The sequence below is a fragment of the Pipra filicauda genome, unplaced genomic scaffold, assembly GCF_003945595.2.
Source record: "Pipra filicauda isolate LSUMZ 115617 unplaced genomic scaffold, ASM394559v2 scaffold325_size820570_pilon, whole genome shotgun sequence".
In the NCBI taxonomy this organism is placed as follows: Eukaryota; Metazoa; Chordata; class Aves; order Passeriformes; family Pipridae; genus Pipra; species Pipra filicauda.
The window spans coordinates 358,192-494,538 of NW_024104449.1; the positions used below are offsets into that span (position 1 = coordinate 358,192).

The 136,347-nt window shown below is 40.6% G+C and overlaps 1 protein-coding gene and 1 long non-coding RNA gene across 4 annotated transcripts; one reads left to right on the forward strand and one right to left on the reverse strand.

The window, feature by feature from the left end:
• Window positions 1-10,791: 10,791 nt before the first annotated feature.
• Window positions 10,792-65,765, reverse strand: LIFR (LIF receptor subunit alpha). 3 transcript variants are annotated; one of them, XM_039383777.1, is made up of 22 exons: window positions 65,600-65,765; window positions 59,563-59,678; window positions 55,843-55,949; window positions 43,061-43,215; window positions 42,235-42,355; window positions 39,737-39,888; window positions 37,843-38,006; window positions 36,888-37,062; window positions 36,346-36,615; window positions 34,157-34,286; window positions 32,163-32,326; window positions 30,772-30,917; window positions 28,037-28,202; window positions 27,813-27,883; window positions 27,156-27,369; window positions 18,859-19,038; window positions 17,139-17,240; window positions 15,393-15,560; window positions 14,573-14,734; window positions 13,441-13,534; window positions 12,828-12,906; window positions 10,792-12,170 (listed from the first exon to the last, which is right to left on the reverse strand). In XM_039383777.1, the coding sequence occupies exons 4-22, from the start codon at window positions 43,140-43,142 to the stop codon at window positions 11,532-11,534; spliced, it is 3,279 nt and encodes a 1,092-aa protein (XP_039239711.1). In that variant the 5' UTR covers window positions 43,143-43,215; window positions 55,843-55,949; window positions 59,563-59,678; window positions 65,600-65,765; the 3' UTR covers window positions 10,792-11,531. The 3 variants fall into 3 exon arrangements, with proteins under 3 accessions (XP_039239711.1, XP_027570389.1, XP_027570386.1); XM_027714588.2 differs by lacking the exon at window positions 59,563-59,678; XM_027714585.2 differs by lacking the exons at window positions 59,563-59,678; window positions 65,600-65,765 and adding an exon at window positions 65,188-65,302.
• Window positions 65,766-65,784: 19 nt separating this feature from the next.
• LOC120323711 lies at window positions 65,785-68,741 on the forward strand. Its single transcript, XR_005564470.1, has 2 exons — window positions 65,785-66,071; window positions 66,512-68,741. It is a non-coding gene; the product is annotated as an uncharacterized LOC120323711 (long non-coding RNA).
• The last annotated feature ends 67,606 nt before the right edge of the window (window positions 68,742-136,347 follow it).

The window sequence follows — 136,347 nt, forward strand, 5'->3', positions numbered from 1 at the left end:
GCTCCTTGTAGAAATGGTAGGAGTGGTAAAAACAAGTGCAGGCACTTCTTTAGAAACAGAAAGTAAGACAAAAATACATGGTGGTGCCAGCACATAATGTGTACCTGTGCTCTGCCCCCTGGTCAAATGGCACTTTGTTAAAAAAAGGTTTATAGAAGACATGGGCAGCTTGCAGAGGAGCTGGAAACACTCATGGTTTTCCTGCCAGGAGAAGCAAAGACATTCACGGTTCTCCTGCCAGGAGAAGTAAAGTTTTGTTTGGCTTGGGGAGGGAGAAACCTGTGCATGGTCAGGAAAAAGCAGGATAAAGTATACAAGATCAAGGTGTGTCTTTAAAATGAAAGCAAATGGAATTTGATGCCTTGGGATGTAAAGGAGAATTGTTCAGAGTTTGAAAAAGGGTGAAAGCTGAAACCTCTGGAGGCTGAAGGTCTTTCTGGTTGCTCACTGCAACCCTGTGGCGGTGGACAGACACAGCCTGTGCTTGGGTTGTGTCTCAGCTGCCGGCTCTCTGAGAGGGAAAACTCACATTTAAAGAGCTCAAGGGGTTTCCCGGATGCTAATGACCTGTCCTGAGCTGGCACAGAGTAGTGAGATTTGACTGGCTCTACCCCTAATCCTGGGGACCTCTTGTGCTGCCAGTGATGGGGGACTACAACAGTCCACAAACAGCATCACCCTCTGCTCTGTCTTATGTGCCTCGCCTTTCCCACCCTTTCATTTTTGTCGCAGGGTTTGGAGATCAGTTCCAAGACAAACATCTGGTGGAAGAGGTCTCTATTTTAAGATAATTTACTGCAGAATACAGGGGTGTTTTAGTACAAGGCGGTACTTCTCCAAAACAAAAGCTGTTCTTTGAGATGGAGGGTAGGGAGGGGAGCGGGTAGGAAATACCTCTGTTGTTGTTGTTGTGGAAAAAGAAGAGCAGCAAACGGCAGCTCCCCAAATGCCTGTTTCCAACTATGCATATCACCGCGCGAGAATTCAGAGCTGGCGACACATCACCCTACAGTGGTGCAGGCTGAGCACGAGCAGCACAGCTGTGTGGTGCTGGCCAGGCGTGGGGGGGAGAGTAGGATAGCAAAGATGCTAAGTGGTTTGAATAATTTAAGAAAAAAAAAAAAGTCCTTTCTGCATCCTTTTAAAGATAATCAGAGAAACATCCCTCATCCACGTCTCCACTCTCCCTGGTGAAGCTTGGGGCTGGGAGAGAGGCTGCGGTTTCCACTCCAGGGGACGAGCAGGAGGTAGGTGCCAGAAATTCAGGAACATCTGACCACAAGTAGGGGCTCGCCCCTCCGCCCTCAACCACCCTCCCTCTGATGCTGGCTGGGGCAGGGAAGGGGAAAGAAAGGTGGACACTGCATGGCAGAGTGATTAGTCATTTTCTCAGGAACTGGCCTGAATGTGCTGCTTGCTGTCTCCAAGAATGTTTATTAGTCACATTACTTATTGCTTGGTCTGACTCAGATGCTAGGCATGATTCTGGTGCTGAACAGGATGAGCTCCTGCCCATTGACAGAGCATGTCTCTTTTGCCACAGGTACCTGTGCAAACCAGCAGTGAAGGCAGCAGTCACAGGTGCTTGTGTCTCTCTTTACAATTTAATCCCCTTCCTTAAACTCCAGTTCTTGGATTTCTTCCTAGTTTTCCACACTAATCCCAAAATATGCAACCTTCCATTTACTAGGGCTCAACACCTGCCACCATGCCAGCCTTGGTGGACCGAGTCAGGCTTTGTGCTGGGCACTGGCTGCTGGGCATAGCTGCCTCCTGGCTGCCCCTTGCCCTGCCCAGGGCAAAGAGTGTCTTGCTGCTCTCCATCACTCCTCCATCTCCATGGGAACCACTTGGGAATCAGCAGTTGGGTTTAATCTGGTCATCCTAGAGGAAAATAAGGAATAAAGAAAAAAAAATAAACAAAAAGAGAAGTCAAGGGAAACTAAAGCCAGATGAGATTTAGCAATGATCTTTATGGTAGGCAAATCCTTGCTGCACTGGTGTGTTCTGGGTGATCAAAGATGAGGGGCCAGGAGCTTGTTTCCATCCCAGTCCTCCCAGCCTGGCCCCCGGGAGCAAAGAAGCAAAGAGGAGAAGGAGGAGGAGGAGGAGAAGGAGGAGGAGGAGAAGGAGGGGGCTGCCAGTGTTGGGAAGCTGCCCATTCCCCGGTGGAGCATTGGCCTGCGGTAGGTGCCTGTTAAAATTTTGTGCCTGTTACTATTTTGTCAGCCAGACTTTGCTTTTTAGAGAATGTTTTCATTCTGTTCATACAGCAAATAAGCCCAGTGGGAAATGCACTGTTACAGCTCTGCACGTTCAGCTCCCTCCATGGCAGCATAACCTCTCAAGGGGAAGATCTCCTCACTTTAGAGGACTGGATAAAGTACAGTTGTGATTTACTCATGGAGAGCAGCAGCCACATCCCGTCAGACAGATGTATCTTTTTACCAGCATTTTATTTCTTGAGTGGTGTGTGTGGGGTTTTCCCTTCTCCAAAGCAACACCTTACTCTGATGTCTGAGTCAGTTGGGGCACTGCCTGCTCCAGCAAGTGCATCCCTCTCTCCCAGTCCATTTTTTCATTTGTTTGAGTCACTGTGGGCACTGTGTGTCAGGTGTTGAAGTGTCCCTGACACTGCACTTGGGCATTTCACACACGGATAACAGCCTGGCGCTGGCACCAGATTAATGTGGTCACTGCAGCTCTGCAAGGTCCTGGCTTTCTGTCCCTATGGACAGGACTCGGCTTATCTGAAAGTGCCCTCTTGCCAAACCCCCTGCAATGGGGACTGCCTGGCAGTGCTTTGACCGACTGCCCTGATTTCTCTTGAATATCCATTCACTGTCAGAGCATTTTTCTTTGTTCATTGTGCACAGGACAAAGACGATATTGTTCCTCTCCTCCTGCTATTTCTTTTTAAAGCTTCCCTCAGTCTTCCTTTCTAGGAAAACAACAGTGCTGGTCCTTTCAACACTGTCCCCACAGGGCATGTTTTCCAGCACCTTATGTTACTGACATAGGTGGAGAAGTGAGGAAGAAATGGTGCTGCACAGCACAGACACCCCATGTTCAGGGTCACAAAACAACAGCTTTCTAACTTATTTTTTGTTTTACAGACCTTTAAATAGTTTCTAGTGGCAGTAGTGACAGCATATGCTATCACTTTTTGTGGACAGTGGAATTTTCCTAAATTTTTCTGTCTTTTGGAGACATTGAAGGAGCAATATTTAACATTTTCTTTACCATTTCTCTTGCTTCCATTTTTTTTCCCTCTCTACAGCTTTTAAAGTTGGCATTGGCAAAGCAGAATTCAAAAATGAAATCACCAATTTATCATCACATTTAGGCAGTTTTCATTTTAACTGATTGTTCTTACCAAAACAGATTTTTTTATAACTAACAAATTATCCACGCACAGGGACTCTGTAAGCTTTATTTATGTGTTGAGAGAAACTTTTTGTGGTTGCAAATCCAGGGGAATGCTGTACTCTGATGCTACAGCAAGTGCCACATTAGGAGCAACCAGCATGGACAGCACAGTGAGAGTCAAGCAGAAGATAAGGATGTGTGCTGGAACAGGGTGACACAGGGACAGGGAACACAGATGGTTTGACTCCATCTCCCCATCCTCATCACAATGGTGAAAAATGGGACAGTTCATGGTCCCTTGGAAGAAGCCGCCTGCTTTCATGGTTCTCTGGTGCAGCTGTCGCATGAGTATATCCATGCCGATTGATGGGATTCCCAGCTGTGAGCTGTGTTAAATATCAAACCCAACAGGGTTCTTTTAGCTCTGAGAACCAGAAGATGGAGTGAGATCAGTCTGGAACTCCAGCCTGCTGTGCCTGCACTGACCAAAGCAGTATCAGGGCTTGAGAGGCCAGCTGTGGGTTTCATCTTTGGAACAACTGAAGCCTTTCCTTGTTTCCACAGCTCTATGACTTTCAGTTTTTTCAGAGCAGTAGTTTTCAGTTCTGCTAAAAGACATAGCGCCCTTAACCCACCTCCCAGAGCTCAGTGGAGCTGCCACATCCTCCCTAGCTTCTGTCACACCCACAGGCTGCACCACTCAGCTATTGCAAGGCAAGGAATTGACTCAGACTTGAGACTGCCTCCAAGCAGATGGAGCAGCACAGTGGCACCATGGTGGGTTCATATGATGTGCAGTAATACAGCACCTCTCTGTGCACACGCTGCTAAGCCCAGGTGTCACTCCCTAGTTAGTGGCTAGATGAGCCACAAAATTCCTTGGCTGTCACTAGGACACCACGTGCCAAGACATAAATGGCCTCAAACGTAAAGCCCATGTTGTAACCACAACAGAAGCTGACCATCTCCATTCCACTAAAACACACTTAGAAAGTGTCCTGTGCCACCCAAACCAACCCTACAGTGCACAGCCTAGGCCCATTCATCCTGCTGCTACGCTTGGAGTAGGGATGTCCCTGTGCAGACCTGTCCACCACGGAGAGCCTCCGGTGGCTCCTCTCTGCAAACGGACAGCCCGAGTGTACAGGGAAATCACATCTCAGATGTCAGCTGGGTTAGAGCCATAAGCTCAGGAGGACACAGGTAAGTGAACTGGCCTTCTTATCACTGCATCATAGAGCAGGAAGGCTTCAGTGAACCTTGTATGCACATGCTACAGCATGTTATGCCCAAGAGAAGCTGCCTGGGGAGTATCTGTGTTACTACCCACTCTGCCTATCAGGAAGCCAAGGCTGTGCTTGCCAGATCCTGTGGTTATTTACTCTGGCACAAAATTAGAATAACTCTGTTTGTACTGGAGCATGAGCAGAATTTAACTCTTACCTAAAAAACAAACATGAGAGCAAGGAATATGAATACATTTAAGAGTGTAAGAAAATATATTTATTAAATTTCATGGCAATTGTATGGCAAAGATTGTTAAATACATGCGTACTTTTAGACACCCAAGCAATACAACAGGAATTACAACAAGCAAGCAAACTAGGTTTAAAACATATGCAAAGTTGTATCTTAATGTTAGGTTAGTCTTAAATGTCAACTGCCACACTGAAATATTATATCCCCAACATGATCCCATGCTTCCTTTTTCAAGCATGCATTTGTTTAACTGCTTAGCTGATAAATTTTCATATTGATATACTTTGTTGAATCAGTATTTTACTTGGCATGCTACACCTTCATTAAAGTGCCTTGTGATGATTTTCCTAAAATTGTAAAAGTACTTTTTCAATAGCGGATTTGGAAGCTGGAAAACTTCAGTATCATTCAGCAACAAGAAGACGTTGAATGACTGATTACATTTAGTGTGTTATGAAGACTAAATCAGTACATCAAGCTGACAAAATATTCTCAGAATTAATTTCTACAGATGACTATTTCAAATTGGCAAGTAATATCTTCACTAGTATTAAACAAAAGTCCATTAAAATCTTTGTAAAAACAGAACATAAAAACATCTCTAAACAAATTATTTATGCTGTAAAAAATATGGTATAAAAAGAGCTAAAAAAAATTGAACCTGTTCACAGTATGTATTTTTAATGTTACAGCATTATAATACAATGTTGTGTGTTTTTTTCGGGTGACCTGTATGATTCCACCAGTTCTGCTGTTTTATGCACTACAACAGTCTCAAAGTTCAAATTACTGTTACCTTCAAGTAGGATTTCAGATAAGAGTTGATTCAGTTGTCTTCTCTTTTTGCTATCCCCTGCTTCACAAACTTTTATGACATCCTATGAAACATAAAATTGTTGTTCATCCTAAGCCACTCTTGAATCACATTAAGGAAACACTGACAAAGTGATGTTCAAGAATTCTTTTTTTTTTTTTATTACTATTAAAGAGTGTGACCTTGCCAGTTTCTATTTTACCTTGCCCTGCTTGAGCTATTTATTTTTTAAGTTTTTCTTAATCCAAATAATGAAAATGAGAGCATTTAATTTTTTGCTTCGTCCCTGGGTAAGTTTTACTCGCTACATTTTGCACAACATGAGACCAAATGAGTTGCAAAGGTATTGAAGCTTCTTGTGGAAGTTGTGCATACACCTCCACTCCTGTAGCAACAGTCAAAGTGCAGATTTGGGACTGTCCAAAAACCTACCTAGAGATTTTGTTAGATGTCACATTAAAAAATAAGGATTTCATCTGTTCTGCTGCAAAAAGTCACCTGGGCAGTGCTGTCTCAAGAAGAGAGAGGGATTATTCCTGTCCTCTCATGAAACACTCTGCCAGAACAGCTCACCTGCACAGGGACGCTGAATCCCTGCCCTCCAAAATGCAGAAGTTCTCTGAGATATTTTTATTATTGTAAAAGCAGAAGGAATTAATAGAATTTTTGTAGGGGAAAAGTATTGTCATGCACCCTGGGACAACTTGTAAAGTTACAGAAACCCTGCCAATACCATCTGAGGTCTGTTTGCATAACATGCAGAGAGGAAACAAACACTGGCTATCTTAGAAACACTGGGGAAAATCCAAAGTTATATAAATGGGGGAGGGGAAAGAAAATCTTTATGGAATAAACTTTTCCAGCTTCTAAGGAGATATTTAATAATTTAAGACAGTTCTAAACATAATGAAATTAGTTTTTAAACACTCCAGCATTTCTGAATCCTTGTCTAGCATTTGGGCTCTTGGACTGTGTTTCCAGGCTTGCTAAGGAAAACGGAATGAAAAAGCCAAAAACAAATGTTGTGAAGGGCCAACAGTATCTCTGAGCATCAGCCACAGAGGGCACCACTTAATGCACAGCATCACGAGCACTGTGCAGTGTGTTGGGAGGAGTGCAGATGGCAGCTGCTTCCTCTAGGTGAAACTGCATCTCAGAAGGCATATATTCATGCAGAGGGCTCCAAAAAAAAACCACTCTGGCAATTGCAAGCCAAATTCCTCTGCCATATGCACCTAGGTACATAACGATGCAGGCACACGTGTCCATAAGGGGTTAGGACATAGTGTTAAAAATATTAATGTCTTTTGCACTGAAATCTTCATCAAAGTCTGTGGTGGAACTGAAGATGCTACTTACATGGGAAGCTCTCCATAGATTCATGGTACACAGAGCCTCGGCAGCAACCTGATTCTCTGAATGTTACATTTTCCTTATGTATTCAAAATTCTTTTACTATATTTCTATCTACTTGTAGGGATACAAGTATTCTATTTGCAAAGCAGTATTTATTTAAAAACAGAGCAAACAATTTCTCATTGCCTTTTCAGAGTGATGTCTAAATTCTCTCTCCAATGCATCCAACTGCCTTCATTTTTGCTACTATTCATGTTCAACTAAGTGTCCTGGAGGACACAATCACAGGAAACACCACAGCCCTAAGCTTTACCCTGCTGAACCTGTCAACAACAACAACAACAACAACAACAACAACAAAAAGGCAGCCTGAATATGCCTTTTCAGAGCAGCCTAAAACTTGAGGTCAGCAGGAGTGTGCTGCTGCCGTGTTCTTAGCCAAGGAAAGTTCTGGTCCCCCACATCAATCCAAGACGAAGAAACACGGCGCATTTGCCAATTGTGCCATGACAGACAACACGGCCACTGGTTCCCTTTGGAAATGGTTTACCCATGAAAGCAGCAGCTAGGGATAATAAAGACAGCTTACCACAGCAAACATCAGTTTTCAGGTTCGAAGTCTGCCTATACAGCCACTGCATAGCAGGGGAGGTAATTCACTGCCTGCCTGTAATATTAGCTTACTATTTTGTTGATATATTAACTAGTAATTCTGTGAGGTATATCACATGCAGATCTACCATCCCAAAATTTAACACACAAACCTGCGATCCCAGATCTCATTGCATGTCAGAACAACAAAAATAATGAATGTGTCAAATAGGAGAGTGCACAACATTACATCAAATGTGACTGATGTTCCATGCATACAGTGAACAGTACAAAAAACCCATTACAAACCCCAAATTGTCACATATGACAGGCATGGCTCAAAAATAAAAAGCAGCAGAACTGATGATTTTCTTCAGAAAGCAACTACTTGGCATTAATACCCTACATCTCTGAATACTGATCCAACTTGAGGATTGATGCACGGAGTTAGGCATAATAGTGTTTTGGACATAATCCCTTCTGGTCATATCCCTTCTGGAAGTCTGCTGTTGGCTTTTTGTGGTGTTTTTTTTTTTTTTTTTGTTGGTTGGTTTGTTTGTGATTTTTGTTTTTTTTTTCCTTTTTAAAATTTTTTAAAAGCTGCACTTTCTATTCTTCTAGAAAGAGAAACAAAAAACCAAAAGAACTAAAACAAAATAGATCATCTATAAAGGAACAAGATCTTTCAGAAAGTGATGGTAAGGAAATGCAGTACTTCAAGCTTCCTAAGGTATTTTTCAGAAAAAAATTGTCTGAAGAGGCTCACCAGGAAGCCCAAAGGCACTAGTACAAGAAGTCTGATCCCCTCTGAAGCTTACAATTGTTATCAAAGCATTTAGAGGCTAAAGAGCACCATGCTTTGAAAGTGAATTTGGTACAAAGACATTCCTAAAGATGTTTTACTAGTTTAACATGGCACTTGGGCTCAGAAAGCAAGTCCATTCCCTGACAGTCCTTGTCATTCTTCCTTACTGCTCCATGCACCTAGAGGTACACAACATTAGCACTCAACCTCTCACTACCCATCTAGCATTTGGATTCACTGCTGAAAATCTAAGATAGACATTGGCAGCACTGAATAGGCTCAAAGGAAACCACAGACGTGAAGCAGTTGAGCTTCCAAGTGCTAGAATGACAACTGCTTGCTGGTTCATAACTATTAAGCAATAATGATGCTACAGACACTGCACAAGCCTGTGTCTCTCCTGCATTTGCCCTACTCTTCTCTTACTGAAGCTGTTGCTGTCAACAGGACTCTTCTGCCTCGCATCCTGGAAGTAAGAACATCAGTCAAATAAAAGGTATGGTCAGAGTTTAAAAAAAAAAAAGAGATTAATAATTAGATGAGAGAGCATCAAGGCAAACCATGTATTTGTGGAGTTTTCCCCTACCTAGTCACTTAGAAATGGACCAATTTAAAATGTTGTTGCCTTTACTGAATAGGAAGAGCAGCACATGGAGAAACCTGAGTATGTGATGCTTGTGTGTAAGTGATTCACCATGGGAGCACTGCAAATGGTCTTAGGCTGCTGCCTGTGAGCTCAGTGTGTCCTCTGCAGTCGCCCTGACTTCCAGTCTGCTCAATTAAAAATTGCTAGTACTCTCAAACTTCAGTTTGATTTTGTTTCTTGCAATACACAGGCATATGAAAAGCACAGTTATTCTTCATGATCAGCTGTTCTGCTACAGAGGGTTTTTTTCATTTGGATCACCATACAATACTGATTGCTCCTCTGCATTGAGAAACTGCTCTATGAAAAAATGCAAACCACTACTCATACACTGTCCATGACATCTTCTGCTTTCAATTAAAAGCATATGGCAGCACAAGCTAAAATTCCTCTTAGGAGATAAACACATTAGGCCAAATCTACACTAGCGAAAAGAAATGCTCTAATAAAGAGGTATTGTGAAAAAGGTTTGTTACTATCAGGATTTAGCTACTTGTCAACTATTAAGCACAATGGGTAGAACTGCTTCCTTTCATGTATTAGTTTAGTGTTCTGAATAAGAGGCCATGAAACTTTCTCTTGTGCTGATGTCTGATGACAAATGGACATCACTCTTTTCACTGCCTGTCTTTTCATTCGCAGCCTTAATACTCCAAGACTCAACCTCAAAAGCCGAATCCTATCTGTGCTTTACGTCTTTTCAGAGACACTTTGCCACCCCTGCCAGATCTGCAGATTGAACTATTTTTCACTGCTTCACAGTTCAGTCTTCCAGAAGGCACACACGAGCAGTTGTTACTGATGATGATTTGGATACTATTTAGTGTTGTGCGTTTTTGTCAGTTTTGAAATACCTTTGTATTTTCATTCTACAGAGAAGGCAGAGACATGCCAACAGCTGAAACTGCACCATCCATTGCTGCAATTACCCACAAAGTAACTAACGAAATGGAGGTCTAAAAAAAAAATGGTTAGGGCTTTATGGAGACCCTTTTTGATCAAGCTGTTTAACATCTGACACCTCACCACTGTGTTTTACAGTAACAAACAGGTAAGTTAGAAAGTTTCTCCTGTACGCTAGTGAAATCCATGTATGCCACAGTCCGAAGTTTACACAGTGAAATAGTTTACAGTTACAGTTTACAGTTACAACTGTCTAGAGATGCATAAGTGAAAACAAGCATGTTAAAAGATGATTGTTCTGAACACTCCTTTAAGCGCAAAAATGTACATAATTTAAGCTTTCTTTGCATCGCATATCTGGTAAAGGAGAGGTAGAAATAGCCACATTAAAACCTCCTTGGGTTTCTCCCTGCCACTAGAGAAATCCTACTTTGTAGTCCCAGGTAGGATTTGTATAGAAGGTCCTGTGGGGTAGACACTTGAGATCAGCCAGGCAGCAGGTAATTACAAAGCTAATACAGTAAAGACCATCCAAAGAGCAATTTCTTCTCAAAGAGCTAGTACTACTACCTCTAATTTCGCATGCCAAACTGCTTGGACAGCTAATGTGAGCAGACAGAGATTTCCTCATGGCTTAAATTACCGCATAGTGCAAAGACTGCTGGACACTAATGGTGAATGGAGTACTGTACCACTTTGAAGCAGGAGGTCTGGAGCAGAAGCTATTAAATACAAAATGCATTAGTGCAATACCTTAGGAAAGATTAACTCCTTAACCAAAGGATAGAAAAAATATAGAGCATTCTAAGTTAAAAAAAAAAAAGGAAATTTTAAACTTTATGCAGTTCTTATTGAGGTTTCAATCAGTGTTACACTTTTTCCCCCCCAAGTTTGTACCCCTGAGTCAAACATTGAATAAACATTGTACAGTAGGTACAGAAACTAGTGTCTAGTTAAAAAGCAACAGGTTTGAATGGCCATTGCTTCAGAAGTGTTAAACAGTGACAATAACTCTCCATATAAGAGAAGGAAAAAATAGGACTCTCATTTGCTCTTAGTTTATAACTAGGTAAAAGATCTCAACGGTTTCCAACTACATTGTTTCCGTGTATTAGGCTGACATTTGTGATAAATGAAACCTTCAGTAAGGAAACCTGTTGGGGCTGCATCATTTGAGTCTGCATGGTTGAGAACAACTACAACAAAGCAAAGCAATCTTTCCAAGTTATAAGTTGCATGAGACTATGTTAATCTTGGAGCACTATGTGAAGGCAGGCAGAGTTCTTTGACTATGATTATAGGGGCTCTAAACTCAGTACCCCGTATATCCAATATATTTTACTAGAGTAATAATTAAATTGCTATAATTTTTGCCTTTCGGCCTCTATTACAATGGAATATTAACACTTTCACTAACTCAAACATGGTAACGTTCAGCTCACTAGAACTTCTGCTGACTGTCTCCAAGAATAATTCATGCTTTTTGCACTTTTCTTCTTGCTTTCTTTACAACATTGGGAATAAAAGCTTATTTAGAAGGCTGGTTCAGGAGCAACAAGGACTCACTGTTAATCATTTGGTTTGTTCTGAAAAAAATGTGTGAAGGACCACCCTATGTTAATGGGTTTAGGAGAGTCTTCATCATCCTTTGGGGGAAGAAGAAACTGTCGGGAATTAATGGAGCATGGGCTCCCAAAGGATGCATTTTCATTGTTGCTTTCAACTGATCCAGGAGAGTCCGGAGTGTCCATGTTCCAGGCATTTGTGTTTGCTTGAGGTCTGTAACCTGCAGTTTTATCCAATTCTTCCTCCACAGGTGAGCGACTCTCTGTATTCATAGCATTGACGGACAGCTGCATTTGTGGCTTATAGCCTGCTGTAGTCACTACGTCTATTTCTGGCTCCTCCTCTGATTTAATTTGAGGCTGATACATGGATTGGATGTCAATGTAAACCACCTGAGATGACCCCCCAGGTTCATCAGTAGGGGGATTTGAGATCTCCTCCTCAATGATAGGGGGGCAGTAGGACACAACAACATGGTTCTCCATTTCTGAGTCAGAGCCATCTTCAGGCACGGTGGTGTCTGCTGCTGGGGACATCATCTCCGTGTCTTCAATCTTGGGAGCTGCAGACTGTGTTTCCACCACTTCAACACTATTGGGGGTGCATGGGTTCATTTCCAGTGTTTTAAGTGTCTTATTCCCCTGAAGTGAGAAAAAGGAGAAGGGGGAAAGACTTAGCTAAAAAATCTGGAAAACATGAAAGCAACAACTCGCCCAAATTACACCAGTATGTCACTTGTGGATTGTACTCATCCCACAGCCATTAATACACTATAACCACAAAAACTGGTTATGATTTTTTGGCTCTTCACATATTCCTGTTAATGTTAAAAGTATTTTACACAAACTAAAGAGACTTGAGATCTTGCAGTAAGTGTTTGAGATCTCTTTCCCCAAATCTCAGCTTTGTATAACCCATTCCAGAAGGCTGTTTAAATGCCCACTTCCATCTACTGTAATTACCAGGAGGTTAGGATATGGCATATACACATCCCCATACTTTCTACTTCTGCTAACACTGTCACAAAGACCAGTGTGTTACTCCCACATCGTTATCACGTACTGACACTTCTCATTAGTTCAGGAAAAGAGAAATGCAGCAGTCCTTTCCTATTGCAAACATTACAAATAACTACACTAACAACAGCCTGACCGAAGTTACTCAGTAAACTGGCTTGTTTCCCCCTGCCACAGGGTTTTTTCTGCAATTGGAACAGATGAGTCAAGGTTTGCAAAAGAATTCTTTAACTTGCAATATCTTTCAAAAGTTTAAAATACTAGATTTAAAATCAGAGTTACCTCGCAGATGTTCCTCTGAAACTGCAGTGCCTTACTGTTCTCAGGATTCGGGATCTCTGGATAAAATGTTTCTTTAATCCTTTAAAGATGAAAGAATAAACTTCTATAAGTTAGCAAGGCTTGAAACAGATTGCAATTACACAAAAGGAGTCAGGACGTTTCTCTTTAATTCAGAATACTGAAGACATCTGGTGCAAAGATTTAGTGCATTGAACTTTCCCTGAGCATAATGGAAAAAACAGCAACTTTCTTTTTTTTTTTAAGTACGGAACTTGATATGTCACATTTACTAGAAGTCAAAGATGGGATGTTTACCTGAGCGTTTGTGGATGGCACAAATTACAGTATGTTGCCAGTTTATTTCCATCTGGGAACCATTTATAAACAGTGCTCACTGGGAGACAGGCTCCTGAAAAACCTTTTTGCATTCCTCACTCTGACCTCTCTCTAATGTGTCTCCTTCTACAAGGTGTTTTTGCCATCCAACTTTGAACAAAGCCCACTGACATCTTTGGGTACTTAGAGACAACAAAGAATGACTACAATGGTGGAATACCCTAGCACTGAAACCAACACTTCCAGGAAAAGATGAGAACTGAATGCAGGCACTCACCATTCCCTCTTTCGGTAGCAGAATATGCTGGCCACCACTCCAAGCAGCACCACCACTGCCACGGGGATGAGAATTGCAATGATTAATCCTACAGCTGGGGGATAAAAAAAGGAAGGACAGTAAATATATATCCAAAGTTATCAGCAAGTTTTAGGCCTTTTGCAACAACCACGGTGATTAAAGACCATTTCATCAAACTCATGTAACAGCGGCCTGCAAAGTGTGACCTATACCATTACCCTTCCTCTGGGTTGGAAGGGCAAAAGTCCACCCAATAAACAGCTGATTCAGTGACAACTACAGGAATCAGCAGATCCTTCTACCTGATTGCTTAATCGCAAAAGGCTTCATGTGCTGCACAAGACCAATCCCACTGTGATTCTGTTCTCAGTAAGCACTGGAATTGCACTTTCATGCTACCTGAGCTGGCCAAGCCTTTGGTAATGGCTCTTATAGGCCAACAACTCATTGCACTAACTGCACTGTCTCTTATATGGTTTACAAGGCTTCTAATCCCCAGGTTTTAGCTCCAACACATTCCCACTGCCTTCCTCCATTGATATTAAGTGTCCCAAATTTGATTTTTCATGTATTTCAGTTGCACCACAGTGTCTTTTATTAGAAATACTTTTTTTTTCTCTCATTCCCCAAAGTCAATCTCTTTTTTTTCTAATTGCCTTTTTGTGTTTGTTTCTGTCAGGGGATCAATAAAACTGAATTCAAAGCAGAGAGGCATCTGTTTACAATTCTGAAAATGATAAATATTTCCACAGTGTCTTTCTTCCCACCATCTATTAGCAGATATTCATCATGGGAAACCTGACAAAACAACTAGCTGCTTGAGAAGACTAAGCTCAGACTCCACTATATTTAGTAGTATCTTAGAAGTTATTTTTCTTGCATACGTTACCATGAACTAAAAAGTAGCTGCAATAAGAAAGGATCTTTCCCTCACCCTGAACTGTATCAATTTTTGTATTTATAAATAACCAACTAAATAAAGGAAAAATCAGACTATAGGCCCAAACTACCTAGGGAGACCAGAAAAAATCCAACAAAATAAGCTCAGCTTTATATACATTGTACAGCTCCTGTACTTAAGACTATTAATGAACAGGGATAATCAACTTACAGTCCTCCTTTGTCACCACATAGAGGCTGTTTGGAGGGCTCAACCCACCAGCAGTGTAGGCTTGTAGCTCCAGCTGGTAACTTGTTTTCCCTTGAAGATCAAGTATTTTCATAGACTTCTGTGTTAAGTTAGTGATGTTGTTAACTTTAAGTTCTGGATTCCCTGTTTTTTTGGAAGCAGTCAGAAAAGCATAACTGTGTAAGAAAGGATTCACAAAGACAGCCTGAGCTTTAGCAAAACTTTCTTGAAGCCAGCATATGAAACCTGAAGAACAGTCTCTGTAAAGGAAAACTGAAATAAGGAATCCTATCAATGCTGGTTGCTTATACAGCACCAAACAGCACAGGAGTGTGGTGTTGCCACTGCAGAGTGACCTCATTTCCTTACACTCCTGCTTGCCCTCTTACGTCAGTGTGAGTCAGGCTTCAGTTCTGTACAAAATGGGCACTGAAAGAATATACCCTATTAAATACAGCCATGTAACCTCCCCCTGTCTCATCTACTCAGGGTATCTGTGCACAGGACAGTGTGACACATTGCTGCTTAGTCACTGCACAACTTTATGGCCTGACTGAGCCAGGGTTTTCTCCAACTTTTGCTTTATATTAAAAAACAACTGTGCTAACCACACAAGGAGCTGGTTATTTTAAATGCCTTTGTCACATATCAGGGGCCAGTTATGCCAATGAGTAATGCAAGTGAATTATTATTAAAGCATCTTTTTTATTAAAGTGAACTTATTTTTTTTAAAAAAAGGAAAAAAAAGAAAAAAAGGAAGACAGAATAAGCAAGGAAGTTGTAATCTATACAATCCATTTACCTGATTCTGAAAGTCTAGGCTTTAAAGCATCTTTTTCACCTTTTGCAAAGGAAAGAAGATATCCTTTTAAAAACCCTCGGCATTCTTCAATAGGAATATCTTCCCATCTTACCAATATAGAATCTGAAGAAGTTTCTTCGACAGTAAAATTTGGTGCACTTTTTGGAGCTGTAGGGAGAATTATGAAAAAAGAAACTAGTAAGAAATCACCTTAACATTAAACGCTGAAACCATGTAAGTGTTTAATCAGTTTTATTTCAGGATTAGCATTTCCAACCTTTTCCTCGACACTTTTTCCCTCACTGTTAAGAACATGTGAAAAGACTTAGTAGGTAATGCTACAGAAGTACACCTACCTTGGTCTCACTGTTATTTTTACTCCAGTATTATCTACTAACAGATGCCGAAATAAAAATTTCTCTTCAGTCAGCCTTCTTACAGACTCATACATGTAAATACCCTTCTTCCTGCAACAAGCCCTGAAAGATTCTATAAACATTCAGAGGATACAAATTGCTTAGCTTTTAAAGGCTTTAACTCTAACTTCATAGCTTTTCCTAAAATTAAACAAACTCCACATTCCTATCATGGAAATCTATCTTAGCTTAAAAGAGCTACTCTCAGCAGTCTTTGCAAGTCCTTATTCCAATAACTGAAGCCTACTGAAAGGTCACATGCACCAGGACTTAGCCTGACATTTGGCTTTGACCTACCAATGCTAAAATCATGCTTAAGAATGCATCCATTTTTCTCTTGGTTATCTGTCCAAAAGCAAATCTGAAGTTTAACAACGAATCTGTGCTCTTGTGCAACGTGAATACATTCTCAGTTCCTAATAAGTTTCTTCCGCATGTTCAATGCATTTTTAGTCCCCCAAACTCTTTATACCTTGAAAACTCCTGATCTGGTCAGAACACATATGGAAAACTCTTCTGGGAAACTGTTCAGAATTTTTACAGATACACAAATGATTGAAAGTTGAGTTTCTGGTAATATTGCCTTAACCTCACCTTCAACCTTAGCAATGAAATAAACAACTGCCTTTCCAAGGGCTCAGATTATGTCAGCAATTCAGTTTTCCAGGCAAACTATTCTAGCAGATCACACATTGAACTTCAAAGCAAAATGGGTGTTGTAGTTACAATACAATACAATACAGCTGTGGTCTTAAAGGGTAAAGTCATGTTCAAGACACCTGGGAACAGAAAGCATTCAGACACTAATGTATCTCCAGGCCAGCAAAGTTCAGCCCTGGGTCAAACCCCAGTTACCCAGACAGGATTGGTATGAGACAGAATACAAGCACAATACCCAAAGTGGCTTGTGCTCTGAGTTCTAGTTTTGGTCTAAGAAGCGTTTTCAAACAGAAATGTTATGGACACTTTTTATATTTGCTGAGCTGTACCAAATGTGCTCAAAAGTTTACTTTGACTTGATGAATCAAAGAAGTTGCCTCCTCTCCTGCAGAAGTGATGTCAGCCATGTGTTTCAAATTATGCCTGTGCCTCCAATTGTGAAGACCACTGTCTTCAGAGTGAACCTCTGTGCCACCACACAAGCTGGAGAACATGGGGTTATTGCATGCTTGGAACTGGCTGGAGAAATATATTACAGTTATACACAGAGAACAAACACAAGTCAGTAGTACTGCATGGTGATTCTGGTCTTAATCTTCTTCTGCCAACACTGAGCTAAAAATAGTCTAAATTCACTCTGTAGAGATCCTGAATGATAAAGTGCACTTACGCAGCTCTTTCATATAGCCAGTTATGTTTTTCAACAACTGATATCCAGTGGATTTGCAGCCATACACTGAAAAGTTGTATCTCACGCCAGGTTTAAACAGAGCTGCAAGAGAAAATTGCTGTAAGAATATTTCACTTCTGAAGAATGATGCTTTTAAGTTTCACATGACTATTAAATAAATATGTATTAAAAAATTACAAAGTGTAATGGCATAAATACCATCTTTACTTGTAATTCCTACAAAAGCCATGCCATCAGATGTGGTTTAGAAGCAGTAACCTAATCTGGCTCCCAGAGAAAATTTAGTACTAAACAAAGAGGATTCAAAACAAGCTACTCAAATTGCATAAATTGCTCTTTCCATAGGTAAACACAAACTGAAGTTACCAGAAATAATCCCCTTCCTTTCCTCCCACAGCAACCATGTAGATCCTGCCTCCTCCTCAGAAATACAAATATAATTTGAAATAACCAGTCTTATTGGAGCAACAGTATGAAACATATGGAAATAATGCTCAAAAGTGATACTGAAGCACCCTAGCAATGAACTTCAGTCCTGAACTGACTTTAAAAAACAAACAGTCTTAAAAATTACGCTTCACATGTGTTTGATGAAGATATAGGTGTTTGATGCTACAACACATTATGTAAATAATGTGATGTAAATAATTCACCACTTTCTGGGCTTTTTTCAAGTCAGGGCTGTACACTACTTTTAAGATTTTTTCTAAACAAGATGCCAGTGTGAAACTACACAGAAGTAAAGTGGGTAAAGCATCCAGGTCCAGTCTGAGAGATTCTCCTGACTGGATTAAGCACAGAGGTGGATTTGCCCACTTGAGCCCAGCCCTAGCAGCTTGATAACTCCCACAATGTGCTGCAAGAACCATTCCAGGGAAAAGCTCAGGAGTAGGGCAGTGCATCGTTGCACAGACATGGTATTGTCTGCTTGAAAAAAGCAAGCTCTAGATAGCATGAAACAAAACAACATGGACACAGTGTTGTAATTACAGACAGAAAAGCATATTGCCCCCACCCTCCTGGGTCTCACTCCCCCTCAACTTTCCTATGTACACAGCTCCAAGTTGTTTTCCTGAATGGAGACTTTTATACTAAACTCTTCTAAAAAGCAAATATACACCGTTTGAGACAGCAGAGAAAAAAATCCTATATCTTTCATGGGTCCTCTCTTTCCTCTTCTGCTCCTCCTAGTCCCACCACAGCTGAGTTTCATTTCCCTGATCTGCCCACCAGCATCTAGAGACCTGGAATGTGCCCTGTTCCAGGAAATTTCAATTGTTGACAGCAAGCCAACACATGGAGGTCACACTTAAAAAAATCTGCCTCATGTAAAAACAACGGATTAGTCTTCCCCCATCCTGAGCAGCACTGTTTATGTTTGGAATCCAAATAAAACCCCAAACCCTAGATTAAACATTATGCATTAGGCTGAGTTAGGAAATTGTTGGGTATAGCTAGAAGAGGTAATTTCAAAACAGTTAATAAACACAGGATGATAAAAGTTAACTCAAGACTGGTATTTGGATTTGGCAAGACTGTGTAAAAAATTAAAATAAACACAGTACCAAGAAGGATTTCATTTATTTACACAAGTATGCAGCAATGAAACAATCTTTAACCTATAGCATTGGTGCTGCTCTCACTCCACTCGCTCCTCAGGCTTTCCAGAAAGACCAGTAAGAAATTATTTTTGACTTACCAGATTTTATCACTGCATTTGTTGTGTTTGAAGGAAATTTCTGCCAGTCCACATTACAGAGTTCAGACCCAGATGAACGACACCATTTTACTACGTAGCCACAGGTCATGTTGGGGTAAGAATCCCAAGAAACATTAATTCCATTCCCCATTGCCATTGCCTGTCCTGTTATGATATTGTCTGCAACAAAGGTGATGCAAAAATCAATCAGAGGGCAGACACTTGTCTATAGGCCAAGATGAAGAAAGCCTTCCAGACACAGCACAATGGCTTTATAAACGGCAGTCATTTCTAAGAACGAGAGGTGTGCATGAACTGTGAAATCCAACAACTGTGCAACTGTGTTGCACTCAGCTGTGCTTTCTGGAGTGCTCAAAATCAGATGTAGCCTGCAGCAAATCCCTCAGCCAGCCTTAAGTATGGTGACGAGAAATGCAGCAACTCAGGACTGGCTTAAAAACCACTTTTTCAAGGTAAGGATTTACAGCAGATGTCGGATTCAAATATGAATTGACACCAATTTGGCAGGAGCCTCCAGCTATAAATTCCTGCTGTCATTTCATCAAATGGTTTGCTTTGTGTTTCTTTCAGAGTGTCTTCCTGTCACTCGCTCAACCACAGACAACCATTTTTCACCAAGAATCAACAACAATAATCACATCCCTGGCAATCTTTATGGAGGCTTCAGTCTACCAAGGGTAAATTAAACAACCAAACAGACAAAACAAAACAAAAGCAAACAAGCTTTGCCTTTTGTCTATTTTTCTTGTTTCTGATTACCAAAGGTTTAGCTTCCCTTGAAGTGATCAGATCTGGGAACAGCTTCTGATTCCTGCAGCTTCCTTCCATGGCTGTCCCTCAGCCGGGACCCTGCAGAGCTAAGGGATGGTTTCCAAAGGCCACCACAAAAGCAGTGGCCCCATGACAGATCTGCAAAAACAATCTCAGGGTTTTAGTTTTCCTTTTTCAGTGTTCTCATTTACGCTCTCTATTGAGTCTATTATTTCATTTTATTAAAGCTATAAACTATGGAAGGCTGAGGGGCAAGGACAGCTTTTAGGAATCAGTGCTATGAAAACTTTGCTCTCACAGACATGCTGTGAATGTTGAAGAATGTCTATTTTTAAATAATCTTAACATACAGCTAAGCTTGTCCATGGCAAGAAAAAGACATATGATTAAAAAACCAAGTCAACTCCACAAGTGGTTCCATATTTTTTCCAAAAAAACTACTATGTATCCAGGGAAACTACACTTCTATGATGCTGGAAAAGACAATATTTCTAATTAGCTGGCTTTAATTTTCCTATTTACAGAAAAGAGGTTTTACTGACTGTGACCACAAGCTCTGAAAAATGCTCAAATACACGACACTCAATTTCATTTCCTGAGCTGGATGACTAGAAATTCACCATGGGCAGTACTGTTCATTTTGATGCATTTATAGCTGCAAAGTAGACTAGGAGAAATCAACTACTAGACTAGAGTACTACTGTGGTAGGAGAGCCTGGAACAACCAGATTATATGCCCCGACTCTCTTCAGAGCACTTTGCAGAGACAGTGACAAATTAATTAAGGCAGAATATCCTTTGTTTGTGTTTTCAGTTTTCAGACAACCTCAGCAGATCTCCAGCTTCAGAGCCACTGCTCTCTTATGGACATTAAAAGCACTTACAGAGTGTACACAGGAAGCAGACAGAAAAGATGTTTGGGCAAAAATGTCATCCAGTTCAGTGAATGAGTCATCTTTCATGACTCCAGTCAGTGACTCAGATAATTCCTATACCAACTTGGGAGCAAATCTTTAATGAGTACAAGTTGGGTAACACCAAAGGAGACCTCAGATATTTGAGTGAAAGCTATAAATGAATGCAAACCTCTAGCTGCCATCAACTATCCCACAGCACAAACCTATTACAAGACCTCTCCGATTCCCAGGGTTTTGTTCTTTTCCTGCTCAAGGAGAGCTCTACAAGCACTTTCAATCAACTGTCCCATACAATTACTTTTCCCTCCAACAAGTAGACTAAGAACATACTCTAAGGTACTGGTGTTGGTGCCATGTCCAGTTCTGGGCTCCTCAGGAGAAAAAGATGTGGAGGTTCTGGAGCGGGTACAGCGGGGGGCAACGAAGATGATTAAGGAAATGTAGCATCTCTCTTATGAAGGAAAAACTGAGGGAGTTGGGCCTGTTCAGACTCAAGAATAGAAGACTGAGAGGGGACCTCATCAATGTCTATCAATATCTGAAGAGAAGGTGCCAATAGGATGGAGCCAGGCTTTGCCTAGTGGTGCCAAGCAATAGGACAAGAGGCAATGGGTAGAAACTGGAGCACAGGAAGTTCCACCTCAATATGATGAAGACCTTCTTTATTGTGCAGGTGATCGTGCACTTGAACAGGCTGCCCAGAGAGGCTGTGGAGTCTCCCTCCCTCACCAGTGATATTCAAGAACCATCAGGACAGAATCCTGTGCCATGTTCTCTGGGATGACCCTGACTGAGAAGGGAGGTTGGACCCGCTGACCCATTGTGGTCCCTTCCAACCTGACCCATTCTGTGATTCTGTGATTTGTTTCTCGGAGAAGCTCAAGAAACATTACGTACAACAGTTTTCCTTCACATAGAAAAAAAAATTGTTTCTTCATCTCACTCTGAATCTCACCCAAACCCCTTTTCTTCCTGTGAGAGATGGGCCTGTTTTATCAGAAACTCAGTTGCAAGACAGCAGCTGTTATACCTGTTCTCTAGGTGGGCAATGGGCTGCCGGGACCTTCCCGTGCCACGCAGGCGGGACCCCAGGCTGCCAGGACCTTCCCGTGCCACGCGGGCGAGACCCTGGGCTGCCGGGACCTTCCCGCACCGTGCGCACGGTTCAGCCCCTGGGCACGGCCGCGGCAGGAGAAAGAAGAGAGAAGGGGAGCCTTGCCGGTGGGTACTGCACCCCCATGAAAGAGGAGAGGGGAGCTTCGGAGCACACAGAGGTTTGCCATTTCAGGTTTGGGGTGGAAGGGGGGACGGGGGTGGGGGGAAGGATTAGGGTAGGGTGTCAAGCAGGCCGAGGGGGTCCTCTAACTGGCAGGAGGGAGAGTGGGACAATCCCGTATGAAATGTCACAGGTGAGCAGTGCGCCTGAAGATATATGGTAACACAGTGGGTGAAGGATAAGGTCAAGGTGGATAGTGGGTTCTTTTGGAATAATGGGGGTCCTGGCTAGGCTGGGGCCTTGAAAGGCACCCCTGCCTTGGATGGGTACTGGGGCCAGAACAGTTGCTTTGTTTGTTTGTCTGTTTGTTTTTGGTTCACCTGTGGCTATTGCCCAGGTTCGGTATGTTCTGGATATATTTGCTTTGCTCTGTTACATCCTGGAATGGTGGACAGAACAAAGGGTTGTTCCTGGGTATCTCCTTCAGATTGTTTATAGATAGGTGATAGGAAAGTAGGAAATGAAAGACTTGCCCAAATCGTTCTAACAGGAATGTAGCCTGTGTGCCCCTATGTGGTTGCGAGCTATGCTGGCGATGGTACATGCCTTCGGCAGGGTCGCCCATGACAGACAGGTCAAAACCGCAGGGTCAGATACAGTACATCCGTGGGCAGGATGAGCTCATTAGCCTTCTGGCAGTCATCCTAGGGGAAGGACAACTCTAATCCCAAACCCGGGCAGATGGAGTTTGCTTAGCCCTGTAAGGCCATCCATCTAAGAGAAGGTCACTCTAATCAAACCTACATCCTGAGGACCTCGCTGCCACCGTCCAAGCTTGCTTGGCCCTGGCAGATGAACCTTAGGATTAAAGGGTGGGTTCAGTTCTGCACATACTGCATCTCACCTAAAAAATCCATTGCGCAGGCTTGAAGGCTTTACCCACATGCAAAAAGTCCTGTAGCGACGGGCGAGGGTCGAAACGACAGGTGAAAGGTGCACTGGAAGCCGCAGACCCAACCCTGCATGCAGGTGGTTCAGGATATCGGTCATTTGAGACTGACTGGAGATGACAATCTCTTGGGGCAGCACCCTGAACGACCAAGCAGCCTTTTCAAAGACAGCACTGCTTGCTCCACTCGAAGAGGGGCCTAGAAAAGGTGGCCTAAACAAAGCTCATCTCCACCTTCACCCGGTTGGTCAACCGCAGGCCAACGGGCATCTTCTTCCAACACAGTCACACAAAGATCAAAAGACGAAGGCATTCACCTGCCTCCAAAGGTGTACCTAAATTAACTCCAGCATGTTGGAACATCAGAACCATGCTCGATTCTGTGGATAGCAGACATCCTGAGCATCGGTCTGCCCTAATTGCCCATGAACTGGCTCGTCTCAACATCGACATTGCCGCTCTCAGTGAAGTTCGCCTTCATGAAGAAGGCAGCCTCAGAGAACATGGTGCCGGTTACACACTCTTTTGGTCAGGTAAGCCCAGAACAGAAAAACATCTCTCAGGAGTTGGCTTCATGATCAAAAACTCTATTATTCCTAAACTTGAAAATCTGCCGACAGGTCATTCTGACTGCATTATCTCCCTACGCCTTCCACTAAACAACAAGCAACATGTTGTCATCTTTAGTATATATGCCCCAACTCTCCAAGCTGACCCTGCTGAAAAAGATAAATTCTACACTGACCTGCACCGCCTTACCCAAAAGGTGCCTGCAGATTATAAGATCATTATCCTTGGTGATTTCAATGCCAGAGTAGGTAAGAATTTTGAAGCCTGGAAAGGAGTGTTAGGCAAGCATGGTGTTGGAAACTGCAACGATAATGGTCGACTTCTGCTAGAATTCTGTGTGGAGCAACAGCTCACCATCACTAATACTATCTTTCAGCAGAAAGATAGTCTGAAGACAACCTGGATGCACCCCCGATCTAAGCATTGTCACCTCATTGACTATGTCTTGGTGCGACGGAGAGATGTCCGCAATATCCACCACACCCGCGTGATGCCCAGTGCAGAATGCCAAACAGACCATCGGCTCGTGCGCTGTAAACTCAATTTCAATCTCAAATTCAAACCTAAAAGGGGCAGCATCCCAAGGAGAAGACTCTAAGTTAACAATCTCCAATCAGCCACAGTTAGAGACAGGCAAACCTTCAAACTAGGCTCGAAAACCATTCCACAGATTCTGCAGATTCCTCTCCTGAAACAATTTGGCACCATATTAAAAACAGCATCCTGCAATCCTCTGAAGAATCCTTAGGGTTCTCCCTCAAGAAGAACAAGGACTGGTTTGATGAAAACAAGAAATCCAAGATTTGTTGAAAGAGAACTGCCCACCAAGCACACCTTGCACTGCCATCCTGTCACACAAGAAAAATAGCCTTTCGTCTTGCATGCAGCAAGCTCCAACAGAAACTCCGTGACATCCAGAACAAGTGGTGGATCGATCTAGCTGAAAAAACTCAATTATGCGCAGATTCGGGAGATCGCAAAGGATTCCATGAGGCCCTGAAAACAGCATACGGGCCTACATACCAAGTCCAAAGCCCTCTACTCAGCGCTGATGGTCAAATGCTTCTAACAGATAAAACCTCCATTCTGAATCGATGGTCTGAACACTTTCAGACTCTCTTCAGTACCAACCGTGTAGTCCAAGACTCAGCAATTCAGTCCATCACACAACAACTGGTGAAATACGAATTGGATATTGCCCCCACTTTAGGAGAAACCTTCAAGGCCATGCAGCAGGTGAAAATTGGCAAGGCAGCTGGGGTTGCTGGAATTCCACCCGAAGTCTGGAAACATGGGGGCCTTGCACTCCATGCTAAATTTCATGAGTTTGTGGTGGGTTGCTGGAAAATAGGCGAGCTACCATCAGACCTTCAAGATGCAGACATTATCACTTTGTATAAAAAGAAAGGAAATAAATCTGATTGCTCAAATTACCGTGGTATTACTCTGCTCTCCATTGCTGACAAAATCCTGGCAAGAATACTCTTGAACAGACTAACACCCGCTATTGCAGACGGAATTCTTCCTGAAAGTTAGTGCGGTTTCAGAGCCAACAGGAGTACCACAGACATGGTATTTGTCCTCAGACAACTGCAAGAGAAGTGTAGGGAACAGAACAAAGGTCTCTATGTAACCTTTGTTGACCTCACCAAGGCTTTCGATACTGTGAGCAGAAAAGGTCTGTGGCAGATTTTGGAACGTTTAGGTTGTCCCCCCAAGTTCCTTAAAATGATCATCTCACTCCATGAGGATCAACATGGCCAAGTCAGATATGGTAGTGCACTTTCTGAGCCCTTTCTAATAAAGAATGGTGTGAAACAAGGCTGCGTTCTTGCTCCAACCCTTTTCACAACCTTTTTCAGCATGATGCTCCAAAGGGTCATGGCAGACCTCGATGATCAGAATGGTATCTACATTCGATACCGTACTGATGGAAGCCTTTTCAATCTAAGGCGACTGAAGGCCCACACCAAGACCTTAAACCATCTTGTCTGGGAGCTGCTTTATGCTGATGACGTTGCCCTTGTTGCCCACACAGAAGCAGCTCTGCAGTGTTTAACATCCTGCTTTGCAGATGCTGCTGAGCTCTTCGGGCTGGAAGTCAGCTTAAAGAAGATGGAAGTTCTCTATCAACCTGCACCTCAGGAAGCCTTCCATCATCCCCACATCACCATTGGTCAATCAGAGCTCAAATCAGTCCAGCAGTTTAATTACCTAGGTAGCCTCATCTCCTCGGATGGTAAGATTGATGGGGAGATTGACAACAGGTTAGCAAAGGCATATAGTGCTTTTGGAAAACTCCATAAAAGAATATGGCGTAATAAACACTTGAAGAAAAGTACCAAGATCAGTGTTTACAAAGCCATAGTGTTGTCTACTCTCTTATACGGTTCCGAAGCATGGGTCGTCTACCGCCACCACCTGCGTCTCTTAGAACGCTTCCATCCACGCTGTCTCTGCACAATCCTAAACATCCACTGGTCAGATTATGTGACCAACACGTCTGTTCTAGAACAAGTAGCAGTCACAAGCATTGAGGCCATGTTACTGAGAACACAGCTGCGATGGGCAGGGCACGTCTCAAGGATGAAGGACCACCGCCTCCCTAAGATCCTGCTTTATGGTGAACTTGCCACTGGCTGCCGCAAGAGAGGAGCCCTGAAGAAAAGATACAAGGACTCCCTGAAACAACATCTCAGCCTTGGCCACATTGATCATCATAACTGGTCTACTCTGGCCTTCAATTGGGAGGCCTGGAGACACACCATCTACAACGCTGCCGTTTCCTTTGAGAACGCACGCAGGATCACTCTTGAGGAGAAAAGACAATGCAGAAAGAATCGCGTCTTGCTGAATACACTACCTAAGGAGTCTTTCTGCTGTAACTTTTGCAATCAGATATGTCTGTCTCGTATTGGCCTCATAAGCCACCAGCATGCCTGTAACAAACGTGGATAGAGCCTTCCTAAATCTTCGTTCGCGAAGCCTAGCCATGATGATGAGGTGGGCAAGGAGAAGCAGATCCATGCATGTTCCTGGCAAACAAGCAGAGAGAGGCCTTGCTGTGTAAATCTGTCCCCCCTGCAGAGTATCAGCCAGATCTGGAACTAGAGGTTTGGGCTTTGGGAGATTATACTCTTCCTGGCAGCCAGGGAAACACCGACTCTCAACAACCTTGTGCAATATTATCTTCTCCCCAGGTTCAGTGTTATGAGCAGAAAATCATTATCTGGCTCAGCTATTTCCCTTTACAAAAGCCCTCAGCAAGAGCAGCAGTGCTTTAATTGGGAAGCTAAAGCCCTACCTCCTTTTCAAACACTGTCTGCCTAGCACGAGGATGCCAACACTTTACCAACCAGCCCAATTAATATTCTCCTGCAGAGCTCACAAGCATTGAACTGACAATTCTCGCCTCAAAAAGGCACACAACACCCCCAAAACTTTATTCTGATTCTCTTTAGCGTGTAACACTTCTCAGTGTCTCAAAAAGAACACACAGAAATAAACTCAGCTCCCTAAATATCCACACCAATGCTCTGAAGCCTCATTCATTTTGTTCCTGGGAGGTCTCCAGAAAGTGCAAATAGCTGCAAAGAGTGCACACTATCACCCTTCCTTTATGTAGAGAGTACGATTCATTGGTGGATAGAGCCTTCCTAAATCTTCGTTCGCGAAGCCTAGCCATGATGACGATTCATTGGCAAGACACTACACTGAAAGCAAAGAAGCATTTTTTTCCCCTACCCAGTAGATTTGGGTGGGGAAATAAACACAAACAAACAAATCATTATTTTTCAATCAACAAACTCGTTCTGGCTTTGAAGGTGTTTAACTCATGGCTGGGAGCACTCACCACTTGGAAGTTCCATGCTTGTTATCCTTGAAGGAGGAGACGAGCCTGCTTGGTTTTTGGCTACAACACTAATTACACAGTCATTTTTTCCAAGTTTTATCTCTGTGCTGTTTGTGGGTTCAGTGACTACTTTATGCTCCAGTGGTGTCTCTAGCAGGTAGCAGGACACTTCGTGAGACACTATTCTCCCATTGGCTTCAGAAAGGGGTAAGGGCTATGAACAGACAAAGAAAAACCATTAAAACTAAAATGCAATATACAAAAGAAGACACAGGAAAATATGCATTTAATGTTCCTGATCTAGTCTGATGTCTGTATAAGAGTATGAGCCAAAAAAGTTTTGCAAGTAAGAATTAGCACATAAGTTTCCAAGTTTTTACTTTTCAACTGGGATGCATAAAAAGTTTAATTCTTCCTGTGAAATGCTTCTCAATGCAATGTTTAAATTATAAAATTTCAATAATACTTTCATTTGGGGAAAAATATTTGTCTCAATGGATGGTTCCAAAAAAAAAAAGCTAAGAACAGCAGTCTGGTTTACTGACTATACAGTTCACTAATTTATAAATGTGTAAGAAAATATTTTTTTATACAGTTACATTACATAATATTTTAAATAATATACATAATATTTAAAAGTTCAAGTGTCCTATCTACCTTCCAGAAGATTTTTAGACTTTCTCCAGAAGAACTTCTCTCTCTCCAGATGTCTGGTCCTCTTGCAGGAGCTTAGAAAAACGTAAGAGTGGTAGTTTATTTTCCCAAGTTGCACAGTAGGCAATTTACCATCTATTGAAAAGTTAGGTTTTTAGACGACTAATTTTAAAATATATGGCCTCACAAGTCCAACATTCTCTCATCAAAGAGTCAGATAAACTTACGGGCTTCTGATGTTGTGTACTCCTCTACCCGGCTCCAGTCACTCCACCTCCAGAAATGGTCAGCAGCTGAACAGCGCACCCTGAACTGGTATTTGGTATATGGGTGCAATGCATTCAGATGAGCTGTGTAAGCTGAGGATTTCCCACCAGGCATGGAGATATTGTGCTGTTAAAAATTTACAGAAATTGACATGATATATTTTTTTCCTCCTAGATTATGCTGCAAGTCAGCACCTAAAAAGGTGATATTTTTCCCCAAGAATGCTCACAGTGTGAAAGCTGCAGTCAAGCCCTATGAAGAAAATAATGAAAAAGAAAAATATTTCCTATGCAGTCACCCTAAACAAAGGAAAAATTTTCAGAGGTCCACCCAAATAGAGTCATATATAGCACAGAAATTGAAATATGACAGTAGGTAGCACCTTTTGAGTTGTAAAGCATGAAAAGGAGAGGGAACACTGATGAGCCTTCAACAGGAGGAGCTCTGCACACAGTAGCAGGTCGTTGTTTCCCATCTATCCCATCCAGTCCCCTGCTCTCCTATGTGCAGCAAAACTGCTCACATGAGGCAGGCCAGGATTTCACCTCTGGTATTCAGAACCTGCACTTCCCCTGAGCACATGCACATCAGACTGTCAGCAAAGAGGCTTTTTTCCTAAGAGACATGCACAGAAGTACACTAAAGACAGCTTGTTAGAGCAAGATGTTTATCATAGTTTGCTTCCCCCATTTTTCCTTCAGAAGATAGTATCCAAATCTAACCTAGGTGACCTCAGTTCACAGCTCTTACGAGAGGACTAATCTCTCCTATTATTCTTAAAATGATGTGAGTCTAGGGAGCATTTCAGTTGCATGATTACTTAAGGAAATCCTAAGCCTGGGAATATTTTTTACTGAATCTAATTATAACACATGTGCACCACAGCTGCCAAAAACTGGATTCCAAGTGACTTTAAGATGCAACAAATTGTGCACTTCTAAAGCCAAATGACAACTTCAAAAATACTGGAAAAGCCAACAATCTCTCATACGGATGGAAAAGCTTCTGAAAACATCCTCAAAATGCCATGTAAAACTCCATAACAATTTCACAGCTACTTTTGTTTGTTAGGGAGAACTCCTGGAGTTTTTTTATTAAGCAACCAGCGACAACGTAACAAGCTCTAAAAGCTTCTAGGGAGCTCTTTGCTGCATTACAAAATATCTGTAGCTGTGGGCTCTGATACAGGTGCTGGGAATCAAACTTCTGTGGAAGTGTAAGACCTGACTATCTCCCACTGCCCCAGATGATTGCTTTGCTAGCAGAGTTCACAAATGAGTGCGTGCCCCAGGCTTTGAGCTTCGTATTCCAAAAATACCTATGAGTTCCTTTGCAGTACTTTATCTCTGGTATTAGTTAACACATGTCATTACAGAGAAAATATAAAAGTTTAAGGCTTACACACTCATTAAGAGCTTTGAAAGTATTTTAAAAATAGTCTTACAGAGCATGCATTAACTACTACCCTATTATTTTAGAGGCATGTACATAATGATTATCTTCAGTCTTAGCTGTATAATTTCTGTGGCTTGACCTAAGTTATTCAAGGCTGTGCCCAACCACTGTGCCCAACTAGCAACTAAATGCAGAGGGTAATAGAATACTGCTAAAAATCAAACAAGCACTGTAAAAAACAGCCTCTGAGGTTAATGTGCTAAAATTACAAATTCAGACTCGGTGCAGCAAGACCTGACAATTCAGCATGTGCCTACCCAAAATGCTCAGAGATCTGAATGCACAAAGAAATTGGGGGTAAATCTCAAGCCAACTGAACATGCAGCTGTCATTAGGCTTCCCCAGTGACACAGGTCACACCACACTAAGTTAAGCAGTTAAGAAGAGGATATATTCCCACCACCTACAGTCAGTGTCTGATGCTGGTGTCTAAATTAGTATCCTAAGCTCCTCTGACAGTCAGCAGAGTAAATATGCAGCTCCAGTCAGTGACACAGAGCACCACGCTGGGCAGCAGCTGGGAGCCTGAACGGCTGAAAATCTGAACCCAGCCCACAAATACCACCTTCTCTCCTCACTGGGAGATTACCTACTGATACACCCAGTGGGAAAATCCTTCCCTATCCTGTCTCTACACCACCGACATACAAGCAGGTTTAGCAGCTGCCTGTTATGGCCACATGCATGTCAACTGCTGACAGCAAACAAATGAACTATTCTCCGAGGGGAAAGAAAAGAAAAGAGAAATTCAACTGCAGACTACAAGATCTGAAACAACCACCACGGAAGTCTTCAAGGCAGCAGCGCATCCTGGAACAGCTGTGTATTAATAGTTAATGTTAAGTTTGCACCTAGAAGGACAAAGCACAAGGACTGTTACCTAAAGAATTAGCATAAAGCACTATGCACAGTCTCCAAGTACCAAATAACATGGTGTGTAATTTGACTTTGCTCTAAACGGTTTAAAAGAAAACAAAAAACAAACAAAAAAACCCTAAAAAAAAAAAAAAAAAAAAAAAAAAAGAAAGAAAGAAAAAGAAAGAGAAACCAGGCAACAACAGAGATGAACAGGAAGTTTTCTGATTTTAGTAAAGGAACTTCTACTCATTACTACATTAATCATTTAATAAGATTATCAGAATGAAGCTCTTAGCATGAGAAAAGAATTTGAAATGTGATTAGTTCAGTGAAAAAGACTGACATCTGTGCCAAAAAATAATTCCTTAAAAACAACACTTACTAGTTTTTGCTCAGAGTGACCACTGCTAATTTCAATTTGACACAGAAGCCTGATCTCAGCAAAGCTGCCATTTATAAACCAACGCAGATGAATGCTTGTAGAGTTGTTTTCAGAAACAGTCAACTTCTCTGGGGTTTTTGGATGAACTAAAAAAATAAAGAAAATACCTTCAGTTCTAAGTCAAAAAACCATATTCATTTCAGTTCAGAAAAATCTGATTTTAAAAGATCAAAGAGAATCAGAAGGATAAGTGATCCAATCAGCAACTGGGAAAACTGGTGCTGAAAGGCACCTGCGAGCAGTCTCATTCCTGACACTGTTCTCAGCTATCAAACATCGAAATAGATTTACTTAAGACTGAGTGTACCAGACATGAGATAAAAACTTGGAGACACAGATAAATATTTTCCCCCTTACTGACCTTATCAAAAAAGTACTCTGAGAATTCTAATCTTAAGACAGTTGATCTGGGACCTGGATTAAAAAAAAATGCACCATCTTCATGTTTAAATTCAGTTTTTTGGGGGATGGCAGAATACTGTAACCAATAGGAACGTCTGAAATCTCAGCTGTGGTTGAGGAGACAGAAGGAAAAGGGTGAGGAAGACAGTGCTAAAAAGGTGGTCATCTCCCTTTCCTTGTTTAAACTGAAAGTCTAATGAAAGAAGTTATTTCTTTCTCCAAACTATGACAGCAGATGATCATGGCTATTACCAACAGCGTGTGATAGTCCCGATATTACCTTTTATCTGTTTGTGCTACTTTTTTCATGCTCCAAACCCCGATGCTGCAAAACTGTATGGTATTTTGCTCTATAAACAGAGACTGAAATACAAGGTCATCCACATTTCATAGAGTTACACCTAAATTTAAATTACTGATGTGTAATAAAATATGAAGCAATACATAAACTTGCCCAGAGAAGCTGTGAAGGCCCCATCCCTGGAAGTGTTCAAGGCCAGGTTGGATGGGGCTCTGGGCAACCTAATCTAATAGGTGGGATATGGCAGGAAGTGGGGTGTGAGGAGTGTGTGTGGTGTGCTGGAACTAAATGATTTTTAAGGTCCCTTCCAACCCCAGCCATTCTATGATTCCCAATAAACAGCAGCTAGCTAATTATTAGGTCACCAGTAGCATTTATATCAACACTAGCAGTGTGTACAATCTGGTAGCATTTCTATTGAAAACTGTCATCTCCCTGTACACATCACTGCCTCAAAACATGTCCTGAGTTATTTTCAAGTTCAAATTATTAAATACAGCAAAAAGCTGGTGACAATAAAGCAAAATAATGAAAAGTATACCATGTCAGAGTTCTTCAAACACCAAACAAACAAATGGTTAGCATGTAGTAAACACATCTTTTTGCCTTTTTAAGTCATTACTATTACCTCTTTGAGTTATATCAACCAAAAGAGATGACTCTGCTTGCCCAATAGGATTGGAGACACCTAATATGAAATCATAGGTTTTTTGATCAGGCAGTACTGGAAAGCCACAGACATGCTGTCTGTTCATTTCATTGACTTCGCATGAAACATTTTTACCAGATGTCCTAAAAAGTAAAAAAGGAGAGGGAAAAGGTTAATTTTTGAATAAGTTAATTTCTAGCAACAGTTAGAACTCTAGACTGAAAACACGGTACAGAATGATGGGCTCAGTTCACACAGCTTACAGAATGATTTGATTGCAGAGACATATCTAACACCGCAACGCAGGTTAAAGTGGGAACAGTCATGACTTGCCCTGTTCTCACGTGAAACTCTCCTCTTCTACTAGCATAACATTTCCATTCACTCACTTCTCAAAAGCCTTGAAAACAGGTAGGTCCTGTAAAACCACCTCACAAGTTACGACTAAGATTCTGACTTGAAGTATCTTTGTTCAGATCAGCATACATTTACATTTAAAGAATTCTTTTAATTGCTTTCTGAACTAGTAAGATGCTACACATATTGTCCTTCTAAAAGCCCTGTCAAATCTGAACTAAAGTTTGTTACCTGGAATACATCCGTTATTCCCAGTTATTTTTTAATCAACAGCAGGATTGTGTCTGGTAACAGCCAACACAAGTGGTACATCTCTGGGGGTAAAATCTAGAGTGTGTATCTGTATATATGTATGTATATTTGCTTCAATTACAATCTCTGTAAGCCTCTCATTCAGTAGCACAAATTTAATTAACTTCTTCCTTCAGGCATTTTTATTGTGTTCTAGCTTAGCTCTGAGCTCTCTCCACATCATACTCTCTATTTCAATAGTTCAGTGTGGGCTGAGAACAAGAATGAGAATATTTACCCTGAAATGCATCACATCAATCTCACAGCTTTGGGCTGAACATAACAAGACTGGACAACATCCTTGTTTATAAGCTGAATATCAGCAGCGAGTGACTGGAGCTCCTTTCCTTTGAATACCTGCTCTCTTTTGTCCACCTTTTTGCACCCTACCCAATGACTTCTTTAGTATTAGCACCCTGGGTGATATCTATGGCAGTAACTCAATCCTCATGGGCTCCGACTTGCTTCAAAGCCACCACAAGACTCCATTTCTCATCAGTTTGTGTGACTCAGGCCTCTCCTGGCTCTTTTCCCTGACTGCTCCTTTGGCATTACATGGGAGCCTCCTCGCCATGTGAATTTTGTTAACTCCTCACTAACTTCTAATCACAACTACCAAGGAATCCCAACTGCAAGTGCTATTCCAACCAATGATTCCTCACTTTTAAGGCTTTACATGGCCTACTCCGTTAGACAATGTGGTGGGACATCACTCAACTACTTTCCATGGATGACATCAGTGCTTTCTTCCCTTTCAACATTATACAGTTAATACGTATACTTTGCCTGCTCGACACTATCTAATCCTTAATGCTGAGAGGAGAATGGCTGTAGGCTCATTGCTGTTTTTCCTAGTGGCATATGAAATGCACCATGACCTGTTTTATAATTCTTTCTCAGTGGGTTTCTTGCCATCTTGCCTAGCAGAAGTTCAGTAAACGTCTGACAGACAATCTGACCCAGGTTTCATATTAAAAAAAAATAAATTAAAAATTAGTGATTGACTTATTATCTACCTATATTTTCATATTGGTCTTATCTGTATGTTGGCAGCAGCCTCATACTCTATGCCCTTTGTTTACTTGTGAGTTCATAATGGCATAAACCTCTGGGAAAAGTCATCCTTAATTTCCACTGGAATTTTGCAGGGCTAGACAAGGGTTTTCCAAGTTTAGTTACAACTTCCAGAAACTCCTGGAAAGCATTTTAGGCTCTAAACAATGAAAACTATCGCATTTAAATAGGCATGGAGCAGTAAGTCACAGGCAGCAATGGAAGTATTCCAGTTGTACCCTTTTACTCCTTTTAGTGCTGATTAATTTTACCTTTCAAATAAACTGTACTTTGTTCTTCGTTTTCCATACAGTCCACTGGGTCTGCCTGGTTTCCAGGTGCATTTTATTATCTGGAAATTGGGTGTTTCACAGCTCAGGTTTTGGGGAATATCAGGAGCATCTGTAGCATGAAAGGAAACCAGAAGAGTTAGCTGATGTTCTGCCATTCTAGTGTGACATTTGGGTCGCTGGCTTCCTGAAAACATCACCATTTGGTTTTTCTGGGTCTGGATTGCGTGCTTCACAAATACATGGCAACAGTTACACTCCAACCATACAAATATGCCTTTAAAAAGTCACAATAAAACAGATGGATAATTATTATCAGCCCCATCTGACTAACACTTGACGCGAGGATTCTAAGTGGGTGGGTAACCTGGTAAATCACATGCAAACATGTTCACAAGCTCCAGGCTCTGACCTGGAAGTGTTTCACTGAAACTCTGCCAAGACCTTTCTGAAATTCTTAGCATCAGTTTAGCCGCTGAGCAATGCAGGAAAGCTGTCGGCTGTGCGTCACATTTTCTAACATGCCAGCCCCAACACTGTTTTGAATTCTCCAGACAAGTCACGTCAAGGAGATGGTCCCTTTGGCAGGAATTCCACACTGAATCTGAAAGTTAAAGCAAGGCCTGAATGGCTCATCCCCTTTCCCATGGCTTTGGAAGTGCCAATCTTTTTCTTTTAAATCTTGTTTTTTGCTGACCTATTAGGGCAGTGTTGAGTGCCTTCCTGGAAAAGATGGGCAGTGTTCCCAACAGAGAGGGCAACCATGCTAACTTGAGAGTAAGTAGAGCACTTGTTTCAGGTCTCATACACTTGAGATGTATGAGACTGGAAAGGTGTGCCAAAGGTAGCACAATAATATCCACATAGCTGCCCTAGAGAAGGGGCACTAACACAAGAGGCAACAGTGGCAGGTTTAGTTCCGATTATGAGCAGCGGGCCAAAAAGGAACACAGACCTAGGCTTAACCAAGGCATTATGTTTCCTTCCTCTACCTTTTCTTCCCCAAATGTCTCTCATCAGCAAGAGGACCATCACAAGTCCTCTCCCTGTAGACACCACTAGAAGAAATACTGACAAGAAACAAGACTTGGAATCCCATCTCTTTAAAAACCACTGCATAGGAGAAACCTATGGGATTGTCAGGGCATTCTTTCTTGAATCACTGACTTAATTACCTGGATGATTCTCCCACAAAAGTAAATACAGTGCAATTAATGTAAAAATGACATATCACTGAGAAAACATCAAAGGCTGAATTCTGTTTTGCATTTGCTACCACAAACTTAATAGACAAAGTCAATGAGAGCACAGCTTGGAGATGGGAGCACACTTTCAAAATGAGTCCAGTTTCTCCTATCCCTTTCCTCAACCCCAAGGATTCTAAGTTTCAAGGCAGGCATTTGTAATGGGGAATGGGATTATAATGAACAGCTATCGGAAGATTATAACTCTCAAAATCCATGTGGGGAAAACACACAAAGCTCTAAAATGACCAATTATGAGAAAAAAACCACGAGGTACTTTCAGTCATTTGTTTTAACAGGTATGTGTTTCTGGAACAGATTTCTGATCCTGGCAGAGAAGATGCACAGTGATTCAGTACCTTTAAAGAAAATACTGAAAGGGTGTTTTAGAAGGGTGTCCAGGAAAAAGGAATTGTCGGCTGGTTTCCTCTGCTGTAATTAGCTCCCAAGGAGCTTCTGCCCTGGATGAGCATGTTTTGTTGCAAGTCTAACTGTTTTATTGTCTTCATTTGACTGATTGCTAAACAAATGTTTGCATTTACAATTCTTTCTCTTACTCTCACCTTGCCATGGACTAAACCAGAACAGATGTAAACCTAGAGTGATATAGACCGGGGATGAATATTCATATGGCAATAAACTACTGAGTATTCCAGATCATGAAAAAGAGATCAACGAAAGAAGAACTGGGCCAGGTTCTAAAAGAAGAGGGCTTATATGGGTACCTTCTCATCCTCCCAAACTTGGTGTCTTCTCCATGAGCTGGGGTTTCCGCAGTAAAACAACTACAATCCCAGTTCATGCTCAAAACCAAAGGTGGGAGAGGAGGGGGAGGAAAGCCACAGTAGTATTTGTTTCCTAGCAGAACTCTAAGAGTCTTAAAATGATTTTGATTTTCCCGAGGTTAGTAAACATAATGATACCTACATCCTACAAACAGGACAGTTCCCTCCATCATTCCATTGTTGAGTCTGCACACAACGTTTGTTCCACTGGAATCCGAGGCACTGGCATTTAGTACTCTGATTGCATGGCTCCGACTGCTCAGCTGTATCATTGGGTAGGGCTTTGATCCATAACTCATATTTGTTATGTTCTGACCTTCTTCATGGATACAACAAAATGTCACATCTGAACCTACTGCCACCACAGTATCCAGAGGAAACACTCCATTCTCACTGGGATCGGTATCTTTTCCTAGTAGAGAAAGAAGAAAACAAACAAACAAAAATCCCACATGAACAATTTGCTATAAATATGGTGCTGATCAGCTAAAATGTGACTGAGGAGCACTCCAATGCATACAAATAAATGTTTACTAGGTTTCATTAACTAGTGATTGCATTACTTCTCCAATCAAAACATCCTCAAAGCCAGCAGCCCATTAATGCCTAATGCTTTTTCTCTGATTTTGGCTCACTTCTTACAAAGAAATCAAAGTCCCTGCGGTGGCAAGGGAACAAACATACCAAGGATCACTTTTACTGGGCTCCAGTCGCTCCACTCCTTGAGGCCAACAAACTGTGTTACATTAATATAACAGCGAATCTTCACATAGTGCGATGTGCACTCCAAAGGCATATCTGATGTCCAGTTCCAAGAAAGAATGATGTCTTCGTGAGTCAGTTTTGAGTGGTAAGTAACCTGCAGAGTTTTCACACGCAAAAAAATAACAAAGATAGAGCTTATAAACACCTGCTCATAATGACTTATAATCTCCCAGGTGTCAACAGAATGGCAAATTAAATGAATTAAAGCATAATATCCTGAGAGATTATTGGAGTGTCCCACCTAACTTTCAGTTGCACAGTGAATTTAGCCTAACTTACTAAAGAGCCCACCAGCCAGGTAGAGTGTCTGTAAGAAATACCAGAGGGCAGACATTTGAGAGAGAGCAGGAAGCTCACCAAGCATTTAAATAGGTATATACTTCATCCCAGTATCCTGGGCCACTCCCAGACAGTGAAATGTTCCAAATTTTCTAAAATGTCCCAGGCTGCACATTTTGTCTTTTCTCCATTACTGAAATGCTTAGAACAGAGCTACAAATTGGCTTGGAAGAACTGTGGTTACAAAAAAAAGAAAAAAGCAAGCTGAGCATTCAGAGACCAAGACTTGACATACTGTTGGAGAAGTAGAGACAATGGTGTAAAATATCTGCCAAATTTACAAGCAAGTTCTAATTAAAAAATCCCTGTACTAGATTAAAAAAAATAAAATGGTGTGACTCAGTACTGACAGTATAGTAGCCAGTCTTCTCATAACTTTGAAACTTAAAAAGAAATTACATACTAGAAGCATGACTAGAAGGTTCTACAAAGCTCTACAATCTTCATCATTCTCAGCTTTCTTCAAATGACCTCAGAATATTACCAAGGGCAAAAATTGCATATGTATTTTTCATAAGGGAAGAAAAGGACTTACTTGTGTGACTTTTTCCATTGTTTCTTTTCGGAGTATCTGAATCTGCCAAACAGCATCCAGTCCATCTGGGAAGACCGATCCATTATCACTCCACTTCAGATTTAATGTGGAAGTTGAAAAATCAGGCGTTAAACTAAGAATGCGTGGAGCAACAGGAATAAACACTTGAAAAAGAGAGGGAGAAAAAAACCCATACTCAAGTCATTAGTCAGCAACACCAGCCCTACAGGTGTTCAACAGCCACATCTCTCTGCTCTGAACTGGCTAGTAGCCATATAAACATGTAACTCAATCTCTGTAATTAGAATGAGATAGGCTCTGTCATTACTTGAGCATGAAAGTTCTCAGGAAAGCACAGGTGCTGATGAATCACTAGGTAGCATTTTCTTTGGATATCTCAGCATGCAGATATGCGAGTAACTGGTCATGAATATGACTCTTCATAATGCATATTAAGGAAGAAAGGTATCCTGTCTTTTACAACCTTCATTCAATACTGCAGAGGCAAAGGAAACATGGTGACAGTCTTTGAAGCATGCATAAGAACACTTCTAGGGAAGATGATGGAAAACCATCCCCAAAAGAAGTAAGTTTTGGATACCAGTAAGGAAGTGGGGATTTGCAACAGAAATGATAGCAGGGAGAAAGGAGAGCAGAAGCAGAGGACGGAAGAAGCTCACATGAGGGCCTGAAGAAGATCATGGGGAAAGTGATGTTAAGCTAGAAGAAATACTAAAGGGATGACATCATAATGTGGACAGGACAGGGAGATTAAACAGAAGACCTCTTCTACAAATGGGCAGTGATGAAGCAAGAGACTGAGAAGCAGGGAAGAATTATGGTAACACAAGGGTTATGGCAGTTCATTTGGCCTGCTGCAAGACAAAACATATTTTTAAAATGTGTGATACATCCAATTCAGTCCTGAATACGGATCTGAGAGCTGCAAAGTGTTCAGCACAGTTCAACACTGCCTACGATAACCTGTGATGAACCTGAGAGACTCATCCTGCCTGGAGTCAGCAACATCCTGGAGAACCCAGTGTGTTGCCCAAATATTTGTGAGTTGCATTTTGTTAAAGTTCTTGAGCTGCTCTCAACTGTAAACAGAAGCATGGATAAGGAATATTACTGACATTAGAATCTGACTACACTAAAGGACTAAGGAATCAAACCAAAATTGAAGCCTAGAGCAAGCATGGAAGATGGTGGCAGTGCCATCTTCAGTTTACAACTTCCTCCTTTGTATGGAAAGAAGTGGGAAAAAGTCTGACTTATTTATGACTCCAACATGAAGCAGTCTATCTCCCAAGAATAAACGTATTTTCTCAGTTTCATATACAGCTGAACAGAACGGGTAAGTTGGGCATATATTAGGACAATATGATCCTGTCAGGAGTGACATATGATATAATTTCCCTTGAAGTATTCTGAAATTGCAGGAGTAAGCTACTTCATTCTGTAGCATCCAAAACAGAAGGGACACTAGGAAGTTTATTCTGCCTTTCCCAAGCCAAGTCTGACCAAAAGCACTTTAAAACCCATGCAGGTACCTCAGTATGTAGATTAGGAATTTGTTTACAAATCCTTCCTAACTCATAACTAAGATAAAAAAGGGCAAAGAGTTGGGGATGTAACAGTGTTGTATTTTGCTTTCCTTGTCACATTCTGCCCTTGATTTCTCTACTATGAGCTATGGGTAAGAGGAGTTTTCTTTCCTCTGAAGGATTAGAGAAAAAAACCCTATGATGCACGGTAACTTCATATGGACTCAGCATATCAACATTTTACCTACAGGAATACCGTCAAAGAAAACTGCAAGCATATACACATCTGGAGAATTGTTAAACACAGTATAAAGGCTTTGTATACACACATAAAACCTGATACTTACAGATATCTTTCTTGTGAATTTTAAATTCTTTGGTAGCCAAAGCAGTTCCAGAGATGCTGTTTGTAGTTATTGTCACTGTGCTGGAGCTGTGTGGGACTGGAATCTCAACCCTTTTCTCCTTAGTTTTAAAACACACCGGAGTGGGGAGGTCACTGAAAAGACAGAGAGGATTAAGCAGTTATTTCAGCTGATAGGCAGCTAAGGCAAGTTAAGTCCTATTCTTGGACACTAATAAAACACAAATTCCCTCTAATAAACAGAGAGCTCCATATCAAGTTTGTGAAGGAGTGAGACTTGCATGGGCTTTGGTTAGTATCAGATTAACAGGAATTTCCTCATCTTTCAAGTCACCTTCATTGTAGCCATAGGCTGTGCACTAGCTGCATAATGCAACTACCAGTTGTTAAGAGAACAGTTCAAAGTGAAAACCCGATCTTTTATTGAAAATCACAGAATTGTTAAGTTTGGAAAAGACCTTTAAGATTATTCAACACAAATGCAACTGTCAACCTAGCACCAGCACCACTAAACCATGTCCACTAAGCTATATCCACAGGTTTTTTGAACACTTCTAGGGCTCGTGACTTCCCTTACTTCCCTGGATAGTCTGTTCCAATGTTTTACAAACCTTTCTGTGAAAAAAATTTCCTAATATCTAATCTAAATCTCCTCTGGCACAACTTGAGGCCAGCAAAAGATACATTTTTGAAACCTACAGTCATCATGAATCAATATTTAAAAATAAGCAAAATAAAATAAAAATATTAAAAAATATTATAAACAAAGAACCCCCCCAAAAAACCAACAAAAGCCCAAACCTAACAGTATCTCCCCCACCATTTATGTTTCCTGACTTCCTCTCCCTTCATTTCTTCTCAAAGTAATGGCATATGGGAGCAGATTTACCACCTGTGTCTGCATCTTAGAACAAATTTTTTAGCTCCCTTCTGCTGCTCAGCTCATGAGGAAAGAGCAGAGGGCAGGGGAGAGGACTGCTAAGATCTCAGGTGAAAATACAACTTGTGCTTAATGTTTGTGCAGTGCTCAGCACGATGTGATCTGGCTTTTGTCTTGGGGATGCAGATATATAGAGGAAACAATAATATGGATGGGTCAAGTCCCTTTGCTCATTATCACTGATATGCAACTAGAAAGGCAGAAAGTTTGGAAAAATCCAGACCTTCCTCTTGGGGCAATGATGGGAGGAAGGAAAGCAGAGAGAACAATGCCAGACTTCCTGCTGAGGGACTGTTACTCACTCATGAACTGGAACGGGACCCCAGAGCTCCCACCAGCTGGAGTCAAGAGCTTGGGCTGAACTCTTTAAGATTCACGCAAGACTCTGGGCTAGCGAAGGCCAGCTGAGACTTGAGTGCTCAGAAAGACTATTCCTCTTCTGTACTGAGATATTATTAGAGGATGTTTGGGCAACCGAAAAACAAAACCTCTTTCCCTCAGGGATGTTTGCACTAAGCTCAGCTCTCATCCTCTTTGCTTCAGGGCCCCCAGCCTGTTCCGCTTTGCTAAGGAGAAACAGCAGCAGCTACATGATTGTTCCTGTTTAGAGGGCAGTACCTCCTGAACTCTCCACTCCTGAACTCTGGCCACAATGTCACATATATGGATTATTTTTTTAAAAATAGAAATGATAGCTGGCAATGCAGCAGGAATAATGAGAGGCAGAGAATCAAGCATGTAGGTGGACTAAGTGCAGCCAAGCCCCGGGACCCCAAGGAAAAGTCTGGGCTGCCTGAAGAATTTACAGGAAAAAAGACTGTATAAATATCTGGACTAGGGGCAGGATCAAGATGCAGAATGGATTTGAACTCATCCCTAGCACATAAGTATTTGGCAGACCCGCTGCATGGGGATTTGAACATGTAGTTCTCATTAGTGAAAAAAACACAGAAGATTTAAGGTGTTTTTTAACTTTTCTCAAAATTCTCCACTCTCATTCACTTCACAAAAGCCATTTTAATTATGAAATAATTTGCACATTTCCTCTAATGCAATGCTCTTCAGACAGTTTAAAATTTATAAAGATTGTAAGGCAGCCACCAAGAGATTTTTCTTGTTTTTCCGCAGGTGAATCTCAACACTTATGTCATATATTCTACCGCTTTGGCCCATAACATCAGGATTTGCTGCTTCCAACTCTCATTTCCTTTTGGACTGAACCTGTTTTGAAGATATCCCTCGTGAAAACTCTAAGCAAGGGATAGGCAGACACACAGAGAAGTCTGAGTAAATAAGAGCATCTTCCAGTCCTTTGAAAAGAGCAGCAGATTTTGGCAGGCAAATTGTTAGCGTGGAATAACTTTGCCAGAAACCCTGCCATTGCCTGAGTTAACAGGGCCTGGAGGGAGCACCACCCAAGGAAAAGTGATGGGGAGATGCTGGGAAAAAACAGCATCACAAATTCCATGGGCAGTGACTAAGGAAAAACTGTACTTTCATCACAATTTGCTATTTTTCAACCAGGTATATGTGGGACTTACTTGGCAGCATAGCAAAAGTCAGTTTGTCCATGTTTTCTTCTAGGAGACACATCCCAAGTACAGATCATTTCGTGTAAATTGTGCGTTACACATTTCAAATTCTGGGGGTGCCCCAGAGAACCTGAAATCACAGAAGAAATACAGTCTCAAAACTGCAGGTCAAAAGTGAGCAACTGTAAAACTACTGCAATTGTTCACATCTGTAGCCTTTCTTTTTACAGTTTTATTGCATGCCTGTCTGGTCAGTATTCAAAAACTGTTGAACGATTTGTGTGTCTGATTAGAAAGCCACAGACTCTCAGCTTTCTAGAATTACCTAAGATCTGGGCTTGTACTCCTGTGCATAACACAGGCAGCTGTCTCCTTCCACAATATCCATTCCTTGCCTAGTCTAATAAGCAGGCTTTGGGCCAATGGCAAAACCTCAATCTTTGATGATAAATTTAATGAGTTTTTTGCTCTTCTCCACTGTTACACATGGAAGGCAATTAATGACAGAAGGGCAGTTAATGATAACATGTGAAATTATTGAAGACAGCCGGTGTATACAGCAAGAAGGTTTCAATGCAGGCATTTACATCAACTGCATATGCAGACTATCAGTTGCGTTATGGAGAATTTAACACCCAGTTTTGCACTGGTTTACAAGATGCTGATGGGTGCTGGAAAGAAGAGACCAGGCCTGGTATTATTTCCCCATGGTGTGGGGCCACAGAGGTGACAGTTTCTGAATATACATTTAGTAGGAAAGCAATGTAATTACAAGGCATCAGTACAGAAGCTCCAAAAAAAAAGTAATTAGTGAATTACACTGCCATGAACTCACCTATCTCTTGGCTATATACTAAGCTTCTTAGGCATAAAATAGCTAGTGCTAAAAGGCAGCGGAGGCTTGAATTCTTCCACATTCTTCTACTGTTTATTTTCAGAACAGCAGCTTTAAGCAGGAATAAACATCATCTTCCAACAAGCTGGTCAGTTCTAAAATTAAACACAAAAATAATAAAAAAACTCCGTATAAATTGTAGAGCTGGTACTCCACAAATGCCACATTTTGTTCCATCTACTTTTCTTCTTCAGTACTGTTCCCAGGCGTAGCAACTCCTTTTCCTTTGTCTGTCATGCAAACCTTTTCTCTATCCCAACAACTCCTTGATGCGTACATTTTCAGTAAGACATTTCAAACACAACCTCAAGAATCATAGACATGTAAAACTCAATGGTCCACAGGCATCATTCAGGACCATCTGATATCAGAACAGAACAGACATGGCACCCCCTGGAACAAGCCTCTTCAACTTAGATGAAATGTCACATTCACAAAGGATCTTGTACACCATGAATGGAAACATCCCCTGCTTCATTTATGCATTTAAGGGGACAGGATAGACCATCTGTTTTCTTCTTTCCTCTTCTCATTTTTCATATTGCTACTATTCAAACCTATGGGATGCCCGAGACATTGCAGAACCAGATCTGATCACCCAGGATCACTGGTTCGATCCAGTGTTAAATAATAATGCCTGGAGGAAAAATAATGGAAAAAAAAATATGAGCCATTTGTTTATCAAGAGATACTTGTTACTATAACTGACACCTCAAGGTAAAAAATTATCTAGAATATTATATTTAATGTGCTCTTTGAAGAAAAAGGGGTTTCATGTTTTATAAAGAGAAGTTCAACTCTTCAGTGGGACCCGGGGAACACTTTTAGTTCCACCCACATATCAACAACCATCAGTTTATGTTCTCAAAAAGAAAAACTGCAGGAAAGCTTATCCTAAAGCTTAGCCAATTCCTGGTGCATCATTTACCTGCTACCTGAAATCTCTGAAGACTTGAGCACCCTTTCAGAGACCACAACTCCCACGTAACAAGAGGCCTTCTCTCAGCAACCAACAGCAGGAGCTGGGCCATTTTCATGTTAGAACATGGTCAAGCCTGCCTGTCCTGGAGAGCAGTTTTGTTCCCATTTTGTCCAGGCTCCAAGGGTCCTGATGTTGTCTCTGAAATCTCTTCCAAAGCTAGATGTACATCATTGTCAAAATAACAGACTTTGCCTAAAAGCCTATGAAATTTTGAAAGAAAGCTCTATTCACTGAAGTCCCCTGTGCTACCAGGAGTATGCTTCCTCATCCCTGCAGTAAAACCATATATTTTAAATTAATTTTTTAAAGGAATCCTCCTGCAGGGGACAGCTGGGGATGCCTGAAATGTTCTTCTGTCCCTCACCAATTGGCACTGTGAGAGGAGAAACATATCAGAACTATGCCAAACAACCCAGAGCTGCTCACAAGGGGCCACTTCCCTTCTTTCTCTTGGTCTGCAATAACCAGGCTGAAGGCAAGTCCCAGGTACACAAGAGATGAGACATGGTAAAGACCACTGTTATGTCTGGAGGGAAGAAAAACACTTAAAAATTATTTTAATTTCACCATGTCCTCAAACCACCTGAAAACCTGACTAAAAACACACTAATGTAAGCTATACTTCCCCTAGATGCACTCAGTTCTTCTTTTATATATTTGTAATCTGTAATATCCATGCTGTGAAACTTGTTAAAAGCCAAAACAAGAGCAGAGGTTGACAAATCTATGTCCAGGCAAAGATGAATCAAGAATCCACCAGCACATAAAATATAATAATCTCTTTGCCTGAAGTCCCCTACCATATTTTGGTGTATCTCAGGGTCTTCATGTATTTGTCCATGTTATTAATGAGAAAATGGGATGTTACCTCCAGGTTTGAACCTTGCTCATAAAGCAATAACTTCATAAAAAATTTGAAGACCTCTCAGACAGACCTGGGAGTTACATGAATAAAAGGACTAATTTCTATTTGTGATACAAATGTAAATTTTATGTTTCTGAGGACTTCTTCAAAGACCATTTCTGGTTTCCAGAAAAGTCTAAAATTAAAATTTAAAGTTCTATATCACAATCACCTGACAATCCTCTATCAGCTGGCCTTCTGGCAGTCAAGGAAAGGATAAAAAAAGGAAAGCACGTATGCTACTTGAAGGAGAAAAAATTGCTCTGTGATGCTAACTGAATCCCAAGCCTGTAGCATTAATCTCAACCCTCTAAACACATTAACCTTGTAGGTTTATGCAAAACCTGTTCATTCAGCAACTATGTGTGTGTGTGTTTTAAGAAAATCTTCTGGTTTTTCGCACCTCCTTCAATACATGGAGTGGTCCTCCTACTGCAGAAGTTTTAAGAGTACCTCACAGCAGTGCATTACAAGATATCTGAGTCACACCAAGTTCTCCTAACTCAAGCGTAGTTTTAATTTCTGTTTCAGAGTCAGGCACAGAAGGGAACCTATGCACTCTTATGCAGGGCATGATGAGTGTCTTGTAAACCACAGTCTTTCGTAAGAAGTGTAGACTCCCTGGCTCTTGTTTTCTTACAAACATTTTATAACTTGTTGAAAAGTCGGCAAATAAAAGCCTCGTGTCACATAATTAAATGCCATTAGTCAGGAAAAAAGATCCCCATTTATAGGCTTGTTTTAATTATAAAGTTACAAAATAATTGAGTTACATTAAAAATAGGAAGTTCACTTTCTTTGAATGAAAGCTGCCTCCCATCAGTTCAAGTCTAAATCAAACAAGGCATGGAGGTTTTTCCTTAGCCTAAAAGACATGAGAAGTATATTATCCTCTAGGCAGATGTACTCTTAGGATGTTATTTAGGACAAGAGAGCTCAACATTGTCAGAGGAAGGCAAAATCTTGACCGTGGCTGGCTGGAGCTCAACAGGAGCAGTTACTACTAAGCACAAATGTCTTTACACTGCAAGTCTTTATTTTTAAAAAATGGTACCAAGGGGGTTAGCCAATTGTCTCCACCAGACTAAATTGCAACTAAACCACCTTTAACAGTTGTTCATCTTAAATAATACCAGCAACAGCACATCCCATAACAATCTAATTTCCTTGGGCAACATATTCGTGTCACTTTACTGGCACTATCATCAGTGTTCCAAATGTGCTCCACAACTATCTCTTGCTCCATTTTAAGCACATTACTTTGTCTTATCTCCAGCAAAGAACAGTTTAACCTCTGCCTTGCAGAAACGTCTTATAGAATAGATGACTGATATCAGATCTCTAATATCTCCCTTAAAAACTCCAATTTTTTTTTATTTTTTTATTTATTTTTTTTTACCATTTCCCAGTCTCAGTTTCTATATTTCTGATCATTCCTAGAACAAATATTCCCCTGTGAATCAAACCTGCTGTATCCACAGCCTTGAAATATCTCTGCCCCGAGGCCTGAGCATTATCAAGCACAATGAAGGAACTTTTCTATGGCAAACCTATGTGTAGTATGTGTTTACACAGTTCATGCCATGTTTGCTTTCTCCCAACATTCAGACCTTGTTGACTTGATTTCAGTGTGTGATCCAGCCTGGGATACTGTATAAAGCTGCCACATAGTTGTTTATTTAGTACTTCAGACTAGCAGTCACAAGTATTGAGGCCATGTTGCTGAGAACACAGCTGCGTTGGGCAGGGCACGTCTCTCCAGGATGAAGGACCACCGCCTCCCTAAGATCTTGCTTTATGGTGAACTTGCCACTGGCTGCCGCAAGAGAAGAGCCCTGAAGAAAAGATACAAGGACTCCCTGAAACAACATCTCAGCCTTGGCCATATTGATCAACATAACTGGTCTACTCTGGCCTCCAATCGGGAGGCCTGGAGACACACCATCTATAACGCTGCCGATGCTTTTGAGAACGCACGCAGGATCACCCTTGAGGAGAAAAGACAATGCAGAAAGAACCGTGTCTTGCAGAAGATACCATCTAAGGAGTCTTTCTGCTGTGCCTTTTGCAATCAGATATGTCTGTCTCGTATTGGCCTCATAAGCCACCAGTGTGCCTGTAATAAATGTGGATAGAGCCTTCCCAAATCTTTGTTTGCAAAGCCTAGCCGTGAATGAATGAATAAAAGAAAAAGTACTTCAGACTCCAATCTCATCCTCAATTGGACTGCAAACGTCCTGACTTAGCGTGAGTGTATCTGCACAGCAAATTCATCTCAATGGCCTTGCCTGAAATGGTCTTTCACTTTTGAAATTTTCAAATAAGGAAAGAGCCTCCCATAAAACCTATGCTAAGGAACAACACCACGTGTGTCTGCAAAAAGTATTCACATGCAAATTCATGCCATACTGACAGAAAAGGCTTGACAGTCTTCAGTATATAACTGCTCATACTTGAGAGAATCTACTAAAAACAGGATTCCATAATAACTGTTGGAAGCTATAGTACATGGGGATGTCATGACTTCTGCACAGAGCTTTATGGAACTACCCTTGTGCCTGAGGTCAGAAAGAAGAAATTTTAAATTCCCTTTTATGCAGGTAAGGTAACAAAGGAACAATTAGATTCACACTCCTATTCATTGAAGCCAACAGTTGATGGCTGATAGTTAAAACAGCTCAATACCCACCATGGACTTTTAAATTACTTTTAAAGATGTTTTGATGCAGACAGTGCATCTACTGGTGATCAGATAGATAAGAGAGGAAACAGTACTCCAAGACAATAATGTGTGCCTAGGAAAATATCTGTGGACAGCTTTGCTTCAAAATCTTGTCAGCTGTAAAGAAGGTTAAAGATTCTGTGACCTCCTGAGAAAAGGGGAGCATTTAAGCCATTACCAGGCCCCTTTAGACTTAACCTCTTAAAGGGAAAACCAGAAAATAACTGGTATGTCTCCTACTGACCGCGCTTCTTATTATATATTTCTTGGTTTAACTGATTCTGAGTATCTTCTTTTTTAAAAGCATAGCTGACCAAATGCTCAATTCTCTTCAAAGGGGAAAAAAAGGTGGTTTTTTAGTCAGTTGCAACAGATTAGTTCTCTAAGCACAAAAGTTCTCCAAAGCTTTGTTCTACTATTGAGTTTTCTGGTCTCTGAGTGTATTTCATTGTTAAGTGCTTGGAAACCACTCTGAAAACAAACAAACAAAAGAGCTAAAAAAAAAAAAAAAAAAAAAAAAAAAAAAATAAACTTTCTGGCCTTCTTTCTGCCTGCAGTCTGATCTGACAGTCACAAGCCTCCAGATCTGTTTTTTAAAAATGTCTACGAATTGAGGATTAGTTGCCGTAGTTTTCATAGAACTGTTTGTGCTCCACAAGCAGACACTAGAAAAGAAATTATTAAAAAGTCACCTTATACAAAAGTTTTAGGGAACCTGTAAGTGGAGAATAGTATTCAAAATCAGTAAAAATATATGTATTAAAGATAATAGGAGAGATCTGCTTGTCCATAAATTTTCTCAAGTTGCAATTTTTTTTCTCCATAATTAAAGGTATCATCACAATAATTTGCCACCAAGCGGAACATTAAAAGGTCTCAAGGAAAATTACATAGCACAACACCAAAATGTTGTAGAGATTGATGAGAGGCTGCATTTTTGCCAATATTGAGCAGCCATAATCCCAAATAATCAAGCAGAAATGCAGGTGCTAAGTCTATGCCTAGATCAAACCTTATTGCTAGAAGAAAAATTACTCTGTTTAGCAGGTGGAGAAAGCTCATTTTACTTGTGCCTGCCCAAAGATACTAATTCAACATTCAAAGTGAAAGAAAACACACTTACATGCAGATAAAAATGCATATATCAAATTACACATCCTACTTTTGCCAACAGAAAGCTTCCAAAAAAAAAATTCCCCTATCTGAAAAACCATGCCAGAAATACACATTTCTGGGAAACCAAGCAAACTGCCAATACAGCTGACAGTAAAGGCAACGGACACAGAAACAGAAGATGAACTGGTTTCCTTTAGAACAGCTCTGCTGATCCCACAGCCTTCATTCTTTGACTTTAAAGCTATCTGAGTAATAAAAAAAATGAAAGTAGAATTAATAAGATTTATTTGAGGGAGCTTGGCTGTTTTTCAACAGAGTACATTCTTCCACATCCTTTAAAAAAATTCCGAAGTTGAGACAAAAATCTTCAGTAATCTAAATGCAGGCTTTCCCTCTCTGTTTTATAACATGGCACCATTCCGCTTTATAAAAGATTCACAGGACATGAATCACTAAAACTCGTTTATAAATGAAAACTGAATCCCATTTGGGAATCTGGCTTTCCCCAGTTCTGAGGAATTAATGTAAGAATCTGCTATTTCTCTATCTAAAAGCTGATAAAATAATTCAAATTGCCTATCTGCATGCTCTCCCCTAATCTGCAGCGGAAGAAAGGAAACAAAGACAGGGTGTTAATATATTATTCAGTAAATGTGCAGGAGTACACAAGGCCAAATTTTCAGTCCTACGAGACATTTGTTTTGCCGGGTTTTTTTCCCGTCAAGCACAAGGAGAAAAATTCCCTCCTCACTGCTTCCTCTAGCTGCCAAACAGCAGCATCACCTCTGAGATACTGGGAAGTCACTGCAGTTATCTTGCAGCCACCTCAGCCTGCCTCTGCTCTGCAAGGTGAAGTGAGAAGTCGTGACACAACACACAGTGTAAGGATTAACACTTCAACAATGCATTTTCCTGGTCACAAGCACCATCTACAGAGGCAAGTCTTTTGGCAAGAAATTTTACCAATAAGAGTAAAGGTGCACCCCAGATGCAGTAAGTGTTTCAACTTTCTCAGGTTCTAAGGCCAACTTGCAGCTGTCCTTGCAGCTGTCCTTGCTTTCCAGTAATTTCAGTTCTTCCATTTTTTCCCTGATCCCAGGACAGTTAGACACTGGAAATACAAATAAGCAAGCTGCAGACTGGGAGAGCTGTTGGCTGCTTCCAGGTAGCAATCAGCATGAGAAGCACCCTCACCTGGCTAGGAGATGAGACAACAAATCCATGAATAAGTGCCACAACTCAAGGATGATTCTGTGAAAGCATTTAGCACCAGCTGGACAGCACAACATCAACACACACACAGAAACTGGGACCTTAGGACCTACCTTTTCAAAGAAAGGAAAATATGTAGCAGAAGCAGATACCACATAGTTTAATCACAGCCATGGATAAAATTTCGTGAAGGATTTGGAAAGTACAGTGAAAGACTCCTTCAGGTTACTCCCATAAACCAAAAATCTCACCAAACAAAAACAAGACTGAGACCACTAGGAAGAATATCCCTGCTGGAACAGATGATCTGGAGAGAAAAAACCAGTGATACTCAAGAGGTGGAGCAGTCAGGCAGACCAGGGGACTGAAAGGGCAGAACAAGCAAAGAGACACTCTAGGAACTGAAGGTTTATTTTTACCATAACTAAAAGGTAACTTAGCAGATGACATTTTTTTGTCTTTTTCAAGCAAAAGCCACATTTTTCACACTTTGCCTTGTGGTCTCACTAAATTATGCCTGTCTCCAATTAAACCATATGTTAATTTAGAAACCCTTAGTCCTACCAGAGTAACTGTTTCACACACTGTTCAGCATATCCCACGAAGAGTGGTCTCCAAGTCAGATGTTGCATGATCTCCTAGTGTGAGATTTTCAGAAGAACAAAGGCACTTTCAAAGGAAAACTGTGTGTCTAACTCCCAAGTCTGGAAGTCCTTGCCATATCAATTAGCCATCAAGCACATAGTTAAATACATGCATATCCATCACTACTAAGAACACAAGCACTGCTCTCCAGATGGTAACAACAAAAAAAACAAACTCTTCTGAGAAACACAGTGAACCCGAATACTACCAAAAATAGACTAAATATGTTTTGGGATATCTGCAAGCCTGTTCATGATTTATTGTTATTACATATTAGGCCAATGTTATTATAGATTACCCCTAAGGCTTATTAGAGATCAGAGAAGGCACGCTAGAGAGGTCTGGATTTCAGTTCAGTAAAGGTTGACTTCACTCTGCAGCCATTTCCTCAGCACGGTTTCTCCATCCAGCCGCAGGGTTTCACCAAGCTTGTTAGGACACGGTATGCTGAGACCTCATCTCCTCATCCTGAGTGAACTGAACCTAAGCAGCGTGTCCAAAGGTTATTGCAGGGGTAAAAGGGACAGAAAACACATGATCAGATAAGTCCAACTTCCTTAGGAAGTCAGCTCAAATTAACAAGCACAGATTCTTCTCCCATCGAAGTGCAGATGGAAACCACCTAATCATCTCAACAAAGAACAAAGCAAAGGGTGAAGGTTAGGGGACACTGCTGGCCAAAAGAAAACTTTTGATCTCCTAGGCTATTGTGTTGTGCAGAATAAGGAAACGGCTCAGAGTCATTTACACACTCGTGTTTTAACCCATTCAAAAAATTTTCTTGATACTTGCTACAACTGACAAACTAATATTGCTTGGAGGTGAAGGATGTATTTGTGTAAATCTGATACAGCTACACATATTTCCTGATATGCTTGAATTTGGTGACCTCATGGTCGACACATTTCCTTGAATTCTTGTGCTCTGCAACACAGCATGGAATAAGCACAGTGAGCAAAGGCACACAAGTCTGACTTTGCATACATAAAAAATGCCTCTTATCATGACTGTGATGGCTACCCACTCTGCCTTTTTAGTACTTAATACAGGTGCAGAGCATAGAAACAAATGCATCCACATTTTTTTGCAGTATATAAACCAAGAATCCAAAGAAAACCCACAGAGAATGTTTCCCACTTCTCCAGTGCTTACTGCATTTTACCGACACAGAACTGAAGCAAAACTCAAAACCAATTATTCCAAAGCACATTTCAGTTTTGGGAGGGGGTGTACTGTTAGCCTCTAGGTAGTTCTCAAGACAGCAAGTCTTCAGAGGAAAATGTCATTTGCCCACAATGTCAACCGCGCTTTATTCCATATGAGGTTCAAGGGCCAGACCATATCACTCAGATTTTACAAAGAGGACTGCACAATAAAATTGCTGTTCCTTATCAGTCATGTTATCTGCATAACTCTGTCCCTGCCAGTTCTTTTCAGCTTATACATCCTTATGAACTAATAAAACATTACATACATTGACCTAATTAACGAAAGAATTTATTTTCCTTAATCTGGCAATGTCCAAAAACTTATTTTGGACTATATGACCTTTAATCTTCTTTCCATCACAGGAAAAGCCTAATTAGTTTTATAAGAGAACACTGATAGTTATTGAAGTAATTCCAAGTGCGATTTTTTTAAACAACTGGCAATGACCCGAGGGCTGCAATCCTTCATTGTTTACAATGAAACCTGTGGTATTCAAATTATTTTTAAGGTACAATGAACCAAATCCAAAGAAAGTCTGGCTCCACGTGTACAAACAGCATATAAATAGACTGAATGCTGAAATGCGGCTTTCACACTAAATAATATATTGAGAAAAAGGAGCAATAGTTATGTGATATCCTTTTAGAGTGAATGCAAGGAATGAGAGTCACTTACGAGAAATAAATTGATTTCTTTTACTAATCAAGGAAATGGGCAATCCCTGAAACTACAGATCTATATTTTCTGATAAATTCCCATTGTAGTAATCTTTGTTGAGACTTTAAAAGCTCTCATGCCCTGCTGTATTTCCACTCTTAGTAAGTATGCGACATATCACATGACGACATACTGCAGAAATGTTATTATGTGTAGGCTACCCTTCCACTGGGGTGGGCAAATGCTTTACTCTCTGCTCCACTCCCAGGTGGCCCTGAATGCTGCTATTCCCCTCCCAAAGACAAAGAAGGAAGGTCTACAATATAATATGACATTATCAGAACAAGCCTGTCCATGTGTAATTAGATAGAAGTTGAACTTCTTTATTTCTTTTACAGGCTGTTTTAGTTGTACCTTACTCCCCTTGAGTTTTTCTCTTATGCATACACATGCATATCCTCCTTTTAAGGCATCAAAGTGTAGAAATTAATCTTAAGTACTCAGAATGCACAGTTGCTCATGGTACCAGTACCCCCTCATCCTCTAGCTGTTCACAGCCTTCACTGGAGCTATGGACCCAAAAGTCATGCAGGCACACCTAATTCAGCTGTCTGAAGCTAATATTACTCCTCCTTGTCCACTCTGCTCCTCTCACAGAGGTCCCCAGATCCCTGCAAAGGATTTATGGTGCACTTGTGTATCTTGTAGCAGCACAGCTAGCAACCCAGTATCTCAATATAAACTGATTCATTCATTTTATCCTTTCTACCCCTCTAATACACTCAGATGCTGCTAAAAACCACCGAATTTCATCTCAGTTTTAGTGTGCTCCTTGATGTTATCCCCTCTACAAACATGCCGCACTTCCTTAACCGTATTGCCCTAATCGAAATAAATAATTTACTGTAATGCCAAAGGCACAAGATGTAGTTGTTTTACAATTAAATTAACACCTGACTTTCCATGTCAAATAAATTAAGACTGATCATTCAGTTTAGGAAGAGCATTGCATAAAAAGAAAACATAAAGTTCAAATTTTCTTTTCAATTTCTGCTAAATTATTTCAAATAGGATTCAAACATAGACTGAGATCTCTCAGTTCCACTAAAAAAGAGATGCAAAGAACTTCCTAAGTATATTCAGAATAATCTAAATGAAAAGTTTACGTTTTGTCTGCTGGTGGAGTTATCTTATATTAGGAAGTTTCTTTATTTTCCTCAAAGCTCTTCAGGTGTTTCATGGAGGGTCTCAGAATGGACTGTTATAAAAGTACTCTGCTAGATCAAACTCTGAATCATTAAAATAATGCTCAGTGAAAGAAACAAAGCAATGAAGATATGAACATTTTAAAATAATATGCAAGATGGTTAGGACCCATAATTTTTATTGCTGTAAAATAAAGCAATGTTTTGCTGTCTCTTTTAGAGCTTAGGAAGGGCAGTAAATCGAGTACCTGTGTATAATCCACCAGCAAGTGCTTAGACAGCAGCGTCTGCTGCACCCCATTTAAAACTGAAAGCAGCTCATACAAAATTGAGACTGCTACTAATAGAACATAGAGTGATTCAGTTCCACAAGTCTCTCCTGAGGTGATTCACACTTCGAATGAGAAAACAAAACAGAAATTTTCAGGGTCACATCTCACATCACTTTCACATGACCATCACTACAGCATCTGCAACTTGCATCTGCTCCTTCTCCCTCAATCCTCCCTTGAAAGCGAGATTCACCTCCTGAAGTTCTTTTTTTTTAGCTTCTGAAGGTTGACTATAAAAAAAGGCTGAGGAGAGGAAAAAACAACCTTGCATTTTACACACACAAGTCAGTCCAAGTTTTCTATCTTTGTTTAACAGGGTTCTTCCTTCCTGCTATTATTAGTAAATCTTACAGTTTACTTCTCTCAGCATTGAGCTGGCAGATAACGTACAAAAGAAGAAGGATTTCTTACTTATTAGCTTCTGACACCAATAAATTCTGTATACCTACACAGCAGAATGGAAAAATCTCCTCCTGTGGAAGGCTGTTCATCACATTTTTCATGCATTGTTGCCGATAAGTTTAACTTTTTTGTTTCACAACTCAGCAATGAAACAGCTATTGTTTCCAAAGTGCTGAGCAAGTCCAACTGTGGGAATGAGAGACGTGCAGCAATTCTCAATGGTCTCTCTGGTGGCTGCAGATTGAGGTGCCCAGACATGGGGAAGAGAACATGGGTGCAAGGGGAACCTGAAGAGAGCATCAACTGGAGAACTAACCTTTTGGTGTAAGTACATGAATGACATGTTCTGCTTCAGTTTATTTTTAGCTTCTATTCCAGTAGGAACAGAATTTCCTTAGGAAAAATTCTGCTCTTCATGCACCTAAAACAGGCCCATCCAGATACATGATACACGAGGCACAAGGCCAAGCACATTCTTACAAGTTTACCTGTCTAAATCCAGAGACCTGAAAAACCTTTAATGTAAATTTCATGGTATGAAACACCAACATCTTACTTTTTCTTTCTTTTATGAAAACCTCTTCTACAAAAGCTTGTGCCAATCTCACCATGAAGCAAGTCATTAGAACTCACATAGTATTATAAGAATAATACCACCTAAGACAACTTTGGAGAGTTCTATGCTTTCCCATTTCTGCAACTTTCCATACTAAAGTGCTACTCACTAAATCTGTACAAAGATCATATATGCAAAACATATTTAGGTAAAAATGCATATACCTCAGGGACATAAGTATTTGACTTTAAAACAATATATATGCAGGAAATATTTGCAAGCCACAGGAGAAGGGCTTAAAAAGATCAGAGATACATGTAAGTACTAGGAATGCAAGTAACAAGTATCCTTTTTTTTTTCCAAATAAGAGAATTAAAAAAACCCCCAACCAAACCAACTGACTATCATTAAAAATGGCAAAAAATTAATGCACATTATTTCAAAAGAAGAGATAGACTCAGGGCAATTATTACCAATACCTGCTAAACCGTTATTGAAGTGTCAGTTCATCAGACAGCTGGGTTTATATTGCAGCACCTTACTCATCTTAATTCTTAAGCCCCATGAAACAAGCAGCTAAATGCCATCAGAGATCACCTGTGCCCTCTGATGAGAGGGTATTTCAAAGCCATGGAGTGCTGCCCCTGACTGAGTTACTGCAGATTTATGCAAGATAAGAAGCCTCAGTAACCACATATACACACATATTGCTCTTGAATTTGCAAACACATAAGTAGATGACTAATTCTAGCTTATGAATAAAGGCATGCATAAACTTACATTTGTACTGTTGGCAGGAGCCCAACTGCAGGAGCCTGTGACAGGCTCAGTCCTTAGTCTTCAGTTTGGGAGAACTGAATGCTGAACTGGACAGTCACATGAGGTACCTGAAATTAAAAGACTCATATATAATATCTTGCTAAGAATGCTACACTAGAGGATCACTCAGAAAAGACGTGGAATTACAAAATATACCTTCAGTGTTTGAGTGTGTGGAGAGAAAAATTAACATTATTTTGCTGAAAGCCTGTTAGTGACCTAATTCTATGGGCAGCTATTGTGATGCTGAGTGTTTGCTCCCATTTTTGTCTGCAGCAATCACTGCCCAAATTCCAACCCAGAGTTACCTACTGATTAGCAAGCATGCATACAGCAGGGCAAAAGGATAACAGATAAGAATCTAACGTTTTCAAGGACATGTTCTTCACATATTAACACCAGCTGCACCACTCATTAGTTGAAATATGAGGAAGCAACCGGAAAACATTCAATTTTCAAACTATCAGTTATCATAGCTCAAGCAAAAATAAAAGTCCTCACAACTTATTCTGTATGGATCAGGTTACCTTACAAAAGCACTTGATCCAACAGCACAAGAGAAAAACTAGTCATTCATTAGCAGTGGAAGTAGTTTCATCCAGTACAAAGTTGATTTATAAAAAGGATCAAATGATTACTTTGAGCAGTTTGGGTCTAAGAGATCATTTGTTGTTGCAAAGGCTAAAACAATGCAACTATTTAGTTCAGTGAGGTTGCTTGGTCACAGCTCTCAATTATGTGCTCAGAGAAAGGATTTAAACTTAACCCACCACATAAGACACCAGAGGAAATGCCACGTAGTAGACCTCCACTGAAAAGTGAACATTGCAAAAAGTAAAACTAATTAAGCATTGGCAAAACTCTCCAAGGGAGGGGGGAACTGATTAACAAAAAATAAGACTGGATGCATTCCTAAAAAACCTTCTAAATACGGGCTCACTACAATTATAGGGCTTCCTATATAGAATCATAGAATCATAGAATCAATTGGGTTGGAAAAGACCTCCGAGATCATCGAGTCCAACCCTTGGTCCAAATCCAGTCCATTTACTAGATCATGGCACTCAGTGCCACGTCCAATCTGCGTTTAAAAATCTCCAGGGATGGTGAATCCACCACCTCTCTGGGCAGCCCATTCCAATGCCTGATTACTCTCTCTGTAAAGAATTTTCTCCTGATATCCAACTTAAATTTCCCCTGGCGGAGCTTAAGCCCGTGCCCCCTTGTCCTATTGCTGAGTGCCTGAGAGAAGAGACCAACCCCCACCTGGCTAGAACTTCCCTTCAGGTAGTTATAGACGGTGATGAGGTCACCTCTGAGCCTCCTCTTCTCCAGGCTAAACAACCCCAGCTCCCTCAGCCTCTCCCCATAGGACTTATGCTCCAGTCCCTTCACCAGCCTTGTTGCTCTTCTCTGGACCCGCTCCAGCACCTCAATATCCTTTCTGAACTGAGGGGCCCAGAACTGAACACAATACTCAAGGTGTGGCCTCACCAACGCAGAGTACAGGGGAAGGATCACTTCCCTGCTCCTGCTGGCCACGCTATTTTTGATACAGGACAAGATCCCATTGGCCTTCTTGGCCACCTGGGCACACTGTTGGCTCATGTTGAGCTTCCTGTCAATTAGTACCCCCAGGTCCCTTTCTGCCTGGCTGCTTTCCAGCCACTCTGTGCCCAGCCTGTAGCGCTGCAGGGGGTTGTTGTGGCCAAAGTGCAGGACCCGGCACTTGGCTTTACTGAACTTCATCCCATTGGAATCAGCCCATCTCTCAAGTCTATCCAGATCCCTCTGCAGAGCCCTCCTGCCTTCCAGCAGGTCGACACTCCCTCCCAATTTGGTGTCATCAGCAAATTTGCTGATGATGGACTCAATCCCCTCATCTAAATCATCAATAAAGATGTTAAACAGGACTGGACCCAACACAGACCCCTGGGGAACACCACTGGTGACCGGCCGCCAGCTGGATGCAGCTCCATTCACCAGCACTCTCTGGGCCCGACCCTCCAGCCAGCTCCTAATCCAGGAGAGGATACACTTGTCCAAGCCATGGGCTACCAGCTTTTCCAGGAGTATATTATGGGAGACAGTGTCAAAGGCCTTGCTGAAGTCTAGATAGACCACATCCACAGCCTTCCCCTCATCCACCAGGTGGGTCACCTGATCGTAAAAAGAGATCAGGTTGGTCAGACAGGACCTGCCCCTCCTAAACCCATGCTGGCTGGGTCTAATCCCTTGTCCATCCTGAAGGCGCTGTGTGATTGCACTTAAAGCCTTTAGTTCATACTATGCCAATGTCAGACTAGAATAGCAGAAATCATGAAGAGATCTCACATAAATATGCATCTTAATGGTGAAGAAATACAATATACAAGGGACAAACTACAGACTTTGAAGTAAGATTTAAAATAAGGGTCACATGACACCTTGCTGGATTTACACTCAGACTGATTCTGATTCATTTGAAATATGTGGCAACATGTGGTCAAAAATATTCTCTTCCAAAAATTTCCCATCATCTTGAAAAAAGAGACAGGTCAGTCACATTTAACTTGGAGCAGAAGGCTGTTCTATATTGGGAATTGTGACAATGCTGTTCTAGCAGATGAATTATGAGTTACGTGCCTTGAGACCTGTGCACTAAAAGATTTCCCAGAGCCATGACCTTTGGAAGCATTTGGAGCAGGGGGAAGAAGGGGAAAAGGAAGAGGAACAGGTAGACTCCAGGGAACAGATATTATTATCCTCACAACCAGAAGAAACCCTATGAGGAGTAAAAGAGTTTGTTTGACATTTACAGTCACCTCACACACACAGTACTTCAGTTCTTGTTGTACACAACTCAAGACAACACTGACGTCTACAATATAAATCTCATTTCTGTTTTGTTTTTTTCTCTCTCTCCTCCTCTCTTTTTTTCTGCCTAGAATTAAACTTTGAAAGCTTATCTCCTTGGTTTTAGCTCCAGACTAGCTGTAAAACCTCAAAGGTCAAACATATCTTTTGCCGCAAGTGCTGAACTTGATCCAAAACATGAATTATTGTAAAAATTAGCTGCAATTGGAACACTTATAACTTACATTCATCTTTGGGCTTCAGAATCTGCAGAAGCTCCACCTATAATACTGACCACTATAATTTTCTTCTGAAATTTATTTGATTTAAGAAGCCTTTTTGCCCGGCAGTAATATTAAAACCAATTATTTAAGAAAGATATTTTTAAGCTCTGTCCTCACTGATTTTACAGTTAAGAGAGGCCATTAGATCACTCAGTTCAAGAAGTGCAAAACCATGATCTGCCATCCAAACAGTTACATAACAGGATGAGCAGCACTGCTGTCTTGGCACAAGAGCTTCTGGATGACCACGTTAAGTCCTGTTTGGAAGGGAGAAGGGTTGCCAGGCTAAGGCAGATACCACCAAACATCCCCAAAAGGAAACTGCCTACCCAGACCAGCCACATGCTGAGCAGAGTCATGGCTCTTGTTCCCCTCGTCCAAATTTCCCTCTCATCTGGGTTCTCCAAGGCATGTGGGATGCAACTCTCAATTATGCAAGTAATTTGAAATGCAGCTTATAAAGTTACAGAAAACATGAATATTAAAGATGCTCAGACCACCCTGATGGACAGCAGCGTGGAGGTGTCTTCACCCACAGCCTAAATGCTGTAGATGGGCTCACCTTCACACTATTTGAGACCACCATGTTCAAATCTGGACTGGACATCTTTGCAGCAAGTGGCCCGGGTCACCATCTGGCTCCAAAAGAGCTTTTCCTGCGCTTCTGAGTTCAAAGTCCTTGAAGTGAAAAGAAAAAAGTTTTTAAAGCTTTAGGCTGAAATGTGTGTCATGCCCAAGGGCTCAATGTGGGGGGCATTCAAGGGCATAAAGCCAGCTTGAATAGAGCTGGCTTGCTCTGCTCACCACCCTAGCCAAGCTTGCCATAGGCCATATCCACGCCATCCAGAATAAATGCTTAACTATCCTTAACTATGCTATCTAGTCAACTGAGCTTGTATTTCCTCTTGGAGGGAAGTAACAGATTTATTCAGTGAGCAAAACTAGCTTAAATGGCTGGCTGTGGCCCAGAAGTAAAACAGGGACAATTTCTGAGCCAGACTGACAGTGTAAACCACCTTCAATCATCCCTGTTACTCGTACTTTTATTGTACCTTTAAGCAACTTGTGCAATAATGACAAAATTATGCAAGCATAAGAAGCATTCCAGCATACTTTTCAGACAGTGTTTATCACCTAAACACATTGCTTTATTTAAATTCCATGATTAGGCACTACGAACTACCAGGCAACCTTGAGATGAAACTATCAAGGTTCAGTCAATATTACAAAGCTGTTATCAGTGCAACTGTAGGTATAAAGCAAGCAAAAATATATACCTTTAATTTTGGAATATGTGTATGTTCCAAAAGAAAGTACTCTTGACTGATGATCAAAACGCAGTAAGCAATACCGGCAGAGAACACTGGTATAACGTTATTCATCAATATGGAATCATTTCCCTTGTCCCCTGCCCTCCCCCCAGAAAAACCCAGCCCAAACCAAACCAAATGAACAAACAAACACAAAAGAAAAAAAATAAAAAAACCCTCACAATAATATTCCAACCAACGTTACTGTATCACCACAAGCAGCCTACTGGCAAGGAAGATGCTGCAGCATAAAAATCAAACTCAAGAAAGTGCTCCTTTATCTATTTAAGGATTAACACCAGGAGACTGAGGCTGGCTGAAAGGCTGCGCTTTTGGTTTTGCAGGAAACTGCCCCTGAATTGCTGGGTTTACAGGAGAGAAAGGAGACTCTGCTCCCTGACAACATATAGCCCAAGAGAGTGGGGAGCTGGTACTAACAGCAAGCTGACAACAGAGGTAGTCCATCCTCTGCTGTGGGCTGTGCTGAGAGTCACTTCAGGGTAAGAAGTGAGGCAGAAGGAGCAGGGAATTGCCACACTGCTGTCCTTGTTTCCATGACACGTGCTTTTATAACTTGTGCTCCCTGAGGTAAAAGGCATAATTTGGACTCAACAGCTGACAACTCAGCAGTTCTCTGCCTGTGGGATAAGGGAAAGCTGGTTCTGTTGTAGCAACAGTTGACCCCACTCCAGTGCCAGCTCCAGACAGTGCACGGAAAGGAGGGCAGACATATGCCCTTCAAAACCTTACACCCTGACCAACATTCATACCAATGGCTTAGGAGTTATTTTTAGTTCAAGCACTTTCTGCTTGCAGTGAAACCTGCTACTAGGAGTGATTCCAAGAGACAGCAGCAGGGAAAGGCAGACAGCAGCAAAGTGGCAAAACCCCCTGCTGAGAATTTCTGGTGCTTGCAGGAGTGCAAGGACCTTACAGACACAGCGCAGGAGGGCTCCCGCAGTCTGTAAATATAGGCACTGCAAATTTTCCAGAGAAAGGAGGATAGCAATGATCAGCAAAAAACTGATGGTACATATGAAAAACAGTCCCCAGATATTTTTCTTAGCCAGCCATAAGAACCTCCAGACATCATTCATTCTAAAACAATAAGTCAGTAAGGAAGGAAAGCAAAGAACACAGGGAACCTCTGCATTTTCTGTATCCTAGCTGCCCCTAAAGCCCTCAAAGGGTAGGTAAAAAAAGAGATCTGTTCATCTAGGAACTTACATGACCCTCATCATTGCCATGCTAATAATTCTGGAAGAAACCTATAAGACTCTGGAAGATGAGCCCTGGTGACATTTAAGCACCTATAAACCCCACACTTTTGATGCTTCAACCAAAAGAAATGTTCAAAAATCCCACTTAACTGCAGCTAAGTATTGGAGAGGTGGAAAAGAAAATGAAAGGAGAGGTGATGATAAATTTTGTAGGCATCAGCATGCACAGATGCAGTCTCATGTTTGACAGGGCCACACCACCTGCCTGATGCTTAGACACTCAAGATTCACAAAGAAATTACTCCTTGCCTGTATCTGCTGATAAAAAGAGCACAGAACCACAGAATCAGGTTCCACAGAAAAATGAGAAGCTTTTTGTATTAAGTCATAGAAAAAGAAAGCAGCAGGAGTGTTCCCTTTCCTAAGGCAGCTGAGACACTGTAGCACTCCCTGGGGTATGGCAAACACCTCTGACCACGTCCAGAGACTACTCAAAGTGACAGATGTCAGGATGAAGACTTCTCTAGCCTTTCTGTCAATAGCATTTCTCTCTGAGGCTTAAGTAACCACTGTCTCAGAGCAGGACTCCATGTCCTTGTGAGAAGGCACTCACTGGAAGCCAGGGACTATGGACTCTAGGTCCTGCTTCCAAGGATGATTTTGGTCTTTTACATTTAATTGGTAACGGAACAAATTGCATCCAACAGCTTGGGAGTACAGAGCACAACCACCTCTTAAGTCCTACCTAGAAGCAATTTATTTTTCTTATTTTTAGACAGAAATTTGATGCCTGGCAGTCAAAAAGTAGTCATAAGTAAATCTCAGAGGGAGAGACACCAAAACATGAATAATTTCAACTAATTCTAGCTAGTTATGGTAAACAGAGTAAAATTGCCTTTCATACCCATTCTCCACATCTTCCTGCAAATGAATCAACGTCTAACTCAGAGGAACAGCATCCCCTCTCAAAGAGCCATCAGTATTCTGTTTGCATTCTCAATCCTCCCACCTATTCAAGTATCTTTAAATCTCCTTCAGCAGACCTTTTCTTCTACTGCTAACATGCCTTCACTTGAATCCTCTCTGTATTTCAACACGTCTGAATCTAAGATCCCAGTGTTTCAATTAGTACTGCATCCTAGATCAGTATGTACTATTGAAAATGAAACAAAACTAATTCCAAGAAGTTTTCTGGTTTCTTTTTTCAGATTTCCCTTCCGTTGTCCAAAACCTGTCTTTCAACAGCTCAAATAAAAACATTGCAAGGTACTACTTACTATCATTTAAAACTATATCAGATCACTTTTACTTTCATCCAACTAATGTATCAACACTGATACTGACTGCTGAATTTTCTCTGCATTTCTTTGAGCACTAGCACACAGCTTAACTGGAAAAGAACCTCATTCACCTGGTCACATCATCGACTAAGTCATTTGCAGAAAAACGTAATCCATCTTCATCAGCCTTGTGATGCACTGCACTCTGCAAGACAGAGCTGGTATTTACACACATCTAGACTGCTTAAGACTGCCAGGTGGAATTCTTACCAACGCATGAAGTTTAAATATATCTTCATAAGGCACAAAATTTGCTGTCAGTCACGCACTGGATTAAACAATCTAACATTCATACTCTCAGGGAGCTGTTTCTAATACATTGAGAAACTCTGTTCTAGCATTACCTACGGATGTTAATAAATTCAGATATTTTTTGAACATTTACTAAAGCCCTGAGCTGCAAGATGTTGAAATAGATGTGACCTTATAGCCATAGACTGTAACTCAACAAGCACTTGAAAATTAAAGCCTTATGAATACCTGCTAAAATACCAGCAACAGCTTTGCCACCTGCAAAAAAGTCTTCCTCTCTTTCAGAAGAGCATCTCCACCCAAATTGCTGTTCCCATGTATTCCTTATTTGCCTTTGGCAACTCTCTGAGAATGCCCTCACCTAAAGGTTAAGTCTCTCCCTTTCCACAGCACACCTGTAAAGGGATTTTGCACAATCTTACTCATAGATAGTGCTTGCCATGGGTTGCTCTAGGTGACTAAAGCCGCGTGTTTGGAGAGTGCACAATGGAAACTGTTATCAGTTAATAACACTGATTAAAGTTTGAATAGGTGAAACAGCAACAAGATGAAAGGATGCAAAGACTTGGTAAACAGAAAATAAACAAAATAAGGTGACTCCCTAAAAGTTATGCTCCAAATCAGCTCCAACTCAGGGATTTTTAAGCCTTCCATTTCTGCAACATTTTCCAGCTTAGATCATAGACCTGCAGTCTACTGACACTAGACTGTCATTCCTTAGACCTCTCAGGAGTAATCTACAGTCCTGTCTCCAGGTAATGACAGGCAACTCATGCCAAGAAATACCAACCAACTGCAGATATGGCGCTACTCATTTTGTGAGTCAACTTATGGCATTTGCTTCTGCCTCTTCCACATCCAAATCCTTCCCCTCATCAAATAAATGATTTTTGTTTTGATTTTGATTCACATTGTGGTCAAATCCAAATGACTTCTATGTCTATGCTTAGCTTTATGTAGAGTTCAACAAAAATCAAAGCTTATCTTTATCACCAAAAGCATACAGCATACAATGGTTGACAAGCTAAGTACAAGCACAGACTTTTTGCAGATCAAGGCATTCATGCATTCTTCCCTACAGGATGTGCTAAGCTTTATATATAAAGCACGTGGACACTGATGGATCTACATCAAGCAACGTACTGTCTCAGTTGGCATTGCCACATGCTGGTTTGAGAGGGAACACGGCATGACATATACTTTAATCTTTCCCACAGCTACTAAACCTCCTAAGTCTGATTAACACTCTGGATTCATGCTGTGGGGTTGAACTAAGGGTTTGAGAAGAATCTGAAGAATTCTTCTACATTAAGGAGAAAAGGCAGAACGGACTGCCAGGTGAGATGTCAAAGGCAAGTCACAGTGCCTTATTTGGGTCAAGCTGGGTTTCAAAGACAGCAGAAATCTACCCCATGCCCATGCTTCTCTGAAGGGAATTTGCCAGGGCATGGATTGATTACTGAATATGAATATTTGACTATTTTTTCAATGGTGATTTTAAGTGCGAAAGTCTGTGGAAAAGAATCAAAGTGACAACTCTTAACAACAGCTCATGGTCCAAGTTTCCCCAGTACTAGATGATTATAATATCTATCCAGAGCTTTACTCCCACTGATAGCAAACTTCCCAGACACTCACCACTGACTACAATTAAAAAACAAACCATGCATATAACCAATTCCTACCAAAGCAAAACACAGCATGCGAGCACAATATGCCTCATCCAAATATACTTACACACGTTGAAATTTAACAAGGGAATAACGTCTTTTCAGAACTACCTCAGAGGCTTTGAGAGATCCGTTTTCAAACACGATCTCTGCACACATCAGAAATTCAATCACTCAAAACAGACACAGCAAGCTGTGTCTCCACTGCGTCGGAGTCCTTGCAAAGCCAGTGCGCAGCGAGGCGCCCAGCATGTCTGGATGCTCCCCAAACGCAGAAGGGACTCTGGATTGTCCTCCCAAGGTCCCATTTTTCAAAAGGGTGCTGCTTATTCAAAATAAAATAAAATAGAATAAAATAAAATAAAATCACAGAAAGAGGCATAAATAGTATTTACCCGCCGCTCAGTCCTTGAACCAGCCAACCTGCCGGCCAGCAGAATGAGCTGTTGACAAAACACAGCCTCTATTTAAGTCGCAGGCTCCGGGCAGCGGCGGAGAGGAGCCGCCGGTCTCCCCCGGCGCCCTCGGGGGAGGGTCTGCCCCGCTCCGCGCCCGCACCGGCTCCGACCGCGCCGCGCCCCCGCCCCCGCCCCCACCTGTCCCCAGCCCAGACCGAGTGCCGAGCCGCAGGACACCAGCGAGGCGAGCTCAGGGTCTCCGAAAATCCCCGCCGCCAGACACCCCCCGCCGCCCCTCCCGGCCGGCACCTCCCCGGGGCGGGCAGAGGGAGGGAGGGATGGAGGGAACATCCATCACTGCGCCCCTCGGGCCGCCCCCTCCCAGGTGCAAGCGGGTCCTGGCACTCACCCGCCGCCGCCTCGCCGTGCCCTGTGGCGGCCGCATTCCGCGGGGTGCGGGGGCTGTGCGCGTTCCCGGCGGCCCAGCTCCGGCGGGCAGCAGTGCGCAGCGCCGACAGGAAGGAGGGATGCAGCCGCGGAGGGAGGGAGGGAGGGAGGGAAGGAGGGAAGGAGAAGGAGGGAGGGAGGGAGCGAGGGATAGAGGAGCGGGGCTGGCGGGCTGCCCGCGGGCGGAGCCTGCGCTGTGCACCGCCCGCCGCCGCCCCCGGCCCTGCCCCGGGCACCGCCGGCTCCCGCCGCCTGGCCCGGCCCGGCCCGGCCCTGTCGTTGCTGCAGCCCCGGTGCTGCCGGGTCGGAGCTGCCCTGGGCTGCAGGGCCCCGTTAGTCGTGTCGCCGGGGTGTGGTGGGGACTGAGCTGCTGGGGACACTCGGTGGCGTGGCTGGGTCCCCGGCGGGCTGTGGCGAGCGCCCTGCGGGGGAAGGTGAAGTCACGGATATGATCTGAGCCTTTCAGGTTCTCTCTGTGACACGGTCAGATATTATTCTTAGAAAAGTGTCTTGAATGTCTCCAGCGCTGCCAGCCCTCCAGGGTTTGACGCAGTGGGCCTAGCCCTCCAGACCCAGGCCCTTCTTGACTAATTTTATTTTTGTATTTGCCTCTAGTTTTTGAGGTCTGGGGCTTGACCTCCAGCATTTCATGGAAGCCACAACAGTTGCATGCCAGCCTCTCTTTTAAATTAAACTTGAAATCTTCACAATCCCACAGTCTCAAGAGTCTAGCAATTAAAAAAAAAATATGCCACGAGACCCATAAAATCAGTACAGTTGGCAAGCTTGTGGCTCCTCTCTTGTGCCCGAGTCAACCACAGGAGAATGGGGAGAAAAACTAACTGCTGGATTTTCCTTGTGTTTTTCTGCCTAGGTTTTCCTGCTGTGGCTTCCAAGTTGCTGCAGATTGATTGTCTCAGAACCCATATTACAGGGAGCTGCATTGTATGAAAATCCTGGGCCAGACTTGTGTTCCATCTTGGATCAGTAGATGATTTCAGGTCCCCAAATCCACGTTGTCCTGCTGTCCTGCATATAGCTTGCCTGGTCTAAGTGAATACAGTTTATTTTGTAGAGAAGAAATCTGCCCCTGTTTCCTCTTCTTTCCAGTGTTTTTGCTTGTGCAAACAGAATTGCATCTTATGAACCTTGTGGTTGGGTCATACATCAAGATATGTGACTTCAGATCTGTTCTGGCTCAAGGACACTCTTGACTTCAGACCTTGAACGCTGAGACTTGTCTATGGGTTGGCCTGCATCACCTCAAGAAGGATTGAGTCTCCTTATCCACATACCATTCTTGGATTTTTTTAAACATGATTTGAAGAAAAGCCCTAGGCTGTGAATCCTGAGCACAACGTGGTGTCTTCTCTTGATGCACATTGAAACACTCTTAACTCCACCGAAGGACAGACTTTAAGAGAAGATCCTATTAGGCATCTTCTATTTAGTAGGTTTAAGCAGTTGCCTTTCCAGCACATCAGTCAGCCTTTCACAATGCCAAATCTCTCACCCCTGAAAAGGTCTGCTGGATGGCTAATTTTGTGGTCTAGACTTCACTCCAGGCACAAAGAGGTTTGATATGCCAGTTACCTAAGAAAATCTTTCTATTTAGTTCCCATTCAAGCCTAGAAGGCCTCCTACCCTATTTCCATGCAACAGCAGCCAGATCACAATGAAACTGGGAATACTCATGGCACCATGAAGCTTGGGAAGAAAGTGGACATTGCATTGTACACCCTTGTCCAAGAGAGGACTGCCTCTGCCTTTCTCCATTTCCAGATCTCACTAACTGAAGCCTGTTGCCTTCCCTAGAGTCTGCATCCAAGGCTCAGGAGATGCAGAATGCACATGTGCCGTGGATTATAGACCCACAGATGATACAAGGACTTTTTTCAAAGGCATTGAAAACATTACATGAAATTGTATCATCTTTCTTTTCTGCAGCTCCTGTTATTTCAACTTTAGTAAAGGCTCACAGACATTGTACTTGTTAGAAAGCCCTATATATGGTACCATCATGTATATGGTGCCATCAGTAGTTGTGGAAGATTTGGAAAATTTTCTAGATCACAAACTTAAGCATTTTTACTACTTTTTTCTTCTTAAATAGTAAGGTAGCTTCCCTGTGATTTACAGACATCCCATACAGGAATTGGGGGTGTTTGCATTTTTTTTAAGCAGGAAAACGTGATTGTGAAATTAGAAGAAGCTGCCAGGAGAAATCAGAGGTAGGGGTAGTTCATGAAGTTATTTTAAGATTTTGATATTGTATTGATGATTCAATTTTTAATGACTCAGTTGAAAGTTAAGAAACTTTTTAGATCTGATACTGTTTAAAATAAGACTATATAGCACAAGTTTCAAGGTGAGAAGACTACAAGTGGTATCAGTTATCTCTTTTTTATACAGTGAAATATGCTAATTTTAATATAAATATCCCCTAGACTAGGCAAAAGACTGGCCTAGTTACACCACTACTTCTGATCTGCAGGAAGTATGCTATCCATGCATCCAATCTAATCATGACACCTTCCCCATAAAATATCATAGCTGCTCTACTTTATTATGAAATTTATCTGCACATAGGACATATATGCAGACCATTTATTTTGCTTCCTGCCTTATCTCAGTTTTCCAGAAAACTGAAGGTCTGTAATGCACAACTGTGTCTTTATATACTCAGTGTAGGATCTTGTTGTTGATGTCAACAGCAGCAGGGCTGTGCCTTTCAGCATTAATATTTTGGACAGTGAAAGAGGAAGGTTTTAATCTCTACGGAGAGTAGGCTAGCTTGAGTTTATCTTAGTCTGTCTCAGGGCTTAGTATTACTTAGAGAACAACAGATCTGCTGTCTAGGTCAGAAAAAACTTCTTGAGGCATGTAAATTCCAAATGAAAGTGAGAAGCCCAGCTAGGACGTTTTCATTAATGAGAGTTTCCTGGAGCCATTTAGTCTTGTATTTAAGGGTGTGTTGGTTATTTATGGCAGGGAAAAGGAACGGATGTGTTGATGTTCTGGAACTTTTCCTTTGTGCATTGTTTCCCATTTCACAGTTGTATTTGGCACCCACTTTCCTCCAGGCAATAAAGAATATTAAAGAACTTCCTTTGCTGAGAAGTTGTGCACGCATTTTACAAACCATACAGTTTAACCAGAAGTGTGAAAGGTAGTACTTCTACCAGCATTTACAAAAACCAGAGATTGTGAATATGTAGTAGTGCCAGCAAAGGTCTGCCAATGGTTGATTTTATGGACTATCTATTCCTGTTTTCTTAGAAAAAAAAGGATTATATAATAGAATCAACAAAGCAAATTTTGTTCTGACTGAATGTATTCAGGAAAGCCAATAACAAAACTCACATGGGCTGTGATAAACGCAGGAGTAACCTCCGTTCATGCCACAAATAACCTTGAGTACTGTGGATAGTGCAAGTATTTTGGTACTCGCAAAACAACTGTTCTTTCCTATAAAGTCTCATTGGAAGCATCCCTGTGTTGTCAAGTTGGTGCAGAGCTTTTCTTTGAAATGAGGTTGCTGACTCCAGACAAATAAACTCTTGGTAATTAATATTTTTCAAATACAGAGAATTTTCTTCATCATTAGGGACCTATGCTGGTGAACTCAGGGACAGGTTGGCAATATATTGCTAAAGGGCTTCAAAAACTTGCCTGGTCTCCCTCATCTGAAGGAAAACCATGCTGTCTATTGTGGTTTTTGCATTTGCAGGGAAAAGCGATGAAGGACTTTGATCTACTGACCTGAACTAACTTTGATAGTGCCACGAGTTTAAAAAGAAATGGAAAGAAAAACACTACTTGCCAAAACCAATTAAATTTAAGGCACTTGCAATCCTTCCACTGGAAAAAAAAACGTACCTCAGATGCCTGGGAAATGCATGATGTTGAAATACTGGATTCACTACCACTAATAAGACTCTTATGGTCAACAGTGAAGGTAAAGCTTCTCCCAGGCAGAACAGAGATGATAGGAGATGGATTGCATTGCCACACATTGCCAAGTGTTAAGATATTTGTGTCTGACCAGGGTCATTTGTCCGTAAAACAGAGGACAAGGGGTACCAACTGTTAAGTCTTCATAAAGTGCATTGGGTCTGTCTTGACTGGCAACAACAAACAATTCTTTCGAACAGGCCTTTTATATCTTCCTGAAACAAGTAGTTGTTATGTAATGATTTTGCTTCTGACCTTTCCTTGCCTTACAGAACCTTTGGAAAAATTTCTGTCTGTTGCCTTTTTTTGCTTATTTTCATGTCTTTATGGCTACTGTTTGTCTTTGTCTTGGGAAGATGTTATCTGAGGCCATATTATCAGACATGGTTTTGGAGGGGTGACAAGTTGCCTATGCTATGGTTATTTAGAGCAAGGGAACTGAACTTTTGGTCTTGTCTTATGATCTTGATGTAAACAGCACACTCCTCACCATTCCTTGATTTGACTGCAATCGTTCATGGCCATCATGTCCATTAATGCTCATTCTTTCCACCCTTGCTCTAGTGTGGCTTCTGATGCTACCACAAGCAGGCATTTTCATTTGTATTTCATTCAGATGAGTCTTAATATCTCAGTTACAAATGTCTACAGTAGCTACAGTGAACCAATGCCTGAAATGGGACTTGCTGCTAAAGATCCTCTGCTAAAACAATCTGCATGTTGTAAACTGATTAACAGCTGCAGGCCCATTTTTCAACCTAGGCACTTGTGCCATCCCACAGGTGATTAAACTGGCAGTGTAAAGGGCAGCACATGCTTAATCATCATGCGATGGATGCATCACATTGCTAAGTCTTATACAGTAGCATGAGAGGTCAGTCTTTGAGACAGTGAAATAAGATACAGAGTAGTTCTTGGAAGGAAATGAAGCTAAATACACATTTCTGAAGAAACACCAACAAATGGTAACAAGCCTGCTGATTGTGGAAGACTTAGTGGAATCAGTCCTAGAACTAAGTCTGGCTCATGGATATGAAGCTGAAGAGGCTTACTTTGCACGATAGTGGAAGAGCCAAATTGCATCACAAAAAAGAGAATTTCCAAGAGTCAGAAACTCATTTGTTTTTGTAATAGCCACAAAAGCATGGAAGTCTGAAAATAAAAGATACTGCGAACATCTTGAGCATTCATATCCTCGTAATATTGCAAGGCCCTCCATTGGCTCCCCAGCATCACTGTATCACATTCAAACATACTGCCCTGTTCTGTGCAACTTTCAACTATGCTCCTTATTTCACAGCTTTTGCCACTGCTGTGTTGGCTCTTTCCAATGCAGTGCCATTCCCATCAGTTACACTTCTCTGATCACTAATTTATCAGCTAGATATTGCCATGCTTTATCTATTTCTAAGAGATCTCACCAAGAAATGTCCCCTGTATTACAGGGCTTAGTAAGTTGTTGCTTCAGATTTTCTGTGCATCCGTCCAAGGCCTGAACATGTCTGATGAATGTCGGATGAATTTTAAGTACCCTAAGCTGTTATGAACTTCACATGCACTCCAGAGCTGATCTCCACATCAGCAGGAGCCATTCAACCAGAATTCATGTAACTCAAGCTGAGCTGTCAGTTTCAGTGAATCCTGAATAGGTGGCTAGAATTTTCAGAGTTCTCACTGCACAAAGTTTCCAGGCAGCAATACCCTCTCTCCCCACTGAACTGTATCCAAGGAATGAAATTACTTCTCCCATACTATCCCTGGGCAGAGCTGTTAGCCCACTCATTGCTTGGAAGCAAATTTCTGTGCATCAGCATAGAAGCAGTAAGACAATGACAGCTCAGATAAGAGAGGAGGTGGACATATAACAAATGCTGTTCAGAAGCATACGAAGTTCTGTATTTACATGGTTCATAGCATTCCTCCTGTCAGTCTTTCCATCTCATTTTTCATATGTGAATTTCGATACTGCTTAACACACTGCATCAGAGATTGGGATGCTATAGTATTAAACAACATGCAAATAAGATACATCAAGGTGTGGCCTTGGAGTATATGATGGGCAAATCCAGCTATTAGAAGTAACTTTGTCCTTTCTGGGCCTGACTGTAGAAATATTGGTTTTGGATGTTTTTCATTTACCTTGGTTAACCACAGTTCTCTTGTAGGCTGATAAAAGATCTCTCTTTATACACAAACAGAAATGCTAACTCCAGTAAAGCAGATAATTCTAGCATATTTGGAAGTCAGGTTGAAAGACATTTTCATAAAAGCAGGTGATTGTTTGCATGAGGTTAAATATTGCAGCAAATTCTGTATCCACTCCAGGAGTTTCCATCAAGGTGCACCTATTTTTGTCCTCTGTTTGGCTTTTATTTTTATACAAAAATGTGTCTACCAACAACATAGTATTGTCTCAATTACATATCGGCATACATCCTTACATCCTTACATCCTCCCTTCTGGTGTAACAAGCACTTTTGCTTTCAGTAGTTTGAAGACTGTTGGCAATCTTAATTTGCCTTTGCACAAGCCTGGTAAAGCCAAAGGAGCTGCCCACAGAGGGCGTGGTTTGTTTTACCATGGGGGCTGTAAATTTAAGTTTCTTCGAGCAGAAAACAATTTTCTGTAAAACACTTTTTAGAACATGTATGGACACTGGAGACACCAGAAATGTATGTACACGCTGAAAATAGTTCGACTGAGCATGCTCTGTCTTGTTCCCATTCTTTACCAAGCTGGATGTCTAGGCAGCTTCATTCCCCACTGGGGTCGCAGGAGATGCAGAGGACAATCATCCTGGTGTCACAGAACCTCATTTGTCAGCACTGAGCTGAAACGGATTCACATTCACACTTGTCTCTATTCTGTGCTCCCTGCACACCTGGGAGGCTGCACAGCACATTCTTGAGACAGATTCTGTGAGTGCATGAGGCACAGGCTGAATTAGTGCATGTGTTAGCCTAGATGAGGTTTGGCAGGTACTTTTCATGAGTGTGAACTTCAGCCTCCATCAAGTCTCTTACTCTGTGATTCTAGAGGATCCTGTATTGTGTTAATATAAATCTTTGCATACATCCACACAGTAAGACAGATGGAGGAAACAATTCCTTTTTGGTTTGGTGGTTGTTTTCTTTTTTTAAATTAACCTCCCCTCAAGGTATTTTTTGACTGAATAGTTTCCCTGCTGTGAGTTACACTGAATACAAATATTGAGCCACTGGAAGGCTGGTAGGAAGTAGGAATAAACAGGAATAAACAGCTAAGGGCAAAGTTTAAAGGGCTATAGGGCTGGACTAGACATCCCAGGGGGAGCACTCCTACTGTATGTCAAACCACACTCCTGGGATCTAGGCTGTCCTTAATCTGGTAGATGTGGTGAGTTCAACCTTCAGCTATGTGCCTTAGCCACTGTATTGGAGTATTTCAGGCATAGTGGGGGACTCAAACACACTTGCAACAGCCAGGATGAACTGACAGTAGAAACCTGAGGGAAAAGAGGGAATTCGCCTTCTGTGCGTCATCTGAAGCAACACAGTGACAGTTGTGGGAGCTGAGCTGTGTCCCTAATTCCAAAGATCATCTGGACTCTGCTCTTTGTGAGCCCACATTTTAGCATGAGAGGAACACTCAGCCTCCCCAAAACTCTATAACCATATCATTTGGATATCCACTGGAACAAGGAAACTGTCTTCCCTGGTAGGAATATCTGTCTTTCAGGAGAACATACTTGCAAGAAGCTTTTATTAGGCTCCTAATTGCAATTTTAGAGGTACTTCAGTAAAGCCCCAGTAAGGGTGTTTGGATTTGGCATGCTAGCTGTTGCAATCTCCAAGTGCTGAAGGCCTCTTCAGCCTGTGCCTTTTCCCTGTTTTATACCTGGTGCTTCTATGGAATTCAGACTGGAGCAGAACGCGCATAAATTATGAGCACTGCAGCACTCAGCATTTTGATGTTCCTCATACTTGGACAGGCTGCTAGTTCTTCACTTACAGGAAAATTGTGAACTTTAAAGTCAAGGCCCTGACACACTCTTTGCTGAACCTAAAATATATAACAAATCCATATAGGCATCTAGTGAACAGGGGAAAAGGCTCACAGGAAGCAACCTGCTGAGCCAAAAGGAAATTCCTGTTGTTTCATTTGTTTTCTCAGTTTTTGCTTTCCTACACAGCTCTGTAAGCTGAGGTTTTGTTGCCTCACATTTTTTTAATGCGCAGCAATTCCACCATGCCTTGTTCCAGATCCCTGGCCTTACATGCAAGTCTTCCCTCTCTTGCCTGTAATAAGGCAAAATGATGCCAAAGAAGACTGAAAGTCTCAATCTGTAAGATAAAGAATATAGACACTGCGTGAAGGCACTTTAAGATAGAGCCTCTCCTGACTTTGAACCTGATGGCATTAACATCAATCTTTTGTGTTCCATCTTGCACTACCTACTCAACAGTACTACTCAGGGCTCCCCAGCTGGCATCTGTGGCCCTGAAACCCTCTCTTGGATTTAAACACCAGGGAAATTTCTTTTTCTGTAGACTCATGGGAGAAACAACAAATGCCATCATATATGTACATACAGGCTTTAAGGGATTGTCTGGGAAGTGGAAGAGATGGGGTTCAATGGGCAAGGATGCTCCAAAGGCTGTTTTCCTTGCCCGCAGGGTGCTCTGGCCACCTCCTTAGGCCAGAGGGCGCTGTCCACTCTGATTTTAAGCATGACATCACTTGAAAACCAACGGGGATATTGTGGAGAAAGAAAAGGCTGGAGCAGGAGTGTGCGGAGAGTAGTGCCTGGGTAGAGAGCAGGAGGAGCAAACTTCTGGTCCCTGCTCCAGGGCATGCTTTTTTTGGTTGTATTCAGGTGCAGAAGCCATGCATTTTTCACACACAACAGTGAGGCTTTCTGAGGAAGTTGGGAAGAAATTTGTATTTACCCATGACAGTCACACTATGATTCACCCTGTCCCGTATTATAAGCAGCAACCTTGACAACTGTCTTGTGCAATCCTACCGCTTTCCCGGACTTCACGGGAACACAACTCTTTGTGTTGAGCTACTTGAGAATAGCCTGACTCCTCCCTCCCGCCGGAGAGAAAGCCTGGGCAGAAAGACTTGCTGAAGTTCCCGCTTCTACAGTTTACCATAAGCTGTGCCAGTAACAAGCTTTTCTCTGGGGTCCAAGTGGCAAAAACTTGTCCCTTGCTTTCCACATTCAGAGGAGGCAGGAGTTACAGCCATTGGTATGTGCCAAACAAAGCTTTGCAGCAGTGAGAAAAGGTGACTCTTGGGAATTAAGTGCTGGTTATACTGTTTTGAGCTGGGAGTACAGAGCAGCACTGTCCTGCAGCGATACCAGAGCAAGCATCTCACAGCTCCCATGCACACAGCTCCAGAGCGAGATTCTGGTATTAGAAGATAACCTTATGTGCTCCACAGATGACAGTGGTTGCATAAATCATTGCTTTTTTTGGCAAGAAGTGATTGCCAGAGAGACTGCAAGCTGCTGTTATTATTGTATTTGGATGTGAAGTCTGTCCTGGTAGTGAAGCTGGCTCTGACTTCAGAAAGAGGGAGTGTACCAAAGGCTTCGGGGAGAATCTGTACCAGTTCACCTGTGGGATGGGTTCCCACAGCTGGTAAGAAGTAGTACAAAAATAAGGTCTACTTCCAATGGCAGCTACTCAGCACAGTCTCAGACCAACCCAGAAACAAGCATTTCAGTTTTAGAAGAGAAAATCTGGGGAAAAGTCTCACCTCAAACATTAAAAAATGTCTTACTACAGCTCTGCAAATGCTTTTGACTCTCTATCTCCTTATTCTGGTTAGTTGTGGGGTTTCTTTCTTCTTTTTTTTTTTTTTTTTTGTTCTCCCTTCCCCTCCCTTCCCCTCTCCTTTGCTCTTTTGTTTATTATTCTGAACCTTGTTAAACATTACTCCAGCACTTTCTCATGAAGGGCTACAGTCTGTGGCTCCAAGTATCACAGAAATTTCCAGAGAACTAGCCCTCATTGCATACTGCAGCATTCACTGGTCAAATGTGATGCTACTCTAACCTTTCAAGATAAACCACAAGCTGCAGAACCAACCCACTAAACAGCCTCCTAGAGATGCCTTAAATTTTCTCTTTTAATTGCAGCACTGTACCGAGAAATAACTTTCACAGGAAATCTCTGTACTGGAAACAAATGGGAAGCATGGGACTCTAAAGATTAGAAAGGAAGGGTTATCTTTGTGTTTAGCTAGTTGTTTGCAGCTTCCAGCAGTTTGAAAAGATAAAGCTATGTAGCTGTTAAGTTTTATTAAAGGACATAAGCCAGCTCCATATTTATTAGCATGAATGTTTAATATCAAATCTGGTTTGGCAAAGTGAGCACGAATCCCTTCTCTTTGGTGTGTGCAGGAGGAGATCAAGCCTGTGCAAACCTCTACTGTCAGTTCTAGAGAGAAAAGAATTGAACTCTCTACCATAAGACCTGTGCCCTCACAAAGCTCTTTCTGAAAAAGAAATGGAGCAGAGAGGATGACTGTAGTGACATTATCATTAGAAAGATTGATACTTTACCGCTATGACTCATTCTTTCCCCATAATTTTATTCCTAAAAGCCAATTAATGATGTTTAAAGGATGGGTGTTAATACTTGCTCTTGCAAACAAATGTAATTAACACAATTTGTGATTTTGCAATTTTGCTTTTGAAATTAATGCAACACTGAATAATCTTTACAACTTTCAAAACTGATACATTTTGCTTTTTCTCGAGGAATGATTTTGTGCATGAAAACTTCTTTTTTTAGGCAAAACATTGGGCAACTCCTGAATAATCTTCATAAATTAGTATTAATTGCTGACTAATCTATGTGCAATCAATATCCAAATTGCATGTCACTTTTTTAATAAAAATTAGTTTTTCATTTGTTCCAGGCTGGTACATTTTCTATATTCTTTTGATTTATTATTATAAACTTATTCAGTTTGGTTTTACAAAACTCAGAGAGTCAACAAATACTCTATCAAGGGAGTATTATCTACAGATTTTTACTTTTCCAGTCTATGTTTTTTGTGATCTTCAAAATCTATTTAGGCCTAATCAGGTCTGAAGAGTGAATCTATAGCATTTAAATAATCCAAAATTATTTAGATAATGAAGAATCTGTGGCATCCCATGAGCAGAAAAGGACCTCCATTATACTATTTTTGTATGACTATTTATCCAGCAAAATCTGAGGTCCTGATGGCTTCTGAAAAGCAAGAGAAGTTGTGCAGATCCACACCTAGGGAAAAGAAAGCAAGTAGAGCTGCCTTAGGCATCAGCAGTCTCTACCTCCCCGATGCTCTCTGGAGTGTGATCCTCTTGACATGGTTTTGATGACAGGAGCTTGGAATCACTACAAAGCACATCTTTTGGCATTGATCTCTCAGGTTTGCAAAAGACATATAAAAGACTGTCTTCTTTGATTCCAAGTGAAGTCACAGGACTGTTTTGGGGTATTCCAGTATCCTTAAGACATTTAACCATTTTCCCACTGCTTCAGAATATCAGAACTGAAACCCAAATTTGTCCAGGGAATATGTGAATCTTATGGTATTTTGTGAAAAAACAAAAAAAAAAACAAAAAAAACAAAACAAAAAAAAAAAAAAAAAAAAAAAAACAACAAAACAACCCAAACAAAAAACCAGCAGAAAGTATTTTTAACCAAGATATGTTTTCTCTACACCAAACTCTTGTCAGGAGGATCCTTCTGATACATATTTGTGAAGGTCTATATAGCCAAAAAACAAAGGAATAAGCCGGAAGAGAAAGTAGCATGGAAATAGCAGATGTCACTGCAGAAGCACTTGTCATGAGCAATAGGAAGTGAGATGAGAGATCCTGTGCGTTCTGACTGAAAACAGGCACTTACAAGCAGTGGAAGAGAATCCAGCTCTTAGAGGCTGATGTGCTCAGGGATCCAGGCTTACTAGGTTCGTTGCAAGTAAACTAGAATACATCACAAAAGGTCTGACTCTGTCACTACCTTCTTCTCTGAATATGAATCATCTACAACAGCCTGCATTTTGTTAGTTGCTCAAATGAAATGGGGGACACAAGAGGAAGTATTACTTGTAAGGTTCATAAAAAACTACTCAGAATGATAGAATATGTGCATTGTAGGAATATCCTAGATATAAAATATAACTCATGGCTAGGCTTCGTGAAGGAAGATTTGGGGAAGGCTCTACCCGCGTTTGTTACCAGCGCGCTGGTGGCTAAAAAGGCCAATACGAGATAGAAACATTTGGTTACAAAATATAACTACTGAATACTAAAAAGGTGCTCAATGTCCAAAGTTACGTTTCACTTTTTTCCTGAATGGTTACTACCATAGCCTAAAGAGCAGGCAACCAACCTGAAAAGTTAAATACAGTGTCCAGTCTTCATCTAAGAAAAGTCTTGTATAAGTATGAAGATTTGAAGTGGTTTGGGGTTTACCCTGCTTCACTTAAATGATTTAGAAGTGTCAGCATATATGACATGAGAAATAATTTTCACAGGTGATTTCTGTATTAGAAACTAGTGGAAAGCATGGGGCTCTAGTGGTTAAGTGTAAAGGTGGAAGATTACTCTGAGGACAATGGCCAGAGATTTACAAACCCAGTGGTTACCAAATTCTGGCATGTTTTTGTCACTGAGCATAGCCAAACAGGCATAATCACTGTGAAGACAAGGAGATAAATTTTAAAGGTCGTGGGTACCCACTGCTGATATTTGTTTCTGCGGGCAAAACCCAATAGTTCTGGGTTAAGATCCTCCCTCTGAGGATCTTAATGTGGAAATGGTTACATGAGAAAACTAAGTGAGAAGAAACAGAGAGAGAACAAAAGAGGAGCAAAACCACCCAAACGCACCTGTCACCAAGTTCTGAATGCAATCCCTCTCATGTGGGAACAAGGAACGTGTATTTTTAATTACTCTAAAAACATAATTTAATGTCCCTATTCTGTTACAGAAACTGTGCAGATCTTGATGAACCTCTGGAAATTTCAGTGCAAAATGCAGGCTAAAAATCATTTATAAGAATGAGCTGATGTGCTTTGGTCACCTTTTTTATTTTTTTCAGCAGTAATCCTTTTCTTTACGTCTTCTGCTTGTGAATTTTTAAGAACATATTACCGCTGACTTATCCTGAGAAACATACCTTTATTGTGACAGACTTGAGCATTCAGCATTCAGTGAGCCCATGTGCTTTTCATTGGAGTCAAGTATAGAAACGCACTGGTGATCTTCATAGATGAAGGCTTAGAATACGATAGGAAGGTTTGAGTCATTTTAGATTTAGTAACACAAACAGATGTTAGTTTGAGTGGCTGAAAAGCCGCATGTGGAGATAAGCAAAAAGAAGCCTTTTAAAGACACTCATATCATACATGAAGAGTATCGGCAAGATTTTTTATGATCAAAGATTTATTAAATGATGTTTATGATATTTCTTTACTCTTAAAAATAGAAGTGTAGAGCACATTTTGCAAAATCTATCAACTCACAAAGAAATCACAATGCAAACATGATCTTGAACTCATGAGGGGATGAAAAACCTTTTCTGAAGTCCAAAATCTCAAGTTGCTCAAAGTTCATTTGTTTGATAATGCCTACAGCGGTACATCTAATACAAGAGGGAACCTTCTGAGGAAGCCTGAGTATATTCAAAAGCTTCCAAATGATTCCAGTAAAAGTCCTTGTACAGAAAGTTCCAGCTCACTTCTTGTTTACTTGGTTAGATGCTGTAGAGGAGTCACATAGGATTTCCCTAACAAATCTCATGTTCTCATATTGCAGCATCTTTGAGCCAAATGCATAGAAAACCTCGAGTAACCTTTTCTTCCTCAATATACACAGGGAGAAATAATCTGTTTTCAACATTTTTGGCCTCTGCATTACACAGATAATGGCCAAATAATGACTTATTTCAGCATATTTCCTCCTGCACTCTAAACAGCATCTGTATAATTTTCTGTCAGTCTTATCCTTAACAGACAGTACTTTGTAAGTAAGAGAGTCGTCATGTAGTAACATTGTATGAATGTAGGTTTACAATTTTGAATATTAGCTCGCAGGAAATTACTCTGTTCCAGATGCCGTGAGCTATTTTCCCGTGCCTACTGACAGATAAACAGAACTGAGGCTAGAACAGACTTTGAACGAGCTTTTGGAAAGTCCAGCTTCCAATATCTGCTTCTTTCTTAGGCACTTCAAAGTCACACATTGCCTCACCCTTGAGCGTTTGGCTTTCATAACTGATTCTCTGAGCACTGAGTGCAAGGAACTGCCTTAGGTCAGTGTTCTCATTGCAAAAGATGCCTAAAGATAGCCAACACAAAAGAAGAAAAACACGGATTTCTCCAGATCCCTACTAAAAAAAAGGGAGGTTATGAGAATGACATTTTAAATGTTTTAGGTTGAGTACTAATCAAGAGCAGGGGAGATCTGAATACTAACCCCTGCTCCAAGGACTGTGCATGCACTGAATCCAGTTACTGTTCCACATAAATAGCCCTCTAAGCATGACCAGAAACCAGGTTTCCATTAGTCTATGAAAGTGCTTCAATTACTGCTGTCTTTTTCCTGCTTGATAAGACCTGAAATCTTTCTACAGAATGACTTGGCTTTCACAGAAGGGGTAAAAAAAAAAAGACATCTATTGCTTGTGTCATGCACAATGTTTCAGGAATTACCTGCCTCATGTATATACAGTTCCCTACCAAATGCGTAGAACATTTTACATCACTATTTTCTTTTCAGTCTGCACAAGAGAGAGCTGTACTTACACTTTGAAGTAACTATGGCACTGGAAATATAATGTATACTCTGAATAATCCCAACTAAAAAATGCTGAAATATAACTTTCAGTTCGCACTGTCTTGTTGAGTTGTGCAGAAAAATTTATACAGGCTTCCCTGCAATATCTGGAAAAGGTTTTCATTCCCCTTGTAAAGAGAAGGGATAACACACTGATGGCTCTCCTATTAGGTGAGAATCTGATGAGAATTTCCACTGATGTTTACAGGCACCAGATTTTTTATTACACTTTTTATTCATTTTCATTGCTATCATTCTGACAAACAAGTTCATATCATCACATGTAAAGCAAAACCCACTTAAGTGTAATTTATTCTTTTTAGAAGGCTATTATAGTAGATTTTTTGTTTTCTTCTTTTTATGCAGAGTAACTCAGAAAATATTTTATGTAATGATGGCTTTCTCATCAGTCTATTTCCACAGAAGGCATTGACACCAGACTGACACAATAAAATATGTCTTTAAGAACAGCAACAATTCTCTTCAGGATTTCATGTTAATTCCAAAGACTTTGTTCAAATCTTCACCATGGAAAAGCTCCCTTTGAATCCAGTAAGCTTTAGATAAGCTGCTTGGACTGTGAGGCCAGAAATCTTTCTTCACTAATATAGATATATTAATTTGGATAAGTACCTGCATAGTAAGCATGATGTGTTCGCAGTAGGTGACAAAAGTTGCACAAAGAGAAATTTTAGTGATTCATTGATAATAACAGTCTGTGGCCATGGCTCCCACCAGGGCTCAGGGTTGTCTGGTAAAAATGAGGCACCTAATTTTTATGAAATAAATAAAATAATATCTACTCCATCATTTTGTATCTTGAAATACAACCAAAATAGAAGCTCTAAACTATAAAAGCAACTGTTCTGTGAAATATTCCTTCTCTTCAAAGGGTACTTTGCAGCCGAGGTCCATAGTTCAGACACTTATTTCCAAGGTGATCTGTGTGCAAGCTTTTCAGCAGTACACATCCTTCCCACATTTGTACAGCACTGAAGAGTTAATGCCTTCAGTGACTTCTTCATTTTTGCAAAGCATAAACTTTGCAAAAACACAGCATTTTGTTTAAAGGATGTGCTTAGTTGCCCTAACCAACAGAAATTAAAGGTTTTGGAAATCATGTCAAGCTCACTGTATAGACTGTGCGCAAACTTTGTGGTTACTTTTTTGTCCCTGGTGACTCAGCCCAAGTTGGTTTTGTATTCTTAAAATAGGGATTTAACTTCATTTCAGCTTTTATAGTCACATTATGCATTCTGTCTTGAAATCTGAAAGATATTTGTAAAATAATTTCTCTTCCCTCTGTGCCTCCAACTCTTTCCAGAAGACATTAGTGTATCTTTTGTTTCTGTTTTCAATTGTAGATAGAACTTAGCAGAAAGCTAAGTTAAAAATAATTCTTTTATAAAATCATTTAGAGGAGGGAAATACCCTTTTCTAGATTTCCAAGGTGACACTTTCTTCAGTGGTTCCATGAAATAATACAGAATAAAGGGTTTGGTAATCCATAGTGATTAGCTGTGTTGGAGTGGATAAGGACAGTTTATACATTCCTGCTTTAGATACATTGGGAAGCATCCTTAAGCATGAGCATCCAAAACTTACTCATGCTCTTCAAGGAAAAAAATTCCCATTTGTCCCAATTTCAGGAATGTGGCATGACTGTATTAGGAAAACTTCAATGTAACTTCTTTTGTAATAGTTCATATTGCTACTGAGGTATCATTTGGCTCCAGGGATAATGTTTTAAATGCAGGAACCAGGATCATTATTATTCTCTGCTGTGTATTTCAGGGCAGCAGTATGTGTATTCTCAAGTGCTTAGGCAAAAAGATAGAGTCTCCAGAAAATAAGTGGGAAAGATTTTTTCCTTCGTAATGGCGGTTAAATCTGTCTTGAAACCCAAAGGCTGCTTGATAATTCTGGGCAGATGAGCTCCTCACGCAGGTTCTGCAGCATTTTACAAATGAGCAGTGAGATACATCTCAGTTTTTGTTGTTACTTTCAATACCATGTGTGTGGCCAGCCCAGCAGTACAGTGTGCATGATAAGCACCTACAGCCCAGCTCACTATTGCCTCAGAGGCACCGGCATTAGCGGCAGCTGGACATTCCCCGCATCTCTTTGGACTCATGGAATATGTTCAAACTTCTGTTTAAGCTGAAGTAGAACCGCTTAAAAGATAAGGCTCCTCTTTTGTTTATTTTGAGACCTAGATGAGTAAACTCAGGAATGATGTAAATGGTGATATGGCTTACAGTTTGGTTTGCTCACCATTTGGCAGACCATAATCGCAATGTACTCGTCTGTTACACGCCTGTCTCTTATTGCATGTGGGTACGCATGCAAGGCACGAGGCTCTGCTGGTGGTCCACTTCATTCTCACATACTTGCTTCCTTATCCACTTCATGGCTTTAGAGAACATAATGACTCATGACTTCTTAATTTGCCCCAAACTCCTTCTGTTAGTTCATGTTTTTCGTGTAGCTGGTCATGTGCATTAAGAACATAGTTTCAACTTAGTGTTTCCACTTTACTTCCTTTTGATTGACCAGCCTCAAACAGCAGTGGAAGGACTTTACCCAGATGCTTCTTGGACTGTCTTGTGTCATTCTAACCACGCACTTTGACCACAGAAGCTATGGAGACTAATTTGCTATTCATGTTTTTTATTGACCCCCCCATCATTCATAATTAAATCTTACCCGCACATCCCTGAACAGTATTTTATTTTTTAAGTTATTTAGTTTGTTTGTCCTTTTGATAAATGACCAAGTGTCACTTCTGTGTAAAACAAAATACATTAAAAATGGTCTGGTATATCCTGAACTATGGTCTTCTGATTTTAAAGAAGAAACACATGTTCCTAATACATTTACCTCTTCAGACTGGTTTTAATATCAGTGTTCTCACTGACATTCTGATTGTCAGTGCTCTGAGGTACTTCAGCTACCATTGTTTTGGTATCTACAGTTATCAACTGCAGAGAAGCTTGTCTAAAATACTCTTTTCAGATTAAAGACAATAGTGGATTTATCTTGATTTATCTTAAGTCTCATTTTTCTTTTTACTTCCTTAAGTGTCCAATTATCATTTGTATGTTATTTTCTTTCTTCTATAAGCACTAAAATTACTAGTAACATCAGAGGGGACTGGTGAAGATCACCCAATTTTCCCTTCTGCAGAAAATTTTATAGCTGCGCTGTGACACCCAGGACATCTTAAGAAAACATAACAAAGTCAGTCTTTCTGTGTACTCCCATTCCTGTTTTCCAGAAATCATATTGCTACCCAGCTGTTCTATCTTCTGTGTAAGGGATGGGTATATACAATGTCACAAATGGGAACTTATAAAGCATAATAAGCAGGAAGTTTTGTGATACTTATTATTTATTTATTTCAAAACTTATTAAAAAATGCTGGATAAAAACTATTTGCAGTCTAAAAAAGTCAGTTTGCATAGTCTTTAAACTATCCTATCCCACTTTCCCACACAGTCTTTTCCATCATCTCTCTAGTTTCAGTAATGCAGTTCTAAAATTCCCCAAATTTTGATCTTTGTTCTTGCTGACAGTTCAAACTCCCTTTTAAATCTCTTATAAGTTTGTCTTCCTCAAACAGCTCAGCTATCTGTAACATCTCTATAGGAAGAAAGTCATTAAAGACCTCCCTTCCTCCCTCTGTCCCTAACTGCATTCTTGCTATCATACTTACAGTTGATCTTCTTGTCTCCATGTGTTGTAGCTCTCATAAAATACTCCCATATTATATGCATTTTCCTCTTGCTCCTTTTGGACCAGCCTGGGAGTTGTATTCTCATTGTTGCATGCCTGTCTCCAGTTATTTTCCTATGAGCTCTTTCAATGCTCCTTTGTCCTTACACTTAGAATTCTCCTGTTACCTTCTTTGATTCAGTCTGCCATCATATCTCCTGAAGACCATTTTTGATTCCTATCTACTCCAGTTTGTCGTACAGATACCTCCAGGATGCTGTGTTATATCTGTAACTTGTCTACTGATTTTTCTTGTCACTTTTATGCTATCACTCTCTGATCAACTCTTATGCTTCCGATCTTTGGCTTGCCTCTTGAAACCAAATGCACAATTTGATTACTAGCAACAGCTTGGTAGATAAATGGATATGCTTGAGAACATCTTTATTAAGAACATTATACCAGTCAACTGTAACAAAACCAATTAATCTTATGTTATTGTTAATTGTTACACAATTAACACTAGATCCTCTCACTGTCTTCCACATCTTCCTTTACTACTTTCATGCTGGGGCCATCCACCATAATTTGGTACCACACTTTGCAATAATCTTGAAGACTATTACCACAATCAGTGCAGAATTAATCTTAGAAGTTGTTAGATATTTCTTTGATGGGAACACATTTTTACATTCCTAATGTTCTGGATGCTCCACTGGTTTAAAATACAGACAGTTTTCTTGGTTTCTCCTTCAAAGCTATAAAAGTTGAGAATATCGTATTAGTGAATTGATAATACATCAGTTGAGATATGGAAAGGCATAATCTCATTCTCCTTGACTTTATTCCTTTTTCTGACCCTTATTGCTAGGAAAAACAGTGACACTCCTTCCTAAGAAGTCGGGGACATCTTTCCCTCCATTTGGTAGATCCCTTAAGGACCACCTCCGAATGATGTCTCTCTTTTCATGGCCATGGCACCACTCACCATGAAGTTTATTTCAATTAAACTGTCGATTGTCTTATTTGAGTAAACAAGCATGGATTTCATAAACTTCATTAACAAGAAATCCCATGCATGTCATGCCATATTTGATGCACCAGAGTTTGGAGCACTCCTACCCTGGGAACAATGTTCCTTATATGCCTGGTTAGGATTACCATGCAGCAGAGGATATTTCTTGCAGCTCAGAATGGAACAGTAAATTTAAGCTTCAAAGGTACCTAAAGAACAAAGGCCATAATTCACAGAGAATTTGAGCACCTATGTCCTTGTTCTCCTTGAAAATCACAGCCCAAACACAGTACTGAATGCATCTGTCAGAGACCTTGAGACATCTCACAGAAGATACATTTTCATGCTCTTTTCTGTCAGCACTTATTATGTCAGAATAAGAAAGAGGCACATTGTCTTTTATAGCAGATGTAACTCCAATATTCCTTTTTCTTAATAAAATCAATTGAAATTGTTTAGGCAAGAGACAGCATGCTCTCAACAATGTCGCGTCTAGAAGTCTGTGGGAATTCCTGTAAAGCAAAAAAATCCCTATGTGGCCTGTTAAGCAAAAAGAGCATGAATGACCTTTCTCTGGGTATCTTTCTGTATATCTGTCTGACTATGCATATCTGCATGGTAGTATTGCCACTGTAGGTCTAATTTAACTAATAAAAGGAAACCGTGACTTAGAATTTCTCCTAAGAATGTTTTCATCTCAAATTTCCTTGTTTGTATTACTAGAGTACAGCCATATTTTCCTGCTATTGAGATGCCAGGATCATAGCTACAATGGAGTAGGAAGTGAAGCAATGTGAAGTCAAATCAGGCTGCTTGTAAAGGATTGATTCAGCAAATTATATAAGCAAATTTTAACTACAGTGGCTATTTAGCTTCTCTGTTGAACACAGATGGATTTAAGAATAGAGTTAAATGATAGCTTTATTCTGAAATGCTCTGTTGAGTCATTATCTCAAAACTAATAATGGTTCTCTGCAATACAGAAGACTTTACAAAGTTCTGCTACAGAGCACTCAGTAGCCTGAACCAAGTTACACCCCAAAGTTGCACATGAAGAGCTTCTCCATTTGTTTGTCTCCCAGGCTTGAACTGCAGAGGATATTCAAGTGTTTCCTTGGCTCAAATCCTGAACTGCCCAACTGTGAAGAGTTTGGCAAGACTGCTACAGGTAAAAGCAAACAGAGATGGGGTATACAGGCTGGTATTAGCAAGAGGGTAGCAGAAGGAAGAGCAGCTGTCTCAAAAACACTTTACCTGACATGCCACCATCCTGAAGTACACAGAAAACATGCTTTACTCACATTCTGCTATATAAAAGCTTTCAGAGTTCAAAGGAGAGAAACAAGTGAAACTGAGGAAAATTCTGAAATGGGTAAGTACTCGGGATGCTTCCTATGCCATTTTAATAGGTGCATTTCTAATGGATTCTTATTGGAAATTATTATACTGTAATAGAACCACAGGATATAATTGATTGCAAATCTGGCCTCTGTAGTTTAAGAATCATTTCTATAGGGCAACAGACGAGTAGAGAAAAAGAGCAAGACACTAGCACGGAAATTAGGTCTTGGCTCTGTTTTACGTGCTTCCACAGCTGTAAATTTTTGAGAATATCACTGATGATGAATACTACTACAACGCTCATCATTGTAAATGTGTAATTCCTTCCTCAACTAAACAGAATAACAGGCTTTGGTTAAACAACCAACATCTTTTGCATGTGACCAACCAAGAACTGGAGGTCCAGTACTTGACAGAGGGTCAGGAGTATTGGAGCTTGGAACTGCCTGAGGGGCAGAGTAAGAGTATTGACAGCATTGGTCACAGCCTCCCTCTTCCCCACACTGGCACCATTTAGTGGGATGTGTTCCCTATTACATGATGGGGGAGTCTGTGTGTCTGTACCTTCAATTTCTGTAAATCAGCATCACATCTGGATCCATTTGTGTCCAGATCAGCTGTTCTCATGAAAAAATAAAAGTCTCCATTAGTAACCTAATAGCCTGTTAATTAAAGAACTCAGACTGTGACCAGGGATCTCTTCTGCTTCAAATATGAGAGGAGATTTTTCCTATGTCAAATGAGGCAATTGTCCTCCATTTCTCCTGTAGAAGTTACCCTCTCCATACAAAATTTTGAAATACTCCTTGGGCAAGAAAGAGAGAACTGCTTCTGTCTCTTGATGTTAAGGACAAAATTTTGAAGTTCTGTGATTCCTGTCCGTCCTCCAGACAGATATTTCAGCATTTTATGAGAAGAAAAACTTGAGCAGTCTAAAATATCTACTTCAGAGGGCTGTGACTGGAGAGCTCAGCTGGGGGATGGCAGGACTCCATTTAAATGCTTTCTTCTTTAAATGATTTGGACCAGGGATGTAAAACCAGTTCTTCCATTTACAGGGACCTCCTCTTGTTGTCTGACTTCTGAGTGAAGCCCAATGGAGAGGCCTAATGGTAGAAATTTCAGAAATTTTAAAGGCAGGAAGTCAAGTACAGCGATTTTAAGCAGCTAGGCAGTTACATAGCAACTGACTCGGAAGCTCCTATTGGTATCATGGTACTGAAATCCAGACCCCAATATATAGGGTTCATTGTTCTCATAAATTTAAGTGCTGAGACTTCAGAGGCTGTGTAGAGATTTTTTTCCTCCTCCCTGCCAGTGAGATTCTGCATTGTCACAATTCTATGATCATTCCTGTTTCGACTGAGAACTCTCCTGGTGGAGATTATCTGTTTAGTGGATCCTGATCAAAGACTCAACATGTTGCTGAGTGAAAAATAATGATGAGCAATGCTTATTGCCTTGTGTGGCAGTTCTGGGTAGGCAGTCTTGAGATACCGGATGCTGAAAGTTACTGGAACTGCAGTTTGTGTGTAATTATGCTGAAATTGTTTTCTCATGTACAATATATAACTAAGACACATGTAGTATTTAAACTGCAAATAGTCTTATTACATATTTCTTTGTCCAACATTTTTAAGGTAAGATTTTTGAGTGGAACTATTCTTGTTTCCTTCCCAGAAAACTTATCTGCTTTTTCCAAGCTGAATCAAAATGTGACATTACTTTCTCCTACAACTCTTGCCCCATTTAGCGCAGAAATTCTATGACAACTAATGATGAAGAATTACAGTATAACTGACTGTAATATAGCTTTGAAACTTTATAAATGTAATCATTATGAAATTTTGTGAGCCTTCTTTACCTTCAAAACCTATTATGCTAAATAGTGAAAGCTGAAGTACTTTTAAAAGTCATCACTTCAGAATAGGATTATCTGAATAAAACAAACTCAGGAAGTGGGTTTATTCACTGTCTAGGCTATAGACATGAGGATAAAGTCTTCATTTTCCTTAGGAATTTTCAATAGCACTAAATAGGTAAAACAAAAAATATGAAGCCCATCTGTGCAAATCTTCAAGTCAATTGTTGACTACATTTAGCACTTAAAAAGGTAAATAGGTAGATGTAGTTATGGTTCTGATCTTGCTTTACCATGGCTGTTTAGATTTATGTTTACTGTGTCCCTGCTTCTAATGCTTGTATGTCATGCTTTTAGTAACCTCATTAAGAGCTTCTAGTCACCAAAAATATAGTTGTCATTCCCTACACTTTAGAAATATCCTGAACTAAATGAATTTACCTTATTAAGCACCTTAGTATTCAAGTACTGAAATATGTGTAGGCAATTCCAGCTTTTAGTCTTCTTTACTTCACTACCCATAAAGAAACCTTGTGAGATCACTTTTTAAAGGCATAAAAGATAATGTAAACCCAAAATATCATTTGAGAATCTTTAGTTGCTTCAGAATAGTGCAATTATGTGAACTGAACACAAGAAGAGCTATAGTGAATATTTATATGATATTCAACTCAAAGAAAATATTTACCGAAAGGGATAGGGCAGAATTTACTGAATTTGATGAGTCTGGAGTTAAGACCAGTAAACTGGATAAGCATTCACTCTGAAAGTCCATGCTTTCTAGAGAGTATCTCTGAAATAACTAAAGGAAAAGAGAAATAAGAAAACAAGAGAGCTCTGCCAGTCTCCTTTGTAGTAGTAAACAGGATTAGCTATAATGAGATTATCAACTAATTCTGTGCAGCATACCCACATAAATCAGCAGACAAAGGAGAGAGAGACGAACTCTGCAGTAACTGCTAATAGCAGCAAAGCACCAACAATAAGACTAAGGTTCCCCCTCCCTTCTCACCTCTCCACCACCTCCTTCACCCCCACCCCTTCCTCCATCCCTTCCTCCTACCCCCCCCCACCCCCCCGGTGCTCCAATGTGGAATACTATTCTAGTTGTAGAACTGTACCCCAGCATGGTAGCTGATAGCAAGAGGTTTTCTGTCCAGCAGTTAGTGTGTTCAAGTAAGACAGCAGGACAAACAATTTTCCCACTTTGCTCTTTTCTACAAGTCACTGTTCATTTTCTCCTTATTTCTCTGGAAGCATACCATTAAAAATATACAAGCCATCAAAACCAAGGTAAACATGGTTTCTATCTGTTGCCACAGAAACAACTCCATAATTAAGAGAGTCTAACACATCATGGTAGAATACCTTCTTTATTAGTGATAGTCTACCTGTATCAGAGTCAAGCATGTGATAAGCTCTGGAGGAATAAATTATCCCACTACCATTCCTGTTACCAAAGTCTTATCTGATCTCTGTCTCTCCTTTTCCTGTGCTGTCCCTGGCGGACTCAGAATTCATAATATTTCCTGTGCTATTTAAAGAACTTGTTGGGCTGGTACATTATTTTAAGCCTGTCTTTGTACTCTTTAAAATATCAACAGGAAGTATTTATCCTATAAAAATCGTAGTAACTATATAGTGGTCAGTTCATACAGAGAGACCAGATTTGGCACACTTTATATATATATATATGTATAAACAGGATAAGGTATGAAAACAGAGGACTCTGGACCACATAAGTTTTTCATTTTCTGCCCACTCTTCAAACACACTTTCCATATTAGGGAACCCTACCACAACTCTTGGGAAGGTCTTTGAATACAATTTGGGAAGCCGCACGTGTATCATGCTGAAAAGATCCTATTGTAGCAAAGGATGTAGTTATGATTGAGGAGAATGAAAACTGTAACTTCTGAGAGCAACTGACTGTGAAAGCAGAAGTATGCTGTGCCAGGATCATTTGGGTCCACCACTTGCAGAGTTAGACATCTGAGATGTTCCACCACATTTACTCTGCTTCTGCTCAGTAAGAAAACTCTTACACCCTCATAACAGGAACCCCAAAGTGATTTATCCTTAGGTAATTTCCCTGTTGAGTCTAAGCAAATAGAACATCAATTTAATTGAAAGTTTCATGAAAGCTATTCTTTCCTGTCACGTAAGCAGAATTATGGCTCATTATTTGTCTGATGAATTTGCGAGGGAAAGGCTATGGAAAGGATCTAATGTTCCTTGCAAAAGCCAGCAGGACTTCTTACTGCTATGTGTCCTGGGTCACAGGCTGCCACTTCTGAGAAAGAGGAGGCACTTACCTGCACGGGATTTCTCTTTATGACTTTGTAAGGGGATATAGGCCAGATGTTTATCAAACACACATGGCATGAACACACCACATACAAAAGAAAATTTACTTAACCCTCATTCATCCTTGTAGTGAAATTAGCCTTCTCCTTTCCTTTTTTTTAATCTGCTGGGTCTATGATATTTAAAATAAAAAATAAACAGTAGGTCAGCTAGATCCAAACCAGGTTGCTGGCAACTGGGTCCCAGAGATGGAAAGAAGCCAAAGTAAGCTGATTCCCTAGTGTGCAAACAAGTATCAAGAACAATGAAACGATTTTTCTCGGCTATGCTTTTGGCGTAGGAAGCATATGGCTCAGCTTGGTCCACAGACCCAAAATCCTCCTGCAAATATTACTGCTGCCATTCTGTATTAATTCTGCAACTGCTTGCAAGGACAGGGACACCCAAAGATAAGATGGAGGTGATATCTTCCCCAGTAACATCCTCTCATATATGCAGGAGCAGCTTCCTTTCCCTGAGCTTTGACAACCACAGACCCACAGTTGCTCTCCAGGGCAACATACATGGAATCTCAGAATGGCTGAGGTTGGAAGTGACCTGGTCATCTGGTCCAACTCCTCTGCTCAAGCAGGTCACCAGTTTGACCATGTAGAATTACATGGACCATGCAGACTGTTAGTATCTCCAAGGCTAAAAACTCCACCACCTCTCTGGGGCACCTGTTCCTGTGCTCAGCCAACCTCACAGTAAAGCAGTGAAATAATTCCTGATGTTGAGCAGGAGACTCCTATGTTTCAGTTTGTGCCCATTGCCTCTCTTCCTGTCACTGGGTACCCCTGGAAAGAGCCTGGCTCCGCCTTCTTTACAGCCTCCCTTCAGGTATTTATACACACTGATGAGATCCGTCCCTGACCCTTCCTTTCTCCATGCTGAACACCCCCAGCTCTATCATCCTGTCCTAATAGGGGAGATGCTCTAATCCCTTAATCACCTTAGTGGTTCTACCAGCTCTTGCACAGGGCTTTTTATTTTCAGCAACAGCAAAGAGTACCCTATGGTGTCATTGAAATCCTACTTTCCGTCACAAATCGGGTGAGAGAGGTAGAGTTTCTAGAATTCCCTCTTAGTTAATTTCAGTAGTGGAAGGGATGGTTAAAGTGCCTTCCAGTCTCTGATTCAGTGGTCTACTCTCCAGCACTGCAGACAGTAGTGTTCTCCAAAAGCAAGACTTTCGTCTCATGAAGCTGTGCTGGCTGTGACTGATGACTGTGTTGTCCTTCAGGTGCTTTTCAATACCTCCTAGAACAATCTTCTCCATAACTTTACCAGGTCCTGAAGTGCGACTGACAGGCCTGTGGTTTCCGGAGGTCATCCTTCTTGTCCTTTCAAAAGCTGATTCTCTCGCCTTCCTCTCTGTTTAGGATTAATCCATTCCTGCCTCCTAGCAACCACTTGCTATTACAACTCCAGCCAAGACAGCCAGTAAACATCCGCTGTGTAAGTACCTAATGCAAGTGGAGTTAATGAACTGTTTGTAAGTACTGTTCTCTCTAGTACAGTCCAAGATCTGCACCACGTATGCCTCTGTCAGCACTCTCAGGCACGAGATTTTGAGATTATCAGCAAACACAGCAACTGACAACTTGTGCTTGAGTAACCAGGGAAAAATATGCTCTTCCTTTGACATACTAAATGCAGATCTTATTATGGACTTGCTGTGGACCCTATGAATGCCATTCAGTGACTGATAAGATGCTAACGGAAGTGGCACCTATGTTCATCCTTTTAACCAGAGCACCTACATGAGGTGCTTAATTATTTTCAGGTCCTTCTATCATCAAGGGAGAGAGGTATCTATGGAGAGCAATTTAAATCCAAATCTGAGTCAGTCTCTGCAAGTGCCCTTTTTCTTTCTCCACTAACTCCACAGTGAGCTAAAACAGTTACACTTTTGACTTGAACATCCCAGCATCTGAAGCTAGGTACAGTGAATCTGGGTACACCTTAGGAAATCCCTGTGTTTCACTTATATCGTTATCTCTATGTATGAATAAACAAAGCATGTATAACCAGGCTGGTGTCATTTGACATTTTCTCTGCATAATTTGAACCCGAACTGTCCTAAGCGTCTCAGAGATCACCTTATAGAATCACAGAACCACAGAATGGTTTGGATTGGAAAAGACCTTAAAGGCCATCTAGTTCCAAGCCCACGCTGCCGTGGGCAACTATTATGTCGTGCAAAACTAGGATTAATGTAGATGCTACTGAAGCGTGAACATCTACAATACACAGTTTATTTAATTCCTCCTAGTGGGTGCCCTCTAACATTCTATCCAGCTGTGTATGCAGGAGTCAGGTATCCACTCTGGCCATTTTACAGATGAGGTAAATTCATTCACCTTGTAACAACTGTCTGCCAAACCAGTCCTTCACGCTTTCTCTCTTAACACAAATTTTAGCAGAACTAATCACTTAAGAGATTCCTGCCTCTTGTCCCATGGCATGGTGCAGAGCCCTCTTTATTGTGCCAACAGTACTGTTTGTGTAATCACATTATAATCTAATTCAATAAACAAATAATTTAAAAAGAACCCTCCATAACCTGAAGTTTTCTTAGACTGAAGACTGTATTTAAGAAAGCACAAGCCACTGTAATAAATACTGGAAAAAATGTCTGGAAAAATCTGTTATAATTCTCAGCTGGATTCAGATCAGGTTTACTCATTAGCTTTGCCAAGTGAGCAGTCGGGTCACACAAAGAGCACTGTAAGCAACATATAATACGGTAAACTGTATGTGGAATACTCTGGAGAGCTCAGACAGGAAAGGTGGGATTAATCTCACTTCATGTTACACCTCTGCAACATAGAACTCTGCAGCTGAAGATGTTGCCCTATGCTTATTTACAGATAATGGAGAGAAACAGCCTTTTAAAAAGGTGATTTATTTCAGATGATAAGATGAATTGTGCTCTGCTAAGTGCTTATTTCTCACCACTGACAGTAAGGAAGTGTGGAGTGACTAGCTCAGCTGTGGAAATCTGTATTATAGATAGCTATGAATTCCTCTCAGCTTTTCCTGGTGTAGGCATGTCACACTCTTGCTTTTCTATGTGTACATAGTCACACACATGCACATCCATACACACACACACAATTTAATTCTGAGATAACATACATCTCTGTATGTGTTAGTCCCCATGTATAAGCCCTTTCCCCTCTGATTTACTGCCAAAGAAGATTTTTCTTTATAAAGGGACCATATGTGCTACAAATCGTAGCACGGGTTCTTCAAAGCTGAGAAAAAAAGACAACAAATCAGGCTTCCCTCTCTTGCCCAAGCCTTCCAACTTCATGCCTGCTAGCAAAAGCAGAAGGTTCAACTGCTAGCAGCAGCTCTCTCCTCGCAGTCAGTTAGTGGGACTGGCTAGAGACAAAGTCAAAGCAGAACCAAGTGTTTGAATTAGCATCAAAAAGCAGCCAGTCCTTGGATGTCCATGCTCCATAGGGAATTTAAGCACACCTCCTTATAAGTCCTGATAAACGATGCAAAAATGTACAAACTCCTAACTTCCAATGTTCTCCCTTTACTAAGAGGAAATTTTAGGTTAAAGAAGTTAGCTAATAACCATATAGTGAGTCAGGGGCTGTTTGCTGTGGACACTGTGTTTGCTGTGTATTCTCCTTACACAAACATTCGTATTTCCTCCGCTGTATGGTAACAGTGGTTCGTAGTGAACTAACTACCATTTCCTATGCTTTGGAAATTAATCCACTCATTTCAGCCACATATATCTATAAAGGTGAGGGTGCTAGGTCTTAGCCGCTCTTGATACCTAGAGGCATCTCTTAAATTTGCGTTATTCAGCTTCAACTTCACTGTTGTTTGCAGGCACTAAATGTGTTGGACCTACAAGAGTCAATGGCATGAGAAAAATTTACAATACAGTTTCACGAGCACCAGTGAACCCTATTCCCAGGTTCTCCAACATACGGAGATTTCTGAGCCCATCCAGCTACATTCTGCATAGATCCAGAAATACAGAGGAGCAAATGTAATATGGCCTTCTTCCTGCTTTTCTGTCTCTTTGGCCTAAACCCAAACTCTGCAGTGCACAACATATTGCTTGTCAGAGTACTTTCCTGACAGAGTAATTTTCAAACTCAAATTATGCATCACAACACCCTTGCAAGGGGGAAAGGAAATTAAAAAGCTGGCAACAAACCATCACTTGTTGGAGCAATCTCATGTAGGTCAAAGTTTACCTTCAGATCTAGGGTTTTTAAGTAATGAATCCAGGGAACACTGAGGAGAGGACAGGATCTCCATACCCCCACCAGTGTGGATGGGAATGGAGACTACTTGGGCATCCCTCAAGTTTAATGGTTTCACCCCTTTTGTGAAGACAAGTGTTTTTGAGAAACCCGAGTCTTACAGCATTCAAAATAGCAGAATAGTGACTAATTAGGTCTCAAAAGCACTCACATCCCCAACTCCCAGCTGAAATCCCACAGGTATCAACCTGACTCTTTAGATACTTCTGTGCTTTGTTAAAAATGGCCTTAAATAAAGCACATGAAACTGAAATCTCAGAGGCTGTGATTTTCCGTGTCCTGAACAAACACCCTGCCTCCAGAACTATCCCCTTGTATTGCCTTTTATTGTCTCCCTGCAAAGTCTGCAAACACTATGGCACCATTTGGGCAATCTCCAGTGTTGTCTTCTCTGCCAGTTCAGTGTTTGTAATTTCTATTTCTTTCTGGTTTTGAAGTGGCTTATCTAGCACAATGTTCTTACAATGTTGTCATTTGCTGGCCCAATGAAAATATGATTACAGCAAAGAATATAAACAGGATTTGGAAAAAGATTTAATTTAAATTCTTGCTGATTAATTTAATTTCTCTGTAGACTATTACTGAGTTTAGAATTAGAGGTGAGCCTCAGTCAATTTTAATATCTGGACCCAGAGCCACAGGACAAATTTGCAATAGTTCCTGTCTTTACAACAGAATAAACTACTCAATTCTTTAATCCTAAACTTTCTAGAAATTGGTACATTCAGATGCCAGGGAGCACTGTGAAGTTCAGTGTCAAGCAGGAGTCGAGAGTCCTGCTGCATAGCAGCTATTATTTATTTTACCTCTTGGAAGGACCCTGGTGATGATGCTTCCCAAAGTTACAGAGTACATCAGAGGAGCAGTCAGAAATTATCCACTGGTGAAGATGAAGTGTAGAACTTCTGTTCTTCTACTACCACTAACTCATCTGAAACTTGACTCCCTCTTTTAGTGAGAGTTCTCTTTTACTGAGAAGCAGAAGGAAGAACTTCAAGCTCACTGAATACAGTCTTTGGGAACTATCAGATTTATTCATCATGAATTATTCTCAGCTGCCCTTCCTGGGAGGATCAGGAAGGAAGAACCTATAAGCTTTCTGCAATTGATTTGTGATGGGTCAGGTTCACAGAGCATAAAATAAAATAAAGAGCCTTCTATTAGGCTGCAGTAACCAAGTCACTAGTGCAAGGAAAAGCAAACAAAGAGCTTCCCTTAGCTCAAACACTGTGGTATTCTCAGCCTGTGAACACTGTCTGACTTGCTATTATGCACATATAGCCAAGCTCTGGCCTTCCCCACATTTGCCCTTTCAATAGCCACATCCTGGCCAGCCCGCAATGAACAAACCCAGCATGGCCACCCAGGCTGGGAGTGTGAGAATGGCAGATGCAGGAGGGAGAACAGCAGCTGTGGGCAGCACGGAGAAGCACCCACTTCAAACGGCATAAAGGGCTGGATAAAAGATGCAGACGTGGAGGGAGCTGGAATCCTCCAGGTCGAGGGCATTCTCTCCCCACCAGCTTGGCTGGGAGCCACATTCCTACATTCCTGGCCCTGCCACAGAACAAGGCAGTGTTGTAGAGGCAAAGGCCAAATGCTTTGTTGTGGATAATGTATGTCAGGACAGCTCAAACAGAAAGCCAAAGTCTTACAGTTCTTCTGCTGGCCATATCCTGGGACCTGAGCTTAAAAACACTTCACAAGTTATTACTGGATCAGGTTATTCTGTAGCCTCTTTTGGTACAACCCACTGAATAGAATTTCCTGGGTTAAAATACAGCCAGCCTTCCTTATTGAAATGTTTATGACTTATCTAGAAATGCAAGACATTGGAGCATCAATAATTTTCTGCTGAGATTGCTAGAGATTTTTACCTTGCAAGTCAAACTCTGAGATTCACCATTGCTTCACACAAAAGATCACAAGAAACTCACACTTTCATCAGCAGTTTATATGCCTTTAAAGCCTGTTTCTTTCATCTGCTGAAACAGCAGAATAGATAAGAAGTAGGAACAGACATAGTGTTCTAGTATTTACTATATTTTAGCCATCTGTGTCTTAGGTAAATTACTCATCCACCTGTTTTCCAAAGGCTGAGAGATATGGGAGTCTGACGTTTGGGAGTGGCATTTCTGTGCGTTGATGTGATGGCTGAGACACATAGGAAAGGGAAAAATTTGTAGGCTGGATGCATTGCTTCAGTATATTCTCTGATAAATGCTTTTTCTTCTTCCTTTATAAGCCACATGTGCCCTAGGGAATAACAGAGCTTTCCACTACCCCCCTAACATCCTACAATATAGGTTCTCACCTGGCTAATCGTGTATGGGGAAGAGGACATACATTAGAGTGTAAAGATGAAACTTTCTGATTACCACAGAGAGATCCTGGAACCCAGAATATTTTATAATTTACACTTTATTGCACTTTTTCTTTTGGTGTAGTGTCCTCAGGGGTTACAGTCCAGAGGACAATTAGGTTATCTTTATACTAGTAAACTAAGCAGATCCAGGAAACTTGTGTGCACATTATCAACCGACTGCCTTCCCTATTCAAGTGTTCAAGCAGCTGCGTAGTGGAGTATGGCTTTAGCTTGAAGCCAAGTAGGGCTCTCCCAAACAATTCCCGGGTATGCTTCCAGGAATCAGTCAAACTAGTGGTCTGGATACAGCCAACCTGTTTTGCAGGGCAAAACTGCTTAACAGCATAGACACAGCTATCCTGTACCAGTTAAACTTGGTGCCAAAAATGCTTTTTGTTTCCTAATATAGAAAATCCCTGGTACACATTTAGCCTGAGAAGCCTGGCCCTGTCATGCTGAAGACAACTGATAGAAATGAAATATTTAGAAGGTTTGGCTTTCAGATGCTTTTTCTTCTTCCACTATTCCTTCTGTCCTTCTGTCTCCCACAAAATCTGTTTGTATGCAGTGGTCTGAAATACATGAAAAATCTGTGTGTTATTTGGGTCCTGATGAGAAAAAGGAGGTAGGTTTAGGTCTAGGGGAGTGGGGAGTGGAGTGGGGTGGGAGACAGAGAGAACTGTTGATCATGGCAATTCTGAAAGAACATGAGTGACAAACAGAGAGAAGCAGAACGGATGTTTCTGGGTGTGTGAGCAGTACAGCTGCAGTTTCTTTTTAGAAAGACATCCATCACAGGCTCATTTACTGTTAGCCGAGCCAGTCAATTGTAAATTTCTATAATAATTCATTTTTGTTTTCCTCATGAAGTGGACAATAGAGAACAAATTCAAATTTATTTTTTTTTTAATGAGATTCCTTTCAGTTTTTCAGTCTGAGGTGAGTTGATCACAACTTTTGAAGAAGGTTTGTTTTCTAAAGCAAGATCTAAACCAAAGGCCATTCAGAATCCTTTTCTTCATGGAAACTGTTCTATTTCTGTTAAATTTGATAACAGCTTGTTTTTACAAAATAAGACATTGATGCCAAATTGAAGCTGGCAATGTCATTTAAAGTGTCACTCTGGATATAAACAGGAAATGTTTAGAGTGCTGATCCAGTGATTAATGAATGTTTCCACATCTATATAGCAGCCAATTTTCCCTTTCCTTGGAGATTACTCCATTACATAAGCTACAGAAGGGCCAGAACTTTGGTCCCATGTATTGAAGTATATAAAAAATAGCATTTCTGTGCAAATGCTGGCATGGTTTTCTCCCTTTGAAATCAATTACAGGCATTCTCACTTACTCCAGTGGGAGCGAGAAGCAAGCCAATGTCTGAAAGCTTTTTTGCTCACACCTCTTTTTTAGGGCCAAAGCAGTTTTCTTCTGTAATAATTCTCACCTTTCTCTAAGTTCATTCATAGACACCACTCCTTAATAGTCTGACTACAGTTTAGTGAGAAACCCCCCACTTTCCTCTCTCTTGAACATCCTCAAAATTTTTTCCTACCTGGAGGGAAAAAAGTTAATTTGACTGAGTAGTTCTGAACTCTATTGTACGAATCTAACCAAACACCCACAATAGTCTTTTTAGGCTGCCCATAATCTAAATACACATTAAATGGGAGCCTAACAACAGAGCCCTCTAGTTGCCTGATCTAATTACCTGACCAAAGAGTACTAATTTAGGATAACAATAGCAAAGGGCAGAACTTGTTAGCTAGTACATGCTGTCCACAGCAAACCAGTGAAAAGAGAAAAATAAAGAAGTGTGTATTTATGTCATTTTCTCTATTCTTTTTGCAAGGACATAGAAACCTCAGGCACCCAAGGGAGCCCAAGACCTTCAGGACAGCTGCTTAACTTGGCACTTTAAGTTGCAAGCCAAGCATATCAGCGTTTGGTGGAATGTCTGAGAAGCAGAAACTGCACTGACCAGAACCTATCTAGGCAAACTGCAAAGGAAAATCAGGTGGAAAAAGAACAACATGCTAGTGTTTTTCTAGTGAACTCATAGACAAGTTGAGACTTACCCTTGAGAGCTAGCCAGGTGTTCCTAAGCTTCTGCTTAGGTGTCAAGAGATCTCTGCTTATGCTGGAAGCAGTATGAGGGAGGAAGACTCCACAGGAGGCAGGATTACCAGTCAGCATTTGGTTTCCTTTTCTCTGTTCTTTTTGGAGATGTTTTTCTTTGGTTTTATCAAGTGCAAGACTGCCTTTTTCCTACTTTTCCATATGCTGGGCATCTAAGCTCCCCAGTAGCCCTTGTTGTGTGAGGAGGAGAGATCCCTGTGTAAGCATTCACCTACAACGTTAAGACTCTCTGAGGCAATAACTTGGCAGAAAAACTCTTATGTAAGAGGACTTGCCCCAACCTAAAAAGTCTCTACCACTAGCTTTCAGGAATGAAGGTTGTTTAAAGTTAATAACTCACTGTGTAATCGTTAACTTGCAAAAACGTGATTATTCATATCTGAAACAGGTTGCCTTAGGAAAAAAATAAAAAAGAGAAATGGCATGCTCAAAAGCCTTTTGTAATGCTTAGTAGACAGGGAAAGTCTGTATGTAATATGTAGCTTTATTCTGTAGAAGTGCATGCCTTACATATGTATTGCATATTTATTGTGTACATATACATAGCAACCAAGTATTCTCGTTAAGGACACGACCCCAAGCTTGCCGAAGTCCGTGGAACTGCTATTGGCCTAAATGAATTTGGATAATTACTAGTCTCAAGTACTTAAATTTAGGAGTTTCCAGTAATGACCATAAAATAAGGACTTAAGGCTTCAGACTGAAGGGAGACTTAAGTAAGGCACAAGCTTTCTCAAAGTCTAGCTTATTTCTTGAGACACATTGACTCCAACCACTACTTCTCTTCTCGTTCTAACCAAACAACTACCTCACCTACTTGAAAAAACAGTCCAAGGCTCATGTTGTTCTTAGCTGTGACTGACTTTTATTTGCAAGCAAGTAAATGAATTCAGTGTTTATCCTTTCTATTTTCCCTGCTCTACCTGCGTGTGTGGGAATATGTGTATTTTCATGTCTTTATTTATTTTGTGATCACTTTGTGCTTGCTGAAGCCACAGCTTTCAGAGTCATACTTGAGTACTCGCAATATAGTCAGACACTACTCAGGGAACAGCTCAGCTTTTTTCTCCCTGTTCAAAGAGACTGACTAGTGTCATGTTTCTGTATCATGATTTCTTTTTCAACTACAGTCAGTCATTTGCTCAACTACTTACCAATAGACAGCTGTCAGTTTAATCTCCCTCTTTTCATTTGAGCAATTTGTGTCATCCTACCAGCATAGTTCTTGGGATCACAGGTATAGGAAAGAATAAAGCTGTAGGACTCTAACTAAAAGAACTGGGCTGCATTACAGGCACAAACAAATTTATATATTTGGGCTATTAATCAGTACAAAATTTGCAACCAAACCCCAGCTTCTCAAATTTAGGTATTTACGTACCAGTTACATCCTTAATAATGCCAAATATGGGCAAAGAATGCATATATATTGCATTTATTGAATGTATTTATTGAATTTATGTAATGCATATATATTTGCATTTATTGAATGCATTTATTTGGGTCCTTCCATAGTCTAATTCTAGCTCAATGAAACTTGAACCATGGACTGTAGAGGAATTGCATATACAGTAATTCAACCAATTTTATTTTTAAAAAACAAACCACGACAAACTGTCTGCAATCCCAGAGTTGTTTGAGATCTAATAAAACTTAAGAGGGCCTTTATTTTTTCATTCACTCCTTAAAACAATGGCAAACTGGATTTTAGTTTGTTCAGGCCTCTGCTTCAGTTATTTAGCTTTCTGTCCTTGCAGGATATTTTGGAAATGTTTTACCAAATAAATCTAACTTTTAAGTCACACAGGAAAATTATCTCTAAAGCTACATTCTTTGGGACATATGAATAAAACTTCTGTTCACTTATGATGAGGGAATGAGGAGCATTCACTCATGACAGACTTTATGAGGATCTTTGAGCTCCCACAGGAAGCTCTCCTTCATGTACAACTCTCTACATCAGACCTGTTAGCGAAGAACGTACATCTCAGCAAGCAGGTCCCTGTGACTGCCTTTGGTAAACACATGCATTAATATAGCTGCATAGAGAGGTCTTCACACTAAAATACTGAGCTGACACCTAGAGCCTTATTAATACGGAAGACTTGTGATGTCAAGTTTGCACAACACAACGTACTGCTAGAGACTAAGGTAATTCCATTAAACTGATTCATCAGGACCACGTAAAACCACTTTGGGAAACAGATTTCCCGTTTTCATATCACCTAGCGGCATACTCATCCCAAGAGTTAGGATGCACTGGTTTTAAGCCCCATATGAGCTAATAAGAATACAGAATTATTCTGTATTGGAGTATTTCAATTTATTACCAATCACTAAAATATTCTACAATAAAGTCTACACAGTACTTTATGAAGAAATGAGATTGAAATCACCTCCTTTTGGAAGGTCTTTGAAATGTAGTGTAGATAGTTTGAATTTTCCTGTAATTTGAACAGAATCATTTGAAAAAGCAACAATGGTAACAGTGCTCTGGATAGACCTCTCAAGGTACAGTGAGGACTGGCTACACCCTAAGGGAAGAGGAGCCAGGAACTGAGCACAGTACAAGAATGGCAGGGTCTCAGAGCCCAGCCCCCACACTGCCCAAGCAAGATGAACAGCAGAGACTCAGAGGTGGTAGCCAAAGTCAGTAAAGGATCCAGATTACTGGGTGAGTCCATGGTGGTACAGCAGATCTGAGGTCAAGTCAGGAAGTAAATGCACAGATGAGGATCAGGACCAGATTTGATGAGGGCAATCCAGGGCAAGAAAATAATGGAGCAAGTCCACAGTAACAAGACAAGTCTAACAATTTGCAGATCAGGATCAAGGGGATCCACTGCTAGGCTGGGCTTTGGCTGAGTTAGACATCAGTGCTCCTGCAACTTAGTGGCAGCAGGGACTAAATCTCTGACATGGCCTTAAAAGAGGCACCTAGCTGCAAGAGCAGAGTGTGTGTGGAGACCCCAGGTAAGGCTGGCCTAGGCAGTTAAGGCCTATGAGTGCACTCAAGAGACTGATAAAATCCAGTGTCGGTAGCCACAGTATTGAGGATTAACTGAGTTAATTCAGTTAATTCAGTTAACTGACTGAGGAGTCAGTTCCACCTAATTCATCATTTGCTAGTATGACCTTTTAATATAAACTAATTTTAATATTTAAACTTTTGTATTATAAGTGAATTTATAACACAAATGTATAATTCTAACATAATAAAGGTGTGACCTAATTTTTCATTAATTAATTTTGTACTGCAGCTTTACCTACTTCTGCTCTCTGCCTTCTCATCAGCCTTCATTTGCTCTCATACTGATATTATTGGAATAAAATTCATTTTCAGTAGCAAAAGAAAATATTTTTTCTCCATGCCCTTATAACTTTGTTCTTTGACCGTACAATTGTTTTCAGTGGATTGAGCTATCTGCTGTATGACTCTTCATGGTCAATCAGTCATCTGTCATGTAAGAATGCTTTTCAACCAGAGAATGTTTGGATGTAGGCTTCAGCCAAAAATTGTTTCAGAAATAGAGATGTCTGGTCACGGCTACTGCAGGCTCTGTGTTTTCTGCATGCTCTAAAGAAGGGGGTTATGATCGTATTTTCAATCATGATGACCCTTGTAATGAAACAGACTCACAAATAACACTGCAGCAGGGACAAACAGCAGAAAATGAGGACTCAGAAGAAGAAGCAAAAATGCAATAAAAGATTATTTTATCTTTCTCTAAACTTGAAAGAATTTGAGAGCAGGCTTTCTGTGTGTACAACTTCATAACACTTGGTACTGTGTTCTTTCTAGCATGTCTGGTTTGAGTCTCCAAATAATTAAAAACCTAATATTTCACAGGAGCACTTACAGTCAGCATTCTCATTCAGATTTAAACTGAGTATCAAGAATGTAGGGTCTTACTGTAGAGCTGTTACAAAGATTCCATATTTATTAACATACAGGTTCACTTCAAGATGCTTCCAGTTATACCAAGCATCACCTTTTTCATTTATGTGTTTGTATGATACATGCACAGGGTGTCCGGCATCACTCTGGAAGACTCTGTCCCATGAGAGTATACATGTAGGCTGAAGGTATAAGGGAATGGGAGAACTTGCAGATTCTTAACTACAATAAGATCTCTTTTCGCAAGATAAATTTTGGACTTGAGGAGCTACTATGTTCTTCTATATTCAGTTGCAGCTGGTAGACCGCTCAGAAGAAGCACAGTAAAAAGGATATTCACCTAAATCCCTATAAAACATTTAATTTCCATTTATATCACACACAGCTGCAGAAAGATAAGCCTAATAGTGTAAATACATGTTAGTTTGCTATAGTCAAGCATTTTCTCTGCTGAATAAGACATCATTTTCAGTGGATTGTGTCAACTCTGGAGGTTTGTGGCATTGTGTATAACATGCTGAGATTAATTCAGCAGTCTTCTCTTATTAATATTTCCCTGAAGAAAAATAATATCCTGATTCCTTGTTAGGAAATGATCCAGAAAACTTGTTTGTCCTGGCACTGGTTTGCATGCAAGTTAAAACTTAACTATCCATCTCCTCACCTTCCTGTCTCAGCAGATTGCGTATTTGTAAAGAACAATAGCCTGTCAACGGCTACAGTCTTTTCTAACTGGAGAAATCAGACTTCAACCCATGAGCAGAATGCTTTTCCTATATCCATGCCTTTCATTTATATATTTAGTCTGGTGATTACTTTTTCAGCACCCCTTTTCTTATTAAGAACCCTTAGTCTTGCTTTATCTATCACAAAGTTAGGAGAATTGTTTTACCCATGTATTCCTTGGTTTTTCCTCAGTTTAAGATTAACAGGGAATTATGTTAGTGATGCATAGACAGACAGAGACTTACTGTCAGGTAACACATATACTCTGCATAGAGGTTAAGAAAAAGTCAAGCAACAACACAAAGAGACCAAATACTCGTGATTTTTTGCGCTTCTGTGAAACAAGGGAAGGGGGAAAAAGTAAAGGTTGTACTGTATATGGTGTTGAGAAAACCACTACTGTTCCATACCCTGAGAGTGAAAGACTACAAAGGCTGTAGCAATGGATTCTAAAGTGCAGCCACAACAAGGAAGAGTAAATCTTAAGGAAAACTTTCTGCTAAGAAAAACAGTGAGGCTCTAGTATGGCTCGGTTATGGAATCCAAAGGAGAAGTGTCCACCTCTAGAAACTTTAACAGGCAATGAAAATTTCTGTTAGGAGTGACAAAGCCCTGTCTTGAGGAAGGGATGAACTTACTCTGAAAAAAAACAAGAAGGTCCAAACAATCTTTAAGGGTCTTTCTGCAGGATTATTTTCAGATTCTTTCTATTTCAGCAGAGATGATAGATGACTTGGAAAATCTGTCTTATTAAGGAGATTAAAAGAAGTTGATGTAAGATTGTGAAAGATTAGAAACTCCACAGGGTCACTATCTTTTAGGATATACCACAAGGAGGAGAGTTCTCATTTACTTAAGTGCCAATTTGATATAGTAAGGGTACAGGCAAGTGTTTGTGGTGGCAAACTATTCTTATAAAAAAATTAAAATGTGATATGTAAGCAATAATCATTAGAGAGCTGATGGCACATCTCCACACTAGCATTTGGTGTGGCATTTACTTTAATATTTTTTTTATAAAAATCTGTTCTCTCTCAACTAATTGTTTAGGTCCCCTCTATAGTCAATGGGGAGAGACAGATGGCCCTTGATGTGAGAGAGCCCAACATTCTCAGACATGTCAGCCTGCAATGCCTATTTTTCTGTTGTCTGGAGAGGCAATCAACACAAGCACTGAACACTAAAGCTGAAAAGATGTAAAACAAATTTCACCTTTGAGGTCTTTACACTAATATGTTTTCTGAGAAATAAGGTACAGTTCAACTGCAAGAAAGAAGGTTTATCCTTCTAAACAGTATGAATCAAAATAAATTCCCCATGGTCTCTAGATATAAGAACTTCCTATATCAGTCAGTCATCTTCAAAATATCAGATTTTACTACAGTAATTACTGTAGTCCTATCCAGACTTTAATTCTCTTAATAAAAAAAAAATTACAGAGGACAGTTAGATCTCATACTTTCTACAAATGGGAATTACTGCACGGAGATATTAATGATCAGATATTTCATATGTAAAGGCCTACATTTACAGTAGAATTTGTGTATGGTAACAGGCACTAGCATAATAAAACAAATTTAATGGTGTGGGGTTAATTTAGATAACACATTCTTTGAAAGACTCGTTATTCATATTGCCTTATAGTACAGTTAATAGATCTGAGAAGGGATGCAAGATGCAATTTACAAGAAGAACTTACTGTGGTTGAAAATGCTCAAAAGTTAAATGCAAAGAATATAGAGCCTCCATAGTAAAAAACCAAACCAAACCAAACCTAAATCTCGAAATAAGCTCATGAGGAGACATCTCAGCTTTTTTCGTTACACGAATGATCCCAAAGGCATACAGGGAAAAGCTGTGTAACAATTCTGACTTATAAACACATGAAAATTAACCTAACTTTTCATGTTTGTTTATTACTTCAATTTCTTCCATTTTTCTTGTTTCTTTGCTTGTGGGTATCAATATATATGCTTGGAAACAAATGCTTTTAAAATATACTTCTGCCATTTGTTTTATGGACCACAGTCATAGCACTGGAAGGAGGGTAGGAAGAAATAAAATCATACAGATTCCACACAGAAAGCTGCTGAGAAATGCTCTGTAATAGTGACCTTCAGCAGCTTTGGCTCCCTTTTTCTGTGTTAATGAACTACATAAGATTGTAAACCAGTGCCTGTAAGCTACTAACAGTAAGCTATCATTCAGTTCTCTCTCATCATTGTTCACAGTCCTGTCTCACAAATGCGTCAGCTAATGACTTATTGGATTAAATCAGCTGAGACTGAAGAGATGGTTACTCTCAGGAAGAATCAGCAAGGTATTTGGCTGAAGTTAGTATCACCAAGCTGACTGGCCAGAATGACTTTGTTTAAAAGTACAGTTGAAAAGACCTCCCACACAGCTCACCATTTTGTAGAAACTGAACCAAAAAGATGTCATACACTGTGTTTTGTTCTCTCAGAGCCAGATGTTCTGCACTAATTGTTAAAACCCATCTGCAGTGAAATGCTACCTGACACTATGCCTTTGTAAAAACCCTACTGCAACACTGCTTGTGTGTTCTAAGCAATGCCTCTAAAGTAGCAAACACTGATGTCTCTAGGATGGTACTGTCTACTGATTTTCTGTCCCTGAAGATGCAGATATCTGGATAAGGAGTGCAATGCAGTGGAGACGGAGGGCCTATGGCCGAGTGGAGGGAGCTTCCCAATGTTTCCAAGCCAGCTAGCCTCAACTGACATTTCCAGAGCCAGGCCACAACATGGACTTTCATTAACCCTGTGAATAACATTCTGTTCAGAGAACAGTTTCCTTGTTGCCTGTTTGAGGCAACCCTAGGACAGAACTGGCAGAATGAACTGCCTGTAGGGGTGCACAGGCTTCTTCATAACCTGTCCACTCAGGGACACTGAGAGCAACTAGAAACAGCAAGGCACATGTGCTAGGGCCTGGCAGGAGCTCAAGAGAGATTCACATGGTACAATGCAGAAACAGAACAGATTTCATGTGAATCATGCCTTCATGTCCTTCATGGTGAGGCAAAGCCTCACTAGAATGTACACTGTTTCCCTTCCAGGAACCAATGCTTCTTAAGACTTGCTGATGAAAGCAAGTTTCTGTTGCTTTGGAAGAAATCAGTAAAAAAGATGACAAGGTGACATATAAACTTGTCTCAGCATCATGTAGCTTCATTTTTCATGGGACACCTGTTCCCCTGTTTTACTCAAACATTCACAGATGAAAATAAAATGTCTTGCTGATACCTTTTTTTTTTTTTTTTTTTTTTTTTTTTTTTTTTTTTTTTTTTTTTTTTTTTTTTTTTTTTTTTTTTTTTTTGTAATTTTTATTGTGGTTTCTCAAGGGAGCTGTACTGAAGAAAGAAACTAGCTACCAAAGGGCAGAGACAGCAATCAGGAATGATTACACCATACGAAATTGTCAGTGGCATAACATGATTTAACTGTGATCCCACAAATTATAGATGAAGGCAGAGGCAGAAAAATCAAAAGCAGAAAACACACTGTACCCTTTATATTCAAATCCCCCAAATTTTTCCAAATTCCTCAAACCAATTCCAGCAGACATTTACAGAAACTAGCTGCTGCTTTTTTCACTTCATCCCCTGAGAAATGGGTTTAGAGTAGAAAAGCTGACTGGAGAACTCAAGATAAAACAAATACTCATCTTGAAAGTTCAGATAGGTCATATTTACTGACACTCAAAGAGCATATTCCGACACCAAATCTGCTGATAGAAACAGGTTGGAAGCTGTAAGAAAGAACATTTCAAAGGACATACAGAATGTTGAGATTCAAAAGGCTGGAACAACACGGCCTCTAAAACTCTGCTCCTACAAAAAGAGCCATTTGTGCAAAGACCTGGAGGTGGAAGAGGGAGACATGAAAGCTTGCTCTCAGTGTTTTATTACCTGCCTTTTTTTAGTGATGGATTATCAGCATATGCTTGAGCTGAGACCCACCTGGGTGCCAAGAACAGTACCAGAAATACAGGGTGTCCTGCTCCTTCATGCATTTATCAAAGTCTAGGAAGAGCCTAGGCTTTGCTTCATAGCAAGTTTATGTAACATAGGGCAGAAGTGTTTTGAATTCATGAGAAGAGACATCCAGAGACAACTTGCTTAGTCTGTTGTACATGCTGGACAGAGTTTCTGTTCTGAGAAAAAAAATCACAGAGGTTTCATCGTTTGGTTTTGGTCCATCTAAGAAGGAGAACTAGACAGTTGTATTTTTCTTATAAAAATAAACCAGCAAAAAACCCAACTGAAACACTAGTAATTCCATTTCAGCTTCTCACTTTGCTTTAACTCTCCTGGTAGATTTGCTTTATGTTAGTTTTGTGAGCAAAGCAAGAGCATGTCTGGCCACCTCACAGCCTGATGTGGGGTGCTGAGGTGGGAGCCTGCCATGCACTTCCATAGTCAGAGTCAGGAAAGACAAGTAAATGCTTTCTCAGGCTTCTCCTGTTTCAGGTTAGGATGTGTCTGGCTTCATCCCAGACTATGACAGAAATTTTGCCAGCTCAGATAAATGGCAGTCTTTGCCTTTAAACTCTGTTATTGCCCATCCAGAACAATTTACTGTTGCTTGAGAGAGACAAGGGTCAATCTGTTTTAACGTTTTCCCAGAAACCTACACTGGCATGTTGCAAAGCATTTATATTAAAGGAATGGATGATTCCTAACAATAAAAGGTAGTATTTCAATCTTTTGTGTACGGATAGGGGAGGGTGGGGTGCCTCAGGCAGTAGCAGAAGCATCACCATTAGTCTATACATTAGGTAGTAGGAAAAGCTTAGAAATCTTGTTCTGAGGGTGGTCAGGTACTACTGCTGCAAGCACCTTCTTTCTATATAGTTTGTCATGAGCGTTGACACGCACAGATACATTGCCTCCTTTAGCTTCTCCACATCTTACTGAAACCAGACTAAATACAAAGTCATGTCCTTGCCAGAACACTCTTCAAGCTCAAGGGCTTGAGGTTCTTAGGTAAAGGACAAATCTTGAACAACTCTAGTTCTTGGCAGATACCTACATGTTTGTCTCAACTGTCTTGCGCAGGAAACAATTCTGAAAATGTACTTCTGGAATTCCCCAGAAAATGGAGAAAACAGTTCCCACTCAACAGTGGGGTACACAGAATGATTAGTAAAATCCTTTGCAATCTCTCACAGTCTGAATAAAAAACACATACATGATGTGTCCCTCAACAACTGGTAAGGGACATAAGATGAAAAGGTATTCGGACGCTACAGGGCCATAATTTCATAAGCAAACTATTAAAATTCTAATGCATGTCTCTTCATTTTGTCATGCTCTTCTTTCACTCCAGTGTTTTCTAAACTGAGCCCTTTTTTCTCTTGAATAATCTTATTCAAAATAAAATGCATGAAATCTAGGTGTAGCCTTGTCTGCAGCTAAAAAAAAAACAAGCTTTGAAGTGGTCACAGAATTATATCTTATTAAGAACTGCATGGATTATCAAGACCAAAAAAACTTGGCCAGCCCAACAAACCCTGCAAACAAGGGTGATGCCACCAGCCAGGAAACATGTACTAGCCCCATCAGATTGCTGTGGTAACGGTTGGATTTTTATTTTTTTTTAAGTATTTCACTCCTATGCATTTTTTCAGAACCACCACTAAAACTGCATGACACTGTGAATCTCTCCAGTGATATATAAACTTGTCTTAGTCACCAGATCCTGCAGTTTTTCCTGAGAGGATCAGAGCTGATTGTAACCAGGCCCTTTCATCAGCAGTGGGGTGTATGATAGATAGATGGCCTAATTCTCACTTGTACCAAAGTGCTTATGCTGATACAGTCCCTTATATAAGTGTGACGATAAAGGTACTTACAATGGTACAATACTGTTCTTTTCTAATACAGAAACAACATTCACTGATACAGCTGCATTCACACTACAGCTAGTCTAAACTTGGATGTTTTACTGGCAGAGAGATGCTGGTTAAGAGTATGGGAAAAAAACATCACACACCTCTCTGACAACTGTGCTGGCAGACAGAGGAGTCCCTAGATAGACAAAACAAGTTTCTGCAGGATAAGTGTAGCTGTCTGTGTATGCTCTATCCATATCATAAGCAAAGTAATTTGAATTAGCTTAGCTCTCTTTCACTGAGGTTGACCCAGGGTCTAAAGCCATGGTCATACCGGCCTAAAAGTGAGTAAAGCTATTGAATTCCAGGAACTGGTAAAGGCTGTAAGAGCAAAACAACCCTTTTGCCAGTGTACGTATCTTTTCCCCATGGAAGGAAGTGCACCACTATAACTACTATAAATAAGGCCTGAAGAGCTTGGGTTATACCTATTCAATTATAACAGGAAATTAAAATAGTCCAGAAGTTTGGTACTCTGAGGCCATTTTACTCTCTGATTAAAGGTAACTGCATTAAAAGATGCAGTAAGAGAAGCTTTATCAAGACAGTTGTTAAGCAGATCACACAGATATATCAAGCTGTGGGGATTTATTAGGTGGTATCAACAACACTATTTTAGGAGAGAGTAAAATTTCAGGCTCAGGCAATGTCAGGGAAGCTGTACTCAAACAACAAAGGGGGTTCTGAAGAATGGCAAATTTGGATATCCCCTTTGTGACTCAGAAGTGGGGAGGCTGCAAAAGCTTGCCTACTGCCCAATGTACAATATTTCCTTTGTAAATATGTACAATTTTCCTTCCATTGTTTTATGGGTCTAAAATTAGTACAGAGTGACTGTGGAAAACATGTATGGAAATAAGGAAACCTGACTGAAGATGGATTCTTTTTTATTCTCTTTTTTCTTTTTTTTTTAACTTGTGTGTTGTGCTGTCAGTGAAACAAGTTCAGAAACTGTCAACTTTGCTTTAGACCTTGATCATCCTTCTAGACACTGTATTTCTGCAGCATACCCTGGCACAGAAAAGGGATAATCTTTTCAGACCAAAGTCAGGCACAGGAGATGTCCAGTGTGGAATAGCCAAAAACTTAATGGTGGTGTTTCATTTAGTATCTCACTGATGCTCTTTTATAACAAGAAGTCGAGCAACTGAAGATTGCAGGCTCTCATCATGAGGTTGTCTTCCATCCGTATCTCCTCCTACTGCCTGCCTTCCACAGCACTTCCCAAACGCATCACTTTACTTCTTCCCAACTCTTTGCTTTTACTGCCACACCAGTCTCAAATGTTTCCTTCTCCTGGCAGCACTCACCACTACTACTCCAATACTCCTAAGAGGGCTGTTGAGGCCATGAATGCACCAGTAAGCCTTAATTAGCCTGAACCACACTTCATCCGCTTCCTAACAATTACATTCTTCCCTTCCATTCCACCTTTTCTGTTCCTAGGTATGGCAGTCCAAGAATTGCTTACTAGAACTTATACTAGTTCTCGGGAACTCCTCTGCAGTTCGCAAGAAAGCATCTGAATTCTGCTCTTGATGACACGAATTAGCTTTATGTTGTCCTGTGAGGAGCAGGGATTTGGACTCAGTGATCCTTATGGGTCCCTTCCAACTTGAGATCTTCTATGATTCTACAAAATATGGGAGCCTAGGAGTTAAGCACTAATTTACACATAGGCTAAAAGGCTTTGTGCAGTCTCTTATCAGTGCTGGTAAGTGTGGACTGGGAAAAGAAAAAGAGGAAATTAATCATTGCACAATGAATCAAAAGGTGGCAAACAAGATTTCAGGGCAAATAGAAGTCTGTGTTACAGCTCTGTGCACACAAATCAGTAGAGACACAGAATGGTTTGTGCAATGTTTCCCTCCCCACAGCCCACAGCTCCCAAAGGCAAGCTTCACTGGGGAGGAGCTGTTTGAACAAGGACACAGAGGCTGACCCTTTTTCAACAGAGATTTCTGTGAAACTATCTACAGCAGGGGAAAAACATGCAAGACAGAAGCCCAGGAAGAGATTGCAAAGTCAACATGTGGGTTAATTGGAGGGTGGAGTGGGTGGTTTATGAAGTCCCAGTATACTGAAGTCTGCATCTAACTGCTCAACAAACACAGCAGTGCAGCGCTTTTGCATGCTCAGTTGCCATTAAGTGTGACAACCAGGATGCCATAGCTCAGAAGGGGTGCTGAATATATATTCTCTTCTTTGTATCTAGCTGATGGCTGTGCTGCAAATTACGAGAAATGCGGTGCTTTCCTTTAAAAGCAAAAATGGAAATGGGATTCTTGTCAGCAGAGATATACTAGACTTCCATTAATCTCGCTTTCTTGCCACTAAAAAGCAGAGTTCAAACATCCTGCAACCTTTACTGATAGCTAATAACTTGTCTCTCTGAGAGCTAAGAATAAAAAAAAAAGAATTCTTACCGGAAAAATCAATGGGGCCCTTCCTCTCAGTTGTAGCTTCTGTGTACTGTGTATATTGAACGTAAAGACTTGCACACTATTTTGACAGCACTCCATAAAGTAAAAACCCCACTATAGGCACCTGCAGTATCTACTGCTGGTTAAGTAGAAGAGATTCTGGTTTTTGGGTACTGCAGGTTCCTAGAGCATCTCCACTGATACTTCATGTGCCTGTCCAGTTGTTGAAGGTTAACCATTCACACTGAGCATTTGCAAAACTGATCCAGTGACATGAAAATTCTCCAGTCCCACTGTTAAAACTGCCCCTGATTACTTTTGTATGTACTTTCTCTAAGACAAAATCATGTCAGTTAACCTTAAAAATGTACATATGCTCCAAGTATGTAGGAAGACAAACTATACCAGTAATTATTTATAACTCACATGATACATTCAGCTTTACAACAGTAACTCAGCACTCAATAGACACGTAATTGCTTAAAAAACAGTCACATCAAAGAGTAATGATAGTGATAGATGGGAACCACAACAAATGTAACTGCTGGCAACTACTTCCATAAAAATAAGTGATCAATTGTTCATATGAAACAAGCATTAAAGTCATGGGAAGGTAGACTGATCAAAGCAAAATCATTACAACCTGGGAAATCTGGACTTCTTATTAATTATTCTTCAAGCCTTACTGCCAATTCACTAGAGGCAGATTTTTTGGTAGCGTGATGCATGATTTGTAATGTGTGCCATGACTTATGGGGTAAACATTGATTTATAATTCTATCTTCAATGTTTTTAGCCCTTCACATAGGAAGACATCTGACTATCACCAGTGGGACAATGTCTTTCAATTAGGAATGCCCCCAAAAAGGGCTGTACACTGAGAGCATCAAATCCACTGATCTGTGTTTCTGGTGGCTTTCAATTCCTGACAGGTCCTACTGAATAGGACCTGCTCAAACACAAACTGATGCTTGTATGTGCCCACACACATTGAACATGCTCTCTCCAGGTATCAAGTCATACAATCATATAATCTCAGAATGGTTTTGGTTGAAAGGAATCTTAAAGGTCATCTAATTTCAATCCCCCTGCCATGGGCAGGAACATCTTCCACTAGACCAGGTTACTCAGCCCCATCCAGCCTGGCCTTGAACACTTCCACTCCACAACTCCTCTAGGCAACCTGTTCCAGTGCCTCATCACCCTCACAGTAAAGAATTTTTTCCTAATATTTAATCTAAACCTGCCCTCTCTCATCTTAAGGCCATTTCACCTTGTCCTATCACTATATTCCCTTGTCAAAAGTCCCTCTGCAACTTTCTTGTAGGCTCCCTTCAGATACTGAAGGGTGCTATCAGGTCTCCCCAGAGCCTTCTCATCTCCAAACTGAACAACCCCAGCTATCTCAGCTTGTCTTCAAGGAGAGGTGCTAAATCCCTCTGATCATCTTTATGACCTACTTTTGACTGACTACAACAGGTCCACATCCTTCCTGTACTGAGGATCCCAGAGCTGGATGCAGTACTCCAGGTGGGGTCTCACAAGAGCAGAAAGACAGGGCAGAAACACCTCCCCTGACCTGCTAACCATGCTGCCCTGGATGCAGCCCAGGACACAGCTGGATATCTGGGCTGCAAGCACATGTTACCAGCTCATGTCAAGCTTCTTATCACCCAAGTCCTTCTTGGTAGACCTGCCCTCAATCCATTCCCCATGCAACCCATATTTGTGCTTGTGATTGTCCTGACGCAGGTGCAGAACCTGGCACTTGGTCTTGTTGAACTTGGTGTGGTTTGCACCAGGCCCTATCTCATGTCTGTCAAGGTCTAAGCCTTGAACTGAAGCCAGCTACAAGGAGCAAAATAAATAATGAGAAATAAAATTTGTGGTGTTTATATAAAAGCATTAACATCCCTGTCCCAGATCCCATTCAGCCTCTCTATGCTGCACAGTCTATCCTTTCCCTACGATGATCCACGACCTCCCTGCTGCCTGGTCCATTAGCTAGGCTTATGTGATGTTTCCAGTCACACAGCCACTGGTCACAGGGTCTTTCTGGAGAAGCAATATTTGCACCTGCTCTACACTTGATCTGGATTTCAGAAGTGCTCATTGGACAGTGCTAAATCCTTTTAACCCTCTGGTTGTCAACTCTGCAGCTTGAGAGGATGGCTCATTTAGAGGCACACCCTGGAAATCCTAATCTGGCACAAGCCGCCAAAGAAGGTCCCAGCCTTTCAGTGGCAACCATGGAACTAGACTGGGCCAGATGATTCACTTCTCCAGAAGGTATACTGGGGCTAAGTGTAGATGGTCACAGAATAATTCCACATCTCAACATATTCCATAAACATGAGGAAAACAAAGTTGATTTCCTTTACTTTTAGGCTGCCGTGCTACCTTGTGCACTCTACCACCAGTATATACTGAACAGCCCTACCTGCTCTGTTGCTTGGTTTATGTAAAAAAAAATTGGGCAAATACCTGTATCATTACCTCAGCATCCTTCTATAATTTGGTTTTAAAGTTTCCTCCCTTTAGACAGACTTGTTGAAAAACTGAAGTCATGTTGGTGCAAATTAGATTTTGAAAACCTGCCTTATTATCAGACATCTCTTTCATGCAGACAGCTGTACATTTTAATGTAAATGTCAATGGAAAGCTCAACCTCGTGCATAGTTCTCTTGTTTTGTGTACTTTTCACCTAATTTATCCTTACAAAGTTCATATTTTCCTTTATATTTTTAAGAAACAGAATATCCTTGTTTCTCTGCCTTTATATAATTTATACATACACTTTTATAAATTATTTCTTTTGTAACAGCAATTCTTTCCCCATCAAATTCAATGATTTCCACTTCAAAAATGAGAAAAAATTTGAAAACAAGCTTTATAATATTTATAAATTAACGGTCCTTTCATTATAACAACATTAGGGTGTCTCCAAGGTACTACAAATAAAATAATTTATAGTAAACGAGATTATTATTTCTGGGAAAAGAACCACTTAATGTCAGTTTTCTGTGGGAAAAACCAAATTAGACTATTCCAATAGGGGTGCTCAGAAACACACAGCAAATATTTAAAAGCTTCAAAGATTCAAAACAACAAAGGAAAAACACATGTTGAGGAAGCAATTTGGAACAGGATATTTCTGTTCATCCTTATCGTAGGGAGGTAGTCTTACCGTCCTGAAAATGAGAATAGGAAGCCTATTTTATCGCCGTGTTCTTCCAGTTTAATACTGGCCTATGTTCTACCAGCATAACTGAGGAGTAATGCAGTGTTGAGCCAAGCCTGGATATAGGGATCTAAAATAGAAATTGTTCAGCACTGAGAAAATGTGAATTGCTGCCCGAAAACCCCATAAACAGACCTGTGTGGCTACCATGAGCAAAGCAGTCATGGGGCTCAACTACTCATTTAGCCAGACTAAATGTGGCTCAACATACTGCTATAGCAATCAGCTAGTAATGGATCCCCTTCCAAAGATACCAGTACTACAAAATTAGTAACTCGGCTATACAGCCACATAGCTGAGCTGTTAAAAATCCAAAATGAACCTTGAAATGACAAATATGTGCATAATATTCACTAGATATAGACATCAAGGAATGAATTAGAGGTTGATCTATATTCCTGGCCGTTTTTACTGTCTGAGTATGACTATCTCCTTCTCCCTCAGATGCCCACCATACCTTGCCAAATGTCTCAGCTGCAATTCTTAAATCAGAGGGGATAATGGCATTTGGAACTGCAAGATCAATAATGCAAAACATTCTGTCACATGGACGTTGAGGAGCAGTCCCTATCTATTACAAAGTACATTCAACCTCAAATCAGTCTCAACTCATTCTTGTGCTCTCATGTGCTCTGCTCTGTCTGTCCTGAAGTGTTCATGAGGCACTGTGGGGGCTCAGGCTATTTATCCTGAAAAACTACAGATCTGTCATCAAGTTTCGCTTCTCTGTTTCACCCACTCAAACACTTCAAGGAAAATTTTCCGATTTTGACTTTCCCCATGCTTGTTAGTGCAGAACAAACTGATTAAAGCACAAAGGTGGAGAAATTCTACTGGATCTCTTCTACCTGTTTATATGATGTGAAGATCAATTCTAATGCTATGATTAGCATGTAAAATAACTCCTAGCATAACTGTTGGCAGTTTGAAGAAATTTTTGCTCTTCGTATGCAATATCGGCGTGAGCTAATTAATCCTCGTGAGAACACCATCTTAAAGACAACAAAGTTAAGAGACAGAAGAATTAAAGCCAAAATGCAATGCAAAGATTTGTCGACCAGCTAAATGGACTCGCTGATTTCAGGAATATACTTGAAAGCTTCTTAGGAGCCTAACAGCTAAGTGTCATTTGCATTTGCAGCAAGACATTTAAACAGCTCATTAGATTCTAATTATGAAGTAGGTAGGAATTAGATGAAATAGGCAAAAAACCTGGCCCTAAGAAATTCATTGAAGACCCCACTGTTAGGACTGTGACTATACCAGTAGGTCTTAACTGCTCTGACCAGCCTCACCTGGGACCTTCAGATGAGGTTTTGCCCAAGGACCAGGAGCTCCCTGTAGGTTCAGACCTGGCCCTTTTATTCCCTGGCTCAGCTATGTTGTTAGCACACCTACCTTCCACCCTACCTCCTAAATGACTCTTGGTCCTATGCCATAGCCTGCTTTAGTCTTTTCACTCGTCCCATCTCCTGCTGCTCCTGATTAGACTACCTGGATGGTTCCTTCTTCACCTCATCTCCATGTGTGGAGCTCTTGATGGAACAGTCTGCCCAGCCTGTTGTGATTGGTTTGGCTTGGTTTGTCTTATGTTGTAGAGTGGTCTACTCCTTGACACACAAGACAGAACAAGTCCTTCCCCTACTAGAATAAGTGCATGTAAGATCAAATCCAAAACTAGTGGTCCTTTTTAATAACTGCTTGCACATTTCTCTTCAATACATTTGGCCAAAATGCAATCTCAGCATCTGCATTGTAAAAACAGAAAAATGTCCTGAAGTTCTCCTGTACACCATGAAACTTACACGCAGCCAGAACTTGTCCAGAATGGAATATAATCTTATGTAAATTGTTAAATAAACAGGGTATATGTCACTGACAAAAAGTAAGAGGTCTATTTTGAAGGCCTTTGATATGGCTTCCCCACATGTTTGGTTTTGGTTTTTTTTTTTCAACTAAAAAGGTCTGATAAAAGCTTTGGAAACATGCAGGCCATTAATATATAATGAGAAAATACTCTGTTGATTACACAGTCGAAAAGAAAATCAAGATAGTAGGTAGAAAGGAGAGAAAAGAAAAGCACTTAGAGAAAAACAAGATGAAAAACATAGTTAGAAAGCAGTAAGTAAATTAATAGAATAATCTACAAATGAACAAAGTCAAGATCCAATTTTGCAGGTGATGATGGTAGTGGAGATCAATGCAGTTGTCAACATTTTCTTCCCTATCCATCACAGCATTCAGAGTAATTCTGTTGAAACTCAATTAAGGAGGAAAACCACATGATTAGGAAACATGGACATAGTGACTTTAAAACATACAAATTGTGCTGCAATTCTTAATGACATAAAAAAGTAAAAAACTTATAGAGACAAACTCACAGAGGGAAATGAGTTCAAACACCATTAGAAGTACATTTTCAGCTGAGGGCACGAGGGAATTCAGTTGTAGAACTTTTATTAAGTTTAATTGCTGTCATGGTATAAGGTCCCTGTGCATCAAGTTGCTAATGTACTCTATGAAGAATGGCTTTATTCTTCTGTAGATGCATTGAGGAAGAGAGTGAAAATAGTGATTTCACCATATTGTAGGCTCTGAACATCTAAAATCTTTTTTCTTGGAGCACATATTAGTGCTATTAGTCAGCTTTGACCTGCATGTTAGCAAAGGCCACTTGCACTAGAGAAAAATAATCTCTATGTTGTTAACTATTCTGAACCAGTTTTTTTACTCAAGGGATTGGTTTTGCCTCTTCTCATCATGCGCATGAATTTTATTAACGTTCTCTCTACAAATGTTCCCCACATGGAATATGAGCTCAGCTGAACCCTTCAAATTAGGCCCCAGTTTGTCTAACTAAGTTCAGTATGCTGACTTCTCTGCCGTGACAACCTAGGGGGCAAGTGATTTACTGGCAACAGAGGATGTCAATGGAAAAATGGAACCATCCCAAGTTAGCATTCCATTTCATTCTCCACAACAAATTGATGAAGTGTTGGAAAGCACTGACAAGGGTTGTGGATTCAGAGAAAGAGGCATCTGAAGTGATTTATAGGGTGAATATATTTAGCACCATCGAGATTTCTTATTTTTCTCATATTACATGTCTATCTTTATCCTGGCTGTCTTCTATCCTTTGTAGAATTGAAATGGCTGTTGAGAAGATGAATGAAAAAGTGTGAATATTTGTTATACATATGCCTGATGTCCAGTGCTTTCAGCATCTTCTCCCTTTAATTGCTTTTATGTTTCTTGTTTTTTCTTTCTGACTGAATATTTCTTATTAAAGAGCCAAGAAATCAACTTTTGTGAGACCTGTTATGCAAAATGTGTGAATTCAATGACATATGACGTGGTTACAGGAATTTATGTCAGCTGAGAGAAAACTTTTCTATTTCCAAAAAAACTATATTCAGATGTCTGAAACCAAGGAACTGAAAGAACCAGCATATATTTAACCACATGTAGCTAGTTCTAGCCAGTATGAAGAGTCTAGGAGAGATGGAGTTAAATTGGGGGTGTCAAACTGAGTTGTCTGAAAATGGTGCTTAGCACAGCTTGGCACAACTTGGTTGAATCAGGATTATGAGGTGAGACAATTTGGAAGATCAGTGTCCTTTTGAGGAGAAATTTATGATCGCTATAACTGTGATTAAAGCCACTTGTCTATCACATCTCTTGTCTATCAGCCTTTGAAGACTGCTGTTGTGTGACACAGGCCCTATTCCTGAGCACCATGCTATAGAAGTCTAATGATGACTAAAAGGAAGTAGTATAGATGACAACTCACACAGAGAGGAGTGTCTAAAATTTTACTAATAGTATTTTCTGTGGAACAAGGTACAAGTCTAAGGTACAGATTCCATTATCCAGTATTTCATGAGTGTGTCAAAGTGTGGGTCTAGTGGAGACCTCAGGATGACTCTGTGAAGGCTTCATTATTTTGAGTTTGGCTAAGCTTTAAGAATTCTGAGATGAAAAGAATAAACTAGGAGAATAGCCTTGTTTTAAAGTAGAGAAGGTCATAATGAGACATAATAGATAATAAGAAGGTTTAAAAGCATCCCAATTATCTCGGTGTTGGATTCAGGCTTAGTCTTACTCCATCAGTGTAGTGGGTTTCTGACATACAACCAGTTCCACACAACTACTCAGGTTCATAAAGAAAGCACTCTCCCTACCACCTCTGAGCTCTGACTGGGGTGTGCTTACGGCTTTTCTTGTCAGCTTCCCAGCCTCTCTGTGTTCATTCATTCTGTTAAGTGACACAAGGGCAGGGACTGTTCCCATACCATGGGCCAAATGGCAGTGTTCACACTACACAGAGCTGGCTCTGGGTCTTCTTTGTGTTCCATGTGGTGATTATGTGGCTCTAAAATCTTTTTGCATGTTTTTTTCTTTCAATTTAAGTTGTCTAAGAATAGAAAAAGGGTCGTGTTCAAGGGTAGAGCTTCAGCATATGAATGCCTATTGGGAATTGCCTGAGAATAGCCTGGCATGTGCTATTGCCTGCACAACAGTCAGGCAGTATTTCAGACAGTGCTAACTGACACAGGCCAAAACTGTACCAGAGTTTGCTAGCAGCTAAGCAGCAGCTCAATGTCTGAGCTCCTCTCCTAAATCTGTCTCGTTTATAAACAGAAATACAGCCTTGGTTCTTCTCTTCTGCTTGTTCCACTGTGGGAAGTACTGTTTGCCCATCTTTCTGTCCTGCTTCTGGTAGGAACATTCAGGTGCCCTTCTAGGAGAGGCCATGAAAAGTAGACATCCTTTTTGTTACCTGACTTACTTCTCTCAGAGCAATGCACAGAAAGCTATAGCAAAGTATACATATAGCAAACTGCAACCCTTGCAGGCTCAAGAAAAGATTGAAGAATATTACACTATTGAATCTGTCAGTGGCTGTCAGGCACTGTCCAGGCTCAGGAAGGCATTAAGCTGCCAAAGACCAGCTAGAACAGTGTACTAGGCAGCAGGTCACATTGTTCTAGCACTTGCTGAGCATCTGCTACTGGTCCTGGTCAGGGGCAGGATACTGGGCAAGACGTTTTGTCTGCTTGACAGGCTTGTCAGCAGGACAGCTTTTTTTAAGCAATCAGAGTAGCAATTTGACCTTCAAGGGAGAAGGACAAAGGGGAAAATGTATTCTTTGTTTTGCCTACTATGTTGGGTATGGGTAGCAGAATGCCAAAGAGGTGTTCTGTTAATTTCATCTAACCAATACCAAATTGAAGTGTAGTCTTATTATTAGGCACATTTTCAGGATTGTCATGTGTTTATAAACACTGGCCTCTTAAGAAGAAAAAGGATTTTAAATATAAGAAAGCTATAAGCCTTAAGTCTCTGTTCTAATATTATTTTCTAGCCCTTTTGCCTACAAAGGATGACTCAGTTTTAGAAAATCACAAGCTTTTTACAGACAGTCCCTGCCCAAAGGCAATACACATCAAAGAAATTACCTGTCATATTTTTCAATTGTGTGCAGTCATGCAATGATTCTATGATATTTATTTGGTACTGGGGCACAGCAAAGTGTACATAAAATTATCTTTCAGTATTTAGTAATGCATGCATTTACTTTCATGCAGAGATAATTCACCTTTTTTTCTACCTGAGATATTTAAAAAAATTGTCCCTTGAAAAAAAGATATGAGATCCACCCAAAGTGACTTGCTATTATCAGTTTTGCGAATATAGGCATGAGAAAATCTATGCCAGAGCAAGCTAGGGTTTTTTTGTTCTCCATAGATAGTTGTATTTTTTTAGCGGATAACATTAGGATGCAGGTATCACAAGTAAAACCTGTGGCTGGCATGGCCCAGGACGCTCATATTTAATGTGGGAGCTTAGCCCAATATACAATTTACTTCACAAAGTCAGAGGCTGTTCTTATTGTAAACTCTCTGAGAGAAGAAGGGAAGGACTCAATATTTTAAGTGAACCAACTGTTCCCCATAAGACATCTGTAGACCTTGCAGGTGACTTTATCTTTGACACTGACAGATGGAGGCATGCTAGGACACGTGATGTGAAGTATTTCCCTGAAAAAGGGTCCACACGTGGTGCAGTGCAGCAGAGCCTGGCTGCAGCTCTGCAATGTGCCTCCAGCAAGGCTCTTTTATTTCAAGGGCTGTGCTATGAGGTACAGGCAAATTCTCCCTTCTTGCCTGGGCTACAGCACTGTGGAATGATCACTACTGTGCCCAGGGCCATATGTGCTGAGAATATTGATTAAGGGAGCAAAAATGAGACCAACCAGCTGCATCTGGTGTGAGGAGAGGCCATTGTGCTAAGCTCAGTTCTATAAGAATCTGTTGTATAAAACACATGTGTATTTCTGCAGTTGGGGGACAGGCAGCAGAATGTGTCCCTGATGGAACTGGAGAGGAGAGTACATCAGAGTACATCTTGCAGAGTACACCAAAAATGGAAGAAACTCCTACTAGCTTTTTAAAAACATTTTGGTGACTCACACTCATTTCTGTATCTCTTTGAAGGCGGCCAGGCACTGAGGGCATCTACCATGCTCTTCTGCATTCTAAGAATATAGCAGCAAATATCAGTGTCCCTTCAGATTACTTTTTCTCCTTCTCTCCCCTGAATCACACTGTCATAGAAATTCTTTAGGTTTTAGAATTACCAGCTGCAAAAAAAGGTAAAGGAATTGCCCTTAACCTTTAACTTTTCATCTAAAATTCCTGACAGGGCTAGTGATTAGCAAGGAATAAAAAATTAAGGCTATAACCACAAATCATGTAGGCAGGTATTTGCTAGATATCATGCCTATTTATCTCCAACACCTCCAGTTCCCTTGCTCTTGTCCCCAGATTATCTTAATCAGAGTTCTCCAAGTGTGCCAGCTATTTACTTCCCTAAGAAGGTATGCAGGAGAGAGCCAACTGATAACATAGTACATGCCACTTGTCTACCCAGAACTAGAACAACATTTCTAAATACTTTGCATTTCTTATAACAGTCAGGTAATGTGATGTTATTAATAACAAAGGTCATATCACGTTCAAACCTTACTTTTCATCGGAGTAAGATACAAAATTCAAGTTAAAAGTTATCAACGTTTTTAAGAACCAGCAGTCAATTGATTTATTATTGTCCTTTCTTTATAAAATAAAGATCTTAAATGATACTGACCATAAGCAAGAGAGCTGGCAATACAAATTGTTGTTTCAATTATACTATTACATACCTTCTTCTTCTTTTGCCAAGTGTTTACCATTTAAGGAGTGTTGCCACAACATTCTGGTTTGTTTCTAGTTTTGGCAAAACACCACCTCCATTCCTGTGAATCAATAAGACTATATTAGATTTAAAAACTCACTTCAAAAACTTCAAAATTTACCCTAAGTCTTGCAATATGATAATGGGACAATCCGAGAATATTAGACCTTTTATTGCTTGTGTGAAAATCTGTTCAGATTTGGCCAACTCACAAACTAATAGAAATGTCATTTATGGGAAAGTTTAGGAGTACCTGAACTAGGTCTGAACACAATGCAAACATTGCTATTTGGGTCCCAATCCAGTGTCTCTGAGAGGCACTGCATTGCATTTGCACCTTTTGACTATTGCTGCCTAAATTTCTGCACAGTGTCAGTAAAGCAAGCAAGCACCATCTGGTTGTTCACATTCAAGCATTTCCCCTAATCAGAGCTGGCAGAAAGCCTTATTCTTAAGCAGAAAGTCACACCGCTGATTTAAAAAGTTTCATAAACATGAATCATGGGGGTCAGGAGGGAAATAGACTGTGCAGGAAAAGACTGCAGTGAACAGCTAAGAGACCTAGTTCTTTCTATTAAAACACTAGCAAGTAGTGATAAGTAAGCTGTCAGTACTGTACTCTTGGTATGTTACTTAACAATGGAATTAGACAGCTCCTCGCCTCCCTGATCACTCTGCTCCCTGTGAACCTCTACACACTGTGACTGGCTGCTCTTGATTGGGCTTAGACAAGTCTTGACTATAGTAATTATATGTTCGTTTATCATATACAGTCCTGAGAATCAGGCAAAAACCTTACAAACTGCAGTCAGTGATATAGTATGATGAACAGTTGTCAGTGTTTTACAAGGTTTCTTCTGACTAGTTTCTCTGCTTTGAATCTGTTGGCAATGAATGCTAGCAAAACAAACTCAAGAGATTGCAAACACAAGGAAGGAAACAAAACAATAAGCCGCTTTTATTACATGAGTGCTAAAATTGCAAAGCTCTGCCATATTACCCTCAAATATGGAATGCTGAAAAAAAGTTGAAAGGGAAAAAAATGCCCTGTTATTTTGTGCAAAATGTTCAGTGCAGCTCTCTAAAATCAAGTAGCCCTAAAAATTAGGAGAGGCCCTTCATAAATAGCTACTAAAATACACAGCCTTCTGTGTATTTTCAGTACACAGAGATAGCACAGAAATTACTGAAACTACTGCCAGAATAAAGCATGAGGTCAGCTAGGTCATCTGCCTCCCCATCTACAGTATCCATGTCGCTCAGTACTTGTCTAATTTATTTTTAGTTTAATTGTTGAGGATTCAACACTATCTTAGGCAACTTAAGCAAGAGACAGACTACCTAATGCTTCTACCGCATTATCTCCATTGTTGCAACTCATACCCACTGCTTCCTGTCTTCTCTGCAACATTTTATTCCTTTCCTCTTTTCTGCAAATTTGAAGCTGTATTATGCCTTCCCACAACCTTTCCTCCTCCAGACTAAACAACTGCCTTTTTTTCCATCTTTCCAAACAGGTCATGTTTCAGACCTTTTGACCTGTAACTTCATTGCAGTACTAATCACTCAAGGACAATATTCCCTGAAATGATGCAACTCAGATATACCAAGGTTAGGCTGGCTGCCCAGTGGAGGCAACAAATCATTTGGTTAAAACCATGCTCCTGTGTTGCTGATTGCTCATCCCCAGCCTGCCAGTTTGTTGATTTTAATCTTCTGTTGCATCTTATCATAAAGTTCTCAATCCTCTTCCCAATACATCTGAGCAGCACATAGCACAGTCAAGCCCCACACACCTCCTACTAGGAATTCCCATGGTCCTTTGTGTGGACATCTAATAGCATTCAGAGTTCCAGCTGAAGCCCTTTGCAGGCTTGACAGGTGCCAAGTACATCTTGACCTCCAATAGACCTGAATTCACATGCTGTTCATGTAAAAGCGCTCAGCAGCACTCAAGTGGAAAGCATGGTCAAAGGACCTGGATTTTTAATAATTTTTCTCTGGCATCTTTTAAGCTCCCCAAAAGAAAATTAAACCTCTCTGGTGTGGTTTGTCAAGTTCAACAGCTTTTCCTGCAAGCCTTGTCCTTTTCCATGTTAGCACACTGACATTTCTCATTATGGATGGAGATCAGAATTATCACTGCTATCAGTGTTAGGTAGTTCTAGTCATGCATGAAATGAATTCTAAGGGGTTGAAGAGGGGAAAACCAAACAGAATTATGAGGATGAAGCACAGGCAGTGCTGCATGATAATCCAAGTAATGGGTTTGTGGGGGATGCTGAATTTAACCCTTTGGCTGCTCAAACAGAACGAATTGGTAGAAAATATTTGCACAAAGTAGAACCAGGACCCAGATATGCAGGGGTTTCATATGTATGTTGTTTCAAACACCACCTTGTGATTCACATGTTTTAGGCAATCTGTACATCCAGAAAATGTGAAAGCTTCTCCTGACTGCAGTGGTGGATGATTTTGAGATCACTAGAAGAGCAGGGGGATAGAAGGTACTTTCATCTCTTTTGCATAGGTGAGACCTTAACTGTGCGTTTCCATGGTCCGGTACATAACTGCAATACAAGGACAAATAAAACTGTTCCAAGACAGTCAGCTTCTTTTCCTTACCACTCAATTGCACTGTAACATTTTCTAGAGGGAAGCCAGACCAAAGGAAAGAAAACATGTTATTAAACATTAAAACAGTGTTTGCTTTCAGTGGCTGGAACAATTCTTTCCCAGGAGACCTTCCCACAAGATCTGTTCTCTCTTAGAACACTCACTTACTCAGGACTTTCACTTGCTTTGTCTTGAATTTTCTAAGCAAATTATTACTTTCAGGTTTTCGGAAGAGATTTTTCTTTTCCTAAAGGTGATGTTACTTGAACCCCCTGACTCAGTTCTCTACTAGTCCAGATGCAGATCAAACTTGCATAAAATTCTAATTATCCTGAAAGCAAATGAAGATGTTTCTATATGGTGGCTACACCATATTAAACATACTAATCATATTTTTAAGGTTTCTGTACAGCAGAAAATACCCACAGTTTTATGGATGGTTCTGAACTTCTCCTAAAAGAACAATAACCTATGTGTCTGAACTTTGCCAGAGAAAAGAAGAGGTATTGAAAGGCTCTAGATGTCTCGCAGGCAAAACTCTCCCTAGCTTTCCTGTGGCAGCTCTGACAACCTTCTTGAGAACAGTTCTGCATGTTTGGGACACTTGAGGCTTCGTGCATTTGAAGGGAGGAATATGCTAGTGATATTTAAGCAATTTTGAAGAACTCTTTCATTCTCTGAAACTATTGAAGCTTTCTGAAGCCATTTAAGGGCAAGACAGGATTTTCTGGGAGTTACTGGTCTTCTAAGCATGCTCTGATTATCTTGCTATGGTTGGAGGTGCCAAATTGAATGTTCAAATGGGCACAAGACAGCGAAAGATATTTTATTTGAGAAATAAAGCAGGAGTCAGAAGTAGATCAAGAATCAAGCAGAGCTGAGAATTAGTACCGGAAACTCTTGGAATCCAATGCACATATTTACTTCTGAAATAATAGCAGATAATGGGCTAGTAGTAATAATAATAAATGGAAATATTTTAGGGTTAACTTTTATTTTCACCATGTAGCTTGCTACTCTCCGACTCCTCAGAGTCTATAGGAAAAGGACTTGTGTCTGAGAAGCAACGCTTCTGTCTTTACTTGCTGTGTAGAAAAAAAGGAAGAAATATGGTTTATGGAGAACACCGGGATAAGGAAGGGAAACCTGTCTTAGTAGCTGATGGAAGGCTCTGATAGGCCTTGGAGGAACGATGAAAAGCAACCTTTCTGCAGGAGCACCTTCAACTGCTCCCAGGCATTTTCTGGCATTCAGAGAAGCGTGTATGGATATTTATGTAGGGATAAAAGTTATGCAGATGCCTACATGCAATGGGAGGACATGGTCCTAATTATACATCTTCCTGAATTTGTATACAGGCTAGAATTACTTGTGTCAGCTGCTATGTGTTTTCCCTCTTACCCTGCACAAGAATGTAAAGTGAAATCCAAGAGAAAACAAAAAAGTCTCTGTTTTGCATGCTTCCCTGGAGTGAGGTATCATGAGCACCAAAGTTTTCTAAAAAGAAAAATGTCCTTTAACAAAGCCATCTGGCATCCAACAACAAGGAGCTTTGATTCCTCATTGTGACCAATTTCCTGAGATGAGCCAGTTACTGTTAGTGCCAGAGTAGTGAGAAAAAGGAGGGGGTACCTGTGCTTATCATCTGTAGTTCAATATGCTGCAACAATACTTGGAGAGCTTCTGGTTATCTCCAGCCAAAAAGTGCTCCAAGAGATAAGTATCATTATTTGATGTTTCTGCCAGCCTCTTCCAATTTTCAAAGGCATATGTAGAGGCTTGCATTAGTTGTGCTCTAACATGGGATCAGGGCTGTCATCCTGGAACAGAGTGCTCCGAAGTACTTAAGATTTATCTAATTATACTTCAAATGTTTGAAAGATGGAAGTGGTAGTTATCTCTAAACTTTGCATTATGAAACTACTGTTTGGCAAATTAAAAGCCCTCTTTTTTCATCAAATATTTAGAGAAAAATTCAGGCAGTCATTTCACTGTGTCAGTGGCAGCATTGCCATTAGTCATGACAGTGAAAAATGGACCCTTAAAAGTCTGAAAAATAGACACCCAGAACTGGTGTTTAGCCCAGCAACTAAAAAGTCATAAGCTGAGCTCTTAGGAGTTTTGAAAGGTGAGCTGCATGGCAAGATATTGGTGGTCAGTTGACACAGATCATAGAATCACAGAATCGTAGAATGGCCTGGGTTGGAAAGGACCTCAAAGCTGATCTAGTCCCAACCCCCTAGCCATGGTAATTTTTTCCTAATATCTGAAGTAAAACTACCCTGCTTCAGTTTAAAAACATTTCCCCTTGTCCTGTCACTACATTCTCTTGTAAATAGTACCTCTCCAGCTTCTGGGCTGCAGATGCCTATGTCGGGTTATTGAGGTTTTCATCCACAAACACCCCCTAATCTTTCTCCCTAGGGCTAGTCTCAATCCATTCTCCAGCCTGTAGTTCTGCTTGGGATTGCCCTGACCCAGGTGCAGGACCTTTCACTTGGCCTTGTTGAACTTCATGAGGTTTGCACAGACTTACCTCTCACATCTGTCCAGGTCTGTCTGGATGGCATCCGTTCCTTCCCCAGTACTGACCCCTGAGGAACTACTTGTCACTGGTCTCCAATTGGACATTGAGCCATTGACCACAACTCTTTGAGTGTGGCCATCAGGCCACTTCCTTATCCACCAAGTGGTCCATCCACCAAATCCACATATCTCCAGTTTAAAGGCAGGAATGTTGTGCAGGACAGTGTCAAATGCTTTGCACGAGTCCAGGTAGATGACATTTGTTGCCCTTCCCTCATCCACCCCTGCTCTTATCTCGTCGTAGAAGGCATCCGGATTTGTCAGGAATAGTTTGCCCTTAGTGAAGCCATGTTAGTTGTCAGCAATCACCTCTTTGTTTTCCATGTGCCTTAGCACAGTTTCCAGGAGAATCTGCTCCATGATCTCACCAAGCACTGAGGTGAGACTGACTGGCCCAAAGTTCCCTGGGTCTTTCTTATTTTCCTTCTTAAAAATGAGGGTTATGTTTCCATTTTTCCAGTCAGTGGGAACTTGACAGGACTGCCATGACTTCTCAAATGTGATAGTTAACGGCTTAGCCACTTCATCTGACAGTTCTCTCAGGACCTGTGGATGTATCTCATGAGGTCCCATGGACTTGTGCACCTTCAGGTTCCTTAGATGTTCATGAGTCCTGTCATGTCCTACAGCAGGTATGGGGATGGCAGTCATGACTTTGAATATGTGATTTTCTTCCTGGTAGAGTATCACAGGTATGGACTCCATTCCTAGAAACATTATGTGGGAAGACAGAAAACATTTTTAAGTCACCATTCCAAAAGAAAAGGCCCAGTTCAGCCCTGGAACGACATTAAATACAGATATCCAAGGTTTATTTTAGCTTCAATGATTGATATAGTCAGGCTGATACAGCACTCTTTGCAGTTCTGTTCAGGCAAAGTCAGATTTCAGAAGTAGTTCACATCACTATCTCTTCTATGTGCTTGACAGAACTGTGAAGCTGTCGAAACCCCATAAAAATCCCATGTGTGTGTCATGTAGCAGCTGAATCCATAAAATGTCCTACTAAAGCCAATAGGACAAAGTTACATCTTTGCTACTGTAGCATCTTCACTGATAGCATAAATGCCCCCTATTTATATGGGAGGGCTTCTGTATTTTAGGAGGGCATCAGTGGATATGGATTGCATAAACTTGGAGGTAAGAGAAGCAGAAGTATCTTCCAAGCTCCTCAAATCTCAAAATGAGACCCAGGGATTTCAAGAAAACATTCGATCCTATGTTAAAAGCCTGAACTCCACCTTCTCTAATCAGCTGGGAAAATAAATTACATTCCTGCACTGAATCACTCCCTTCAAAGACAGTCAAGATTAGCCCAAAAACAGCAAATGGATTTCAGTGGGTCCCATGGCCATAAACCTCCCTTTACTTCTCTCTCTGGTCTTCTTGGGAAAATCTAGTTAAGCTCCCCCATAGTTATCAGATTGGGTTTGGGGAGCTTTTTTTTTGCAGGCTACTGTATAATACTTATCCTCAAGTGCTCAATAAATCTTGAAATAGAACAATAATGTAATTTTACAGTGAAAGCTTAAATTGAAATACTATCCCCTTGTGAAAGCCCAGACTAAAGCATAAACCACTGGTTGACTGTGCCCAAAAGGCTGTATCACATCTGCTCTCATTCACAGCCCTGAGGCTGATGACACTACCTCAATTGCCCAAGAAGGGCAGCCACAGCTTTCAACAAAAGCCAAGAAAAAAAATAATATTCTTCAACACAAATAAATTTGGCACACTTAAAAAGAATTCTTGTCTTTGTGGACAAGAAATCTTTTGCTTCTGGTTGCCAAAGCCAAATGATGAGGCATCTCACTACCTGCAAAAATAAAAGGCTACTATCACTTGCAGCCTAACATTGGTATCAGAACTAAGCTGTTGTATCCACTAGATCACATTCCCTTGTTCCCTTTTCCATATTGTGTCCTGTTCAACACCCTTCATTCCAAAAAGTACCATCTTCAGAGAATATCAGTAGGATTGGCTGTTTCAAGTAGTGTTGCTTCACTGCACACAGGCTGAGCTTCTGAAGATGTGAAGTGTGGCTGGTTTACTGGCATTCAGCTGAGACCCTGTGAAAGTGATGTATGTCCTGTTTACTGACTGAATAATAACTCAGAGCCAATTTCAGGGATCCCACCACCCTCAGGGATCCCACCAACCTCAAGTAGCAAAGCACTTAGAAATCCCCCCTGTTCTACTCCTGCTGTGTATGTACAGCACAAGCCCACTGCTACCATGTCCTGGAGAAACTACACACCCCAAATACAACCCTTTCTCAGAGGATACTCTTTTCTCCTTTCTCAGGGAAAACACTGGAAATTTTACCAGCTTTCCCTCAGTCATCACTTTTTAACTACCTGTAGAAAGATCTGTACCCAGTATAAGGCAGTGTTTTTAGCTCTGTCTAGATCCAGCCACGATTCTGATCATCCCATCCCATCCCATCCCATCCCATCCCATCCCATCCCATCCCATCCTGTCCCATCCTGTCTCATGCATTTCTCACACCAGGTCCCTTTTTTTCTCTTTTGTGATAGTAAACTGCACAGTGATTGCAGTCCACCAGTATGGGAAAGCTTTTCAAAGGATAAGAGATCACCCATAGCTCTGTTGTTAGCTTATTTTACTGCCGAAAATGATGTTTAATTATCAGCAGTGCATAACTAATGCAGCTATAAAAAACAACACCGAATTCTGCTTTTCCTCATATATCATTGATAAAGCTGTCAGCTAAAGCTTTTCTTTTTTTACTTTTCTCCCTAGAGATCATGACTGACCTAGAAGGAACTCAGTTGGCTTTTAGAAATACTAGTATGTTTGAAGTCATGAAGAAGGCCAGATGGAATTAAAAGAAAATCCCACAGAGCTCTTTTTAGAAAGAGTTTTCTAATGACAGTTGGATTTTAGCCAAGCCATTGTCTCTGTTTCTGAATGTTGACAGCAACAACACTTAGCAAGTACCTATATCTGGTCAGATGACAATCTGAAGAATAAATGCTAATAAATTCAGTTTCAGCATCCAAAAAGAAAAAAAAAAGAAAAGAAAAAAAAATAAAGAAAAAAAAGAAAATAAGAAAAAAAGGAAAGATTTTTAGGTAGTTATTGCTCCTTTTTAAAAATAGTATTTGTTGCTTCATTGCAGCAGGAAATGGAAAAATATATTAGAAAAAATAAAGCTGTATTAGAAAGAAAGTATGCAGGGAAAAGGGTATGTGCTTAGAAGGTAAACATTATTCTATGATGAAAACTGTTGTAAAGAAATGTTATAAGGGAATGTGAGATTATGTTTAAAACATCCTTTTTCAATACTTATTTATAGACATTTGACTACTCCCACACAGGCACCTTTCCTGCTGCCTTCAGACGCAAGCAACAGTGACTGGCTTTTGGATCAGAAAACATCCAGATTTTTATTTTTATTTTTGGAATCACAAGCATCCTTAATCTCTTCAAATTTGAATGATTTCTTCTTTGGAGCTGTTTTCTCTCCTCTTACCTACAGCTGAGTGCCTTTCTGCTTCCAGTCCTTGTAATCCATTTTTCAAGCCTCCTCTCTTTCTATCCTTTCTTATTAGAATGCAAAACATAGGTCTCACTTATTGTCAAATCCCATTTCAATTAAGCTACAATTTGGCTTTTTTCTTTGATCAATTTTCTCATATTTCTTTTCCTTCAGGCTAGACTTTTCCCAAAGACTGTCTTACAAAAAAAGCAGAAGATAGGATTAGGAAGTGTTAGGATCTATGCTGCTGCCCCTGAGTTTGACTGTTTGTCCTCTGCTTGAGTCTTGCATGTTACTCTCGAAGAGAGTGATGGTTCCTCAAAATCAGACCAAACTGAGAGACGCAAGAACACTATCAGAGTGAATGTTAAAAATTCTTTTGTCAGGATCTTTGTACAAACTTTATTTTCATGAAATTATTTAGATGCTTTGGGTGCCATAACAGATTTTTCAAAGACATTAGAAACTCAAGAACTCAATTTAATTGAATCAGGTTTCTCCTGACTGTCTCTTTGGAAGATCAGAATGATTTTGCTGTTCCATGGAAAGTTTATAGCCATTTGAAGGTGTCCCCACATTTCTTTCTTGTAATTACACTGATAAGTAAGGAAGGTCACCTTCTTCACCTAACAATTCGAGAAAACCAGAACTACGACACCATTTGAGCAGCTCCAGTTAACAGGGCCCATTATATCAAGAGTGAATTGGCAAGTCTACAGCCAAGTAGCTCTATCAGCGAGTTTATCCTTTTGATATAGTTAAGCTGCTGGAATGTGCATTTGTGCTGTTTTGTCGCCAAAACAAATTAAACTCTGGTATAAAAGTCACTATTGTTTTTTCTGGTACTGCAAAAGACTTAAACACTTCAAAGCATGATGAGTCCTTTCCAAATAAACCTGTCAGGGGAGAGAGAACTCGACTGTTGGTCAGAGAAAAGGCCCAGAAAAAGGTTAAGTGTGAGGACTTCACTCCAGATCAATCAATAACTTTCTTTGCAACCTGTACTAAGAAATTTGATCTCTTTTTCAGTGAGTTTGACTGTAAAGAACCCAAATGGCTAAAGCGGGACATTTAGAACATTTCTAAATCCTTGCTGCTAAAGTGTAGCAAAGGTTCTCAGATATAAATAGAAAATTAATTTGTAAATTCCTAAAAATAAGAAGCTGGAGGCTATTTATTAGGACAAAATAAACATTTCTCATGCTGAAAACAACATGACTGAGTCGTCATGTTCATAACACAGACAATCAGTGAAGGAATGCTGAAAAAAACAGAGCTTACAGAGACATTCATCAGCTGGAAGCTAAATGTCAGGTCTTGCCATAAAACCTACAGTCAATGTTTTTCAGATCTGGTATCAGTGTTATTTTCCACAAAACATGTCCCACAGACTTAAATGCTTTATAGAGATTTTTGTGGGTAAGGAGTATGCTACAAAAAATGTCTTACCTACAAAGATTAAAGTAGAGGGGGAAAGCAACTTGATTGGGGTCATGAAAGACAATCCCCAGCTCCTAGTTAGAGTTGGAGCAAATCTAAAACCAGTAAGTTCTTAAATACAACACTGATTTCTCCCTCTGCCCATAAGAAGACAAAGGCATTGAGAAGGAAATCAAAATACCAGCAAAAGGATAACTGAAGTTAGACCATATTTGCTTATTCAAATGTCAGAAAGGTATTGCGTATAGTAGTCAGCATTCAAAATGTATTAATAGACAAATTAAATAAAGACATAATTATTTTATTAATAAAAACCAGTATTCCACTGCAGATATGTCTATGTTGCATACCAAGTTTTATTATTTTATTTTTTAATATATTTTATATATATTTATTCAGAACTAGACAAATGGAAGGTTTTAGTAATGATGTCTACCAAAGAAAGCTTGTATCTGTGCGACCAGAAAAAAAAAAAGTGGAAGAAGTGCTTTTATAGTGAAGACACAAAAGAAAGGAAAAAAGAGGAAAATAGACAGGAGAGCCATAGGTGTATTTTTATAACAGGATGAGGAAGTTAGATGGCTTCACATAATTTGTAGGTCTTACTGCATGGGAATAGTGTCTGCTTAATACTATAAAATTAGAAATAAACTTCACGTCCCTTTCTTACAGGAAGCATTTTATAAAACAAATGCTGGCAATATAATTTAAAAATTAGCCTACCTTTTACTTTCTGCTATAAATGAAAAATTTCCTATATGCTCTTTCAATTTTTTTCATTAAAAAAAAGAAAGATAGCAAAACTCTTGTAGCCAGTATGTTTCCACTTCACTCATTCAAGTCCCATATACTAGTCCAGAGTTTTCCACTGACTACCCACATGCTACCCTTCAGAAGTGCTCACATGTGACTGGCTTATGAGTACTAGTGTAAGAATAGGAAATTCACTCCTGCTAGTAGTATTTAAGGCCCAAAAGACTTTCCTTCTTTCATAAAAATCTCAGACGTACATTTTTAACAGGTTTTAAGGGTTTGTAACATCATAAATCTCTTCTACTGTATGGTAAGTGGAGGAGAAGGATTTTGTGACTAATTAAGCAAAAGCAGATCATGAGCATGTCAGCTAAAGTTTATGTCTTGAGATCTGCTGTTTTAAAGGCAGTCTGTGGTCATGAACAGGGGTACTTCAAAAGGTAGACTGTATTTCTCAGAGAATGGCATTGACTCATACTGAAAAAAACCCCTCCATTCTTAGCTTAGCCTCAGAAGAGATGGCAATGGTGTGATCTCACAACTGTTTCTGGCAAGAAATCCCGCATCTTTGTGACTGTACTGCGTGCTTAGAAAGAAAAGCAATCTCAGTAACTATAAAGGTGCCATCAGAACAGGGCTGTGAGAAGACTTTATCGCACTGCAACCTCAGATCTAACAAACAAGTTCCAGCCAGTACACGCACTCATCCTGCACGTGCTCCTAAAAGAGGGTTCCAGGTACTACAGTGAAGAGAAACAGTCTTTACAAAAATGATAATTTTCAAATCCATTTTCCAAGCATAAATATGGGACAAATTAAGCCCAATTTAAGGACAAGATTGGGTCTAGGCCACATGCAACTTTGAGAACTTGAGCAGTTTCTCCCTGTTCCACCCTAACCATTCCCTGAACCGGTGAGATCTGAGTATGTAAAGAGAGACTGCAATCATTTCTTGTGCTGAAGATAAAAGGCAGCAGATATGCCTTTCACTTCTGCATGTTTGAATGACCCTATGATGGAGTAATAGCTCCCTCAGTATTGGGTATTTCCACCACCAGTCAAAGACTTTTTTGAGGTACCTTTCCTTGTCTCTGGAAAGCCTTCTACCTCTGGCTTTCCTGTCTGCCTGTGACTGAAGCTTCCAGTGAAAAATTGTGAAGGCTTCTGCCTACTGCTGCAGAGTTCTGTGCTGCCATTTATATGAGACTGTGATTTCATGTATACAAATGCATTTTCTCACAAAGCTGGAATTCTGAATTTGTGTGGATGCTGAACTAAGTAGTCAAAAAAACACTGTGAAAGTGCAAATATGAGAGTCACTGAGGAAATCTAATTGCAGAGGGCAAGGGATCCATTCCTGTCTGCTCTTAATTCTTGTGTGACTTGACTGAGTTGCATTTTTCTTATCTAAAGAGATAGAAAGGCTGCACTGTCCCTGGTGGACTGAAATAAAGACCTGGACACAATTGTCAGAAGTCTTCAGAAGCTTAGTCAAATGCACAGGAATTCTGCTGAGACTGAACAACTCATGATGAGTCTGCAGTGTACAGAAATGTCATGCAAGATCCATGACTTTTGGCAGCGCTGATATCTCAATGTTTTCAGCACTGATCTCTCTTAATGTTTTCAGTTTTTCAGGTCATATCCTGTAGCATCTTCTGCTCGCACATGCAGTCACTGATAAAGATGAGACATGACATTTGTGCTGGGCAGTTTAAGTGCAGATGAAAAATTCAATCATTTCTGGCAAGCTGTACCATTCTTAATTTCTCAGAAGACTTGCAGGTGACCCATTAAACTTCCTTCAACTCTCGTCTAGAAAATAAACTGATCCAACACTTCCCGCTTTAGCCTGTGATTTTTAAATGCTTGCAGTGCTGATTTGTGGAGACAGAGCAGTGGTTATAAAAGTTCAAATTAATATCATATTTGAAAAGCACAGTCAAAATGCTCCCTGTATACATTTGTGTTTCCAACTTTTAAAGAAAACTGATCAGCTCTATAATTTCACTTTCGTTCACTATTACCAAGCTGTCTACGTGTCAAAGAACAATATGACCATTGGAAAACTCTGCTTGCCTCGTCATTACAACCGTGTACTAAAGAGAGGAAAATACAGTGTTTCTTTCAATGCAGCATCTCTAACCTCATACACTACAATCAGCCTATTGCAGATAAGGTTTGACTGTGGCCATTTTTTGTTTTGGCTTGAGTTTGTAATTCCAGGTAGAAACTGACTTCCCTGTGCTTTAAAATGTTCCAATTGCCTTCAGTAAAATCCTGACACAGCTGCCTTGTACCACAGTGCTTCTTAAAAGTCCTTCTGATCCAAACTGCTGGTAGCACCAGATACATTTGGTAGGCACTGAAAAGGAGCAGAGATATGGAGAACGGGAAGAGGGAACCAAGTGCAGTACAAGTTAAAAGTCTGTGTTTAATAGAGAAACTGAATCTATGAGGCTAATGATACAAAGAAAGTTCTTAATTGCTCACATGCTAAAGAAGGAACTCC

Bases quoted from the DNA above. Each gene is read 5' to 3' on its own strand.
- LIFR (XM_027714588.2), bottom strand. From the start codon at position 43,142: ATGTGGAAGAATTCAAGCCTCCGCTGCCTTTTAGCACTAGCTATTTTA. The intron at 34,287-36,345 runs GTAGGTATCATT...TTCATGCTACAG, and splicing joins AACTGTCCTGTTTGTAGGAT to ATGCTCCTGATATTCCCCAA. The intron at 19,039-27,155 runs GTGAGTGCTCCC...CCTTTGTTGCAG, and splicing joins AAGCATGGAACTTCCAAGTG to ACAATATCATAACAGGACAG.